The 117,470-nt window shown below is 38.4% G+C and overlaps 10 protein-coding genes and 1 long non-coding RNA gene across 12 annotated transcripts; 5 read left to right on the forward strand and 6 right to left on the reverse strand.

The window, feature by feature from the left end:
- Positions 1-19,293: 19,293 nt before the first annotated feature.
- Positions 19,294-23,608, reverse strand: LOC135587560 (uncharacterized). The gene is made up of 5 exons (XM_065079120.1): positions 23,188-23,608; positions 22,960-23,062; positions 22,478-22,551; positions 21,636-22,379; positions 19,294-19,570 (listed from the first exon to the last, which is right to left on the reverse strand). The coding sequence occupies exons 1-5, from the start codon at positions 23,542-23,544 to the stop codon at positions 19,451-19,453; spliced, it is 1,398 nt and encodes a 465-aa protein (XP_064935192.1). The 5' UTR covers positions 23,545-23,608; the 3' UTR covers positions 19,294-19,450.
- A 60-nt stretch (positions 23,609-23,668) lies between these two features.
- LOC135587561 (uncharacterized) lies at positions 23,669-24,239 on the forward strand. The gene is made up of 2 exons (XR_010475912.1): positions 23,669-24,097; positions 24,173-24,239. It is a non-coding gene; the product is annotated as an uncharacterized LOC135587561 (long non-coding RNA).
- An 11,138-nt stretch (positions 24,240-35,377) lies between these two features.
- LOC135587559 (pentatricopeptide repeat-containing protein At3g57430, chloroplastic-like) lies at positions 35,378-38,382 on the reverse strand. The gene has a single exon (XM_065079119.1). It carries the CDS (start codon positions 38,144-38,146, stop codon positions 35,546-35,548), a length of 2,601 nt encoding a protein of 866 aa, XP_064935191.1. The 5' UTR covers positions 38,147-38,382; the 3' UTR covers positions 35,378-35,545.
- Positions 38,383-38,641: 259 nt separating this feature from the next.
- On the reverse strand, positions 38,642-42,426 carry LOC103995003 (peptidyl-prolyl cis-trans isomerase Pin1-like). The gene is made up of 2 exons (XM_009415489.3): positions 42,145-42,426; positions 38,642-39,005 (listed from the first exon to the last, which is right to left on the reverse strand). The coding sequence occupies exons 1-2, from the start codon at positions 42,374-42,376 to the stop codon at positions 38,881-38,883; spliced, it is 357 nt and encodes a 118-aa protein (XP_009413764.1). The 5' UTR covers positions 42,377-42,426; the 3' UTR covers positions 38,642-38,880.
- Positions 42,427-43,917: 1,491 nt separating this feature from the next.
- LOC103995002 (calcium-dependent protein kinase 18) lies at positions 43,918-52,131 on the forward strand. Its single transcript, XM_009415487.3, has 12 exons — positions 43,918-44,433; positions 45,666-45,796; positions 47,514-47,555; positions 47,754-47,865; positions 48,004-48,082; positions 48,164-48,333; positions 48,748-48,874; positions 49,187-49,302; positions 49,407-49,514; positions 50,751-50,813; positions 51,280-51,453; positions 51,655-52,131. The coding sequence occupies exons 1-12, from the start codon at positions 44,116-44,118 to the stop codon at positions 51,802-51,804; spliced, it is 1,590 nt and encodes a 529-aa protein (XP_009413762.2). The 5' UTR covers positions 43,918-44,115; the 3' UTR covers positions 51,805-52,131.
- A 633-nt stretch (positions 52,132-52,764) lies between these two features.
- LOC135587562 (AP-2 complex subunit sigma) lies at positions 52,765-57,744 on the reverse strand. The gene is made up of 6 exons (XM_065079121.1): positions 57,608-57,744; positions 57,393-57,491; positions 57,251-57,301; positions 56,191-56,364; positions 53,650-53,709; positions 52,765-53,092 (listed from the first exon to the last, which is right to left on the reverse strand). The coding sequence occupies exons 1-6, from the start codon at positions 57,608-57,610 to the stop codon at positions 53,051-53,053; spliced, it is 429 nt and encodes a 142-aa protein (XP_064935193.1). The 5' UTR covers positions 57,611-57,744; the 3' UTR covers positions 52,765-53,050.
- A 5,242-nt stretch (positions 57,745-62,986) lies between these two features.
- LOC135587563 (protein CDI-like) lies at positions 62,987-64,232 on the forward strand. Its single transcript, XM_065079122.1, has one exon. The coding sequence runs from the start codon at positions 63,186-63,188 to the stop codon at positions 63,957-63,959; it is 774 nt and encodes a 257-aa protein (XP_064935194.1). The 5' UTR covers positions 62,987-63,185; the 3' UTR covers positions 63,960-64,232.
- Positions 64,233-65,602: 1,370 nt separating this feature from the next.
- LOC135589016 (WEB family protein At3g51220-like) lies at positions 65,603-66,835 on the forward strand. The gene is made up of 2 exons (XM_065081340.1): positions 65,603-65,888; positions 66,172-66,835. The coding sequence occupies exons 1-2, from the start codon at positions 65,745-65,747 to the stop codon at positions 66,700-66,702; spliced, it is 675 nt and encodes a 224-aa protein (XP_064937412.1). The 5' UTR covers positions 65,603-65,744; the 3' UTR covers positions 66,703-66,835.
- A 1,280-nt stretch (positions 66,836-68,115) lies between these two features.
- On the reverse strand, positions 68,116-70,299 carry LOC135587565 (uncharacterized). The gene is made up of 3 exons (XM_065079123.1): positions 69,477-70,299; positions 69,297-69,400; positions 68,116-68,909 (listed from the first exon to the last, which is right to left on the reverse strand). Exons 1-3 carry the CDS (start codon positions 70,010-70,012, stop codon positions 68,215-68,217), a joined length of 1,335 nt encoding a protein of 444 aa, XP_064935195.1. The 5' UTR covers positions 70,013-70,299; the 3' UTR covers positions 68,116-68,214.
- A 3,035-nt stretch (positions 70,300-73,334) lies between these two features.
- On the forward strand, positions 73,335-92,970 carry LOC135587566 (vacuolar protein-sorting-associated protein 33 homolog). Of its 2 annotated transcripts, XM_065079124.1 has the most exons (22): positions 73,336-73,510; positions 73,596-73,635; positions 73,719-73,799; positions 73,938-74,132; positions 76,139-76,249; positions 76,331-76,396; positions 77,826-77,933; positions 78,026-78,070; positions 78,443-78,499; positions 80,786-80,877; positions 83,920-83,971; positions 84,096-84,152; positions 86,325-86,387; positions 86,461-86,567; positions 86,854-86,976; positions 87,449-87,530; positions 87,706-87,776; positions 90,490-90,570; positions 91,380-91,437; positions 91,530-91,588; positions 92,299-92,392; positions 92,539-92,970. In XM_065079124.1, the coding sequence occupies exons 1-22, from the start codon at positions 73,458-73,460 to the stop codon at positions 92,626-92,628; spliced, it is 1,785 nt and encodes a 594-aa protein (XP_064935196.1). In that variant the 5' UTR covers positions 73,336-73,457; the 3' UTR covers positions 92,629-92,970. The 2 variants fall into 2 exon arrangements, with proteins under 2 accessions (XP_064935197.1, XP_064935196.1); XM_065079125.1 differs by lacking the exon at positions 92,539-92,970 and having other exon boundaries at positions 73,335-73,510; positions 92,281-92,380.
- Positions 92,971-96,074: 3,104 nt separating this feature from the next.
- On the reverse strand, positions 96,075-102,786 carry LOC103994995 (putative HVA22-like protein g). Its single transcript, XM_009415481.3, has 7 exons — positions 102,565-102,786; positions 102,174-102,251; positions 101,973-102,071; positions 101,806-101,862; positions 101,654-101,717; positions 101,358-101,576; positions 96,075-96,704 (listed from the first exon to the last, which is right to left on the reverse strand). The coding sequence occupies exons 2-7, from the start codon at positions 102,203-102,205 to the stop codon at positions 96,306-96,308; spliced, it is 870 nt and encodes a 289-aa protein (XP_009413756.2). The 5' UTR covers positions 102,206-102,251; positions 102,565-102,786; the 3' UTR covers positions 96,075-96,305.
- Positions 102,787-117,470: the final 14,684 nt, after the last annotated feature.

Raw genomic sequence — 117,470 nt, forward strand, 5'->3', positions numbered from 1 at the left:
CGTATATCACTTTATAACTATTGCATATATGTATATATATATATTGTGATGTCCTTGGATTTGTGCAATGAGAATCGGATCGTGATGAGATCATGATAATAAGATCGATTCACCTTTAAATACATATCCTAAATAATCTCTGTCATAGGTTACTCGAGAGGGACATCGTGATAACCGGACAGACTAGTGTGCTGTATACCCGTCCATATGATGGATGCAGCTGGTCTCATAGCTGTTCGTGTAGGGACACTAGGGATACAGTACAGGTGCTCATTGGAGAATGAGTTCACTAATTGATCTGCTTACGGAATGCTGGATGGTTGATGATGCCTTATTATCAGACAGCGATTCCGTAGTCCTAGTGGTGTATTTGGTCCTTAGACTTGAGACACCAAGGATGTCCTGTATGAGTGCTCCACTCTTTGATACTAGACTTATAGGTTTGGCTGTCCCAGATCTAGTACAGTTGATCATTGGGAGTGGTAGTCGACCTTACGAGGGCTATTGAGTGTCGATAGAGGATCATCCACTCTCGGCGTCATGAGAGGAATATCCCATTTGTTCTTGCTCAGACAAATCCCTAGCTAGGGTCATTCGGGTTGAGAGAGAAAGAGTTCTCCGGGAGAATCCGATTAGAGTGAGACTCGAGTATAAATCGTATAGGTCTGACAGCACCATGCTCGATATACGGTGTCTGGGATATTAGAGGGATGAGGGACTATAGGTACACGATAACTGAGGATAGACAGGTCCAATGGATTGGATTCCCCTGTATCGTCTGGGGACTACGGCGTAGTGGCCTAGTACGTCTGTAGTTGATGAGTCAAGTGAATTATTACAAAGATAATAATTCACTGAGTTAGAAGGAGTTCTAACAGGTATGATTCACGGCCAGCTCGATATTGGGCCTAGAGGGTCACACACATATGGTAGGCATTGCGATGAGTGGAGGTTCGGATATGAGATATCCGACGGAGCCCTTGTCTTATTGGATACAGATCCAATACCCACTAAGGGAGGACCCATTAGGGTTTGATAGGGGGCCTCTATAAATAGGAGGGATTCAGAGCCTCATAGGCTAGAGCCTTTGCTTGCCTTTCCTATTCTCCTCTCCCTCTCCACCTCAGAGCAGGCCTGGAATTTCGAGGAGCGTCGTCGCAATCCTACTGTGTGGATCACCGCTAGAGAGGAGGATGCTTGACCTCCTTCACCCTCTCCTAAGGATCTGTAAGGAAACAGGGATATACGATCTCCCTAGGTAACTTAATCTATTCTATACGCAATTTTAAGTTTCGCGGATTTTGCGTACCAATCTTCGCACGACGACGAACATCTCTTTGGGAATCGGGGATTTTGTTTTCTTGTTCTTCCGCTGCGTATATGATGTCGCCCCCAAGATTTACTAACACATACTGTGTTGATCACCGTTAGAGAGGAGGGCGCTTGACCTCCTTCACCCTCTCCTAGAGATCTGAAATGACACAGGGATGATCTCCCTAGGTAACACAATCTTTACTATACACAGTTTTTTATTTCGTGAATTTTACGCATCAATCTTCGCACGACGATGAACATCTCTTTGGGAATAGAGGATTTTATTTTCTATTCTTCCGCTACGCATGTGATGTCGCCCCCAAAGATTTCCTAACACAAGATATCATCTCTTGCTCCTAGCTTGTGATTGTAGACATATCTGCAAAAAAGAGGGTTTTCTTTTAAGTACCCATTTAATCTTAAGTCCCTCATAAAAAGATCTATCTATCATCGAGTGATTTATAGTTCCTTTGAGAACCCAAACTAATTTGTGTACACTATACCTTTTAAATAGACATTTGTAGGTAAAATAATCATATTTTTCACAAAGATTATATTTTTCTCTAGGTGAGACATGTAATGTAGGTCTTTTAACGAAGATGGTTGGCTTTTGTTGAGTGTTACTCACAAGCCAATTTCTTTCTTTCTATGAACATGATCCTTATTAACAAGGATTATGTTTAGAGATTTACTACATATTTTAAAATTTTCTAATATTTCTTATAGTAAGACCCAATATTTCAAATTTTTCTAAGGCATCTTTTTTATTTAAAACAAAATATTTACAATCGAAAACTTTAAAATATAAAATATTGGGTCTTTTGTTGTTCCACAATTTATAGGGAGTTTTAGAAAGTAATGGTCTTACAAGAACCCTATTCATGACATAGCATATCATGTTAATGGCTTCGACCCAAAAATACTTGGGTAGGCTATGCTCATTAATCATGGTTCTTGTCATTTCTTGTAAACTCCTATTTTTTCTCTCAACAACTCCATTTTGTTAAGGGTTTCTTGGAGTAGAGAAGTTATGGTTATACTCATTTGAATCACAAAAGTTTTTAAAATCATAATTTTGAAATTCACCACCATGATCACTTCGAATAGAGATAATCATAAAACCCTTTTCATTTTGAACTAATTTTAAAAAATATTAAAAAATATTTAAAGCAATCACTTTTATATGCCATGAAGTATGTCCAAGTGTATCTACTATAATCATTAATAATTACAAAGGCATATTTACTATCTCCTAGGCTTGTTGTGTCAATTGGTCCAAATAAATTTATATTGATCAATTGTAGTGGTCTAGAGGTGTTGATTTGATTCTTTGATTTAAAATTACTTTTTATTTATTTTTCTAATTAACATGCATCACAAACTTTGTCTTTGACAAACTTGATGCTAGACATTCCTCTTAGAAGATTTCTAGTTAAAATTTGAAAGATTAGTTTCATGTTAGCATGACCTAATCTCCTATACCAAAGCCATACATCATTGTCAAAAGCTTAAAAATACGTTTCATCGTAAAAATCATCAATATCAATAGTATACACATTATTATTTTCTATGACAATTATAGATTTATTTTTGTCTAGTATTTCAATGATACAAGCATTAGATTCAAATTTGATAATATATTTTTTATCACACAATTTACTAATGCTTAATAGATTATGTTTTAAACTATCTACTAATAACACATCTTCAATTAAAATGTTTGATTTGTTATATATATTTCCTTTGCTAATAATTTTTCCTTTGTTGTTGTCTCCGAAGGTGACAAATCTTTCGTCTTGGCTAGTGAGCTTAGAGAAATGTGTTGAATATCCGGTCATATGCCTTGAGCATCCACTATCAAGGTACTATCTCTTATTCCTAGGTTGTGATTATAGACATATCTACAAGAAAGGGGGTATTCTTTTAGGTACTCATTTAACCTTTGATCCCTCATAAATAGATCTATCTATTATTCAGTGATTTATGGTTCCTTTGCGAACCCAAACTAATTTGTGTGGATTATACCTTTTAAATGCACATTTGTATTTGTAGGTAAAATGATCATATTTTTCATAAAAAATATATGTTTCTCTAGGTGAGACATGTAATATAGGTCCTTTAACGAAGATTATTGGCTTTTATTGAGTGTTACTCACAAAGCCAATTCCTTCCTTTCTATGAACATGACCCTTATTGATAAAAATCATGTTTAAAGATTTATTACCTATTTTAATTTTTTTTTATATTTCTTATAGTAAGATATTTTATTTTCTAAGTGAATTTATATCATCACACTTAATGTAAGAAGCTAACATACTATCAACATGCTTATTTTTTAACTTATCAAATTCACTAACAAGAGAAGCATACTCCTTTTTAAATAACTTATATTTTTTACCAACTAGCTTACATTCATCATATAGATCATTGAAAGCGATAAGCAAATCATCATAAGCTAAATGAGATTCGATTGAGTCACTTACCTCGTCATTGAGAACCATTAGAGTGGAGTTAGCAACTTCTTCTTTGTTGGTTAGCTCATCGTCTTCATATTCACTCGAATCATCCTAAGTTACTTTGAGCACCTTCTTTTTCTTTGGTAGCTTCTTCTTCATTTTGGGACATTCATTTTTTATGTGCCCCGACTTCTTACTATACATGTCATCATATGCTATACACATCATTTCAAATGTCATCAAGGACCCGATATGTTCTTCAAGCCGAAAATTATTAAGATATTTTTCTTCTTATATTATCGTTACTTTAGGATCCCAACTTTTTGAAAGAAATATTAATATCTTGTTAACAAGTTCAAAATTAGAAATACTTTTATCGAGTGCTTTTAGACCATTGATGATATCCGTAAAATGGGTGTACATGTCTCCAATAGTCTTGCCTAGTTTCATACGAAACAACACATAGCTATAAACCAAAATATTAATTTTTGACTCTTTAACGCTACTTGTGTCTTCGTGTGTGACTACAAGTGTGTGCCAAATCTCATGTGCAGTTTCACATATTGAAACATGATTAAATTCGTTCTTACCAAGAGCACAAAATAAAGCATTTATCACTTTAGCATTCAAAGAGAGTATTTTTTTCTAAATCATTTCATTCGTTCATTGGTTTGGAAGACTTTTCAAAGTCACTTTCAACAATGTTTCATAAATCAAAATATATAGAAAGTAAGAAGATTTTTATTCTAGTTTTTCAATATATGTAGTCTGTCCCATTGAACATATATGGACGAGTGATAGAAAGACTATCTTAATTGCTAGCAAAAGCCATCTCTATTGGATTTTAAACCAAATAAAGAATAATCTTACCCTGATACCAACTGTTAGGATCAAATTGGCACTGGGAGGGAGTTAGTGCTATCGATAAAAACAACATTAATTCAAAGATTCATTCGTTAAATCTTGTATTCGAAAAAGCGTTTAAACTTGAAAATATTTGTAAGTGATTGAGGGCAATGAGCAAGTAATTCAGTGAGTGATGAGAATGAAAAGCATGAAATAAATGACACAGAAAGAAAGCATACCAGATTTATAGTGGTTCGGTCGTCGTGACTTACATCCACTTTCGATTCCTTCTCCGTTGAGGCTATCGACGTCCACTAACGGTCTTCCTTCAATATGCGACGACCAACCACCCTCTTACAACTCTTTCTTCTTTTTATAGGTTAGGAGATAACTTCTTACAAGCCTTACACCTCTCTTGAATGATCACAAAACTAGAAAAGGGAGGAGGAGGACACTTAGCAATTTTACAACCCAAAATCTCAAGAATTATGTTCACACTTTCGTTGTTATTTCATACAGAAAAGAGTGGGGTATTTATAGGCCCCAATGACTTCAAAAATGAAGTAAAAAAAGTGTCTCATCCCATGTTACTGAGGTACTAATGGTACCACCGCCTGCATATCAACATTAGGCGGTACGATCGCTTGACAAAGCCTTGGAGACTAGGCTCTAGTGGTACCACCGCCTGATAGGGCGATACCACCGCTTGACAACATTAACTACCGATGGTACCATCGCTTAGACCACCTAGGAGGTTGAGCCTCAAGCAGTACCACCACCCAATTTAGGTGGTGCCACCACTTGACGTGGCGCAAAGTGATTGAATGAGCCATCCAACCTATTGAATCTCGGATTTTCATGATGAAATCAATTGATGAGTTTGTGATCTAATCTATATTTTAAGTAATGCAAGACTAGGTTCGATCAAGGAAAGGCAAATTGATTAAAGCAGGAAGAATCAGACGTTGGGTCGGAGTGAACATGCTAGAAGATTGGATGTCGGGCCGGAGGATCGATCGACGTGTCGGCAGAAGGCTTCGTGCTATGAATTCAAGCATCAAGCCAAAGGATCGAACATTACACCAAGGAGATCGGAAGTTATGAGAGTCAACATACCAATTGGGCAATACGCCGAAGGAGAGGACGATGCGTCCAAGGATCGGACGAAAAGCTAGATGAACCAATGACATGCCGGACAAAGGATTCATGCTTTGTAATCATTTGTCTAAGATCGAAGTAGTTTAGGGGCTAATTGAGGTAAATTTTGGTGTAATAATGCTAACTCAATTAGAGACTAATTGGGTCTTAATTAGGATCGATTTAGGCTCATTGGAAGGCCCATTTAGTGACCCAAAAAATGGGTAAGTGGTGGAATCGCCTGTGAGTTGAAAAACTAAAAAAACTCGGTCTCCAAGGTTGTCAAGCAGTGGTACCATCCAGTAACAATCTGTCAGGTGGTGGTATCGCCTAGTGTCAGGCTGTAGGTAGTGGTACCGCCTAGTGCATGCGGTGGTACCGCCTGTACTTGGAAGATCCGAAAAGTTAAATTTTTGGCTCCATATTTAAAACCATTTGGGGCCTATAAATACTCCACTTGGGCAGTAAGAAAGGAGCAAGAATTCTTGAGGAAAAAATTGAGTAAACTCTGCCAAAACTTTGAGTTCCCTCCTCCCAGTGCTTAGAGTTAGCCCTAAGGGAGGTGTGTGAGGGACTACTTATAAAAGAGTGACATGTAAATGTTGTTAGGATCGGAGCGGCACTAAGAGGGGGGGTGAATTAGTGCAGTGGATTAAAACTCGTAAGTTTAAAATCGATTTCGTAAATGTGTAGAGATTTTGATTCAATGAAGGATGACTTAGCTAAAATAGCTCGAGTAAAGGAAGTCAAGAGTAGGGAGAAGAAAACCAAACAGTTTGCTGTTAAGAAGATAAGTGGTTCAGAAAATTAAACACTCACACATTTAAGGAACACCACAATGTAAAGTGGTTCGGTCAAATGACCTACATCCACTTGCAAAGTCTTCTTCGATAAGACTCCCAACTTCCACTAGCAAATCACTTTGAAGGAGAAGGAACAAATACCCATCTTACAACCGTTTTACAAGTGGTTCACACTATTATAGATTTTTCAAAGAGAAAGAGGGAGGTGAACACTTAAGCTATTGAAAACAAGACTTTACTAAAGCTTTTTCTCAATTTCTAACTTCTCAAAAAGGTGTGTTCTCTGCTGAGAATTGAGGGGTATTTATAGGCCCCAAGAGGATTCAAATTTGGGCTCCAAATTTGAATTGCTTTTGGGTTTCCCGGTGCTTGCGGTGCCACTGCCTATCAATGTATGACACTGACAGTGTATTGGTGGTGCCACCGTTGGACCTCTCAGGTTCTGGGCGGTGCTACCGTCGGACCTCTCGAGTTCTGGGCGGTGCCACCGCCTGGACTGTTCCAACTTACTGGTTGGGCTCCAAACTTGGTCCAAACTAGTCCAAACTCGGGCCCAATTGGCCCCTAACTGGGTTATAGGATTAACCCTTAATTCTAACCTAAATTATATGCAAACTATGAAATTAAGACATAACCCTAAGCAATTTTTTAACCGGCAACTTTGAGTTTCCTTCCGGCGAGCTTTCCGGTAAACTTTCGGCGGACTTCCGATACACCCTCGGATTTCTTCCGGCGGACTCCCAACAGGCTCCCGGTCTTATGGCGAGTTCAACAAGTCTTTGGCAAGTATCCAAATCTTCTCGGTGATCTCCATGAACCTCCAATAATCTTTCCGGCGGACTTCCGAAAACTTTGGCAAGTCCCCGATTCTTTCTCGGTTGGTTCCGGTAGCACTTCCGACGATTCTTCGGACTTTCAGTGGACTCTCGAACACCCATCGAACTTGACTCCAGTAAACTTGCTTTATGTCTTCAAGCTATCGTAGTTAATCCTGCACATGTAAAACACACTTCGATCTAGACAATTAATCCTAAGCATCTAATCAAGTTGTCCGGCATATCATTGGTCCCTCGATGCTTCGTCCGATTCTTCGGCGCATCATCATTTCTTGTGGCCTATTGCCCAATCGGCCAGTTGACTTTGTGACTCTGATATCCTTGGCACAATCTTCACTCTTCTTGGCTCGATGCCCGAATCCACGGCTCGAAGCCTTCTGTCGATACGTCAACCGATCCATCGGCTCGACGTCCAATCTTCTGACATATTCCTCTGGCCCAACATGATTTTCCTACTTTAATTGTCTCACCTTGATTGAAGCATCCTGCACTACTCAAAATGCATATTAAAACATAAATACATATTGATTGGTTTCATCATCAAAATATGAGATTCAACAATCTTCCCCTTTTTGATGATGACAACCAATCGACGAGGGAGTTAACCTTAACTCCCAGAGTTTAAACAAACTCTCACTCTCAATATACCATATTGATAGAAACTCTTGGATTCAAAAATCCAAGTAACATGTCATGATAAAATCATGACATATAATCAACATACTTCTCCCCCTTTGTTATCAACAAAAAGGAGAAGTACCACAATCAAGTGTTTGTGATATACAAGTTCAACTCATTGCATGAAAAATATAATATCCATTTTTATCATTATGTAAGTTTGTTATCATCATAGATATGCATGGTAGTATGATAGCAAGTTTACAATGTATAAGCTAGCAAAAATTTTTCAACATTTTAAGACACGCAAGCTAGCAATTTTGAGATGTTCAAGAAAGCAACTCTTGCTTCTTGAAATATAAGTTTTGCTAGATGTGCAAGTTAACTTTTTGCTTTTTGAGATAGGCAAGATAGCACTCCTTGGTGATATTCAAGATAGCAATATCTTCTCTTTTGATAAGTATAATTTTTATTTTTTTCTTGAATTGTGCGAGCTAGCAAATTTGCTTTCTAATATGTTTTGCTCCCCCTTTGTCATTATCAAAAAGAAGAGAAGACCCTTTACATTAATTTCTAAATTATGACAAAGGTAAATAGCATAAATAAAAATTCAAGTCTTGAATGTCAAAATAATTATTTTATCATGAATATTTCATCATTGCATGCATCATTATCATACGTTAAAGTATTACATACATAATACCAAATCATCATATATATTTTCAAAACATATAGACTCATCATTATATGTATGATTCTAAATCATCATTCATATTATTTCAATCATTGTTTCAATCATCACTATAACTCATCATGCACAAAATATAAAATCATTTAACATAATACAAACATTTATTTTCAAAATATTTATCACTATTTTCATGTATGATAATAAAGTATTCATGATACCGAACATTAAATCAATATTTTTAAGTATTTATCACTTCATGATTATTGGTACCAAACATTTATCATTTAAAGCATTCATGATACACATCATATGCAATACATCACATACATCATCCCAATAAAAAGCATATGCATCATTCCAAATCATAAATATTTCAAATCATTATGGTATTACTCTGTCAAATTGCATCCTATCATGCATGATCATAACTTTTCATTTGTATGCATCAAAATAATATCAAGAGTATTTCATGCATAATTTTATATCACCACATAAGAAATATCAAGAAGAAAATAATTGGGTGATGGAGATAAACATTTAATGAATACAATGAATTACATAAAAATCATATAATGAAAGATTAGAACATGTGAATACCAAAAGGCATGATTTCTTTTTAAAAAACCTACTCATAAATAATCAAAAGAAAATCTTAGGAGATTGATTAATGAAAAATATTGATTCATAATAAATCTTAATTTGTAAATATCTTGATTTTGGATAAAACTCATTCAAATTCAAATCATCCAAATCATCAAAATCTCAACATTTCTTTCAAGAGATTCAAAATAGCATAAAAAGTTTTATTGGTCTCTTAGGTAGAAATCAATAAGATAGAGAAAAAAAAATTTCAATAAAAAATTCTTTCCTCCTTTTGTTTCAACTTATTGATTGATTCCATACATGCATGTCCTTTTCTTTCAAATCCATGCATCATCGTTTAAAACGGAAAGATAAAAAATCATCAAGATAAAAAAAAAATACAACACATAATTAAAAAAAAATATTTCAACTCATTACTTCAAGTCAAATATGATTTCATTTAATCAAAATCGAATAACTTCAAGACCAATAAATCATCATGTATAATAATCATATGATACAAACTTTTCAAAATATTTATCATGATAAGGCATATAAGCCAAAAAAATTATTAAACATAAAGCATATTCATCTATGATAGTTTTATTGGGCATAAGACATTTTCAAACAAAATCATTTTGTTATTTATTATAGTCATGCATTTTTCTTTTTAGGTGAATCTATCTAGTTTGCGTACAAAAGTCATGCATCATTTTTAAAAGCAACTTTCATCACGGTAAAAATCAATAATCCATAAATCGTAAAAGATCATCATGGAAATCATCAAAATCAATAAACTATAAATTACCCAAAACTCATCATCATCATGCATAGTTTCAAAAAATAAATTTATTAGCATGATATCATATTTCATAAGGCATTTTTAAACAAAATCATTTTGTTTATCATAAACATACAATTTTCATGATTATTTTCAAAATTACTAGAATGATAAGCATGATTCCTAATTTTTTATTTTTATTATTAAATTATTAAACATGTAATTTTCAAGAAAATTAATCCTAAACTAAATTAAAAATAACTCATGAAAAGTATTATGTAATTTTGAAATAAATTAAGGGCATTTTTATTACTTTATCATCGAAAGCCGTTAAGGTGTAGTTTGTCATCTCACCTTTGTTGATTTTCTCCTCGTCTTCGGAGGAGCTCGATTCTTCCCAATTTGTTTTCTCCTCTTTTTGTTCTTTAATTTTTGTTTCATTAACTTTTTAAATTTCTTTGTAAGTTCAAGTTCACCATCACTTGAGCTTATGCTCAAGTGGTCTTCATGTGTTCTATGCCCCAAATCCTTCTTGTTCTTTGGAAGGTGGTTCTCAAGCTCTTCATGAGCATGGCACGTCATTTCATAGGTCATTAGAGACCCAATAAATTCTTCGAGAGGAAATATTTTAAGGTCCTTGGCCTCTTGAATGGTCATAACTTTTGGATCCCAACTCTTTGGAAGGGATTTTAAAATTTTAGTTACTAGTTCAAAGTTAGAAAAACCTTTACTAAGAGCTTTGAGTCCATTGATGACATCATGAAACGGGTATATATGTCTCCAATGGACTCACTTGGTTTCATTCGGAAAAGTTCATAAGAATGGACAAGAATGTTAATTTTGGACTCTTTCACTTGGCTAGTGGCTTCATGAGTGACATCAAGAGTTCTCCCAATATAAAAAACTGAATCACAAATCGAAACGTGATTAAATTCATTTTTGTCAAGTGTATAAAACAAGGCATTCATAGCCTTTGCATTTAAAGCAAAAACCTTCTTCTCTGATTCATCCCATTCGCTCATCGGAAGAGAAGATTTTTGAAATCCATTTTCGACAATATTCCAAAGCTTAAAATCCATGGAAATAAGGAAGATCCTCATATGAGTCTTTCAATATGTGTAATCCGACCCATTAAACATAGACAGACGTGTAATTGAGTGACCCTCTTGCATGCCAGAGTAAGCCATCTCTCTTGGGTATTAAACCAAATATGAGAGTGAGCCTTGCTCTAATACCAATTGTTAGGACCGGAGCGGCACTAAGAGGGGAGGAGGGTGAATTAGTGCAGCGGATTAAAACTCGTAAGTTTGAAATCGATTTCGTAAATGTGTAGAGATTTCGATTCGATGAAGGATGACTTAGCTAAAATAGCTCGAGTAAAGGAAGTCAAGAGTAGGGAGAAGAAAACTGAACAGTTTGCTGCTAAGAAGATAAGTGGTTCAGAAAATTAAATACTCACACATTCAAGGAACACCATAATGTAAAGTGGTTCGGTCAAATGACTTACATCCACTTGCAAAGCCTTCTTCGATGAGGCTCCCAACTTCCACTAGCAAATCACTTTGAAGGGGAAGGACCAAATACTCCTCTTACAACCTTTTTACAAGTGGTTCACACTCGTACATATTTTTCAAAGAGAAAGAGGGAGGTGAACACTTAAGCTCTTGAAAACAAGACTTTGCTAAAGCTTTTTCTCAATTTCTAACTTCTCAAAAAGGTGTGTTCTCTGTTGAGAATTGAGGGGTTTTTATAAGCCTCAAGAGGATTCAAATTTGGGCTCCAAATTTGAATTGCTTTTGGGTTTCTCGGTGTTGGCGATGCCACCGCTTGTCAGTGTCTGACACTGATAGTGTACTGACGGTGCCACCGCTGGACCTCCCGGGTTCTGGGCGGTGTCACTGCCTAGTCCAGCGGTGCCACCACTTAGATTGTTCCAGCTTACTGGTTGGGCTCCAAACTTGGCCCAAACCAGTCCAAACTCGGGCCTAATTAGCCCTTAACTGGGTTATATGATTAACCCTTAATACTAACCCAAATTATATGCAAATTATGAAATTAAGACATAGCCCTAAACAATTTTTTAACCAGCAACTTCGAGTTTCCTTCCGGTGAGCTTTCCGGCGAATTTCCGATACACCCTCGGATTTCTTCCGATGGACTCCTAGAATGCTCCCGGTCTTATGGCAAGTTCAACGAGTCTTTGGCAAGTATCTGAATCTTTTTGTTGATCTTCACGAACCTCCGACGATCTTTTCGGTGGACTTCCGGAAACTTCGGCAAGTCCCCGATTCTTTCTCGGTTGGTTCTGGTAGCACTTCCGACGATTCTTCGAACTTTCGGCGGACTCTCGAACACCTATCGAACATGACTCCGGTAAACTTGCTTTATGTCTTTAAGCTATCGTAGTTAATCCTATATATGTAAAACATACTTCGATCTAGACAATTAATCCTAAGCATCTAATCAAGTTATTCGGCATGTCATTGGTCCCTCGATGCTTCGTCCGATTCTTCAGCGCATCGTCCTCTCTTATGGCTTATTGCCCAATCAGCCAGTTGACTCCACAACTCCGATATCCTTGGCACAATCTCTGCTCTTCTTGGCCCAATGCCCAAATCCACGGCCTGAAACCTTCTGTCGATACGTCGACCGATCCACCGGCCCGACATCCAATCTTCTGACATGTTCCTCCGGCCCAACATGATTTTTCTGCTTTAATTATCTCACCTTGATCGAAGCATCCTGCGTTACTCAAAACGTAGATTAAAATATAAACACATATTGATTGGTTTCATCATCAAAATCTGAGATTCAACAAATGTTATCTCCTAAACCTGTGAAAAGGAGAAAGTGTTGTAAGAGGGTAGTTGGTCTTCGTCTATTGAAGGAAGACCGATAGTGGATGCCAATGGTCTCAACGGAGGAGGAATCGGGAGTGGATGTAGGTCACGATGACCGAACCATTATAAATCTAGTGTACTCTTTTCCTTTATTATTTACTTTTATTGCTTACTTAGCTACTTACTTCACTTTACATTTACTCTAAGTCAAGCTTAAATATTTTCCGATATGAGATTTATCAAAACGATTTTTCTACATTGAACGAGTTTTCAAATCGACATAATTTTTATGTAAGCACTAATTCACCCCCCCTCTTAGTGTCGTATTGATCCTAAAAGTTGATATCAGAGCTACGTTTTTCTTATTTGGTTTAACACACAAAAGAAATAGTTTTTATCGGATTTCAAGAGGGTCTTTCTATCATTCGTCCTCCTATGTTCAATGGGACGGACTATACTTATTGGAAAACTCATATGAGAGTTTTCTTGCTTTCTTTGAACTTTGATTTATGGAATATTATTGAATGTGGTTTTGAAAAGTCTTCTAATCCAATGAACGAATGGAATGATTTGGAGAAAAAAACTTTTTCTTTGAATGCTAAAGCGATGAACGCTTTGTTTTATGCTCTAGATGAAAATAAATTTAATCGAATTTCTATTTACGAAATTACGCATGATATTTGGCATATTTTTGAAATCACACATGAAGGCACTAGTAGAGTTAGAGATTCTAAGATAAATCTTTTGATGCATGATTTTAAGTTGTTTTATATGAAACAAAGTAAGACCATTGGAGACATGTACACCTGGTTTACAAATGTCGTCAATGGTCTAAAAGCACTTGGTAAAAGTTTTTCTAATTTTGAACTTGTTAACAAGATATTAAGATTCCTTCTAAAGAGTTGGGATCCTAAAGTAACTATAATTCAAAAAACTAAGGACTTGGACAACTTTTCGCTCGAAGAACTTATCGGGTCTTTGATGACCTATGAAATGGCATGTAATGCACATGAAGAACTTGAGAACAACCTTCCAAAGAACATGAAGGATTTGATACTTTAAACAATAGAATACTACTTGAGTGATAACTCAAGTGATGATGATGATGACTTTGAACTCCTAACAAAAAAATTTAAAAAGTTCATAAAACAAGAATCAAAGAATAAAAATGAACTTGAAAAGAATACAATGGACCGAGGCACTTCAAAAACGAATGTCCATAAATAAATAAAAAAAGCTACAAAAGAAAAAAAAAGTATTCAAGGCGGCATAGGACAAAACGAGTGCATCCGAAGACGAGGTTGCGAGCCATGCTTTGATGGCTTTTGATAACGAGGTAAGTGACTCAACTAAAACTCCTTATTTTAAAATCACTTGATGCATTTAATGAGTTATTTTTAAATTAGTTTAGAAAAATTATGTATAAATTATTAAAAAAATGATCATAAAAATTACATGTTTTATGATAAAGGAACAAAATATTAGATTTAAATCTAATGCTTGTACACATAATAAAATTAATTTTATGTATGTTTTAATAAGCAATAATGTGTATCTTTATGATTTCTATATTGCTTTTCGATTAAAAATGATGATACATGGCCTTTGTATGAAAGACTAGAGCATGTAATCAATCACAAAATTTGGAACCGAAAGAACTTGAGTTATTTTTAATCTTATAGGAATCTATCTACATTGCTTTGATTGAATTTTTCGAAAAATGATTTTGATGATGACTTCGGATTTCCTTTCGTATGATTCGCTTTAATAATGAGATTATATATCCAATCAAATCATTTATCAATATTTACGACTTGAGATATATTTTATATGAAACATTTTTCTTGATTCTCGTATGATTCACTATTTTAAGAAAATATTCAACCAAATGAATAATGATTATTCTTTTGATTACAACTTGAAAGTTTTCTATAAATCAAGATTTTTCCTTTCACTAAAGAAGAGACTTGTCTAAACAAATTTTGATTCTTTCACTTAATACTTATGAATTGAAATTTATGTTATATGAATCAAGATTTTTCATTAATTGTTCTCCTACTATTCTTCTTGGTATTTACCAAGGAAAAAATTATCCAAATAAACCAATGATATATCTCTAGACTTTTTAATGTTTATGACTCAAATTTTATTATGTACAATTCTCATGTATTTATGATTTGTATATCTCATGATATGATTGAATCATTGATGTAAAAAGAGATAAACGGTACTATTGTATTCTTCCCTTCTATTTTGACAATAACAAAGGGGGAGAAAATCTTGCTAATTGTAAATAAAGCAAAAATTACTAACTTGCGCAAAACAAAGAAAAGCAAAAGTTGCAAGCTTGTACATAAAGAGAAGCAAAAAGTTGCTATCTCAAGAGAAGCAAAAATTTTGCTTAACTTGACATTCTCAAAAACTTGCTAGCCTTCATACTTCAAAGAGAAGTAACACTTGCCTGTTAGCTTGCATGTTCTAAAATGATGTAAAATTTGCTAGCTTGCATGACGTAAAACTTGTTAGAATTGCTAGCTTGTAATATTAGGAGAAGCAAAAGTGCTATCTTGCCTATCTCAAGAAGCAAATAATTGCATATTCTAAAGTGATGAAAAACTGGGTAAATTTTCTAGCATGCATATCACAAAAACTTGCAAGATGCACTTATCCTTTTTGTTGATGACAAAGGGGGAGAAGATATGATGATGATTTGGAATCATGCATGTAATGATGATTTTGAAAATATACATTATGATTTGAAATGATATATGCAATACTCATTATTTTAATATGCATGCAATGATGTGATTAATTAGCTATTTCAATATTCATGATGCATGTAATGATTAAATAGTCATGATTTTCTAAATTCAAAATTTCTATCAATATGACATATTGATAGGGGAAGTTTAGTTTAAACTCCGTCATGAATTGGTTCTCATCATAAAAAATGGGGAGTTTGTTGAATCTCAAATTTTGATGATGAAATCAATTGATGAGTTTATAATCTAATTTGTGTTTTGAGTGACTCAGGACTAGCTTCGATCAAGGAAAGATAAATTTATTAAAGTAGGAGGAATTAGACGTTGAGCTGGAGTGAACATGTTAGAAAATTGGACGTCGGGCCGGAGGATTGGTCGACGTGTCAGCAGAAAGCTTCATGCCATTAATTCGAGCATCGGGCCGAAGGATCATACATTGCACCAAGGAGATCGAAAGTTACGGGAGTCAACATGTCAATTGGGCAATACGTCGAAGGATCGGACGAAGCGCCGGATAAACCAATGACATGTCAAATAAAGGATTCATGCTTTGTAATCATTTATTTATGATCGAAGTAGTTTATGAGGTTAATTGAGTTAGCTTTCGGTGTAATTATGCTAACTCAATTTGCAGCCAATTGCGCTATAATTAAGACTGATTTGGGCTCATTGGTAGGCCCATTTAGTGACCAAAAAGTTGGGTCAATTGGTGGCACCTCTAGAACAAGTGGTGGAACTGCTTGTGAGTTGGAAAACTCAAAATACCTAATCTCCAAGGCTTTCAAGCAGTGGTACCACCCAGTAACAATGTGTTAGGCGATGGTACCGCCTAGTGTCAGGCTGCACTTGGGGTACCGACCACCGCTTGCACCCAGAAGACCCGAAAATTTAATTTTTTGGCTCCATTTTTGAAACAATTTAGGGCCTATAAATATCCCACTTGGGCATTAAGAAAGGAGCAAAAATTCTTGAGGAAAAAACTGAGTAAATTCTACAAAAACTTTGAGTTCCCTCCTCCAATGCTTAAAGTTAGTCCTAAGGGAGGTGTGTGAGAGACTACTTGTAAAAGAGTGACATGTAAATGTTATCTCCTAAACATGTGAAAAGGAAAAAGTGTTATAAGAGGGTAATTGGTCTTCTCCCATTGAAGGAAGATCGATAGTGGATGTCGGTGACCTCAACGGAGGAGGAATTGAGAGTGGATGTAGGTCACGATGATCGAACCACTATAAATCTGGTGTGCTCTTTTTCTTTGCTGCTTACTTTTATTGCTTACTTAGCTACTTACTTCACTTTACATTTACTCTAAGTCAAGCTTAAACACTTTCCAATACGGGCTTTATGAAAATAGTTTTTCTATATTGAACAAGTTTTCAAATCGACGTAATATTTACGTAAGCACTAATTCACCCCCTCCCCCCCCCCCCCTCTTAGTGTCGTATTGATCCAAACACAACTAGCTCAATTTAGCACTATTAAAGGTCCAATTGGCCTCTAATTGAGTTAGTAGGATTTCTCCCAAAACTAACTCAAATTAAAGTCCTAAATATGATAATTAAGACTAAAATAATTATGATACAAGTAATCTAAGTTATTCGGCATATCAATCGTTCAACCGAACTCTCGCCGGTGAACTTCCGGCAAACTCCTGATGATCTTCCGACGAGCTTTCAGTGAACTTTTGGCGAGCTTTCACTACATCATCCAATCCTTCGGTGTATCTCCCGATTCATCCGGATTAACTTCGGCCAACTTCAATTCTTCTTTAATCGTTTTGCTTTTCTCACAATTGTAGTTAGTCTTGCATCACTTCTCTCAACACATGAATTATATTATTAATTCACCAATTGATTTCATCATCAAAATCCGAGATTCAATAGTAAATAGGGCATTTGATATAAAGCTCGTATATGTTTGTATCTTTTGATTTTGTTCATACTTTGCACATCATATAGAAGGTTTACAGTAGGTTTAATAGCTTCATTTTAATTGATTTTTGTGATTGTTTCAGACTTATAAAAGCAAGTTACGTGCGGTCATCACATAGAGGCAAAATTGCTCAGAAATAAACTATCAAAACAACCATTTTGAGGTTTTCTAGCTTCACAAAGTGGTGCGAAGTGTCAACCAACACAATAGTCAGGAGCTACCTGAATAGCACATGGCTGGATAAACTTTTGGGTAGTGTCTAAGGCTAGTTCATTGTCTTGTTTCGTAACAGTATGATGTGGATACTTATGGTCATGATGGACCACCTTAGATCTTTTGTCGCGTGACCGTTCAGAACTTGTAAAGTCTATATTTATAGTTTACAGTGTTTATCAAGTATTTACTGAAATGATTGCTTGTGGATCTAGAATTAAAACGTTTTCTCTAATCCGTCTTCTCTTTTATATGTTCTTAAGAGACCATAAAGATTTCGAGGAGATTAACCTTTTTTGGATGAACATGCAATGGTGTTGTATGACTTAGACAAAATCGACTAAGTCCATAATAAATTGGAATTACCTAATCATTTCAAATCCTTTTAGACAAAAACTCATAGAAGAGAAAAGGGGTATCAATCGAGGTGTAAGAAGGATATGGATTGCGTGCAATCCTCAAGTGGTGGCAAGGATGTTTAAATTGAATCGAAAAACAAAACCCAAATCAAACTTGAACTAAACTAATTTGATCTAAACCGATTCATAAATAATTCTACTTTGAATACTATAAATGATTTTAGTTTGAAAGTTCTATTAATCAGTAGGTCGAATCAATTTTAATTTAGAAATATTAATTCAACCCACAGGTTTAGAAATCCTAAAATCTCTTGTTAAACTCTTTCTTCTCATTCCACCTTGCTCTCTGGTATAAATTTTATTTTATTTATTATTTTTTCGTTAACATTCTTTTTATTGATTTGCATAAATTTCTTTATTCATTTGTATGTATCATCAAGAAATAAAAAAAAAGATGACACATCAATGACATGTTCTGTCGTCAATTCTCAATGCTACCCCTGTCAGCAGCGTGTCCCTGTATAACATTACTGCAGCAGAACAAATTTCTTGAAAGATTAATGAAGTAAAATTCCTCAATTTCCTATAGACAAAAAAGAATGGAGATTAACTTCCACAGTTCTACTATATAACTTGATCATCACAAGAACAGTGACCAGCAGTAAGACAAGGTCACAAATGCCAACGCAGTAATATCATGCAAAGCTGACCTAATCTAGACTCAAATTCTTGTTCCAAGTTGATGGGAAGGCCTCCAGTGCCACTTTATGAAATGTCAATTACATTTCATAATTATGATAAGACCACATTTTCTACATCTAAAGGTCAAAACATAATTAATTATTCAAAAACCCATTAATCATATAACACCAAACCTGCTGATATGTATGAACAAACCTTTATTAAGCTGAAGTCATCAGAAAGCAACATATCTCCTACATTAGAATTGATACTAGCTCTGATGGTCAAAATGAACTTGGCAATTACTATGCCTCACTGGTTTAATCTAATCAGCCAATGTTTTAACTTGTGTTTACTATTACATGCCCGACAGAATTTGTAAAAACCCTCTTTAACTTGTTTGGCAACCATTTTTGCTTGTAGCAGCCCGTTGATGCTAAAGTAATTACGGAAATGTTTCAAACAATTAGACATTGTTTTACAAAAAGGACAGAAGGAACTGTATATTTAAATACTAAAACAAACATGACACTTGGATATAAAGTTAACTTGCCACAATACAAATAAACTTACAAGAAATTTACATAACTAGAATTGTCAACTTATGAGATTCTAGGAGATGTGCTCTTCAGTTTTGGAACCTTGAAACTGGAAGAAAACAGTCTTGGGCTTCCTGCTGACATACTCTTTTTCCATTTCTCTCTGGAACACCTTTGAAGCCGCTGATGATAATTAAGATATCGTCGGGTTAGACAATTAGATGAGAGCATAATGCATCCAAAGATAAAGCAATTTATTGAAAGAAATTAAATCATGAAGGTTTAAAAAAAAAATTGAACTGCATGCAAGAAAAATATGACTGGAACCAATACAGAGTGTCGTACTAAAGAGAGGAATATGTGGTTAGATAAGAATACTTGCGACTTAATTTACATTATGAACCTTTTGTTAGCTGAATGCTTACACAGAAAGAAAAATATAAATGGTAAATATAGGTTCTCTCTAAGACATAACAGTGGAATGAAATGAACATGAATTAGCACATGAACCCAGTAATAATGATTGAAAGGCAATTTTAGGAAAAGCTGTAGTTTCAACAAGTAGGAAAAGCTGAATACTGCTACACAGACAATAGCATCAAAACAAGTACAACCCAAATAGCATCAGACTAGTGGGCGCTTCTATAGTTTTAACATGTAGGAAGAGCTGAATACTGCTACACAGACAATAAATAGTTTAATAGCACAACAGAACAAAAAGATCTCTATTCTTGGTTCGGAGCTCTCCCAAACAAACTCGACATAATTCTAGGCACTCTAACATGAAAATGGTCCATCCAACAAAACCATACTTCAGTTTGATACTCTTAACAGAGTTATCGTAGTAAGACTTGAGGACTTCAAGCTAGATGGAGGCCACTAATAAGAGCCCAAATAGCTTCAGACTAGTGGTCACTTCTAAAGTCTGAACATGTATAAAACTGAATGTTTTGAGATCTGAACATGCACACTAAATAGTTTTATAATATGACAGAACAAAAAGATCTCTATTATTAGTTTTGAGATCTCCCAGACAAACTTCACATAGTTCTAGGCACTCAAACAAGAAAATGATACATCTAACAAAATCGTACTTCAGTTTGAACAGAGTATGTAAGACTTGAAGACTGTAAGCTAGGTGGAGGCCACTAATATATGCAAACAGAATAGGAAGCAAAATTCTCATTTTGAAGAAAGACAGAATGGCTTAAGATGCAAAGCACTGCATGGAATTTCCAACTCACAGGTGCACCATCTGGTTAGCCATTAATGATAGTACTGTAAAGGAACATTGGCAGTTAATATGGCATCATGTCCACTTTAAATTCTTCCCAGTATCACCTAGTGCCTTTACCAGATCCAAAGTATCATGACACTGATAAGACGAAGTACCAGCCAGACATGGTATCACTTTTTTGGCCATCTAGTGCACCGTAAGAAGATTAATACTTGACCATTCATCAATCAAAGTGTTCCTTTCTTAGAAGGTGACAAAAATCCCAAGTGTTGAACCTTCAACAGTCCACAAAAACCCAACACCTTTCATCAAGTGATTTGTTTTCTCTATCAATGAACTTGTAGCCAAAAATTGATTGTAATAAAAAATGGTAAAGCCTATACAAACTCAAAATTAACAATTATCATGTCTTATAAACAGTGAATATTAACAACCAATGATTGCCAGATATTTTAATCAAAGTTCAGAACATTTACAAACTAGCTATTCATTATTCAAACTGGTCTTTGTCAACTTTGTCATGACTTATGAAGTTTGAGAAAAAAAATTTCAAAGAAAAGAAAAAGAAAAAGGTTCATCAAACTCTAGCAGTTGAAAAGACTAGTATGTTGATTTTACACCAGAGGCTAATGCAATGAGTAGCACCAAGATAGAGTGAAAGTGATGAAATGCCGAGATGAAGCATTAGGAACAAGTCACCTACAAAGGCATATGAAATTATAGGCAGAATTTATTAACTAAGAATGCTACACCTATATATTTAGTACCAATCAAGCAATTCCGTATTATACAATTGGAATTTGGAAGTAGATATCTTAGTTCCTAGAGGAATAAAAAACCATGTAAAGAAGATGACCTGCAAATTACGACATTACAGAACAAAGTTACAAAAACAGCATATATAGACATACATAAGAAAAAAGATGAGATAACAATGAACTAATGACATGAAAATACAAACATGGAAGATACTACAATCTTGAAATAACTAAGACTTTTCAATAAACTCACTTTAGTGGAGATGGAGGCATGTGATCCAGGAGAGGCTTCGTAAGCACTTCGCTGTTTTTTCATTTTGTTAACTTCTGAACATAGTGAGCTGCTTTTCCCTGAACCCCTTTTTGATCGAGTCCCTTGTGGTGTAGTTACAGCAGCTCTTGGTTTCCTTTGTGAACCCTTCTCTATGAAAAATCTGGACGTCCTGTTACAGTACCCAGTGACATTCTGCTCAACCATAGCTAGATTACTTTTTAAAGCTTCAATTGTCTCATCCTTCTCCTTGATCAATAACTGCAAATTTTCCACAATAAGATGGAGCTTCTCTTTTCCATTACTAGCTTTTTCTGCTTCATCGGTGTACCTTCTCAAAGCCAACTCAAGCCTTGTCCGTTCAGCTTCCAATCTGGTGATAATTTCACCTTTTTCAATGATGGATGACTGCAAATTTTCCAGGTTGGAGTGGAGCTTCTGCATGTCCTCAGCAGCTTTCGTAATTTCTATTTGCTTGGTCTTGAGGAGAACGATGTAGTCACTCTCCATTTTATTCAACTGGTTCCATACAAAATTCTTTTCTGCTAACAGGGCAGAGATCTCAGCCTCCTTTTTCAAGCTAAGATTTTTGTAAGAGTGCTTCAGCTTCCGAATCTCTCCTTCTAAGTCAACTGCAGAGTTCTTCTGCCCCTCAGAATTTTCTGCTGACTTCGAATATCCAGCACCGCTCTTTACTCCACCAGCTTCACGATTTTTCAGTTTTTCCTATAAATAGGTCCATGGGTTGTTACGACAAAGGACCATCCTAAACGAGGCGAAGATGATTTTATATAACATACATGAAGAGAGGAAACAGGGAGCACCTTGAGCTCTGCAATTTCTGCAATTAAAGCCTCCACATAAGCATGAAAGTCCTCCAAATCATTCTCAGCTTGATCTGTTATATGGATCATGCGATATATCAGAATTTACCACTATACAAAAGTTTTCATAATTTTTCTTCATTATGGCACACTTCAAGAAACACACTTCAATGAAATTTATGGTACACTTCAAGAAACCAGAGAGTTAGTGTTTTTCTTCATTACTTTTCCCTCTTTCAAACAAAAATTAAGCCATCGAATGATCTATCCACAAAGAAACATAATGGCATCGTCATCATTAGGGAGTTCACACTCGGCACCGACAACCGAAAGTAGCCAACAGAAGTTCACCACGATTAAAAAGACACAAGGTGAACCAAGCCAAGAACCCAAATGAGGGAGGCAGGAAAAATTTCCGGAAGAAGTAAATCCGATAAATCAATTTATGAGCAATAAAGATTTCCGGAAGAAGGAAATCTGACCAAACTGCTTCTTGTAGCGCAGAGCCTCTCTCTGCTTCATCCCGAGCATCAGATCGAGCTTCGTCGCCTGCACTCTCCGGCCCTTCTTTTCCTCCTCCTTCATCTACCCATCAAAGAAGGAAAATAAGCCAACTTCAAAGAAACCCTAAAAGGATTTTCAAACACCGTCCAAGAAGACAAGGAGGTGGCTCGCCAGATTCCAAGATTAGGAAACGGAATCCGCCGTACCTGGGAGATATGGGCTTCAAGAAATCCCGCTTTGGACGCCCACCGATCGTGCTGGATTTGGATGTACCGCTCGAGGAACTTGCGATCGTTGGCGAGGGTTTCAATCTGAGACTGCTGCGTCCGCACCATCTCCACTAGAGCTCCAAAGATTCGCTGCCATTGGCGTCGATCAGAACCAGGCGACGACGAGTTCTTCAGGTCGCCCATCGATTCGCAGAGCAAACACAGATTTTGAATTGAGAGAGAGAGAGAGAGAGAGATGACCGTTGCCCTTTCTTTACGAGGCGAGCCGACCACCAAGGACCGTTGTAAAAGATAACGAGATAGCGGACCGTTACAGTCGCTTTTCATGTACATATATCAAGCGTTATAATGGATTCATTGACCGAATCCCTATTACAACAATATATTTAATGATAGTTCCGTTATAAAAGCCATTGAAATAAACGATATGTTATGATCGAATTCTTCACATGCCTCACTTTAATTATTACTTAATGAAATCTATAGAGCGGAAGAAATGAGATAATTAGTATTAAGACCTAAGAAAATTTCATTATAAAGATCTAAATCCTTCTAATTAACCAAGGATTTCTAAAAGACAAGGTCAAAAATGTCCTCACAAATAATTCGAAGAACAGGGGTAAATATGTAACTTCAGGTATGGAGTAGACGAATGGTGTCGCGACTTTTAATGCAAGAAGCGCAACAGAACATGGTCTGGTTGAGCCACAACAGAAAAAGAACCGCCTCGCACCGAGCGAGCTATTCATTTAGGGCTTTCGGCCGATCTCGATCTCTTCCTCTCCCTCAGTCTCCCTCTTTGGCACCCCGGCTCTCTCTGCCGTGTCTCTCTGAGGTCGTTATGGCGATTCCAGGCCCTTACTCCGGCGTCAGCACCCTCGCCTTCGTACGTCCTCCCTTCTCTCTCTATATCTATCGATGGATTTTCGATTCCTCTTATCGCTTGTTCGGATTTTGATAGGTGGCTCGCGCCTCGGCTTTTACCTTCGGGACTGTCTACGGAAGCATCAAGCTTTCCTATCTCCGGGTATTTGTATTATAGTTCTCTCTCTTTCTTCCGATATTTGCCCCTTTTGGTTGTGCATTTATCTCTCATTTCCATGCGCTGTTGTCGTGACTACATCTGGTGCTGATCATTGATTGTTTGTGGTATCAGATCCTTACGCTTCCTTGGGTTATGTTGTTTTATCCGGCCGATCCGCTTTTCTGCATTTGCACACTGTTGTTACGGTAAGTAACTTTTTTAGCCGTGGCCTCGGGGCCAACGCGGCTTGGTTCTGGGGTCCGGATGTCGGGGATCTCGGGCGCAGCTCCTCGGGGTCTCCCGGCGGCCTAGCACCGTGGTTTGGGTCGGTGGCTCGAGTCGGGAGGTCGGGTCGGCGGTTCGGGTCGGGAGACAGTTCCGCCGCAGCTTCAGGAAGAGGCAACATCGTCTCGCACCTGCACATAGGTCGGGCCGGGAGCTCGGCCCGACCCCTCCGACGATCAAATTAGAGAAATATGTGGAGGGATTGTGGATGAGGCAGAAGAAGAGCTTCTGAGTGTTTTGTGTCTGAGTGAGTTCCCCCCCTTTGCTTAGGACTCAGGGGTATTTATAGAGGAGGTTTGATATCGGCGTCTGACATTGCCACTGGGGCTGCGTGGGAGGCCGAGCTGCTGCAGGGTATGGCAAGCCTCGGGCAGTGTGTCGCTCAGGGGGATGCTGTCATGGCATGTCACATCGCCATTTTTGCCCCTATCATATGCCCCCCCCCCGAAAGGAGCTATGCGTCGGTTTTTGCATGCAGGGAGTCCGATGCATGGCTTCTTACTTCAAGTAGGCTGTTCATGCGGATCCGAGGGGCATGATGCAAACGAGCCAGTCACGCGAACGCGTCTCGAGCAGCACGAGGCCGAGGTGCGCAACTTAGTCAAGAAGCCGAGCAGAGTTGGACTCGGGGGCAATGTAGCCGATGTGGGCCGAGGAGCACAGTGCAGGCGAGGTGACCGCGCAAGTGTGGTTTTGGGAGTCGTAGAGCCGAGGGCCGAGGAGCACAATGCAGGCAGGGTGACCGCGCAGGTGTGTCCTGGATGGCGTAGAGCCGAAGAACCGAGGAGCACGACGCAGGCGAGCTTGCTGCGCAGGCGTGTCCCGGGGGGCGTAAAGCCGAAGAGCCGAGGAGCACGACGCAGGCGGGCTGGCCGCGCAGGCGTGTCCCGGGTGGCGTAAAGCTGAGGGCCGAGGAGCACAACGTAGGCGGGGTGACCGCGCAGGTATGGCCTCGGGATGGCGTAGAGCCGAGGGGCCGAGGAGCACGACGCAGGCGGGCTGACCGCGCAGGCATGACCTGGGTGGCGTAAAGTCGAAGAGCCGAGGAGCACGACGCAGGCGGGCTGGCCGCGCAGGCGTGTCCCGGGTGGCGTAAAACTGAGGGCCGAGGAGCACAACGTAGGCGGGGTGACCGCGCAGGTGTGATCTCGGGAGGCACAAAGCTGAGAGCCGAGGAGCACAACTCAGGCGGGGTGACCGCGCAGGTGTGTCTCGGGAGGCGTAAAGCTGAGAGCCGAGGAGCACAACGCAGGCGGGGTGACCGCGCAGGTGTGTCTCGGGAGGCGCGTAGCCGAGGACCCCGTTTTTTGAATTTGGTGGCGGCGTGGGTTGGAAAGTTACCGTATTTAATTTTACGCTCCAAAAAGGGGGGGGCTAGAACTGTGCTAGGCCGCCGCCGAATCGTCGACCCGAACTGTCTTCCTGAAGCTGCGGCGGAACTGTCTCCCGACCCGAACCGCCGACCCGACCTCCCGACCCGAGCCACCGACCCGAACCACGGTGCTAGGCCGCCGGGAGACCCCGAGGAGCTGCGCCCGAGATCCCCGACATCCGGACCCCAGAACCAAGCCGCGTCGGCCCCGATGCCACGGCTAAAAAAGTTACTTACCGTAATAGATTGGCGCTAGAAGGAGGGCCCCGTCCAAATGTCAGGCGATCAGCAAATCCACCTCGGCGGATCCCCGAATGCTGAGCCTCCCGCCTTAGGGGAGCATCTCCCGCGCAACGAAACCCGCGACGAGCGCCCCGCAGCAGTATCGGAACGCTACTGGCAACTGTTCAATGATCCAGGCTTGTCGCCCCCCGGCGAGGCGCCCACCGACCCATCGCAAGTATCACCCGAGACCTTTCATGACCTCGCCCACCAAGTCCAAGCTTTGACGAGCGTGGTACGGACCTTCGTCTCCCAGCGAGCCCCGCCGCCTGCGACGCGACCTTCGCAGCAACAAGAGACCCCTACCCAAACCCACGTACCGCTCCCAGAGCTTCCGGGCTCACCCCGAAACCCCGCAACTCGGCCCGGGAGCCGGGAGGCAGAAGACACGGCTAGTCGTCCCGAGCCCGAGGCCCCAACCGCCGACTCGACAAATGCCCTGCGGGCTCAGTTACGCCTCGTCAGTCAAAGGCTCGACGAGGTACAACAAGAAGTTCGTAAGTCGAAGGAAGAATCCGGGGCGGATGGGCACCAAGGGTCTCCGTTCACTCCCGAGATACAAGATCAGGTGATCCCGTCACACTTCCGCCTCCCCGCCCTGGACGCGTATGACGGTGCCACCGACCCGGCGGACCACGTGGCCGCCTTCCGCGCCCAGATGGCGTTGTTCGGGACTTCTGACGCCCTGATGTGCAGGGTGTTCCCCACAACCTTGCGGGGGTCAGCCCGCATGTGGTATAGTGGCCTGAAGCCAGGGACCGTCGCCTCCTTCGACCAGCTCGCCAAAGATTTCGAGCTTAACTTCCTGGCGTACGCCCGACCAAAGCCGTCCATGGTGTTGCTCTTGGGGCTCAACCAAAAGGAGGATGAACCCCTCTCCCATTTTGTAAACCGGTTTACGTCGCAAATCCGCGGATTATCGGATGCTCACCCCTCTCTCTTGATGCAGACATTCATTACTGGCCTACGGCCTACCAGATTCTTCTGGTCACTCGTGGAGCGGCCCCCCGCCGCGGTCCCCGAGATGCTCCAGCGTGCCGGCCAGTTTATAGCCGCGGAGGCCTGGATGGCGGGAAAGCGGGAGGAACACAAAAAGGCCAAGTCAGAACCACCCCGACAGCAACCACCCGCCGCCTCCCGACGAAAGTTGGACAGACCTGACCCAAGGCCTCCTCTCCCCGCCTTGAATTCTTCCCGGACTGAAATATTTTTGCACGAGAAGGGAAAAGGGCTGCTCAAGGACCCTCACCCGATGAGAAACCCGCGAGAGCTCGCTGACCGTTCAAAGTATTGCCGATTCCATCGACAACACGGGCACGACACTGAACAGTGCTACGAGTTGAAGAAACAAATCGAGGAGCTCATCCTCAGAGGTCATCTCGGCTAGTACCTCCGGCCGAATAAAGAGCAGTCACCTCGCCCAGAAGGCCCCGTCGAGCGACACATTGATGTGATAGCCGGGGGTCCCGCATCAGGAGGGAGTTCCATATCGGGCAGGAAGGCGTATGCCCGGGCCGCCCCCGCCGAAGACTCGGGACACGAGCCCGAGCCCGAGATTACTTTCCCCACCGGAGCCACCGAGCGGCCCGACCACGACGACGCCTTGGTGATATCAGCCAGGGTAGCCAACGCACAAATGAAGAGGATCATGGTCGACACGGGGAGCTCGGCTGACATACTCTACTTCGGTGCCTTCCAGAAGCTGGGCTTGGCCAGGGAAAATTTAAGCCCGATGTGCTCGACGCTCACCGGTTTCACGGGAGATTCGGTGTCACCCCTGGGGGCTATCACCTTGCCCTTGACCCTGGGGACCCCGCTAAGGTCAAAAACGGTGATGACCACTTTCCTGGTAGTCGACCTTCCCACAGCCTACAATGCCATACTGGGTCGGCCGACCCTCAATAAGGTCAGAGCCGTCGTCTCGACCTACTACCAGACCATCAAGTTCCCAACCAGTACTGGCGTCGGGGAAGTCGCGGGAAGCCCCCGAGAGTCCAGACGATGCTACCTCACCTCCGTTACGTTGGGCAAAAGACGCGGAGCCGAGGCGTCCCTGGAAGACCCGCGGGAAACGAAAAAGTTGGCTCCTCATCCCGAGCCGAGGGGATCCACGGTGCATGTTCCCTTGCGGGAAGCTCGGCCAAACCAGACGGTCAAGATCGGATCCGAGCTACCCGAGCGGGAACGGGAGCAGCTCGTCGGCCTCCTACGAAAAAATGCCGACGTCTTCGCCTGGTCCCCATTAGACATGACGGGTGTCGACCCGGGGGTCGCGGAACATCATCTCAACATCCCGCCTGACGCTCGACCAGTAAAACAGAAGCCCCGACGCCAGGCCCCAGACCGACAACGCGCCATACGAGAGGAGGTGGACCGGCTCTTGGCCGCAGGCTTCATAGAAGAAGCCAAATATCCTCGATGGTTGTCCAATGTAGTCCTCGTGAAAAAACACAATAGAAGCTGGAGGATGTGCGTTGACTACACCAGTCTCAACAATGCATGCCCTAAAGACTGCTACCCCCTCCCAAAGATCGACCAGCTGGTCGACGCGACGGCCGGCCACGCGCGACTCTCTTTTATGGACGCCTACTCGGGGTACAACCAGATCAGGATGGCGCCCGGAGACAGAGAGCACACGGCCTTCCTCACCGATCGAGGGGTATATTTCTACAAAGTCATGCCGTTCGGGCTAAAGAATGCGGGAGCCACATACCAGAGACGGTGAACAAGATGTTCGCCCACCAGATCGGGAGGAACATGGAGGTCTACGTGGACGACATGATTGTGAAAAGCCGAGAGGCCGGGATGCATCTAGCCGACCTGGCCGAGGCCTTCGCCACACTGCGCAAGTTCGGCATGCGGCTCAACCCCGCAAAGTGCGCCTTCGGCGTCACCTCCGGGAAGTTCCTTGGGTTCATTATACACCAGAGAGGAATCGACGCCGACTCGGAAAAGGCTCAGGCAATAATCAATATGCAGTCCCCCCGGACGGTTAAAGACTTGCAGCGGCTTAACGGCAGACTGGTCGCTCTGTCTCGCTTCCTCGCCCGGTCAGGCGACCGCTGCCTCCCATTCTTCAAGGCGCTCAAAAACCCGAAGAACTTTCAGTGGACATCAGAATGCGAGGAGGCCCTCAAAGAGATGAAGCAGCACCTGGCCGGCCTCCCTCGGCTCGCCTCCATCTCCCCCGGCGAGAAGCTGGGCCTCTACTTGGCGGCCTCCCCGCATACAGTCAGCTCCGTCCTGGTCAAGGAAAGCTCCGGCCAGTAGCTCCCGATCTGCTATGTCAGCCACGTCCTGAGTGGACCTGAGGAGCGTTACCCACCGATAGAAAAACTCGCGCTTGCCCTAGTGCTCTCCGCTCGGAAGTTGTGCCCCTACTTCCAGGCGCACCCGGTGGAAGTCATCACCGACCAACCTCTCCGGCAGGTCTTGACCAAATTTGATGTTGCAGGACGGCTCCTCAAATGGGCGGTGGAGCTCGGCGAACACGACATAAGATACCTGCCCAGGACTGCCATCAAGGCCCAGGCAGTGGCCGACTTCATTGCGGAGCTGACTCAAGTGGGGGGTGTGAATCTCGAGCAGTCTCCCGAAGCTTGGACCCTACACGTCGACGGCTCGGCCAACCCGAAGGGCGCCGGCGCGGGGCTGGTTCTCCTCGCCCCCGACAAACGCTCGTTCGAACGCTCCTTCCGTTTCGGGTTTAAAGCCACCAACAATGAGGCAGAGTACGAGGCGCTCTTGGCGGGACTGAGGTTGGCCCTCGAGATGCAGGCGGCCGCGAAACACGTCCACACCGACTCGCAACTGGTAGCCGAGCAGCTCAACGGTGGATACGAAGCTAGGGACGCAACCATGGCGAAATACCTAACCCGGGTAAGGGACCTAGCCGCCAAGTTCCATTACTTTACGCTGTCTAATGTTCCGAGGGAGGAAAACGAGCGAGCCGACGTGCTGGCCAAGATGGCGTCGAGACCAACCCCTGAAGCAGGAACGGAGGTCGAGGAGCTCCCTGCCCGCGCCATCGAAATAGCGACTACGGCCCCGCGCAGCACGCCGATCACCTGGGTGCAAGAGCTACTGCGCTTCAAACGGGATGGAACCCTTCCCCCCGACGAAGGCGCGGCTCGGCGCCTGCGTCGCACGCACGCGTGGTACGCTGAGGAGAGTGGCCGCCTTTATAAACGGTCCTTTGCCTACCCCCTCCTGCGATGCCTGGAGCCTGATGAAGCCCGAACGGTCCTCGCCGAAACCCACGAGGGGGTCTGCGGCGGGCACATTGGCGGGCGAACCTTGGCACACAAAATACTCCGCCAAGGCTACTACTGGCCGACCATGTGCCGAGACGCGAAAGCCTACGTACAACGGTGCAGCTCATGCCAGCAACACGCCCGCGCGCCCCTACGACCCACAGTCCCGCTTAGCCACATCGACTGCGCGTGGCCGTTCGCGCAGTGGGGGCTGGACCTTCTCGGACCCTTCCCGCTGGCTTCTGGACAGCGGAAGTATATAATTGTAGCAGTAGACTACTTCACAAAGTGGGTCGAGGCCGAGCCGCTGGCAACGATCACGGAACGCCAAATGGAGAAGTTCGTGTGGAAGAACCTGGTAACTCGATTCGGGTTGCCCAAGGCCATTATCACCGACAACGAACCTCAATTCGCCGGCAGAGGGTTCTAAGAATTCTGCGCCGGACATGGTATTCAACTGAGGTTCAGTTCGGTGGCCCACCCTCAGATAAACGGGCTGGCGGAGGTGACCAACCGGTCCATTTTAGACGGCCTCAAGAGAAGAGTGTCAGCAGCCCGATCGGCCTGGACGGACGAGCTCCCCAGTGTGCTGTGGTCGCTACGCACCACTCCCAAGACCGCGACCGGAGAATCCCCATACAGCTTGACGTTCGGGACCGAAGCTGTCCTGCCGCCCGAGGTAGCGGTCTCCACCCTTCGGACGAGTAGCTACGATGAGGAAGCCTTGAACGAAGGGCTGCGCGCCAGCCTCGATTTGCTCGAGGAGCGACGCGCCGACGCGCACTTAAAAGCCCTCTCTCACCAGAGAGCCGTCGCTAGGGTCTACAACAAGAAAGTACGACCTCGACCAATAAAGTTAGGCGATTTGGTCCTCCGAAAGGCCGAAGTCAGCGACCCATCCCGAACTAGGGGGAAGCTAGCCCCCAAATGGGAAGGACCTTATCGGGTCGTCGAGGTAACCCGACCAGGTACTTATCGACTCGCATCGATGAACGATTCTCCTTTGCCAAGAACCTGGAACGTCGGAAACCTCAAAAAGTTTTTCGTCTGAAACAAGCCCTTTTTCGAAGAAGGACCCCCTCCCGAAGGAAGAAGCTCTCGCCTAGGAAAAGAAGAGAGGGGACAACAAAGTTGAAAGTTCCTTCCTTTTATCAAAAATGGCAAAGCGAAATACAGGACCCGACTCAGACTGACAAAATACAGGACCCCTTTCTTCATTACAAGGACTCCTCCAGACGGTCATCGAAGGGGACCTCCTCGGGCATATCCACCCCTTGGTCCTCGGGGTGGGGAGTGAAAGGGTTCTCCTCCACCTCGAGACCAGGGTGGCAAGCGTGGAAACGGGACGTGGCGATTCGGTACCCATACTCGAAGGACACCCGCCCTGTCCGAGTCAACCCGAGCTCGAACCCCTTCGACCTCTTGTACGCCTCGAGGAGCTCCTTGTCCTTTACAGGACGAAGTCGGGCCTCCTCCGCCAGCGCTTCCGAGGCCGTCGTGGCCTCAGCCTTCGCCTCCTCCAGCTTTTTGCTGAGGGCGCTCGCCTCCGCCTTCACCAGACGGAGCTCGGTCCGCTCCACCCTTATTGTTTTCTGGAGCCCCTCGTTCGCCTTCTTGGAGGCCTCGAGCTCCGACCGGAGGCGCACCGCCTCCGCTTCCAATTCGGCCGCCCGCTGCTCAGCTGCCGCCACAGCCTCCGGACCAGACCCAGCTCGAACCTCCTCGATCTGGCGGAGGAGCTCGGCATTGCGGCTGGCGAGGCCCCCGACGACCCGGCCGGCGTCGCGCACCCTGTCCATTAGGGCCGTCGCATAATGGAGGCCCTGCACGAGGAATATCAGGTCAAGAAGGTCGGCGTTGGACGGACAAACCCAAAGACAGGAACATACGTACCCAGGTCAATGACTGAGCAGACTTGTGGAGCAGCGCATCCGAAGGGAGGGTGTACACGTCCCGAGCTATGTCGGGATGGAGCGCGCCTCGGAGGAACGCTGCGGAGAGATCCCCTCCGGCCCATACCCTATCTCCTCGGGTCAGGCCTTCCCAACGCGCCACCAGGGGCTCGCTGGACTCAGCGAGCGGGATCTCGCTCGCCAGCTGCGTCAGGAACGGCCCCCCATCTCCGGCTGGGAGACGGCATAGGTCGCGCACAGAGACGGGGCGCGGGCCCTTCCCAGCTGTCCGTCGGCTAGGACCGACCCCGCCGCGACGACGGCCCGCCGCGAGACCCCTCAACGGGGTTGTCTTCGCCCTCTTCGAAGGACGCTCAGCCTCAACTTCCAACGGAGCCTCCTCCGTGCCGGGCTCCGGGTCGGCCGGCAGAACTGGGGGAGAGGGCTCCGGGTCGGCCGGCGGAGCAGGAGCAGGGGCAGGGGGTGTCGGCGCCGGAACATCCAAAAACGAACGGAGATTCACCATCTCTGCAAGGAACGAAATGGGTCAGTGTCAGAAGTCAGCTACGCAAAACCCAGACCAGATGTCGTTGAAACGTACCCAGAGGCATCGGGCTAAGGCCCGCCTCAACCAGCCACTGTTCGGTCATGGTCCGGATGGCCTGCGACCTAGGGAGGATCTCTCTGAGCCTCCCCAGCGCTCGGCGCTCTGCGCCACCCAGACAGGGGGTGGTGTTATCGATCGTCCTCGCGGACCATCGAACCCCGAAGCCCCAATCCTGTGCACGGCTAATATAGAAGAACCTCCCCTTCCACCCCTTGTTACTGGAAGGGGCCCCTCCGACGCGAAAACCCGATCGGGCCGATAAGAAGTAGCCACCCGAACCCTTGCAAAGACGATAACAAGAGAGAAAGAGGTCGAGGGAAGGGGTGACGTCGGCATAGTGACATTCCCCCAGGAATGCCACCAAGTAACGCCAGGAATTTGGTGCCACTTGAGACGGGGAAATCCGCCATAGGGACAGGCAAGAGACGATGAGGGGATGGAGAGGGAAGCGCAGACCCGCCTCCAGGGCATCAAGGGACAGGGCGAAGCCCTTCGGGACCGGATCATACGCCCGCTGCCCCGGCTCGGGAGCACTGAGGATGTGATCCTCCGGGATACTGTAGCGCCCCCGGAGCTCCTCCAGCAAAGGCCCGCCCACAACGGAGTCCAGGTCATGTGGCCACATCAAAGCCTCGAGGGCTCGTGCCGCTTCCTCGTCCGAAGATTCGACGGGAGACGAAGGGGGGTTCCCCTCCTCAGCCCCGAGGACAGGGGAAGAAGATGAAGGGGAAGAGGGAAAAAAAGGGAGGAAAAAGGATCTCTCTAGAAACTCCTCTCCGTGATCACTGACTAGACCGTCGGAGGGGTCGGGCCGAGCTACCGACCCGACCTGTGTGCAGGTGCTCGTCCGCGACTGGACGCAATCATCGCCGCGGAACTTTCCAAGTCAGACCCCTAGCCTCAGCAACCACCGGGACCAAAGGGGCACCACGTCTGATCCCCGTCATCCGGAGCCCCGAACCAGCCGCGTCGACCCCGAGGTCACGGCTAAAAAAGTTACTTACCGTAACAACTGTCATCTCCGATTCTTCTTCTCTCTCGATTTAGGGTCCAGGATGGGTTTTTCATGGGCGGTGCTGATTTAGCTTGAATCTAGAAATTATAATCGATGATGTCTTTCGTAAAGACCTGATGCAAATATCGGATGACAATGATCTTCGACTTCCATGTTCATCTACATGTCATTTGTCATAGTGCAAATTCTGACGGTTGAAGTATCAAAAGTTGTTTGTGCCATTGCTTTGTTAATTGATGACCTGCTGATTCTTAAACCATGATATATATTTTTTCATTTACACGCACTTGGAGTATCCAATCAGGTTTAGGGTTTAAGATTAAACTTGTAATGGATTAGCATGGCTGGTTGAGTGCTACAGAGGAATCGCGAACTCTGCTTATTTGTAATAGTAAATCATTGAATTGTGATAGATTCTGTTTATATCTTCCATTCTTTGAATTTTCTTCTCTATATCTCCCTTTCAATTGTTTCTTGTGTCTTGTCTGGTTTGATGCCTGATGAGCAAACTTATATGGAGCACTTTACCCTGATTAATTGTGCTTGTTGTGTAACATCTGTGGTTGACTAGCCTACCTAGGCCTATCTACATGTCCATTGCATATGGCTCATGTCTCTGTGTCAGAAGTGATTTGAGCAAGTGATGATATCCTCAAGCTCTATTTAGGGGAATGTGGGTAACTGGGAAAAGATGGCATTTAAAGTGTGCAACAGTGTCTTCTTTATTTTTCTTTGTTTGATCAGGAAGGATCATGAAAATGTCCATTTTCCTGAAATTAATCCTTGGTAGTAATGAATGAACGATGTGTTGCTAATTATCAACAATGACATCAACAGCATTTGGGTGCAGCTCTATGCATCCATCCTGAGCTCTTCACAGTACTAAAATCACAAGCATTCAAATATGATTTTATTGTTTTAGTAGAGTCTGACTAGTTTTTCCTCTTATCTCCTTTCGCATCACTAATACTAATCGAGTCACCTCATCTAACCAAAACATCCATAGCTCTATTTAAACATTGTCCATCCCATTGTATGTGCTGATCATGATCATGATAAATGTTTTTGATCTTTTCCTTTTTGTTTATCACGATGAAGACAAGCTAATGCCGGTTGTTCTTTTGTGCTCAAGATGCATAGCTAACATTGTTTTCTACTTCTCTGTAGGCTAAAGCAAAGTCTAAAAAGAAGGCTGATGCTAAAGGTCACCACTGAGGAGAAGAATGTGGCCTGCTGTGATTGCTTTGATGAGTGTCCTTGGATCCTAGCTGTCATAAACGTCTTGTTAGCACATCCCTGCTCTGCGTTCTGGTTTGTGTTTTTCTTTTTTTGTGCTGAGACCATGCCGGACCAGCAATTGGATTATCTTTGACAAATTTTGTTTGTAATAATCGACCTCTAGTTGTGACAGGTCAAACTAGATTTCCCTCTAAAAATGAGCAGATTGTAATCTGTATCCATCGCAGGCTGGTATCATACTTAAGTTTCAATAATACATGCTATTTACCTGTCTTCGATGGGAGAAGATGCTTGCTATAAGTTACAGATCACCACCTCCTGATGTTTTAGAAAAGTTTGCAGCATTCTCCTTGCAGCAACAAATGCTACCAATAATCTCCACAAGAACACGATCCATCTCTAAAATGATGAAACCTCCTCATGTCCCTAAGAATGATCTGCCTGCCAACCAATCTTGCAATGAACTTGGTCGCCTCATGGCAGTCGTTGCACACTCGGAGGTTCTTGGCGACTCTGATGGTCGAGCCGGGGGGAGTGTTCAGTATGCCAAATGCTATGGCCAGCTTCTCGCTGTGCCCACGCAGAAGCACCTCCTTCTCCTTTTCCTCGACGTCATGGAGCACACAGGACGTATCAGGAACGTAGCCCTCCTTCTTCATCCTAGTCCATAAAGTTTCGAGGAACGAGTGGATCTGCGTGCTTTGTGGATGCGCCGAATCCCCGACCGTGAAGCGGTGGACGTCGTCTCCCACCTCTATCCAGCTGCAACCTGGCTCTTTCCGAACGCCCATCGACTTCATGTTCTTCCGGACCTCCATCGACCTGCCCCATTGTCCGGACGCAGCATATATGTTGGAGAGGAGCACGTAGTGGCTTGACTCATCAGGCTCCAGCTCAAAAAGATGTTTGGCCGCGATTTCTCCGAGTTGGGTGTGCCTGTGAATTCGACAAGCACCTAATAGGCTGCTCCACGCCGCTGCCTTGTCCGACGCTGCGTCCATGGTGGTGATGAGATGGTATGCTTCGTCCAGTTTCCCAGCTCGACCGAGCAGGTCCACAACGCAAGCGTAATGGTCTGCGTCTGGCTCGACTCCGCAGTCCTCCTTCATCCCGTGGAACAGCTCCATGCCTCGACTCACCATCCCTGAGTGGCTACACGCTGCCAGAGCTGCGATGAATGTAACCCCAGTCGGCTTCACTTCGCCTTTAGCTAACATTAGCTCGAAAAGCTCCATTGCCTCCTCGCCCTGCCCATGCATCCCGTACGCCATGATCAGCACATTCCAGGTGACCACGTTGCGTTTCGGCATTCTGTCGAACACCGCTCTTGCCACGCCTAAGCAACCACATTTCGCGTACAGGTCCACCAATGCGCTCCCCACCGCGACATCTGAATCCAGTGCGTGCCGAATGGCGTAGCCGTGGATCTCCTTCCCCTTTCCAAGTGCGGCGAGAGACCCGCAAGCAGGAAGAACAGTCATGAGAGTGATATTATTTGGTTTGACGACTTCGACTGCAGTCGAATCCCCATTTCTCTGCATCTCATTGACCAGATTGAATGCTTCAGAATAACACCCGCAAACAATGTAGCCGGAGATCATGGTGTTCCAAGAGACCACATCTCTGTCCTCCATTCCAGCAAAGATCTTACAAGAGATGTCGATCTCCCCCACCCTCGAGTACATATCCATCAGCGCATTCTGCACAAATTTATCCCCTTCCATCCCCCTCTTCAATACGTAGCCGTGCATATCTTCTTTCCTGCGGAAAGCTTCAGAACGTACGCAAGCAGGAAGGACGCTTGCCATCGTGGTCTCGTTCGGACTTAACCCTGCGACCACCTCCATCTCGATGAAGAGATTCAACGAATCATCGTCCAGCCCATTCTGCGCATAGCCAGAAATCATGGCGTTCCAAAGTCCAAGCCTTCGCTCAGAGATTCTGTCAAAAACCGCACGGCCCTTCTCCACCAGGCCGAGGTTACAGTACAGGTCGACCAAAGCACTGGCCACGAACGTGTTCATGAACAGGTCAGCATTCCTAAAGGCATATGCATGGATCTCCCTGCCAGCGTCTAACAAGTCCATGTGCGAGCAAGCGGGCAGAACGCTCGATAATGTGACACCATCGGGCTTAATTCCGGCGACAACCATTTGGTACAGCACAGAAATCGCCGCTGAGAACCGATCATTCTGCGTGAGAGCGCTAATCATGGTATTCCAAGTGACTATGTCGCGATCCTGGAACCGCTCGAACAGGGCAACTGAGTCATCCACCGCTCCCAGCTTCGCGTACATCGCTACCAGCGCATTGAAGGCGAATCTCTTTTCGTTGCAATAGGACCCGTTGCGCAACTCGTACCCGTGAAGTTCCTTCCCGAGCCTTATCCCGTCGGCCCGGTCGAGATTGGAGCAGGCGAGGGCGACGCTGACAAGGGTGAACGAGCTTGGCGGTACGGATTGCTCCTGCATGGACCGGAAGGATCCAAGCGCGAGCTCCCACAGCTCGAACATGCAAAGTGCAGCGATCATGGAGTTCCACGATACCTGGTCTCGGTCGGGGATTCCATCGAACACCTGGAGGGCGCTGCGGAGGTCACCGCACCGGGCGTACATGGTGACGAGGGTATTGGCGACGGTAACGGGGGAGGAGTGGTAGCCGTGCTTGATGACGGCTGCATGAAGCTGGCAGCCGGCGGCGGGGTCAGGAACGCCGGCGGCAGCCTTTAGGGCGGCGGGGAAGGCGAAGTGGTCAGGGGGGACGCCGGCGGAGGTCATGTCGACGTAGGTGGCGAGGGTGGCGCGGAAGCAGCCGGCGCGGGCGTGGGAGCGGAGAGTATCGACCCATGATGGGGCGGACAGAGGAGGAGGCTGTACTGGGGAGGTGGAGTTTGGGCTTGGGGGAGGGAGGGCGGGAAGGATAAGAGGGGAGGTGAGAGGGGTGGGAAATACCATAGACGAGGCCATGGTGTTGTTGCCGGATTAAAAAACGGAAGAACTAGAGCTTTCTAGTCTCCTCCGGAAGAGGTTGGTTGTAAGCGCTTTGGGACCGGCTCACAAAGTTCGTTTGGGTTTGTGGTACTCCAAATAGCAATTCTGGCTCGAAAGTTTGTAGTGATCCTGTCACATGGCTACACCTAATCAAGACAACAATGGGTCGAGAAACATATCACACACGAAGCGAGGCCGCATACACGGTCGACGAGCCAAGGGATCATAACCTAATCTTCAAAGAAGATATTTTGGTATTTGAGAATGCTCCTCACCATCATGAATCGATGCGCTCCGTTGTCCACAATCCATGCACACAAACGACAGTAGTACATGAAAACCAATCTAACATCGAGTTTTATCTCAAGCCATCTCTAACGTCAAAGTTTATGTCAACAACTAGCTTCCGATTTCACGCGCCACAAATTTCACATACAAACCAACCATAAACCACGCTTAGCAACAACCAAGTATCCAATCCAAAATATCATTAAGTACTCCAGTAATGATCCAAAGGAGAACACTCAGTCACATACTCTTATGGAAAGAGTTTAGGGCCAAAAGATTTGTAATGATGTTATAGCCCTATTATCACAAGCATAGAAAGCAAAGGTATCAGTGCGACTTATTATAGATGTCATTTATAATGTGGGTGTTTATGATGAGGAATCGGATCTGAAGTCATGGATACCTTTTCTTTAATCTGGCAATTAACCAGTTCTTAGAATGATATGGACACCACTGTCGGTGTCCACGACGTCACTAAGTTCGCCCACTTTGAGTGCATAGGTAGCTTCTTCAAAGGGCTTCTGCATCTGTCCACGCCCGAAACGACCTGCAACATTTTGAAAATACATTGAACAATAAACGAGGTCAATACAGGCAAAACCATTCATAGGGTGTCAAAAGGATGAGATGAGCAAATCATCTATTTTTCCAGCCAACACCATTCATGCGGATACTGCAAGCAAGAACGGTCGGATCCTAGAATCCTAACAAGACAAATTGAAAACTAATTTTCCAGCTCAATTTGATTAGACTGATCAAAGCAGCATAGTACAAAATCATTATATTTAAGTAGCACTGCACCAAAATTTCAATTTGTTTCGATTGCATAGAATAATGATGTGGTGTTCAATACACAGAAGGAAAAGTAGCATAATGCTATAAGAGATGTGTTTCTTAATGTCTTTTTGTATTTCAGCAAGCAAAAGCCACATTCTGCTAAGGTGCACATTGTGAAAATCTTAGCAGCCATCGATGAACAAGAGTAAATGCTGGACCTTTGATCCAAGGTACTATGGGTTTTCAAAACATAAAGTAAAAAAGTTGTGGAGTGCATTACAGGAATTATGTATAGAACCTTACCCTCGCACATGACAGAACAGACAATACAACACCTAGGTTACAATAAAGAAATCCGATGGTTGAATCTCAGGTTATGGATATACGGTAAATACCTTGTGGTTATCATCCAAACATTGTCGTAGGGCCAGAATACTGGACTTTATTGTGGTTGCTAAAAACGTATTACCTGTTGTCAAAGTTCTTGTTGAATACTAGCAAGCCTTTTTTTTAGAATAATATTTATGGAGCTGTTATAGTATGCCAACTATATTCTATGAAAACTAAGCCTTTCACCTGAAATAAGTGCCAAGAATATTAACTACCCAACCAAATTATCGAATTCATTCTCTCATTACTTTTGTCTCCTAAATTAGAAATAGAGCTTTAGAATTGATCCATTTTTGACAACACACATCCACCTAATCATGAAAAATATAATCATCAGCTTCGTAAGTGCTCGGTACAACTACACGCCCGTTGCGTCTCACTTCAACTTGATCCAAATTGAGGCTAACTACTGAAAGATTTCTCAAATAATTTCTTACTGCTTCCAGCAGCATTATTTCAACTCATTATCTATCATTTCTTTGGCAAAAAAAGGATTTGCTGGCGGAAGAATAAGCAAAAGTATCATGGTATGGTCAAGAAAACAAAAACTAGATCAAGACGGAAAACAATTAATACACAGTATATTTTCTGGTAATTTACTAAAATCATATTCAAACAGTCAGCTTAAAAAAAGTCGATGAACCTATACCCATTTAAAGCCATAAAACTTTGTGATTGTTTCACCTAACCAGAACATTCAACTGCAGCAAAAGCTTGAGGCCTTTAGACTTATTTTTGAAAGCAACTGCATATGTTTTTCATGTATAGAAGCTAATTTATCATGTAGAAACTGTCACATCTATTATCTAATGTCGTTCTATTAGCAATTACCTACCCAGGAATCACTGAAAAAAGGTGGCCTTCTTAATTTTTGCGAACTCACAGAGCAGTGTTAAGGTAGGGTCGCATCACATACCAAATGCCCATATTAGTTTCACCAAAAATCTCATGAAAAGCTTCTACTTCCTCAAGTATCATCACACCAAAGACGATCATGTTATTAGCATAAAACTCTTGCAATAGCAGCACCTCCAACAATTTGCCCACTCTAAGAGCAAAACCCCCAACACAATCATCAAAGTAAACTGAACAAATATTTCACATCACTGAACTTTAAATGTAGAATATCAACGATGGTTATAAAGTAATTCTACATCTAATCATTCCTAGTAGCATTATGTTGCCGATTTTATCCACACCAAGAAAATCCATATTTATCTTCTTTTCCATATATAGGTAAAAATTGTAGCATCAGATATTTGGTTAAGACTTCTCCTCCCACCACCCTCTCTTCCCCACCCAACCACCCCCCCCACCGCCACAAAAAGCCTCTTTCCTCCCTCATGGCTACAGTAGGAACCAGTTGCTGCCAAGTGCCAACACTTCCCCTTTTGACCTCTATTCGATGATCTACAATATAGATTTTCATATCCCTCACTTCTTAATTTTACCTCATGTAATGCACGTTGGCCCCAGTGTTATGATAATTAGGAAGTGTTATGATAATTAGGAATTTACTTGTTTAGACGCCAAGCGTAAGCATCAAATTGATATTAGAAGGCAACCCAGTCCAAGAAGGTCTCACTGATAAAGTCTGGGGAGGGTTCATGTACATCAAACTAATAGTGAAACTGATACTAGAAGGCAACCCAGTCCAAGAGACTCTCACTGATACAGTCTGGTGAAGGTTCATGTACATCAAACTAATACTATAACCACACTAATGTATGGCATCAAGCTAAACTCAATTATGATCATTCGATGAACCAAATGATCAAGAAAAATCTAAAAACAGACATGTGCATTAGTGGAGAAGCATCATTACAGGTTGTCGCTATAGTAAGTTATATTATAGCTTTTGATCACCAATTTAGACAAAGAAACAAATTACCACATCTTTCTTCCATCTCCATGATTTCATATCTAATAAAAACCTTATGCCGCTTCTAGTACTTGACCAGGGGAAATAGTAAAATTATATCCAAGTTCGCCCGAGTTCAGTTATCAAATTCAATGATGAAAATGCACTCTCAATGGTACTACAATAGATTACCAGGCTACGATAGTAGTCTCCTTGGTCTTTCAGTCCATCTCCAATCATCAAACGACTATTTTCAGTGTCATCCACTGTATAAACTGACTTAAAGACTCTACCCTACATCCATCAATGCTTTAAATTGATTAAAGGTTCTACCCTAGACGCATCAAATTCCAGATATCCATGACACCGAACCTGATTAGGGACTTCCGTTTTTACAAGCACTCAAGGAGCACAAATCGGATATCTCCTCATAATCATCATCAAAGCTAACCTCCATAGGCCAAAAGAAAGATCAAAGAAACCCACACTGCAGAGAGATCTAGATTGGAGCGAAATAACGAAAAGAAATTATCGATCGATGTATCGAAACGAACCTGTCATGATCGCCACAGAAACAGGAGCGATCTAGGTCGATCGACGCGGAACAAACCAAAAAGAAAGGGAGAAAATAAGAATCAAGGCGAGAAACCGAACATACCGAGATCACCGCCGCGCTTGGCGGAGCTGCAGTCGGAGTAGCGTGCGGCGACGTCCTGGAATCGGGCCTTGCCGGAGACGATGTCCTCGCGGAGGGTGAGGAGCTGGCCGACGGCGGCGTCGCGGGTGGTGGCGGAGATGACGCGGCCGTCCGGATCCTTCCACGAGGCCTTGCGCCGCGAACCCTCATGCTTGATCAGTATGTGCGACGCTCTCACCTGCTCCGCGGCCATCTCTCGCTTTCGCTCCTCTTCTTTTTCCTTCTTTCCTAGACCGAGAAGGTAAGAATAAAGGCCAAGAATAAAGGTTTTTTTATATTAATTTTCAGAAAGAAAAAAATAAGAAGGGATTATTTCTTTGAAAAAAAATCTCTTTTTACTTTTTAAAATAAAATATGTCTCCTATTTATATTTTTTTCTTAAATAGTATTTCTTATTTTTCTTAATCCATTGTCATTGACTTCTCATCACTATCGGTCGTCTCTATCGCCTTCGCCCTATTGTTTATCTTTCACTATCATTCATAATATTATTTCTTTCCTTTTTTCTCTCTCTCTCTTTCATTTTATTTTCTCATTTGTTAAATATTAATAAATCATTTTTTGACGATAGACTTATAAGACAGAACGAAGAGAAGGAAAAAATGATGATAACACATCAAAGAGTAATGATAGAGACAATGAGTAGAGTAGACAAGCAAAGCCCAATATTTAAGGGATCATAAAAAAGATAATATTTTTATAAAAAAAAATATTTTTCGATGAAATAGCCCAAAAAATTCTTCTTTTGATATTTATTTTAATAGACCACCACAATATCCCAATCATTCCGCTACAATCTCTTGTATAAATCTAAGACAATTAATTTTTTATATTTATATTCTTTGTGAAATTTATCTTAATACATAATTATTTTTATTATATTCGACATTACTTAACTTTCTTCACTGCATAGCTATATAGTATTTCCATCACCAATGAATAATTTCATAACTATGTTACAATTACTTAACTTTTTTCATTTCAGTTCTGTTAGAGTTAGGCGTCGGAAAGTGTTACCGTTGACTTCTTTTTGAGTTTCTGTTGGACACGTCGATTGATTTTTTTTTTGCCAGTAATATATTATTGATATTAACAATAAAAATTTTAAAAAAATGAATATATTATTGTTAATTTTATTTTTAAAAATAATATATTTTATTTTTAAAATAAAAAAATTTAAAAAATATAATTTTATCAAACAACACTTAGCAAATATTTCACTAAACACATTAATAACTACAGCTAACCGTAATTAATTATTTATGAAATGCTGACCAATAAAGTAAGGTAGGACAGGTGGGTTCGATGTGACCATATATCTCCTCGAGATTACCGAGTATTGCATACTGGTCCAGCTCATGATACAAGGAAACACGTTTTTTTTTGTCGTATGACTTCCACGTCTATCTACTGTTATTATTATTATTTCTGTGCTCTTTTAAGTTCTAATATTCTTGGATGAGACTAAGACGTGGCGATCACGCCACGAGCCATCGGTAACATTATGAAGTGCGTGGCAGACATAACCATAGTCTTTCTCTTTGTCGCTTTCAGCTTTTCTTCTCCACTTCCACATGGGAATGCCAATAGGATCCACACCTAACCTTATACAATTCATATGATTTGTTCTTTCACTTATAAATATTTATATTTGATTTATTAAAAGAGAGAAAAAAATATTACAACATATTCTTTATGTTCTATTTAGTTTTCTCATATGTACAACAAGATAACTAAAAGGGAACGACGCTCTCTCTCTCTCTCTCTTTCCAGAGACCATTTCCTTCTTTTCCTCACCCTTAAGCCCTTTCCCCCGATCGATTTTTCTCGAGACCATCAGCAATTGGATTATAATTGATTTTATGGTTATTTCTGCAACCCTAAGATAATTGGGAGGTCAAAGAGGAGTAGGAGGAGGTGGAAGGGGAGGAGATGGGCGCCTGCATCTCCAGCGCCGACCCCAAAAGCGACACCGCCGCCGCTGCCTCCACGGAGGAGCAGCAGGGCCGGCCGGAAGCGAACAGGGGGCAGCAGCAGCAGCAGAGGGTCCGCGACGGCGGGAAGGAGAAGGCGGCGGCCGGCGGGTTGGTGCCGTGCGGGAGAAGGACGAACTTTGGTTACGACAGGGATTTCGCGAGTAAGTACACGATCGGGAAGCTTCTTGGACATGGGCAGTTCGGGTACACCTTCGTGGCGACCGATAAGGCTCATGGGGATCGCGTGGCGGTGAAGCGGATCGACAAGAATAAGGTATGTAGAATTTTGTTTTGGAGAAGACGAGACGAGAAACTTGACTTGCTTGATTGCTAGGTGTTTTATGCAATGTTCCATTCGTTGGATGTTTCGATGGATAGGCGTGATCTATATGACAGCTGATTCTAGGATTTTTAGTGAACACCTCCTATACAGATTTTCATCTTTTGTGCTCTTATTGCTTTAGAAAATGTTGGTGATGATAAATAAATATTAGAGTGATATAAACTTACGGTAAAATAGCCCAAGAGTTAAGCCTGTTTCTTTTTATCTATCTTGTTTTTTCTACCATTTGTGAACTTAATGGAACCTTCTGTATCATATCCTTAAATCATCCTGGCTTTGGATCCACATTAATGATTGAGGTCAAAGTTCTTAAGACATGTCTGGATTCTTTTAGTCGGTGGTCCAGATGATCAGTTGTTCAGGATTCTTTCCTGTATCGGTGCATTTACTTCTCTGTAGTATCCTTGGAAGAAAATGGAGCTCAAAGTGTGAAATGATCAGAGCGAGAATGAGTACCGTGTTACTCATTTATGAACTAAATTGTTCCACTATGGTTTTTATTACAGCTGTCGTAGGAATTGTGATGATGAAATGCTAAAGTTTCTATGCTGCAAAGCCAAATGGATGTGATAGCCTTCCTCTTCTAAAATTAAAAAAACAAGTAAATGCAAGAAATGGATATAATATGCACGTTAAACTTCAACTTTTCTCTGATAAGCCTGTACAGTAGATTAATCTTTTGACAGACTTACAGGTATTTATTGAAGGTGGCCCTGACACACCTAGGTGCACCGTGCTAGCTCACAACCAGCATGGGCAAAGATTTAGTATTCCATGCTTGTGCTGGTCAGCTCCATCGCAGTGTGCAGAATGTCACATGTAGTGTCTGGTGGTACCACTATTCAATATTTGCAAATTAAAAGGAAAAGGTGTAACATGATTATGTTATGCTATTTGACTTGAAAATATGAACAGATGTGTGTTCTTACTTTAACTAGCTGAACAGGGGAAAAACTATGTATGTGCTACAGTGTGATAGAAGCTCATGCCTGCACTTATATTAAGTACACAGGCCTTAGATGTGAGATTTTAGTGCTTGGTAGTTATGCAATTGTTTACTGCAAACTTTCTGATAAAGAGTACTCAATAGTCAATATGATAAAATAAATAAATAAAAATATTATGCTTAGTAATTGACATCAGACATCTAAATTTCTTGGCAGATGATCCTTCCCATTGCTGTGGAGGATGTTAAGCGCGAAGTAATGATACTGAAAGCCCTAAAAGGACATGAAAATGTTGTCCATTTCTACAATGCCTATGAAGATGATTCGTTTGTATATATAGCCATGGAGTAAGTTGTTTTGTTGTATTATGAATTATCTTTCGACCTAAGTTACATTTAGAAACCATCCATACGTCTATCCCATTGCTTTTTTGATCTTTAGAGAATGAGTTACTTTGCACTTTATGACAAACGTAACCATACACGAGGCTGCCACGTCTATTTCATCAGGATATTCTCATTCTTGCTCGTCTTAGACTAGTAATAAACAGGCTGTGTTCTCTTTTTTGTAAAGCTGGTCCAGAAAATTTTGATATATTCTTTGAATATATGTTCTTTTTTGGTTATTCACTACTAAAGTTTTCCTACTGAAATTCATATTTTACTAATATAGTGTACATACAATACTTTTAAATCTTTTATTTCGACATGAATCTCTAAAAGGATGGTTATATTTGTAAACTTGCATGAAGATTTAAAAGTGCTTAATTTTCTCTTTCTTAAAAAGTATGTAATGCAAAGTAATGCTTAACCATGTTGCTGAATGTAGAGACAAGTGATTCTTTAGCTATAATAAATATATGTAGTGGATTAATGGATTATATATACAATATTATTATGCTGGTAATCTGAACATCTAACTCCTTACCTTTTCATTTCATCTTGCATCCTTGATTATCATCTGTTAATCTTCAGTTATTTTGTTGCATAGAAGAGTTGTCCAATTTATTATAAAGTACACTAGAATGTATGTTCGGATTACCATTTCACTCCATGTATCCTTATACTTGTAAAACTGAGTCATATAAAAGACATAAAGGGCCTTGATGGTAAAAATAGATGAGAAGCAGCATAATTTTTATGTTGTTGAATATGGAGAAAAGTGAATTTCATACTCGATGAGCATACATAAAATCAATTAATATGTTATTCCAGACATGAACATCAAATGAGATAGTCTAGGAAGCATGTGAGCAAGATAAAATTTTCTGAAATCAGATGTGAACAAAGTAATTTCTGCTCTATCATGTTGCTGACTGTCGAGAACAGTGATATATTCATAGACGGCATATTATATTGAACTAGTATTTGTACATAGGGCAACAAAGATCATTTTCTGGCGTGATGTATGATGATATATTCAAGATGGTATTGGGCGATAAATGGTTGTAATTGCATTTCTCTGATGAGTCAAGTTACCAAACTTGGGAGAGGCAAGTTCAGTAGTAGATAATTGTATCTGTTAATAACTTAGTACGCACATATAGATTACAGAATTATTAAATTCATTGAAGTTTTCCACTGATGTTGTAAAACTTGATATACCTAGATGTCATTGAAAGATAATTGGGCATGAGCAAGCATGTTTGCTAAGTCATAGATGTTAAAATTTTCTAGTTTTGAATAAGCCTTGCGACATTATACTTGATAACACTGGATACTGATAGTAGTTTTTTGTGGCTTGGATGTAGTGGAGGTTTTTGTGGCACTAGCATGATGAGATTCTCTGTTTTTAATTTTCGGTTGTAGATCTAAATGCTAACAAAGAGAATTGTTGGATTATTTTGGACTTCCTCAACCGCTAGGATTTCTTGTTTTCTTTAAATTTTTGGAATTGAGATCATGACGAATTTTGATATTTGCTTTTATTTTTATATGATTAGATGATGTGAGGCTTATGAACTTCTAGGCATTTGGTACTTGCTAAATATGTTTGCTTTTTTAATCTTTTCTCTATTTTATGCAATGAGTTCATGATAACTTTTGTATGTATTTTCTTTATTAGATTATGTGAAGGTGGTGAACTGCTTGATCGGATATTGGCCAAGTAAGACCTATAAGCATTTTATCTGTTCATGTTATAGAAATTTTTCTTGAAGTTCAAATAGGTATCTTGTATCCTCATGAGAATTTAGAATATGATTCTTTGTTGATGTTCTTTCCAGTTGGATCTAGTAGCTTTCTGTCTTCAAGATTGTCATTTAAAGTTTTAAACCAAGCATATGTGGGGAAATTTTCTTTACAGAAAAAACAGCCGTTATACTGAGAAAGATGCTGCAGTAGTAGTACGACAGATGCTTAAAGTTGCAGCTGAGTGTCATCTACATGGTCTGGTTCACCGAGACATGAAGCCAGAGGTAAAATTCAAATATTTGTGGTTGTATTGCTATCCAAATTTGTAAACGTCTGAAGTTTGTTTTTCCATGCAGTCGTTATAAAATCATAGGCATTCATATGTTTACAGAACTTCCTTTCTTTTATTTAAATAATTGCAGAACTTCCTATTCAAATCTACAAAAGAGGACTCACCTCTGAAGGCAACAGATTTTGGCCTATCAGACTTTATAAGGCCAGGTGTACCTAAGGTGTTGCTTATTCATGCAAATCTTGAGTGTGATAAGATTAACTAGCTCTAACTGACGTTGTCACTTGCAGGAAAGAAATTTCAAGATATTGTTGGCAGTGCATATTATGTTGCTCCGGAGGTACTAAAACGGACGTCTGGGCCTGAGTCAGATGTTTGGAGCATAGGCGTTATAACCTACATTTTGCTTTGTGGAAAGCGTCCCTTTTGGAATAGAACTGAAAATGGAATATTCAAGGAGGTTGTTTACTTTGTGGTTTTGTGATCTTTCCTGTGATAAAAGTCATATTTTGTTAGATTTTTGGTTAACAATTGGCTTTTCTCAATGAAATGAAAGTAAAAAGGTCATCGTTCCTATTTCTTAGTCTTTCTTGCTGATCTTCTGTTCACTGCCTTGTTTCTTGATGTGCCTTTTTATGTCCTGATCTTCTATATGGAGCTCGGTTCCAGTGATGGGTCTGTTAAAACTGTGATGATGATATACCAGTTTTCCATATAAAATTATTGCTTATAAAACCAATTTAAAATACTCCTGTTGTTTTTGTAGAGATAATTGATATTTGATAAACCTGGTGTAAGTATTATTATTATTATTTTACTGTTTTTATATCAATTCACAAGCAGCAATATCATGGTATGTGATGCTGGTCTACAGGTGTTAAAAACTGAGCCAGATTTTCAACGAAAGCCATGGCCAAGCATAAGCAACAGTGCCAAAGATTTTGTTAAGAAGTTATTGGTAAAGGATCCACGTGTAAGACTAACTGCTGCTCAGGCTTTGTGTAAGTATCAAGTTTGGCCATCTTGAATGTGTGCCCAAGGTCATTTGATTATAGATTGTGGTAGCATATGACAAGATGATCTTTTGTTGTTTTATTTTCATTTACTATATTATCAGTTAATGGATAAGAAATTATCTCAATAGTGGAAAAGATCCTTGTAGCCAAACCAAATAGTTGGTACATTACTGCTTGGTATTGTGTTGTTATCAATAAGAAATTAGTTTTGCTTTTAAAATCACATTTTCTTTCTACTTTCCATTCTGCTAACTTGTTGAATTCCTTCTGATAAAGGATCCTTTTTTTCTCTCTCAGCACATTCATGGGTAAGAGAAGGAGGTGATGCATTGGAAATCCCTTTGGATATTTCTGTGTTATCTAACATGCGCCAGTTTGTAAAATATAGTCGGTTTAAGCAATTTGCGCTCAGGGTAAACAAATTTGACGTTCTATAGGAAATATGTTGAATAACATATCCTTCTCATACATTGTAAATGGCTCGTTAGGAATCTAAACTATGCCATTGCATTTACAGGCATTAGCAACGACCCTCAATGAGGAGGAATTAGCTGATCTCAAAGACCAGTTTGATGCAATTGATGTTGATAAAAGTGGTGCAATCAGTCTTGAAGAAATGAGACATGTGTGTTTGTCTTGACACTCAGTTTTAAATATCTTCAGTTTATATATATTATTGTGCAAATATGGTTGCTTTCTTCCAAGAAATTTCACCTTTGAGCAGCTTTTGTTATGAAATGTTTTTCATCGATGTTGTTCTAGTTATCAGTTTTACACTTCTTTAGGCAGTGGTACAAGAAGCGTCTTTGAATTTTCTTTTTTCATCTCATAGAATTCACAACTGAAAATGCTTATGTTGACAACACACCTCTGGACAGCATTTTATTTTTAAAATGAAGTCAGTCTTATGTAGAACAAAATGACCATCCATTCAGGTTTAGTGCAAATAATATGATGTTTGGACCGTGTTCCACCATTGGTCTAGAAATGGATGGTTTGTTCATCTAACTCATCTTGCAGTTTCTGGTAGCATAAAGAACTAATATTCTTTAAGTTTGGCCTGAATGTTCTGTTTAGTTTCTCAGGCACCCATTTCAACTCTGTCGTGAGCCTTCCATACAGGTGAACTGACCAATTTTTTTATATAAGTTGGGTAACTTTGCAGTATTTTTTTTTTTTCTCGTCTTTTCCCTCTTGGATGCTTTTAACTTGCCACTTGATCCTTAGAGTGGTTCAACCTACTTGGATTCCTGCATTTTTAAAAAGGTGATCTAAACCAAAAAATACATGCAGGTTGGTCAGTCATGCAGTCCGGATAGTTTGCCCTAGAGGACATTGAACTTCATATTTGAATTGTATATCAAACCCAAGGTTTTATGTACTGATCCAATATTGATCTGTTACTGGTTTCAATGAGTTGTCGAACTCGATATATCGGGTGGTACACCAACCTGTATTGCCTGATATCACCAAAAGATAACCAAAAAAGAGAGAAAAGACATATTGAACTATATGGTCTGTCACTGGTTCTGTCGTGTAGGTATTGAGCTATAGGTTGGTAAAAAGCCTATCAGTACATATTAGTCCTGTCGGTATTGATCTATAGGCTGGTAAAAAGCCTATCGGTACATATTAGTCCTATAGGTATACAAAACCATGCTGCAGTTTTTGACATATTGTGGGTCTGCATTTTTGTTTATTGTGTTTATAACAGTTGTAGGCTTTATAACAGTTGCAATATAAATATCGGCAACAATTATTCTACATAAAATTATTATTCAGGCTTTGTTATGAATATGCCATAAGTAATGTTATAATTTTTTCAGTTAGAACAATGATTCACAATGATCATCACTTGCAGGCGCTTGCTAAAGATCTTCCTTGGAAATCGAAGGAGTCTCATGTTTTGGAGATTCTCCAAGCGGTAGGTTACAATCTTTATGAACTTTTTTCTTGCTTTTTTTTCTTCTTGGTAAAACATTTTCCCATTTTTGTATGCATTATCCAGTACTAAACATTTCTTTTGCTAATCGAATTGAGTGATGGCTTGGAACTGTTGGTGGCAGTAATTTTGCACTTCCTTTTAAGATCAGGCCTTTTTCCTGTGACAATCAAAAGATGAGACTTTGAGGGTATTCAAAATAAGCTAAAGGTTTCTTGCCATTTTAGCTTGTCAATTACATAGAAAGTTAGTCTTAGGGTCATTCTTCTGCACTCTAAATCGGAAAGAACCTAGTATCATTCAGGAATTGATCTTTTGCACGCATTCTTGATAGAATCCTATTGGTTACTTTGTAGGCTTGCGTTTTAGTTGTTTACATATATCAGGATACCTACAACTTTTTCTTCAGAGTTGAAGTTCTAAAACCAGTACTTTTCTTCTGGAGCAGATGGACAGCAATACAGATGGCCTTATCGACTTTGAAGAATTTGTAGCTGCTGCTTTGCATATGCATCAGTTGGTGGAGCTCGACTCTGAAAAGTGGCGGTCGCTTTCACAAGCTGCTTTTGATAAGTTTGATGTGGACAGAGATGGATATATCACACCTGAGGAACTTCGAATGGTACAATTTCTTTGGAACATTTTCTGATTCTGAATGCATGCTTTATTTGTTTCAGAAACAAACTATAACCTGTTTTGTTTGCACAATAACATTGACATTCTTAGATTATATTATCCTTGAGTGATCTTGACCTCTCGCTGCAGCGTGCAAATAGATGGTTAAGAATTTGAGCCTAATAGATAGTTACTTCAATATTTGCAGCACACGGGTTTGAAGGGCTCCATTGATCCACTACTAGAGGAGGTTGACATCGACAAGGATGGGAAAATCAGCCTGGATGAATTCCGCAGACTCCTAAAAACCGCAAGCATGGGATCTCGCAATGTGCCAAATCGATCTACTGGTCACTGATCCTCGGAAGTTGTAGCTCATAGAGAATGGAGAAGGTTGAAGAAATCTTGAGTTCGATGTTTACAAGTGCTTTTGTGACATGTTTGGTGCACTTTCTTTAGTATGCATCATGTTTTAGTATGTAAGGATTAGAAAAGCTTACCATTCTGAAGAGAGCATGTTAAGTCAAGGTTGTTAACCATACTTTTCTCTCTGTAACTCGGACGTCGTTGGCATGGTGGTGGGCTCACTTTTTTATGTTTTTTTGGAATGTGACCATATATGTGAGACGATGTCTCATTATGTGACATATTAAATGCAAATTTGTATAAATACTTTCTTTTGTAAGACTATGTGTTTTATTTTTGTCCAATCATAATTTCATCCTTGTGACAAGTGTCACGACTCGGAACTGATTGATTAACTAGTTTATTAATTTTATTCCATCCATGGATAATTTTTTTTACTAAAATGTTTTCATCGATTTTGATACCAAATATTATGATTCAAATGTAATGAGCTAATTAGTATATGAATTTTATTTCATTGAATGGTCTTAAACCCTCTTATCATAGCCAAATACTAAATACTAAATCAATTCGATTTTGATATCAAATATCACGATCCAAACTTAGATGGATTATAACTAACCTATCAATCTTGTTTAACCTAAGTCATTAATCAAAATAATTAGATTGAAATTGATAATAATCTATTCATTATAATAATATAATCTTAGTCTTATCTATTTTTGATTGAAAACTAATCGAGGTGCTATACCACTACTCTATCTCTAAAATTTTCAAATCCAAAATAACTATTAGTCAAAATCATTATTATTTTGAGTCAAAAAATAATTCTACATTTAATGGTTCGCTAATCGACCTTCCTCGTCTGGCTGTGAGATGATTACACGGGTCAGTTAACGATAGAACATATAATAATAAGTCAACAAGTTGCAAAAGAAACGACGCATCAGCATTTGGAGCAACATTTTGACTGATAAAATACAAATGGGTTCAAGAGGCACACTTAAAACATTTGACACTAATCAATCCAAAGGGGCAACAACTACAGTACTTGCTGCATGGGCATATCATAGTCCACCGTACGAAGGGACTATTATTCTCCAATAATAGGTGACGATAAACAGGCATGTAGTATCTTATAGCACAAACTAGCAAAAAAATTACTGTCCTCTGGCATGAACTAATTAATGAAGGTACAAAACCGAAGCTTTGGGGCCCCGATTTCACGAACCAAATTCTTATTCTTGCTTTTCCAACTCTCCCATTCTCTCAATAATTGCCTGCAAGGTGGACAAGAAGATGCAAATTTAGTTGGATGATTGGGTGTATCAGGCGCAACTGCCCGGCCAGATGCCTACCAACACTTCATCCTCGAGAATAAACGATAAATGCTCAAAGAAATTTTACAATACAAGCAAGTGAATATATACAGCAATAAACTTTAGAAAATTTAAGCTTCAGTGTTTGCCTTTAATCAACAAGGCAGGCACAAAAAAAGAAGGATTTCCATGATAGATGTGTTGAAGAACGAACAAGATAATGAAATCCAACACAAGAAGATTAGTAATATGACAAAGATATAAGAACAGGTACTTGTCTACTAGTTTATACATGATTAGTTCATGGATAAATACAATCCTAGCAATAAAATAGATCCAGCATTAGATTTTTACATGAATTTCATATTAATTTTGGAAGTGCTTGCTTTTTCTTACCCCCTCCCAGAACGAACAGAAATAGCAGTGCATTAAAATCACATTTGTAAAGAACAAGCAAGGCAATTAACACATGGCAATACGAAAAAGAATGAATAATAATCTAACAGATGAAGACTCACCCTCTTGCTCGTCTCTTGAATCTCCCCAGCCAGAATAAACTCATCCAATATGAGATATACCTGGAAATGTTGTATCTATACGTCAGATGATCCATGTCATAAGCTTAACGATGATGGATCTCTCACATACATAATTGCAACTGAAGTACTTCTGATTTCTCAAAGTCATGCTTAACTAGTAGCAAATATTATGTGAAATTTCCTATGTAGCACAATAAATTCTCTCAAATGCAGTTATTATTAAACTGTGGAACTGGAACAGCCGAAGCACAATTCAAAATGCATCCATATGAACAATTTACTACTTTTTGGTTAGTTTGTCTATTTCCAGCTTACTTCTTGATATTACAGTTTCATTTGTTCAAAGCATATGGACTGATATAATGCTAAATAATTGAAAATGTTTCTTTTCCGAAATGAGACTATATAGAGGATTAGGCCTTCCATATTAATATGGATCCCTCTACCAAACTCAGAAACATGATCCATGTTCCTGATTGCCCACATTACTTTTGAGTCTCATATCATTATCATATGCAATGCTGGAATTTAGAATCTGATCTCATAACAGTGAGAATTATGTAGAAATAAATATATTCAGCAAACCAGTCCATGTACCAGCTTGTTATAGACCTGTCTTTGGATATTCTCATACTTGGATCAGTAAAGGTTTGTCTGTACTGCCAGAAAAAAAATTGATTCTATTGACCAACCACTATTACTTTCCTCAAATCTTTTTTAACAAATTCAAGAAATAAATACCTAGTTTTCTTTCATGAATTTAAATATCATTATGGTACCAATACGACTGCAACCAGTGTACCATACTGGTTCAAATTAACTAATGCTAGGCATACCAACAGTATCAACAAATAATTAGGCTAAGTATTTTATGGAAAAAAAGGTACTTAATACTGTACTGTTCTGCTGGTCAGCTAGTACGTGAAATGAACAAGTACTTAAATTTATGGCTTCTTTGCCCAAAAAAGGTAGATATAATATCTTATTTGGAAAATTTTCAAAAAAATTGAAAATAATTCTATATTATACAGTAGAACTTAGCTTCAAAACTATCCATCCTTAAAAGTATACAAACTATGTCTTCATCTCATGTCAATTTGCTAGAAGAGTTTGGAATCTACTAGAGCTAAAGTTGGAGTTGAAATTTGATTTCTTTCAGGACTGGGACAAGTGAGGGTCAATCTCTTGGTACGGAGTGTGCTTGGGCACTTAGAGACATTATTGTTTACGGCCTATGGCTGATTTGGAATGCCTATAATGATCAGTGTTTTAAAGACTCTAGAACCAGCCCATTTGTTATTATGGCAAAGATTTATTGCATGGTGATGAATCATAAACTTTTGACTGAACCTGAAGGGGATTACACACTAGAATATGTCATGTTCTAGTGCACTGGAAAAAAGATGTAATTGGTGGTTTTTATGCAGATTCATAACAGGGTGGCGTTGGCTTCATTTTCAGATCAGGAGAGGGTACTTGTGTAATCGCAATATGCAAATACATTGACAAAGGAAGCAGGGGATATCATGAAGAAGTTACGGTACTCGAAGGACTTATCCTTGCAAAAGGAGAAGGCATCAAAATGCTTTTAGTAGAGGTGGATGATATGGCTCTAGCTACAGCATTGAACAAAGAAAAAGAACCTCCAAGACGTATTCTAAACTGTGTTATATCTATTTGGAACATAATGTCATGTTTTGAGGACTGCAGCATTTCTCATGTTTTTAGGGAAGCAAACAAGTGTCTCATTAGTTGGCTTCCCATGCAAAACCTTTTTGGTACATCTCAACTATGGTGGCAAGTTATGCCGGCTGAGTTGAGGAGAATTTTGTGCTCTGATGACCAGATCAATTCTAGTGTTTGCATTTTGAGGATAATATAAAGTTTATTTTCACAGAAAAAAATTATACAAACCAGAACCCTTGAAGTCTAAAGGATCTTTTATCACAGATATCATGAATTATGATGACGATTATAACACTCAATTCTTAGCACTCAACATCACAAACATCTATTGTCATTTTAAATTGACGATTTATCATATTAAAGTTCACATGAGTTAAGGAGCTCAAGATATTATATTCCCTTTCTTCTCACCTTAAAATTTATGCATCAAAAACTTGATTAATTTATACCAAGGAGCACATGACTGATCCTGATTAGATTATAAACCTCGATGAATTCCCACTCTCCCACCAAAAATTTCATACCTAACTGTTTAGAGCTAGAAGGAAATGAAAAGCTTTGTGCATTCATCAAACAGAATATAGCTCTGTGAATAAAAACAAAATCATGCAACCAGGTACTGACACCACATTGTAACTTTGTAAGCGTATTCAAGATACAATAATTTATATATAAACTTCAGTAGAAAAAAAGTCGGATGATGCATTCATCACAATGGAAGCAGTTACAGCCTGAAACTAAATAATGAGCAAAAGATATTGATTGCACCCAATGAACAGATCTGACAGTTTAGGACAGCAGTCAAGACTAGAAATTCTCATAGGGGGTCCTGACCTTATGGAAGTTGAATACCAAATCAAGCTCACAGACATTGCTGAAGAAATGATCAAGAATCTCCACAAATAAATGGATGCACTCCAAGTATGCTAACTCATTATCAGTGATATCAACACACATTGAAAAGAAGAGTCCTGCATATCTTCTGTAAATAACTTTGTGCGTGCGGAACTGCATGAAGAAATACGCTTGAATTCAGTAGTAATAGACTATTAGTATCAGACAAATACACAAAAGAAAATTTCTACAGTCTGAAGCACGAACACAAATCTGAATCTGTCTTATTCAGTAAATCTATTCGTCAACAGCAACAAATGAAAAAGGATAGTGATATCTTACTACTAACCTTAAAGAAGGTGAGAACATAATGAGACTTAAATAGAACAGAAACAGGTACATATTGCAGAAGTATATATAAGATAAATATATAGCAGAATAAAAACAAAGTAAGAAAATTGTCAAGATAGATGGATGTTTAACCAAAAGAGCAGCGCTAGACAAATATGACCTAGGAGTTTAAAAAGATGCGTCAATGAAGCTGAAACTACAATAAAAAAGGATGTAGAAGATCATGTAGCACTACAAAAAATGCTTGCAGTATCCCTATCAATATGCGTAAAATGTCAATACCCAATTGTCACAATAATGATTAAAAAAAAAAGACACTACAGAGATGCTTGTTGGCTACATTGTGAATGCTTTGGTTTCAGAGGATGGTCAAGATGGAAATTTCACAATTACTTCTATACATGGTATTCAACAGTCGTTATGATGGACAACTTAATACTTTGATATTTCGCAATGCACCAAATAAATATCAAGGTATATTGTACATAGATTAAAATATAATAAAAAAGCAACCATCGAAAGATCCAATATCCAGTTCACGAAGATCAAGTAATCAAGATGTTTTGAAAGTAAGTCAAACCTGCTCAGTCTGGTACGATCAAGATCCAATATCAAGGTGATCAGAAAATACGATGCCCACCAATAATCGACTTTTACCAATAACATCGAAAAATATGTAGCGGGTTTAATTAGAGGTTTGCTCGCTTACCTCGACAAAATTGGTGTATTTGGGATCCCTGTTGACTACCAGCCGATGAACCTACCGATCAACAAAAATGTTTAGTGTCCGCACAAAATAAAAATAAGAACGCATCAAGAAGACGAGGGAAGAGGGGCAAAACAACCCGGACCTCGTATTCGACCTTGTGCTTCTCAGATTCCTCGAGGGGGATGTAGTACTTGGCCAGCCGCGTCTTGCCCTGCCGGTTTTGGAGCAGTATGAACCGGATCTGGCCCCATTCGATTCGATACGGTCAGAAGAAAACGTTTCACAGAAATCCGAACACGAAGGCCAAGGAAGAAAGATTTGGGCACAGGAAAGAGAAGAGAGGAGGAGAAGGTCTACCATCTCGTCGTCGCCGGAGAGAGCGCAGGAGAGGAAAAGTTGATGCGTCTTTCTTCGCCTTGACCCGATGGTCGATTCTCGTTCGATCAGTTTCTAATTTGGTGACCGGTGCTCGTAACGGTAGTGTTCATCCATTATAACGGCCCACGTTACGCTTTTATATTTATATCATAATACATAAACAAATTTATAGGAGTAATTTTAATAATAATAATAATAATATTATTATTATTATTATTATTATTATTATTATTATACCAAAAGACATTCTAATATCATATTTGATTTAAAAATCTGTAAAATCATCTATAATAAAAAAAATCAATGGGATCCTTATTTATATCATATTTAACTCCTATATTAAAAAAATTAAGCTGAGTTTGATATACTTTATAATAATGTTATACTTATAAATGAATTCTATTACACACTATTACATAACCAAAATATATCAAATTCGACTTAAAAAATATAAAAAAAAAAATCATAGAGTTATCGTGTACATTATATTTGATATTTGTAACTATGTTGAAAGATTAAAGAGGGTTATTTAGACTTTATGATATTACACTCATAAATGGATTATCCCAATCAAAGTATTAATTCTACAATCAAGTACATCATATTTGTTAATTATGTTGAAAGATTAAGGTGAGTTATATAATGCTACACTTATAAATGGATTGCCATAACCTAAGTATTGATTTGTCAATCAAGTCTAATGTAATTAATTTACGAGTTTAATATCATGTGATAGAGGATAAAATTGATCTCTGCAAGAAGCAAAACGACTAACAACTCCACAGGTAGTCAACTCAACAAGCAAATGCATCAACTCAACAATCATAATATGGATCGAGTCGAGTATTCTCGACCTCGATATTTTATAGGATCTTTCTGTGACATTATCGAATTTAAAACCACTCTATCAACCACCTAAATCTTCATCGATCACCCATATTTCCATCAATAAAATCATTAACAATCACTCCTCAACATCTCAAGACAAATTGATATGCTTTCATCTCGAGTTCGAAGTCACTCTCCCAACATAATGTCAGACGATTGACTTCAAGGTTATCATTGTGAACTTTATCTAACTTATCTTCAACTTTCATTTCCAAAGAAAATTTTGATATAAATAATTATTATAATATTTTTATATTTTTGATGATATTAAGATGTTTTTATAATTTATTTTGGTACATTGTCATCTAATTCTATGCAATCGAGTGTAATGTAATTCACTTACGAGTGTCATAACATAGAGTTTGTTCAAATCACTTCAACTTTTATGATAAAAGAAAGATATGATTAAAATACTTATTTTATTAATTTTTCTTTTTAATAAAATTAAATCTAATTTGACATAAGATGAACTGACTTGGGAGTTTTTTTTTTCTTTTTTTATATATATTTGAATAAATTATGGAAGAAGGGATGGCTTCCGATAAAATCTAATTATGAGTTTTTTTAAATAAATATCTAATTTATTATCGTACCCTCGTTCGAATTATCACATTCAAGATATGTGACTCTATCTTAAATCAATAATATTAAATTTCATCAAAAATCTAATATAGGATCCAAATTAACATTAAGGACATTAGAAAATATTCAAACATCAATCAATCTATAAAACCTATAAAACTTATACAATTTATAATCATCCACAAGATCACTCAAACATTTATAAAAACCCAAGCCAACTTAACAAAAAAATTAATCATACTATTAAATCCATAAGCATAACAACTTATATAATTAAAACTTCAATAATTTATTATAAGTATATATTATTGTAAAACTAAACATAATATTTTAAAATTCTAAATGTGAGATGTCTTTTGAGGCTTTTACATGATACATCATTCAAAATTTATCGAGAATATTTCATTACATGTAAAATATACTTAAACAATAATAATATATCGACTAGTAAGATTTACCCAAAATTTTAGTAGCTTTCCATAACCTCAACTCAATTCCAATTTTTCAATGAGTGACAAGTTAATCTAAAAATTTTATATAGCAATGGAGTGAGCATATAAAACTTAATAAACGACTAACATATCCATCATAAAATAAGACAATTTTAAAACAAACTTGACATCAAAATATAATGCGGGATATGGTTATTTAGAGATATCTACTCATCCAAAGCAGAATTGTAATGTTATTTTATTCAAAATATATTTTATTTATAATAAGCGAGTAAAGAGTAATTGTAGCATATCAATGTCATAAGAAGTATTTCAAAGCATATCAATAGCATATGGAATATTTCAAAAGTATATCAATGGTATATAAAATATTTCAGAGGTATAAGAAGCATTTTGAAACATATCACTAGCCTATGAAATATTTCAGAGTATATCAAAAAAATAAATATGAAACAGAAGCTCAAATGTTATATTTGATATTGCATTCATTTTATTTTTTTCCAAAGTGTATATAGAAATAAATAATCAAAACTTTGGATATCATATTAAACACATAGAAGATAAAATTAGATCATAAACATAATCTCCTACGTTTGAGATCGTCATCCATCCATATTTTGATGAAAGAAAAGGGGGTCAACAAAGCCTCACGGGCTCTAAGCATAACACCCTTTACTATTTCTAGCAAAAATCCAAATAATTTAATGAAGGAAAAGGGGGCCAATAAAACCTCGCGGGCTCCAAGCATAACACCCTTTACCATTTCTAACAAATGTTCAAATAATTTTATAAACACCATAGTACAAAAATACATCATGAATAATAAAATTAGCATATATCAGAAGTATATGTGGGACGACAAAACGTATATACTTATATGAGTCAATACAATACAAACATAATCTTTCACATAATATATTTAAATATTAAAAAAAATTAAGAATAATAGTATACAAGAGTTCAAAACAATCACTTAAGGATCAATTAAAATAAAAAAATTAATTTGAAAGAGATGGAGCAAAAATAGAAAAAATTTGACAAAAGTCATATTTTGGTAGAATTTGAGAGGTACACTTCACAAATTTTTTACATAACCAATTATGCCCCAAATTACTTAAAATGATTGTATTTGAAAGATATATCAATCTACTTTCATGTAAATTAAGTTTTATATAAATTAAAGTTTTCAATAGAGAGTTATAAATAATTTAGTAATAAAAGATCATAAAACATCATCTCTATTCAATTAAAATAGATGTTTCAGTAGGTATTTGTGTTCTAAATATTTCAAATCAAGTATGTACAAAATATTTATGATTCTAGTTTTTAATAAATTATATATCATATAAATTAGAGTTTTCAACAGAGTATTACAAACAGTTTAGTTTCAAAAGGTCAAAAATTATGATCCATGTTTTGTAGAATCTATAGGATCAATTAAAATAGAAGTTTGGATTAATATTTGAACTCCAAATCTTTCAATCCAAGTATAAAAAGAAAGATCTATCTGTTTACTTTACTGAGATCTAAAACAATGCATAAAGGTTAAATATCTAAAAAATTTTATATTCATGATTTTGTGTCTAAACGAGAGAAATATCTGGTGCTAAGCCAAAATCTTTTAAATTATTTAAAATTAAAATAAAAACAGAAATTAAGATTATTGTAGGATGGGGTTAGAAACTTATTTTTAAAATTGAAAACTCTATGCCCCAAATTTTCTTCTCCTCTTCCTTCCCTTTTTTTTTTCACTTCTTCTTCCCAAATTGAAAACTAAGGTAGAGGTGGTAGAATTTATATTTTTTTATATATTTTATAGTTTAATCCTTGTATTATTCATATTTATAATTAGGTCTCATAAACAATTCAAAATAGATTCTTACATTATAAATAAGTCCCAATAAAAATTTAAAAATGAGAGATATTATATTTATAATGAAGATTAAAATGAAAATATTTTTTTCTTTTTTTTATAGCATGATCTATTTGTATCCATCCATATAAATCGGGTTTAGATGCTAGTAAATGAATTTAGGATGAGTTCAACTATAAAAATAAATATTGAACTCATATGCAAATAAACATGATGAAATTGGTAGGTAACATTTTCTTTATCATTGTTATTTCTGCTTTATTTTTTTTTTAAATGAATAAAAAAATAACTACTTAAATTGGATCTTTAAATTTAGATCTATTTGGAGGTGATTGTTAGGAAAAAATACTGTTGATCGAGATTTGTATGTACAGGATTATTTAAATTATCTCTTAGATAAAAATATGTCACTTACATAAAAACTAAAATCGAGAGAGGTTTTCACCGATCCCTCTGATTCTAACCTGAGATAGTTAAGAGAGAAGTTCTTTCTTTAATTTTTTATCTTAAAAAACTTTTATATATAAAATAAAACTTATAATTCTTTGTTTAATAAATAACGAAAAAAAAATTAATGATTATGTTTCTCCTTATAAATGATAAGACAAGAAAAAATTCATAAATGATCATAAAATTTAAAGCTTGTCGTTGGACGATGATATGACAATTATATATATATTCGGATGATTATTTTTATTATTTTTAATTAAAATTCACAAGAGAGTCAATCAAAATAAATTAAGAATTTCTACATCGAAGAACTGAACTGACTCTTACCGATGATAGATTTTATTACTAAGGCAACAATTTATTGTGTGAGAAAATCAACTCGTTTCCTGACGAGCCAAATGAATGCACTTTGCCGCCGTGTTCATTGCTCGGCTGGCTATCCTCATCGTGCACGCCGCCGTCGAGTTCTTGCCGTTACCACCGGCGGCCTCTTGTTTCACATCACGGATTCCAATCGGTCACCACCACCGACCCACCTCCTAGGTTGCATGGCCGTCCTCCAACGAGCATTTCCCACGCGTCACCTCTACGAGGAGATGCCAGATCGTCTCTTTGGGGGGGGGGGGGATCGCCCGTCTCCATCCAGACAGGCTGCAGCTTTTCCAGCCGTGTGCGGCAAAGCATCAAACGTGGAGGGGACGGGGCCCGGCGCCTCAGGTTCGGGTCTCCCAAGGGCGAGCCGCACCGGATCGTCGGACTCACTCCACCGTAACAACCCCGTAGTGCGCGAGCCCGTGGTGGGGGGTCACCCGAAACCCCGCGAGATCCAGCTGCCCCGTTCAACGAGCGTTGAACCAAATCGGTGCCCTCTCCCATAACCACGGGCGCTACCTCGTCCGCTCCGTGCCGCTGTTACATCCATAGATTTAGTAGCGGCTTCCGATGCGATCGATCATTACTAGTAAAGGAAACAAAGTAAATATATGCATACGTATCGGTCACATTGTTGTCTGATGATAGAAAGGTAATGGAGTGACAAAGGTAGAATAATTTCGCATGTGGGGAGGGCTTATCCGCAAAAATTTTCGCTGTCAAACATTGGGGAAACGGTGGGCAGTCCGTCCCAGTCGCTGCCCGACTTCCTCTCCGCCCCTCTCCTCCTCTCTCCGGTCCTCCTATTTCAACTCCCTCAGCCCCACTCTCTCCTCCTCACACTCACACACACACACACCCAGATCTCATTCCTAACAACTCTCTCTCTCTCTCTCGCTTTCGCTCTCGCTCTCGCTCTCTACCTTCCCCTGTAGAAAGCATGGGTTCCGAGATCCGCGTGATCCCCGAGGAGAACTCCTTCCGGGTGTTCATCGGGTATGACCCTCGGGAGGACGAGGCCTACCAGGTGTGCCGCCGCTCCCTCCTCCGCCGCTCCACCGTCCCCGTTTCCGTCCACCCGATTCGCCAGTCCGATCTCCGCTCGGCCGGTCTCTACCGGCGCGAACGTGGCCCCACCGAGAGCACCGAGTTCTCCTTCACCCGCTTCCTCACCCCTTACCTCGCCGGTTACCGCGGCTGGGCCCTCTTCGTCGACTGCGATTTCCTCTTCCTTGCCGACCCAGCCGCCCTCTTCGCCCTCCGCGACGACCGCTTCGCCGTCATGTGCGTCCACCATGACTACGCGCCCACCGAGACCACCAAGATGGACGGCGCCATCCAGACCGTCTACCCCCGCAAGAACTGGTCCTCCCTCGTCCTCTACAACTGCGCCCACCCCAAGAACGTCGCCGCCCTGACCCCCGACGCCGTCAGCACCCAGTCCGGCGCCTTCCTCCACCGCTTTGCGTGGCTCGACGACGCCGACATCGGCGAGATCTCCTTCGTCTGGAACTTCCTCGTCGGGCACAACCGGGTCGATCCCGCCGATCCCGACCGCACCGCCCCCAAGGCCATCCACTACACCACCGGAGGGCCCTGGTTCGAGCGCTACAAGGACTGCGAGTTCGCCGACCTCTGGATCAAAGAGTTGGAGGAATTGAACGCCGAGAAGAAGAATGAGAAGGCGGCAATCCCCAATGCTGCATCTACTTAGGTAGTAGTATCTATGAGGATCTATATATCTACTAATAATCTCGTTGTTCCCATTTGTCCTTTTTTATATTTTAACAGCAACTTTACTAGTAATTGCTCCGTCGCAGCTTATCTTTTGGGCTACGCGGATGGGCAATAATGATAGTAGTTCATGTCGCTGTTTTTAGGCATTATTCCGACTATTATTATGTGTTGATGCAGTCAGCATCTATAAAATGTTTTGTTTGTATGATAATTCTCTTATAATTAAAAGCGTATTTCTTCTTTCTCTTGATGTTTCTATGAGTACGTTTAAAGTGAGATGCATTATGTTTCTAACAATAATGGGCATTGCTTACCTGCTTTTGGTGATCTTCTCACGTAGAATTCAGATGAATTTATGCGAAATCCTTTCCTCTCTCTTGGAGAATTTGCAATGGAGAATTCAGCAAGATGCAAGTAATACGCCTGAGATTTCCAGGCTTTGTTTAGATAGTCACCCCCCCCTACCAAAAAGAAAATGCCATAACAGAGTTGGCTAAACCTAAATTTCATCTGCTGCTCAAGAAAGCTAGTCCAAGAATGTGTGTTCTGTCATACTGATAGTAAGCTTTCCTTCCACTTCACCTCAAATAAATCTGACAAATCTCAGCCTATGATGCATTTTTAGTAAGACAAACAGACAACAATCAAATACCACATTATTTATTCACCTCAAAAAAGCTGCAATATTCCATGGATATATCGAATGATGAATGACAAATCTCAACTTCAAGCTTATGTATGGCTTGTATCTATAAACCTGCCATTACTTGTGACTCATAATGGTCTGTGGCAAATGCAGTCAGGTGGTGGTGTTATCTGTTTGTAGTCAGGGAACTTATTGCACAATAGTTGTTGTGTGTGTGGAAGAGTACTATGTAGTGTTTTTAGATGTTTCAAGTGAGTTATCAGTTACTTTTTCATCAATCTAATTTTTGTTTGATGAGTGTCGATCAACTCGAACAATCGTATGTGCATTTAGTTTGTTGTAGAAATTGGAGTGGTCAATCCTTTTGAAGCTATCATTCTCGGAGAAAAGTTTGTTCATTGAGATGGAAAACCTGTTCTACTTATTTGTTTGTCTCTTCACCAGTGAATAGCTGCTGCTGTTGATTTCCTTGTGTTCCTCTCGATACCTATACCTTGCAAGATACAATCACTGCATGAGCACCATACGATCAATCATCATGTTTCCATTGATTTTGTTGCTGCAAACAGTTGGAATTTGTTTATATATATATATATATATATATATATATATATATATATATATATATATATATATATATATATATATATATATATATATATATATATATATATATATATATATATATATATATATATATATTCCACGTGATTAGTGGTTTCTTAGATTAGTCGAAAGTATTCATAATGTTCCCATCGGATTTGCCCGCTCCATTGGGTGACGCATCTCTTTCTGTCCCCACCGTTCCACGTGACACGGCTCATCTCAGCCCTCCGTTCGGCATCAGAGGGTCTTCTCAGTCGGTGTGTAGAATAACAAGTGAAGTGGACGCGAAGTAACCGAGCACACAATATCATTTCGTCATCGACTTAAGCAAATCCACCTCCCTGGCCTCCTCTACGTTCCTTCTCTAACAACTTCCACTTCTCTCTACCCCTGCAACCTCCTCCGTTCCTTGAGCTACCCGCTTATACAGCATGTCGACTACCTTTGTGCCTTTAAAGCTATTGGCATAAGCTCACGCTGCCATTGTAGCAGCGGGTTTGAGCCCAAAGCATGGGGAGCAGAGAAGAAGATGGTGTTATTGTGGGGAGAGTCGAGATCGATACCAGTGCGCCGTTTCGGTCCGTGAAGGAGGCTGTCATGCTCTTCGGAGAAAGGATGTTAGCCGGCGAGGTCTACGCAAGCCGGCTTGACGAGGTCTCCTCTGCCTCCTCTCTCTCTCTCTCTCTCTCTCTCTCTCTCTCTCTCTCTATGTTTCTTATTTGAACATATTAATCCAACTGCGGACACTGAAACTTCAATGGCAACAATCTATAGCTGAAATTAAGGAATTAATTTCTACAAATGAATTTTGGATGCTTGTAAACCTCTTTATATGACTCAGTAAGAAAAGATTTGAATCTCTTAATTATATAGAATATAGCAGAGATGATCGAATAGCTTCAGCATGACAAAATCAATTTCTTTTCTTTGTGGGTAGATTCGTGCTCCAGCAAACAGTAATGAGATCGAACGCTCACGCATGGGATCCATAGTTGCTGAGTTAGAAGAGACGAGACAGAATTTGGAGAAGGCCAACGAGGAAAGGCAGGAGATGCTAAATCGCCTCTCCTCCCTCGGGGAAGAGCTCGAGAAGACGAAGATGGAGATCAAACGGCTGAAAGCCGGGGAGAGCGAGAAGAGGGTTAGAGATATAGAGATCGAGGACGTTAAGTTCGTCGAAAACGCAGGCGAAGTCGAGGTGGCGGCATCGCTACTCGGCAACCATCATCAGGTGGTGGAGTTACAGAAGAAACGGTACGTCACATTTGCGGATCCTCCTTCCCTGGCTCCAGTGCTGGTGAATGCAGAGGAGCAGATGCTGGAAAGGCAAGTTTCGGTGGACAAGGAAAGCACCCCTGTGACGAAGAAGACGACGAAAAAGAAGCCATTGCTGCCTTTGATTGCAGCACTTTTCGCAAAGAAGAAGGATCATCAAGATGGTGCGGTCCGAAGAGGTCGTGGATTGTAAGACTCGTTGAAATAACAAGAGAACGCATTCTCTTCATGAGCACGCAATGGTTCGTTCGATCATCGTGAAAGATACACGTTTCCAGTGTTTAATATCGGGCCATCATGCACATCGTAGAGAACTGGTGCAGCAATGTAATACTATGAATTATCACTTTCCTATTTTCTTTGTTTATGCTCGTGACTATGAAGTATTCGAACCAGAAATCACCGTCATTTCATCGAACACTTACAGTCGGCCCATAACAAAGCAATACGCCGGCCCATCATGTGGTTTAAGGTCATGACCGAAGCCGCACTCACTTGACTCAAGACTATAACCTACTCATGATGAAAGCAACTTAGCCAATCATTCGATGTCAATAACCCTTTACGGTCATTACAACATATAAGAACCATTGCTGAATTGTAACAAAGTCAAGGTACTCATGGAGGTGCACTCAGAAGACCAATTCATGTATGTCAAGGCTTGCAGGCAGCACATTCTGCACGTCACACGGGGCCCAGTGAGTCCAATCTCTAGCCAACATAATCTACCGAGCAGGCTGCCCTCTGCCAAGTCTTCATGCACATGCTGACCGAGTCCATGCAACATATGAAGTTGTATTCACTTGGTCATCATGTCGGCCAAATCATCTGCAGTAGGAATTCTTCTACCAGAATTAATGATCAATGTTTGGAATCTACTGCTTAAATGACTTAAGTGGTATACAAGCAGACTGTTGCAGCATGTAGCTGCAGAGTTATATATGTATACATGCCACCAACTATGATGCCCGGCAATATGAATCCTGCAGCTGGCACTGAAACCAATGTCTCACCTCCTTTTCAGTGGTCGCAAATCCCAGTGGACTTTTGGTGAGTGTGACTTAGTGAGTGGAAGAAGAACCTTCACATGAACCCACGATTTCTGCAGCATCGAAGTCTTTGGCATGTGGATGGAGTGGTACGATCCTCTTCATCTCTTGCTATTAAATTAGCCTTCAGCAATCAGTGAAGGGAGAGGGAGGGTTGAGTTGAGTTGAGCTCATCGTGGTCAACCAACTCATCTTCAAGCTATTATTCCTTGCCTTGAAGACAATTTGGATCACGTGCCCTGCAGTTATTAGGTTATGCATCCGGAAAACGGGGATCGGGGGACATGAGGAGGTGGATACGAGATTAGATCCATGCAAGTTTAGCTACCGAAGCATGTAGAGGACTTGCATGCTTCGATACTGATGCTGTTGGGCCATCATCATCTTCCAAACTTGTATCAAGGAAAAGGATGTGCAGACTACGTAACAGTGGGGAAGATTAGGCGAGCAGTACTTGTGTTCTTACGAAGGATCCTTCCGAGATCATTCGTGCAATTTTCCTCCATAATCTCAATCGTTGATATGTTGTGGACGAAGAACAAGTGTTAAAACTAATCTGATAAAGTCAGGTGAACAACTGAGATTAAAAGAGAACTAGAGGTCATCCAAATAAAAGTCCAAATACATATGAGATTACTAAATCTTCGATAGATCGCTCAGCTGAGGGCTCGATAGATGACGACGAAGCAGGGCAGGATGGCCCTCGGATTGGCCACGAGCAGCTCCTCTAGGTTCCCGTACGACTCTCCGCCGTCCCCAACCGCCACCGAGTCGTACGCGTCCGCAGCCACCGGATCGTCGGCCGGCAGCCGGACACGTCCCGCGATGACCCGACACACCAGCATCGCCCGTTGTTCTCCGCCGCTGTCCTCCACGGAGGCCGCCGGGCAACGGTCGTGCGCGAGACTGCTGCTGGCTGTCGTGCGTACGCCGTGCGCGCGCGCGAAGCCGTGGCGGATTATGGTGCAGACGCCGCAGGCAGCGGCTCCGCCGGGCGAGGAGGAGGCGGAGCTGGAGGTGGAGCTGCAGTTGGAGCAGAGCGAGGTGGAGCCGCGGGCGCCGAGAGAGCAGGAGAGGGAGGCGCAGTGGAAGCGGAGAAGCTCGTTTCCGTCTGCGGCGCAGCGGGAGGGATGGTGGTGGCGGTCGCCGCCGGCGGTGGAGGAAAGATGCGGGAGGGCGCGGGATTTGACGGCGGCGCGGTAGTCCTCGAAGCGGGCAACCGTGCGGGGGGCGTTGTGGACCTTGAGGATGCGCTCGATTTGGCAGATCGGACGGTCCTTGTTTTGCCAGCTGGACTTGAAGATTATCTCCACAATGTTGCGTCCCGAATCCTCCGGCTCCAACTCCGACACTGTATCGCACGTTATGGTGAGATAAAGACGCAGTTTGATGTACGTCTTTAGCATCCAACAACATTTAAAGAATCAATCAAATTAATCTTCGAACAATTTGATGAGCATAATTAATCAAATTGCTTCTTATTTCTCGTCCTATTTGTTTTAAGAGGCCTGTGTCTTTTGTCTACCCGTACATCACCAACATTACTACTACTCCTGCAATGGATGCACCAACCGACAGCTCTATTTACTCCACTCTCTCTCTCTCTCTCTCTCTCTCTCTCTCTCGACTCTCCCCTTTCAAATGAATCTGTTCTTTGAACCTTTATAGCAAGTCGCTCCTAGTTTATTCGATGAACCAAAAATAGTCCGAGTTGATCGAGCAGAATAAACTGTTGTACCTGCATGGCGTAGAACTCGATGTAATTCCAGGCTATCTGGCTTCGTGAACACCTCCCCGCACTCGGAACAAGCACACAGTGTTGTTCTTGGCCTCGGATACCTCCTTCGATCGTCTCGTCAGAAATAAGAGTCAGTAACTGATAACGAGTAATTATAGAGGTAGACGCACCATGATTCACCTTGAAGAAGGTTCGATGGAGACTGCACGGCATTCGTAGCACCCTGACAGCTTCGGCAGCTGCATTCCGCCCCTGGAGTAGCCGCCACAACCTACGGATGACACCGGCGGGTGGTGGCGCGCTGACCGGGCCGCCTGAGCGAGCGGCGGGGTCTCATGCTGGGCGACGGAGACGGAGCCGGCGCTGGAGGAAAGGTCGGTGTCGGGGCGGTGGACCACCCTCGTGTTGCCGTGCAAGACGTCGCGCAGCGCGCAGATGGACGACCCGCAGGCGGCGCGGCCGAGCCTCGCCGCGGTAGACGACGGGTCGTGGACTTGCGACGCTGCGGTGCTCCGGCAGCTCAGCAGGCTCTTGAACTGCTCCCATGAGGACGATGACGATGAGGAGGGGGACGGTGGAGCCAGCGTCCTGGTAGAGCCAGGTGGAGACGGCTTCTTCTTCCTCTTCCTTCTCTTTCTCTCACGTCGGTCGTCGGTGTGGTGATGTTGGTGGTGGCTGGTTGGCGTGGCAGCCTGAACGAAGGAGGTGAGAGCCATCAGCACTGGAGCAGCGAGGAGGCGGTGTACGAGGACCGAAGGCCTCCCTCCTCTCCACCATTAACCTTCTTCCCCTCCTCTCTCTCTCTCTCTCTCTCTCTCTCTCTGTCTCTCTCCCCCCGCTGTGTCCTCTCCGTCTCTCTTAATAACTACTCTATTTCTAATTTGCCTCTCTTCGGCTCCTACCCCTCCCTCGATCCTTGTGCCTGGTATTAAGAAGAGGGATGAAAGAGCGAGGAGTGAGGTGGAGGTGCTGATCTGGTCTTGGTTTCTTCGTTGGGTAACCTGCACCACCTAAAGGGCTGGCATTGACCATTAAATAGGTGCTGGGTGGACACATTGATGATAGATGAGTGATGGGCGATTGACTCGGACAGCGAGAAATCCGTGCTCGGAGAGTAAAGACTCCTGCAGACGGTAAAACCGGAGGTAATGAGCTGCACGGTGTTGCATGTAAAATATTATGTTTGGAGGTGATATCGAAGCATGGCATTGGCAACACAGCCTCGCAAGTGGCACCTTAGTTTTTGTTCTACCATCTACGAAGTTCGATGAGGTCATATATGCAACGCATCCATAAATCTGTTCTGCAAAGAGACGAGGAAATTATCCCCTCCTTTGTTGAATCCGCTAACGTGGATCGAATCCAAAACGTCGACATCCTCATCAAGAGTTGAAATGTTATTACGTAGCGATTAAATATTTGGATCGATTAAATAGCGATTAAAAATAATTTTATTTTCACGAGAATATTAAGATTTAAGATGGCCTTCCAATCCCCCCTCCCTTCTTTAAGCAATTGTAAGCACTTATGAATGTGGCAAGTCCAATTGGATGAAGACTCGAAACCCAAACATCATCACTGGACTCGGTGGAGAGATAAATATCTTTAATTTTTTTATGACAAGAGTAGAGTGAGAAATTCTATTAATGGAGGAAGAGTTTCGAGTACCATCATAAATAAGATCAAAAAAAAAAAACCTCTACATTTGAATAAAGAAACATTAGAACATTCTATTCTATTCCAACCAATTTCCTTAGCTCATTATTAGTATTAAAGATAGTGTCACATAATACATTGAACGGTGAGGAATATCGTACTCGATAATTAAAATTTTGTACCATAATACAAAAGAGTTGTTATAAATAAAAATAATTTATTTAGAGTCGATCATGCATTTAAAAAAGAAATATCATAAATACCAAGGCCCTTTAAATATTGGAGAGATGTGATTTTGTTTCGACTAAGGAGTTTGAGATTTCTAGATGTAGGGGTTTCAAAAAAATAAAAATTATATCCTGTAGATAAAATCATAGATACTGACTTATATGTAGCAGAGTCCCCAAGAGAAAGCTTTACTAATTTTGAAGATTCTATAGGAATAGTATTGATCTAGATATATTTTATAAAAGAATATAATCAAGATGATCCGTTTTGGGTGATAATCGCAGTGGACTATCTTATAATGGATCATTTGGTCGATCAATCATTAGTGCGATCCGTAGATCGATGAGAAATTGTTATGAGAGATTATTTTATCTTTTCATGTAAATTTTAAAAACTAATTTTAAAGATAAAAGATACCCAATAGAGTTATAAGTTTTTGGTTTTCATACTAAATGACCTTTATCACAAGATAACTATATGATTGCTTTGACTTGCGACCATCTGAAACTTCTTTTCAGAGAGGATATAACGAAGCCTTTATCCATTTAGACCATCAGTCATATAGTTCAATTCCTTTTTGTCACAATGATTCTTTAAGCAGAAAAGAAAAAGTGCAAGGAGCCAAAGGAGTCATCGTGTACAGAAGAAGAACAAGTTGGAAGAGCAGCGACTGCCATGATGGTTACATCCATTTGTCCAAGAAACTCGACGTCAAGATGATTTCCAGAGACCACTTGACTCACGGCTCCAAAGCATTAAACTTCTTTACACCCTGTGCAAGATAAAACCATGACACACGATTCCTCCATTCTCCAAGTCTGTCATTTGGATGAGCCCATACCACGCAGGGCAAAAAGGAAAACGAAGGTGCAGCTGACAGTGCTGTCCTTAACTTTTTTTTGACTTGCTCACGTCCCAAGTTGTAAAGCTGTCTAGCTTTTCCCACATGGAAGAGTGGGGTATAGATTCGAATGGGGAGGATGACTTGCAGCAGTATGAGCTCCGCAATTAATACTCTGCTGGCAGGCTCTTTATTGACTTATCCTACTTTAGGTTCAGACGGGATTCATTTCTTACACAGTCAACACCAAGGAATCCCACTATTGCCTAATCGATACATCTCATATTTCGATCAGTGTCATAGCATATTGGATACAATTTGATATAACTTAAGAAACATACATTGAATTGCCTTGTAGACGTTACAAAGGTGCATTATGCAAGTCTATGCGTGGCCCCGTAGCACAAAAGATGAGAGGGCCTCGATGCCATGTTAGAATCCATGATTGAACATGTGATGTGCTTGCCACCACTCCCATCTCCCGAGGATAATTAATTACAAACACACACGAATATAAATATTTACTAAGATCATGCAACATATCCGGGACATGATAATGGATGCAATCCCACGTATATGATTATGTAAAAATAAAAAAAGCTATTTATTGTGAATGATGTGATCATATCCACATCATTAGGGTTACAATAATATATCATTAATATCTCGATCAATCAACTTAGTTTTGACTCGTGTGTATAGGTATGTCTAGAATGTGATTAAGATAAAAATACAAAGCTTTCGCTATGTCATCTACATGAAGATCAAGGTTAAAATAATTTTTTTAATTCTATCTTTTTAACATCTAAATTAGCAACCCGAGGAGGATGAGTATGATAAAAAAATAATCTTCTTGATAATTATATTAAGAGTAAGTTTTTATACATAATCATAAAAGGATTGAATATTTGAAAGACAATCCTTAATCGTTTCTAACAATCTATCCTTATCTTTTATCCACACGAGTGTTTGCTTTGGATCCATGTCTATATAGTTAAATCAGCTAGGGATAATTTTTATCTCCTTATTTTTTCTTAGGCATCGTATGCAAATGATGATTGATCAATCGATATCTTCCCTATGATCATGAGACTCATTGGATCGTCGTCAAAATCTCTTAGTTTGATTTGGTGCAAGACACTTCTACCAATGTCATGTATTTGAGAACAGAAATCGAAACACTAGCATCAAACTAAGCCGAGCCGGACCGGGTCGATAGGGACCGGAATGGGCCGGGTGAGGCCTAGTCTCGAACCTGTTGATGGAAGTCGAGCAGGAGTTGGGACTCGTTTAAATCCCTGGCCCGATCGTTTTCCGTCCATTTCTAGCGACGGCCCCTAACTGACCGACCGGTGGGAAAGGTACGACGGCAACGATAGCGGAGAAGAAGGTTCTCCGCCACGATTCAGGAAGCCCGGCGAGATCGACCTCGCTTCATGGCGCAGATCCCCAATCTCGACAACGCCCCTGTCAATCTTGCTTCCCTCAGGCATCAGCCTCGTTGATTCATCATCGAACTCCTCGGTTTTCCGTTCGTGTGTCTTGCTAATTGATATTCCTGATGTTTGTACCAGGGAGCAATCGCAGAAGGATCTTCTCAACATTCTCAAGAATGTGCGATCCTCGAACCCAGCCGGCCCGATTTCGAGTTCTTGTTTCCTTTCCTCTTCTTGACGATTAGGTTTCTTTCTCTGTAGATTCGAGGGAAGAAATGTCTCGTCATCGATCCGAAGATTGGTGGATCACTTTCGCTTTTGATCCAGACGTCGCTTCTCAGGGTAAGCGGTTTCTTGATTCTTGGTGTCTTTTGATTCTTGGTAGTCTGTTTCACTGCGCCTCCGTTTTCCTTTTCTTCTTTAGTACTTCTTCTTTATGATCTCGCGTGCTATATGATGAGGGTTACGGTGATGCATCAGGAAAATGATGCTGAATTGCGACATCTCTCTGCAGAGCCTGTTCAAACCGAATGCTCCAAGATTCTGTATCTTGTGCGACCGCAGATCAATTTAATGAAGTTTATCTCATCCAACATTCAGTACGATCTTTCCAAAGGAGTCCAGAGGGAATATTTTGTTTATTTTGTTCCACGTCGGACAGTTGTCTGTGAGAAGGTGAAAAATTATAGATAATTGATTTCTGACACATTGGGCTTCTTATATTCATAGATATTTGTCCGAACACATAGTTGTAGTTCTATTGATGCACATATTCTTTTATTTTATTATTATTATCATTATTATTCTTATAATATACAGTAATTACACCAAAGATCATGTTCATATATACATATCTGTTGAAGCATGGATGGGTTAAAGGAGAAATTCTGATGCTTGTTTCCAAGTAAAGCTGATATGGGAGTTCATAAAATTTCTCAGGATCGTTACTGAACTTTGGCAATTGAGTTATCATCATTGTTGTAAACCTAAAGACAGCTGTTATTTTCTTCTTTCTTTTTTTTTTGTCATGCTCAAATCGCTACCAAGTTTACTTGTACATGTCTTGTCATTTTACTTGTTGATTATATCAACAACTTTTAACTTTTTTTCTACTGCCATACTTACACCGAAGAAATAACTGGCTTGTTTGAAGCAATCATCTTTCTTGTTGTGTTTTTACAACTTTTAGCATCTCTTCCTCAAACCATTGCCTTCCTAATTTTCTTTCCATTGCTGCATCTTGTTAAGGGTCTAGTTGTTACCATGATAGTGAAATTTCTAAATTCGATACCCAAGCCTTTTGATGTTATAGATTACACAAAACTGGTTTATGCAGTATTTCAAAACCTCTGCTTTCGAGGCTTTTTTGCCTTTTTCTAGAGGTATCTGCTACTGTGGCTGCCAAAATCTTTATCTATTGAATACACACATCATTACTTTTATGCTTCTTTATTATATGGGGAGTATGTTTTTGTTAATATCAATTTTCTTATTGGATATTAATTGGCTTTTACAGCTTCAATTTGATTAATCGAAGCGCTACAGTCCTCAAGAAAATAATTGCTTCTTGAATATTCTGTACTTTATTTGGAAAATAAATTGTTTAATATTATTTTTGTTCGACGTAACTTTAACTTTTAAGCAAATTGTCACAAATTCAGTATACTGGTACTGCCCGATTAGTCCTATTTCGGAAATGGGCAAGTCTAATATTGACTTATAAAGGTCTGATGAGTGTACTATTGCCAACTTCAGCTTAAGTTTTTTGACCAATTGTTTAGGTTAAACGAAGCTGATGGATAAATTAGCCTATCAGGCTCGGGTCATGACATTTGATATCAGAGCCGTCCTAGTATTTGATCTTGGTGAGGAGGCTCGAGTAAGAAAGGGTTACCCATGGATGGGGTTAGAGGACTCTTCATGGTGTGGAGTCATCATTGGGCTATGCCTTACATGTACCATATTAGAATTTGATTTGGGCTCTTCTAGGCCTTAACGAGGGTGTCAAGTCCTTGAGTGGGGACGATTGTAACACCATGCCAACTTTGATTGGTATACTATTGTTAACTTCAGCTTAAGTATTTTGACCAGTGGTTTAGGTCAAACGAAGTTGATGGGTCAGTTAGCCCACCAGACTCTGGTCGTGATAGGTACTGGGGTCCAACATATGGAAGCCGATATCAAACCACTTATTTGAAACCTTTGTGCCATCCTAATGCATTGAGTAAAGTCAATCATTGTTTAAGGCAATTCATTGTTTATTGGTAGCCAATTGCCAAGTGTATGTTAATGAACAATAACAAAATTTTTTTGGAGCTTGGCTTTCTTATGAATCCAATTCCAATTGAAGACCAGAAGTTACTAGATTCTTATTATTATTTTTCTGTGTCATCGTCATCTTCTGTTAAATTTATTAAAGAATTTTGTTTGTTGCCAATTTTTGTCCTCTCATATCTCCTTTAACCGGATTTATGTCTCTTTATGAAGAAAATTTCATTCCGACCTTTTTCATTTTTCATCTCCATTTTGGTTATTCTTACTTTCCAGCATTGCTTTTTTGGAATGAAATTGCATTTAAAATTGCAATTTCTAATTATTTGAAAATTTTGATAGTCTATCTGTAAAAGTTTGTTAATTGAGAAATTGTAATTGCTTAAAAATATTGATATATGCTCTTGCAGATCTTTGAAGAGGAAAAGGTTCATCATATATTGACTATTGGAGAATACCCTTTTTACTTGTTGCCATTGGATGAGGATGTTCTATCTTTTGAACTTGATCTTGCATACAAGGTATACAAGATAAGTATACTTGATATGTTCCATCATTTTAGGTCCCAAAACACTTTTCACGTTTTGTTGTGGATATTGTAGGAGTGCTATGTTGATGGCGACACAAGTTCGGTTTGGCATATTGCAAAAGCTATTCATAAGCTGGAGGTATGTTGTTGCCGTACACTAAAAATATGTATGGATGCTTTTGCCGTCTACCGTATGTGTTACTTATTGAATGTAGTCTGCTTTACTTTTGTTCTAGCTTCTTAGAAATTTATGTTCATATTATTGGGTTTGTTCAGATCTATTTCCTTTGCCACATGTCTTGAACAGTTGGTGAGGAAAAATGATATGCTTCCTTTATTTTTTTTTTAAAATGTCCAAAATTATCTTCTGGCTTTGATATTCAAATTAGCTGAAGTTAGCTGCATAGATCCTTTTATCATTCGGTTCTGAGAACTTTTTGAGAGCTACATACATCTTTTATTATTTGTCAATCCATCATATTCTTGTTACTTGCATAAGACAGAATGCAGGAATAACATTCCTTTTCTAGAATGTACCAGGTATTCCAACCATGGTTCTAACTTCTAGGTCTCTGATATTGGATGTGACTGGTCTCTGGTTAAAGTTAAACCATTATGGATCCAGTTCGTATGGGTGTACCAACATGGTATGCTGGTACATGCTGAAGTACCAAGAGAGTGGAGAAGGATGGGGAAAAGAAGACGAGGGGAAGTACTGACGACAATGGAAGACAGGTGGGCTGTCTGCACTGGCGAGCGATGGTGTGCCCCACACCCCTTAGGCTCAGGGGAAGGGGGCGTGAGATATATATATATATATATATATATATATATATATATATATATATATATATATATATATATATATATATATATATATATATATATATATATATATATATATATATATATATATATATATATATATATATATAGTTTCTTTCATTCTGGGAACACTGTTAGCTCTCAGGTCACCATGGGTACTTGTGAACTTCTTAAGACTTCTTCCCTTCTTCTCATTGCATAATTCATAGTGTGGATAAAAGATCTGGTAATATCTTATGGTGGTATTCATTTGACTTCAATGCAAGTGCTGCAAAATGAGTTTCACTAGACACCTTAGAAGACATACTAGAATTATGGATTCTTAATCCTTTACACATTACTTTGAAAGAACATCCTTTTTCTCTGTATGATTATGGTTCATATTAGTTTATCTTCCTTTTCTGTCATATTTTATTGTCAGAAACTCTTTTCTAATGTAGTGGAAAAGGATACTATCAAACTTCTGATTTTTTTCATCGCTTTTAGTAACTACCAATTATGTTGTTGCTAGTATAGTTTTAGATTTTCTCTAGTCACACATTAAGGAAATCACTGCTATGCCAGCACTAGCTGTTGACTTCCTGAATATGACAGTTCTTTGATCATTTGAGGAAAAGAACTCTCTCCATTGTTGTGCATCGTACTCTTATTTTTCTTGAAACATGTTTGCATCAGTATTGTCATTTTAATTTGCTTTAGTTGCATCTTGCCTAATTTTATCAAGTCTTGCAATTACATTTCAGTTTTCCTTTGGGATAGTACCAAATGTGAGGGCTAAAGGGAGGGCAGCAACAAAGGTTGCTGACATTTTAAATAGCTTGCAAGTGGAAGAGCCTGTTAACGCAGCTGATGTAATTATATATCATGTGTCCAGTGTCTTTTGCCAAAATTATCTTTCCAATGTGTTATAATTGATGGCAATAATTTTATTATGGTTCTTCAGATGGGAATTCCTGAGATAAACACACTTATTTTGCTGGATCGTGAGGTACTTTTCTTTCACAATTTGGATTACTGATTTGTCTACAACACTATGTTGATGATTGAAAAGTGTTCACTAATTTGTTTGATAGGCCAAAATTATCTTTCCGTGTTGCTTTTTTCTTTTTTAATTTATAGTCCAACAGCCTTTGCTAACTCTGCCTTATGTAATCTGCTACCCTTGAGGATTTCTTTAATCTTGTTATACAGTCATGTTTGTCAGTCTTCTGTTTTTGAGATTTCTTTCCAAGTTACTGTTCAAAACTAAAATTTTCTGTGCAGTTACTACAGTATGTATTGCTTTCTCTAAGTTTTTGTAAGGCTTGATGATTTCTTTAGAAATCTCTGTATAGTTTTTCTGATTTCATGTGTACTGCAGGTTGATATGGTGACACCTATGTGCTTTCAGCTTACATATGAAGGACTGCTAGATGAGGTCAGTCTAAGAAGATTTGGAACTCCACTGAGCTGGAGATACAAATCAACAACTCTATTGGTCTAATTATTATTTTGTTGTTAATATATCTGCAGATGCCTTTGGACAACAGTAAAACCATATATAAATAAAAATATTCTCAGAACAATATTCTTTTGGTTCTAAATGACTTTGTATTCATGGAGTACTTCTATTAGTATATGAAATAGAAAAATGGGAAGAATGGAAATCAAGGTATTTTTATTTAGTGGCATGCAGCATGCTGGTATGGCATGTGCTGACCCCATTTTGGCATAGGCTTTATGCATGATGCTAGACCATAGCATGTTTACATTCTCTTGACATGTCATAGTATTTTGCCTCGTCCTAATTATTGATGTTGTTGTCTAGTTTCAAAATCTTGGTAGAATCAAACCATGTACATTAATGCCTCTTATTGTATTTTGGGGCAATCCATGAAAGAATTTGTCCAGGAACATTGTTTGACACATTTTCGGCATGATGAATGAATATCTTTCTTTCCAATTTCTTCAATGGCTAAAAATAGATATGATGCAACTAGAGCTGCAATTTTTTATCTTCACATGCTTCACATCTTTGTAGTTTAATTCTTCTTATTTTTTGATATATACACCTATATGAAATATTTATGATACCAAAATTTCAGCTCAGGGCCTAATTTGTCACACGATGTATACATTCATACTGTCATACATACATACATACATATATACATATAAAGATGTATATGTATATATACATACATACATATATATATATATATATATATATATATATAGATGTATATATATATATAGATGTATATATATATATATAGATGATATATATGCACATATATATGCACATATATATGCACATATATATGTACATATATATGTACATATATATATGTGTGTGTACACATATCCATATACACATGTACATATACATACACATATCCATATACACACACATATATATGTATGTATATACATATATATGCACATATATATTTATATACATATATGTGTATATGTACATATATACATATACGCATATACACATACATATATATAGATATATATGTGTGTGTATATATATATATATGTGTGTATATATGTATATATGTATATATATATAAATATATATGTATACATATATATATATATATACATATATTTATATATATGTATACATATATTTATACATATATATATGTGTGTGTGTATATATATATATATTATATATATATATATATATATGTATACATATATATGATGTATACATATTTATATATGTATACATATATATATATATAATATATATATATATATACACACACATATATATATGTATACATATATATGTATACATATATATATATATATATATGTATACATATATATGTATACATATATATATATATATATATATATGTATACATATATATATATATATACATATATATATATATATACATATATATATATATGTATACATATATATATATGATGTATGTATGTACATGTATATATATATATATATGTATACATATATATAATGTATACACACACACACATATACACACACACATAGTAATTGTGTCTCTAGTAAGTGGAAAATCTATATCTCAGTTAACTTTTTGGGTCAATTGTAACTAGACCAGTAAAACTCATATCTCAAGTTCAATTACTTTCACAGTAGTGTGAATTTAATCCTACCCACCATCATCTTTGTATGCACAGAAAATGTTCCTCTTCATGTGTACACTGATCTTCATGAATATTTTTATTTGTACTTGTACATGGTGAAAAAATTGTCACAACTTAGTCCGATGGGATAATTGAGCCACTAACTCTGCTATTAACTTTGTTGGGGCTGGACAACTAGTTCAAAATGCATAAAGTCTGGAATAGTAGCAGTACACCATTAAATCAGATTTAATAAGTCAATTTAAGAGCTTACTCACTTTTGATATGGGCTAAACTGCAGTATTACAGGTATTACAAAAATAGCTCAATGGTGGTTAGGATCATGCCACCTACATGGATGATGATGTATACATTATAGTTTTGCTGGTTTTATGAGTTATACGTAAATTTCTATTACAAAGTATAATTGTTTGACTCATTTTTGTTTAAATAATGATTACTTCCATCGATCTTCATTTTCTAGGATATTATGTGATCAGACATTCTCTATTAATTTCACTGCATAATTTAACTTTTGTGCATCCAACATTACCTAGTACTAACTTTATTTTATGGAAATTTTACTAACATGCAGATCTTGCAAATTAATAATGGGTCTGTGGAGGTTGATGGTACTGTAATGGGCCAACAAGATGGAAAGAAGATTAAGGTTCCCCTGAACTCGAGGTACTTCATTATTAATATTTTGATTGTGTCAGGATTTCTATGAAGTCAATTTCATGGATATTATGGTTAGAAAATGTAAACAGATGGAAAAAAAATTAAAAGTGCACATTAGACCAATTCCTATTCCTCTATTATGAAGTATAGCGGGTTGTTTGGCATGAAATTTACTTGAGGCAAAGATAGTTTAAGCCTGTCAACTTATTTCATTACAACAACAACAATAAGCTAATATCACAACTATTTGGAGTCAACTACATAGATTTTTTGCTGTCATTTAGTTTTTTAGAAAGTTCATTGGGATCATGAAATAGGGAGTACAAAAGGAGGGAGAGAAAGAGAATCTAGAACAAAGGCCTCCCAAACATCTCATAAGAGAAAAGTTCTCTATGCAAAAATCTCCAAATAACAACATAGATATAAACTAGGCACCTGAATATTAGAAGCCTTTAGGAGCACACAACGGTTATCAAAATTCTATTTTTTTCCCTTGCTAGGGGTTAATTCTCCACCATAAGGCATCTGATAGAATTGCAAATCACTTGTCACATAAGCAAACACTTATTCCTTGCTGTCCAAATCTTTAAACAATTGAAGATAAAGAGACAATCCCATTAATAACTCTATCTACTCTTAACCCTGTGATTCTCTAGGTCTTCAGGATGTGGTTAATTTTAGTATATCTCAAACTTAGGATGCATTTGGAAGTATATTTGTATTTTTAATGTGCATTTGGAGAAAGAGATATGAGTGAATGTACAATTGTGGAATGCTTTTAGTGCTTAATAAACAATAGATGAAAATTACATTTTAAATATGCATTGATGTAAGTATTATTTGGTAAAATTATATTTCAAAAGTCCATTGAGTATCATATGACAAATATTTTAATATTTATTCAAAAAAATATTTTTTATTTAAATTAATAAGTAAATAAATAAAAAAATAAATGAATGTATGTAATCTTGCAAAAAGATTTTGTATGGCCCAAATATATAATAAATAAAAAATATAATCATATAATTGAATGTAGAATAACATTTGAAAATAAATAAATAAAATTTGAACTTATAGAAAACATATGTCATGTTGGTTTCTCACTAAATCATGTTCGCAATCTTGTGATTTTAGATAATATCATAGAGTAGTTTGAAAAATTAAAAATTTACATTAGCATCCCGCAAATGCTGAAATGCTAATGCTACCATGGTGCAACATCAACGTTTTAACATCTGCAATGCAATGTCAAAGTCAAATATGATTTGAAAAAAAAAATACCAAACATCAATTCACATTTGAACTGTGCATTGGACCCTCAATGCACATTTCAAATGTGCTTCCAAGTGCATTTTTAGTCTCCCATTGTATCCTATACTTGACTACATAAGGGCAAATGAGAAGGACATAACTAGCAGATACGTTCTAGTCAATGATTTAAAAAGCTCTAGGCGCCAAGGTCCCAAAATGCCTGAGCGAAACGAGGTACTCTGAAATATTAAAATATAAAAATTATATAATATAATTAAAAATATAATTATTTAAATAAAAAATATAATATTAAATAAAAAATATACTGTTAACAATATATTACTTAAGTTAGAGGGGGAGAAAAAATATTCTCTGAAATATTCAAATATAAAAAATTAATAATATATTTAAAAATATAATTATTTAAATTAAAATATGATATTAAATTTAAAATATACTGTTAACAGTATATTACTTAAAGTTAGAGGGGGGAGAAAAAATATTAATAGTAACAGAGGGAGATAGCAGCAGCAACGGATGATTAGTTTAAGATAGTTGCAGTAGCGCTGCGAACGATAATAACGGCAGTGGTGGAAGCTGTGGACAGCAGCAGCGACAACGAGGGAAGCTGTGTACAGTAGCAGTGACAATGACGAAAGCTGCGAACAATAGCAACGACAACGGCGGAAGCTGCTGATAGTAGTGGCGGCAGCGACAGAAGCTTCAGAGGCGTCCGTCGGTGGTGGAGGAGCCTACGGTCCTCTCCCTCGATAGTGGAAGGAAGCTACGAGGGCTGTTGGACTTGTCCGTCGACAATAGAGGAAGGTTCGATCTGCTGTGTTTGCGTTTAAGGCAGCTGCAGAAAGCGTCGGCGGCAAAGGCAGAAGTAGCACTAGGGTTCCTTGGGGTCATGCGTGCATGAAGCATGGCTTTTGAGGTAAGAAACTATGAACCGAACTAGCCTAAAACTGGTTCGGTTCGCCTAATTGAATCGGGCACTTGCCCAAAGCGCTGAGCGCTTGCATTTGGGTGAGCTCCCAAGTGGCACCTCATTGAAGCGCGTTGCCTGGTGCACACACGAGGTGCTCGAGCCTCACCTCGCCTCGCTCGAGCGCTTAGGCGAGCGCCTATTTAAATCACTGATCCTAGCAATTGTAATAGTTGTAAGAAGCATTTTCTCTCCATTGATTCCTTAAAAATGATATGTGTTGAATGAATTTTGTCTATCCTTAAGTGCCAACCACAAAAACTTCCCCTACCAAAGGCTGGGCATTTCCAAAGAACTTATCAAATAGAGAGGAGACACCTTTAAACTTGAGAAAATTATGAAAAAATTCTTCAAGTATCATTAAGAATTAACATAAAACTTTCCCTGCTTTCTTTTACATGCATTTCTTGTGCATAGAACTTGTTTTCATACATTTTCAAGTTGAATTCTTCTATATTTTACTTCACAAGAGAATATTGTTGAATCAGATCCGATGTGATTCAGTTGAATTCTGTGCCAAATGGTTGGCACAAATCTTTGTTTGCTACCATGAGAAGTGCTTGGTAATTCTAGTTTAACATTTTTGTACAATTTTGTAGTTTAACATATGCATATGGACGTTTAGATACTGCCATTCTCTTGTTACCCTAATTGAAGTAAAACTAGGTTTTAGTAACCTAAGTTTGCTTATCTGACTTTACTTTGAACCAACTGGATACAGAGATGAACCAGTGCAAGAGGTTTACATATTGTAATGGTACCCAGAATAGCTCTGCATTTACATTTTCTTTATGTTTCTTTTGTTTCAGTGACAAGTTGTACAAGGAAATCCGGGATATGAACTATGAAGTTGTGGTTCAGGTTGTTCAGTTTCATTCATTGTTATTCTCCATTTTCAATATTCAATCTGCTAGTAAACTTATATCATCAAATATGGACTATTTGTTGTTTTTCCAATGTTACTGATTTGGACTAATAATTGCAGGTTCTGCGCCAAAAGGCAACTTCAATCCAACAAGACTATGCAGAAGTAAAATCTACTGTAAGGACTATAACAGAACTCTATGCTTCTATTGATTTCCACTGGGGAAGTAGTTTCTGTTATTATTTGATGTTGATGTTAAAACAGAGCAGCCTAGTGTATCTCACCACTTCAACGTCTCATTATAATTTCATATTGTTTATGTCTATTTGCAGATTTGTGCAATTAAGTATTTATTGTTGTTAATTTTTGAATTGAGTATTCATTAAGAAAGTAAACTGACGTTATATGTTGTAGTTCCTTGTTTCTGTTGGGCTGTTCCTTAAGCACTCCTTAAAAACGTATGATTGAATGTTTTAAAAGAAGTCAAAACATATGCATTAACTTAACATTCTTTAAAAAATTATCCGCTAGATATGGCTAAATAGGCACCAACTTTTGTTGAGAGTTCTCAGTAATAATCTTGGTAGCCATGTTGCATTATTAATGCTTTTGCTTACTGTCATCCCAGCAAATTATTTCAATTGTTAATTTCTTTTTCTTGTAAAATCTCTGTTATCATCCATATTTTTTATAGTTTCATCTCATATTAATGAGTAAATATCTTTAAATATCATGAGAAAATTCAATTCATCAAGGGGGAAAAAAAAGTGATCCATATAAATTAAAGAATGAAAATATGATAGTTAGACAAAGGTTGCCCTCATTGTATGCTAGGTTAAATCTTTGATATTTATTTCAAAGGTAACCCACAGCTAGATTAATGTTTCATTGTTTGAGATATTTATTTCATTTGCCATTCTACCTTCACAGTATTTAATCTTTGTCCTTTTCTTCTTGTGATTGTCTCCAACTCTTTTGCCATCTTTCGTTTTATTGATCATCTTCACAACAGCCATGGTTGTTGTAATTGGGTTTACATTTTGATGTTGTTCTAACTTACAGTAATAGAACAACAACAAAGCCGTAAATCCCAACTATTCGGGGTTGGCTATATGAATCTTTTGCCACCATTGGAATGTGTAAAATGTCATATGTTTAGTTAAGTTCCTGGTACTTAAATATTTATTTATAGTTTATATTAAGGTATTTTTAGGTTATTCTCTACCTCTCCTCATACCACTAGCATTAATTATTTCACCTGTTCTGACTACCACGTCCGGAGGTCTCCTAGGCATATGTCCATACCATCTTAAATGATTCTCTCATCATATCCTTTATCGAAGCGATTCTTGATTGTTCACAAATAAAAATATTTCTTTTCTTATCTTTCCTGGTAACTCTACACAACCATCTCAATATTCTTATCTTGGCAACATAAACATAATCAGTATTGTCAAGTAACTTACAGTAATAGAAGGGAAAAAAGGATTAAGAGGAAAGAAATGGAAAAAAAATGTTTTTTGTAGTTGTAAAACAGTTTAGTTGCAACGTAATTATTATTGCCTTTCGTGGCTTGTATAAGACTTGGATTTTTGTAATGTCTTTTTTTGTGGTTGATAGATCCATATACATGTGTTTTTCATGCCTTTTTCATTGAGTCTTAGCATGATATGACCATACTGCTTATTTTTCTGGACATTGGACTTACTAGTTTCATACCCACAGTATTATGCTCTTTTTTAATTTTCTTTAGAATATTAAGCATCTTCAGATTTCACGAGCTGACTTGGAACTTGTTCCTCTTTTTCTTGATACCATATAAATTATTGTGCTTTTGCTTTGTCTTTTCCATATATACCTTCATGGTTGTTTGCCCTGCTTGAGCTGATTCTGTGGTAAGTCATGGAAAAGAGATGGTGTATAGGCAATTATTTCAGTTTCTTTTAAACATGGGTTCTGATTCACACTCCAACTGTGTTACAACACTGAATAAACTAATGGGAATGACAGAAGCCCACTAAACAATCAGAGATCCCTGTACATGTGAAGTTTCTATTATTAAATTCTTCTGATGTTGTGTGAGTTACACTCTATTCAAATTTCACATGTATATGTTTTTTCTACTGATGTTTTACCCTATCTTTTGGCCTGCTAATGGATCCAGAGTTAGTTAGCAGTAGATTAATTTTTTAAATTTTCCTTCTTGCTTTTCAGTGCATAACTTCTTATCTTGTTGTCATGCTGTTGAGTTTGACATATAGATGTAGCAGTATTAAGCTCCATGTGATTTGAATGAACATTATTTCTGTATTATGTTACTTATTTTATGGTTGCTTGTGTATATAACAGTCTCAATCTGTATCTAAGCTGAGGGATTTTGCTAAAAAGTTGTATTCAGTACCAGAAATAGCTGTAAGTTCCATTGTCTTTTCTCTTTCCTCTAATTCAAACTTCTACATGAACTTACAGCTGATTTTTTCTCCAGAGGCATGTAAATCTCGCCCATCATTTGCAATCTTTTACTTGCAAACCATCATTCCATGCTCGACTAGACATAGAACAAACAATTCTTGAGCTTCAGAATTTTGAAGCGTAAGCTAATTCATCTAACTTCTCTTTTTCAGTTTTTATCTGTTCTAATATTTTAGTGGATAGAGGCAGCTGGTGACTTTTTCTTAGAGAAAAAACTTCTGTAGTCTCTGTTCTATGAGTAGGAATTGCTATGTTGGTACTCATTTTTTAGTCCCTTTATAACTCAAGATGCTTCATGTTCATGAAACTGAGTTCCTAGAATTAATAAAAAGCAAAAAGTTGATCTTTTTCTTAATATTAATTTCTTTTATATTGTTTAATCTTAGCTAGTGTATCCAAATGACAGATGTTTTGAGTACATTGAGGAGATGATCCACAAACAGGAACCACTTGTCAATGTGCTACGGTTGCTGGTGTTATTTTCCATTACTAACTCTGGTCTTCCTAAAAAGAACTTTGATTATTTGAGGTAATACTTCATCATTAACATATCAGTTTATTTTTATTTTTTGGATGATACTATTATAGTTTTACATTTTTTGGCATTTAAGAAAATATTGAGTTTCTTCCAAGTAAGCATGGCTGATATGTTCAGCAATTGAAGCCTTTGGGCATTCACTGCTCATTATCATTGTTGTTTTATAAAGTACAATGCATAGTTTTGTTAAGTCTCTTGAACTATTTATGATGCTATATTGTCCTCAATGTTCAAACATGTGATTGTCTTGCCAATGTTTAGTGTCATTAGTGCGATGATGTCATTAGTGGCACACTTTTTGCTTATTGTGCAACTGTCTATTTATAAAGAATTATATTACTGTTCAATATTTGACATTTGTGGTGGAGACCATATTAGATTCATTTTTCTTTGTCATAATCATTATTTAGTTACTGTGACATTCTGATATTCAATAATAAGATGTCTCTGTTTTCTCAATTAGGAGAGAGATACTCCATAGCTATGGATTTGAGCATATGCCCACATTGTATAATCTGGAAAAGGCAGGCCTCTTTAAGAAACAGGTAGGTACCATAAAATTAGAATTTGAGGTATTTTGTTATGTTTGATCTATTCATTATGCCTCTATTATTTGTTATATGGACAGTCTCTCTCTCTTTTTAGTTTTTATCACGTTTTCTTTTCTTTTGGGTTAGTTTTCTCCATTATTTTCTCATATGCATTTGACCTGCTGTGTAGGAATCTAAAAGCAACTGGCTTACTATTGCTCGAGCTTTGCAACTTATTGTTGAGGACACTGAAACGGCCAAGTATATCTATGTATTCACAATTGTTTTCATATTGTTGGTGATTATTATATATTGACTAAACTCGTTTATCTTATGCTTTTTAATCATGCTGTTTCTTGTCCGATTGACTATACTTTTGGCATGTGCCTCTCATATTTTCTACCTCTTATATGACTTTTTATAATTGAGTTCTGATCTCGAATGCAACATTGCTACCTGATTTAAAAGGGATGATAGTAGGTGTTATTTAATACTTTCAAACTAAATATAATTAATCTTGCATGTGGCACCAAGGATTGTCAGTTACACTGATGTAGCAATTCCTCGGAACAGTATCTTTATTTTGTTAATTGATCCTGTACTCATCAAATTGTCATTGTTTCTTCTATACATTATTTTGTTATCTTCTAAAGATTAATTGGTCGATAACAGACTAAATCTAGAACCATTATACCATTATTTTCCGTGATTACCATCTGTTGATCTGTATTGGACATTAAATTCAGCATTAATCTTTTTTATATAGTATATAGTCTATTAGGGAAAGAAGTATCCCTGTGTGAATATCTTTAAAAATTAAAATACCTACATTTTACTGTTGTTGCTCTAAGCTTCCTTTTGCTTGCAACTATTAATGTCTGCTCTGTCCATGTGCCGTAACAGTTTATCAATTGTCATTCATGAATTTTGCTATTAGAAGCACCAGTTATTATGGTATATTATGGTATTGCATATCTACTTGTTTGTGCTGGAAAATACAAAGCTCTAGTGACAATTTTAGGAGATTTGCTCTATCAATGTTATATCCATTTTCAAACTGCACAAAATTCAGATGTAATACTAACATATATTTGGATGCAGTAGAAAGATTTATGAGATGCAATGTCCTTACAAATAATAAAAGCTCTCTAATTGTTCACACAAAATTAATTCAGTTAGTAATCATTAACAAGTTTTTTTTAGAAAAGAAAAAAATGTCATTATTGTGTTGTTTGGTACATAAGTAGTAAACAAAAAATTGAAGTTTGCATCGCAAAATCTAGGGGAGCAATGAGTTCTAGCTATGTTGGCAAGCTTATGAGAAATGGAATTGGTTGTTTTGTATGCCCCAAGGAGAAGGTTCCTTTTGGGAACCAAATAGTTGAGGCGTGATTGGGTGTGTAAATATCTGCACAAACAAGGGCTTGGACTTTACACCGGATGGTGCTAGGAGAAGTCAAAATTAACGAAATAGAGCGTCATTTCTGTTCTTTCAAAGCAGCCAAAGGGAAGTCAAAATTAACGAAAGTAAAGTAGAAGAGGATTTGTTGAGATTGGTTCCTTCATACAACCAATACTGTTGGGCCATTCATTAAGGTGCTGAAAATGTAATCCCAAAGCATATTGTGCGAGGTTCCAATATTCAATAGCAAAGTAACAGAAAAAAATGTGGGAAGTAGAGTCAGGACCAATGTGGCAAATTGGGCACAGAGATGGGTAACAGTGTATGATATTAGATAGATAGAGTGAGGTAGGTAGTCTGTTCCATAGGAGTTTCCAAAGGAAACACTTATTTCTAGGAAAAACATTGACACTCCAAATCACCTTCCAGCCATGCCATTCTCTACCTGGGTCTCTATGTCCTTGATTTAGAAAGTGTATAAACTATTGGATGTTGCTAACCCGGAAGGGTGAGGCGTCCATACCCAAGTGTCATCACAGGACTGCATGGTGATATGGATAGAGGATAAGAGGTTTACAAGTTCATTAAAGAAAAGGGAAGTAAGAGTATCAAGTTTCCAAGCATGATTAAGGTCAAATACAAGGGTGAAGTTAGAAGTTAAACTCATATTTATGAAGGTGGGCCAACGATTAAGTGTCATCACAGGACTGCATGGTGATATGGATAGAGGATAAGAGGTTTACAAGTTCAGTACAGAAAAGGGAAGTAAGAGTATCAAGTTTCCAAGCATGATTAAGGTTAAATACAAGGGTGAAGCTAGAAGTTAAACTCATATTTATGAAGGTGGGCTATCATATTATTTGGAAGCCAAGAATTGGCTAAGGAGTGTAAGGGAATAGAGTTGATGACAGAATCAATGAGAATGACCTTGCCTGCTTGAGAGATTGTATTTTTGTGCCATCTGTCAATTCTGGTAAGAATTTTATCTATAAGTTTGTTCTTAATGGTTTTTGGGAGGTGGGTGTGAGTGACAAAACAAGTTACTTAAGCACAATCTGTTACTTTTGTCTTTGTAAGTTGTCACCAAATTAGAATATAGTAATTCAGAGTTTTCTAAACATGTTTGGAATTCCATTTGCTCTATTATTTGTGTTACCTTGGATGTATTGGGACACAAGAATTCTAGAACAGAACAAATGTTTTTATTCTCCATTGATGAAACCAATGGTGTCAATGGATAGTTAATTATCATGTGCTGCTGAGAGAATTATTTTTCTCATCTTATTTTACACTGCCGAGAGAATTATCCGTAGACAAGTCTCATTGTATAGATGCTTAAAGCAAACTTTAGTCGATTGTGTCCTTGGATGTAGTAAACTCAATCCAGAAACTTCTCATACAGAATAAATTGTTGATGTTCCTATATGTTATGCTCTTTCAGGTTTTTCTGCACACTATCATGTTAAATCAGTATTGTATTGCACACAGCTTTTAGTACTTGACTTTTTATTCTTTCCAGTAAATGTTAACCATTTGTATCTGAGTGTTTTAGCATCCCTGACTGCATTTCAGCCCCAATGATATCTCGTACATATTTTCTGGATATGCACCTCTTAGCATTCGGCTCATACAACATGCGATTCGATCTGGATGGTAGGTTTTTTTTTCTCAACCATGTTTATTTCCAGTTTAATTTAGTGGATATCAGTACTACAAATTTCTTATTTGTCCTGCTTTTTGGTATCTTTGCTTTTCTGTTGAGCTGTTGAAGGATCTATTGTTTTACTTCCCTACAATGTTTTCAAAGACCAAAAAAGACTTGGCTAGAGAAGGAAAAAAGGACATGATGATTTCATGTTTTTTGTAGGATGGGCCCTTTATAGAGTGAAATATCAAGGATCAATATAGTCATTCCATATGGTTGAACCTAACTCACTAGTAGGTTAACCAGTTCTATCCTAGCCAACCCTGTCTAGTTCGTGAATTTTTGTGAATTGACTTGCCTACACAAGAGGGGCTTCAAAAGGCTATTTACCAGCATGTGGGAGCCAATATTTTCCACTAAATATAACTAGATGATGAACACTCTTGAATTTTCCACTAAATATATTGAGCTGGAAAGCAGAGTGGTGCTTCATAGAGTTGTTAAGTGCCTTCAGCAAAGATGGAAAATATGACCATGGTTTTAAATATGGAATTTCTGGTACATGCCAACTAGTATTTAGTCTTCTAACCAAGTACCTATATTGGAACATATGACTTGATACTAATACATAAGTAATTTTTTATTTTTTATTCAATGATACTGACACCATACCTGTCTGGATAATGGACCTATGTATAAAACCTTAGAGTAGTAGATAAATATTCTTTTTAATTGTGCTTATTACATACATGAAAATGGTCCAAAGTTTGTACTTTGTCATACATAGACCTTTTCTTATAACCAAGTTGTCAAGCAGGCGCTCTATTGAAGAAATAATGAAGCTGTTACCAGGACCTCATGTGGATCTAAAGAGGGTATGTTTGCAAATTTCCTATTTGGCTTAGATTGTAGATAAATTTTATATTTGCAATTGTGAAAATCTTGCTTTTATTTGTTTGTGTATTAGGGTGCTTCCAGTTACAGTTCATTAGACGCAAATCCCATTTTCCAATCTAATCTTGACAGGTACTTCGAAACTTTTTGCAAGCATTTTAAAGTTGGTTTAGAACTTGTGTAACTCTTTACACTTCACTCTTCTCTCCTGTAAGCTCGTTAAGTATATTATTTTGACTATTTTGAGCTTGCTTAATTGTTAAAAAATTGTAGATTTTATTAGTTACTATTATATTGTTAAACTATATATTGTTATAAAAGTGTACTAAGCAAAATTGGCTCTACTTTATTTTGACTAGGGATGGTCACTACGATATGGTCCAATATCCATTGATATGTGTACTATGATGTGTACGATATGGTCCAATATCCATAGATCAAAGCAGTCCAATTCATTTTTCATTATTTTGTCAATTGATATAGGCAGTTTGAGTTGGTATACCATTCAGTAGATGACCAAAATCAGTGATCATGGGCTAACTGAGGCTAATTATGAGGCTGTAGGAATTAAGAAACTTGAAATGTAATTCCTGTTTGATCATCTTACCATTCTCAGAGTGAATGGGTAAAATTAAAAGAAGTGGAAGCAAATGACAAAATGGAAAAATTACCTGTTTGATAAATTTATATATGAATAAAGAAAGGAAATTTGACATAGAATTTCCTTTATCGTGGTAACTTAATCTGAATTGCTTGCATCTTCCTGATTGTGTACAACCTTTTTGCCGACAAAAAGAGGATGTTTGCCTACAATGAAATGTTAGAATATAAACTGTTACCAGGGTTGCTGACGGACGCCGGTCCTTAGCTTTGGTGATCTTCATTGGAGGAGTAACTTATGCGGAAATTGCTGCTCTTCGTTTTCTTAGTTCACAGGTATACTGCTGCACCTTTACCCCCCCTTCTCTTCTCTCTAAACTTGGTCAAAATAAAAATAGCTTGCCTGTTGGATTTGCTTCAAGTATGCCTTCCGAATTTGTTGCAATAGAAATTCTTAAGCCATCCTCCCATGCCATTTGCAGGAAGGAATGGGATATGACTTCATTGTTGGGACTACAAAAATGGTAAATGGGACCACAATGCTTGAAACTCTTATGATGAACAACGTTTAAGGGGGAAAACCACCTTGATGTGTTTGACTGAGCCATTAGTGTCCTAATGTTTCATTCAGAAAGACCAGCATATGGCTTCATATGCTGCTGGGCACTTTTTGACTGGACCGGCTGGAGTGAGCCTGTTTCCCTCGAAAGGACCTTTGATTATCTGAAAGTGGTTTTGATTGTAGAAACTTTAACATTGTACAAAGAAAGGTGATTTGTTGTTAGTATTCAGGTTTCAAGAACCGAAAAACAAATTGATTGCACAATCACATGTAATATTTTATTGTAACTATTTGAACAATTGGATATAAACAGTGTTGAGAACGTGTTTTTGCATCAGCAGGTCATCTTTGATTTACTGTTTGTTCCTTGTGATTAATATTTGGGCAATATAACTGCCCACATAGTGTGTCACAAATAATGCAATGTTATACAACATTGAACTATGCAACCAAGTGAGGAGGAGGTCATATGATATAAGAAAACAACCGCAATTATGTTCTACAAAAGACTGCATAACTGAAGAATTCCAAGACACACATTGTAGATGAATTCAGTTTGGAATCAGAATAACAAAATCAAGATATTCCAATAGAAAACTAAATAAACTAAAACACCCTTCAAGTAGAAACTAATTAAGAACGCGTTCTAAACAGGGTAGATCATTTGAAAATTTGATCCTGAAACAAAGCGGAACAAAAGACAACACATGAACGGTGACCATTTCTACCAGCTGGAAAATAGATGACTAGCCAAAAAAACAACAGGTTCTCCATTTTGATCATTTCTACAAGCAACATGATGAACCATAGAGAGTAAAAATATCCCCTTGAGAAAAAAGATAGCAGTGGAGACTGGAGACTATGCAAGAGAACTACCAAGAATAGAACCAATCTAGCATACGTTATGCACTGTAATTTTGTAACAGAAAAGAATGTCTTATTTTTTGAAAAAGTTACATCTGATATACAAGTATGCCTTACATCAATAATGATGACTGTAATAAACAAAAATAACTTAAGACATGAAACAATCACAATTACCTACAATGTTAACTATAAACACTAAATTTATACCTTCATTCATTTATCGACATGCAAAAAGTTTAAACAACAAGCCAAAATCTGGACTCCATATTCTAATAATAACAAAATTAATGTCACAACTATTTGGGGTCAGCAAAATCTGGATTCCAGACTACTTAGTTGATCCTGCAAAAGCAAGGAACTAATCGTTTTAAGAAAATATTCACCTTGCTAGAAGGTCTATATTGCGACCAACCAACAGAACCTTTTGCAAACAGACACCATCATTCCATTTGGAATAATGCGAAATCAGACAATTACGAGGGGGGGACAGATACAAAACATTAAACAGAAAACTCCAATGGAGCAAAGAAGAGATGAATGCATCGATAAATTAGCTAAAGGAGTGTTTGATCAAACGGAACAAACAACAAGAGCTAGATACTGCTAAAATGAGAGAACCAAAATAAACATGAGAAGCGAGTCATCTTTCAAGAAAATACAGGCATAAAATGAAACCTTAAAACCTCTAAGACATCCTGATAAAGGTAAGCAAGAAACAAAGCAAATAAAATTTATAAACTTCCCATGCACCTGCAAGAACAACTTCTTTGGTGATACAGTATCATCTCTACAAATACAATTTGCTAGAGTACATGACACAAAGATGTTGATACATACAACATCAAAAGAAAAGAAAAGATGTGCTTATCATAATCAAGCAACTGATGATATAAGATATCGATGCCTAACCGAGCTACCCTTTCATCATCCTTTTACGATCGGAAGACAAAGCATCTAGAGAGGAGAGAAGATTTAGGGTCTGGATCATACACACATCACGAATCTGAAGCCGATCCGAGAACCCCGACGAGGCACATGCTCGGGTCCGTCGTTGATCTTCGTCCATGATCGTCTCACAGATCAGAATCAAGAAAGATAAAACACACGAAAGGGTTTCGAATCAGAAAAGAAGAATCACCGGCATTGGGGAGGAGGTAGTAACCCTGCGCTCTCCCTGAGCTCTGCCTCAAAGAAGGGGGGAAGAACCGACACAACCGCCTTCCTCGCAGATATTTATAGGGAAAGGAAGCGCGCCCGATTTGGGTCGGGCGAGAAATCCCCCGATCCGACCCGTCGGCTTACGAACTCGTCTTATTTATTCAACCCATGTGGATGTAGTTGAAATTTCGAATAAAATAAGAACTCTATAGGGTGGGTCCCGCAAGCATGCTTGCGTCTCCGGCCTGCTCGTAAACAGCAACGGATTCTAAACCCATGGTTTGATTATCCCGCTTTACCCCATCTAATTAACGGCCGTGATGCATTGGCCTCATACGCACCACGGCAGTTTACCGGATTGATCTCGAGAGAGAGGGAAACCGAACCATTCTGAACAGTGAAAGCGTAAAACAACATTACAGAGAAAAGAACGAGAGAGGAGAAACAACAAGACAACTCAAATTCACGGCTACGGGAAGAACCATCCAACGGAATAAACCATTTCGAGGGCAAGGACGATCGGATTCACCTTCCGTTCAGCATCAAGACGAGAGCATGCGCCTCTGTCTTGCTCAAATCCAGACAAGAAGGAAAGAGGGTTAAGGTCATTCAGACGCGTCAACAGTCTCGAATTCAACATAGTCTCCATGAGCACGGACGATCGATCCAAGAATCATACACACGATCGAGACTTTGCGATTCGCCGACTCACAGATCCAAGAACACCGGGGCAGATGATCGAGTCCTGCAGAACCTTCAACAAGATACATTAGATCAAATCAAGAAAGACAAAGGGAAAGCGATACGAGGTAGAGGACATCCAGAGCAGGGGAAAGACTATGCTTCGAACTGATGATGAGCAAGAAATAAAGACCACCTCCGTCGCGGATGTGTCTATATATATATATACACGTGGAAGACGCACCCCGACCATGGACGACTTTGGATCGGGCAAGAAATCCCTCGACCCGGTCCAGTTCAATTCATCCGACCCGTCAGCTAATAAAAATAATTTTAGTGATTTAATTAATGTGGTATGCCATTAAAATGTCTACCAGGTGGGTCCCACGCTCACGGACCAATGAAACGTGTAAAGGGGAGCACGTCTTACTATCATTCCTGCAATTGCCAAACGGTGTTGTATGTTCATCAGGTTTCTTAGATAAATTTTTAGCCAACTTCAATTATTTGGGGAAATGTGGACAGTGGATGATTCTTCAAGGATTTTAGCAGCAGTAATTTATGTGGATTTTATCCTTTTATTGTTTGTAGACTCCCATACAACAGTAGACTTCATAAATACATAGTTAAAAACGATAAGAGGGAGCTAACGAAAACCTGTTATCATTCCAACCCCCAGATAATTCTGAATTCGATTCACGGAAATCTCGTTCTTGCATGCGCTGTTGCCACCATTCACGGAATCACGAGTCACTTTCAACTTCAGAGACAATCTATTATGACTACTTTGCATGATCGAAATGCCACAACGCATTGTTTATGGCCAAAAAAACAAAGAAAACAAAATCAAAGAAACACAATCTACTTGTCTACCAACTTCGGTCTCAAGATGCTTCCAAGTTATTTACAGGAACCGCGATAGTGTCTGGAAATGGTCTCACAAATTAATTCCCAATATGGATCAGAAATCAAGCGATACTTTTAGCGGGCCGATGGACCAGCGGTAGCAGCTCGCTTTCTAAGTCTGGCACGCGTCACACGGATGGCTTCTTCGATGGGTTTCTCTTGAACGGGAGGATTAGCATCTTCCTGTGGGTTTTCTTTGTCCGTGGTATTGGCCACACCAGCCTGCAGTGCTTCCTTGTCACCAGCTGTTGGTTGAAGGGTAGTGGTTTCGGTATTGGGTTGACTGGGAAGACCTGACGAAGATGGGAGCTGGGTAGCAACAGCATCGGCCGGAGTAACACCTGCCTTCAAGGGTTCCTGAGGCTGGCTCTTGGTAGGGCTGGAAGGTATACTTTTGGCCTGCTTAAGTTGCTCCGTGGGCTCCCTTGCAGCTGTTGTTGATGATGTTCTACGGATCGGTTGTTGTGGTTGTCGCTGTTATCCACCATTGTTTACATCAGTATAAACAAAAGCATCATGTTGCTAAAAGAGAGAGGGACCTTCAATTATAAACGATACAACTCATGTCAGGAACGATACATCTTACTTATATGCTTAAGGTGTCATAATAAGCAATCAAATTTCCAAGTCATTAAATGTTGGTCTAGACAAAGTACCCCTCCTCATATAGAATTGCACTTCCATCATACATTTAATACATGTTTTTAAGGCTGTTATATGACACACATTCTTTTCTTTTCTAGACAATTCCTTTTGTTAGCATAATATTATATGTATTAATCTATTAATCTTAATGATGTATTGAGCATGAAAATTTGAAATTCTTTATGGCTTAATAACCATGGTTATCTTCTTTCCTTGTGAAACTCGCTCCAGCTTTCAATTCCCTCTTAGATCTCTCTTATACCCTTAGATCTTCAATTGTTATTTGGAACCTTATAGCACATTAAGATTATTCCAATAGTGAAGACCCACAGCATCAGATTTGTACTCCTAGCAAGTACTAGGCTGCATTCTGCTATCTGATGGTGATCAAATAAATAACTTAAACTGTAGAGAGATCTGTCAGAGAGAAACCTGACACCTAACGGTTTCAAGGATGCCTATGGATTTTTACATATCCAAACATGTAAATATTCAAAAGTACTAACAAAGTCTATGACATTATTACTAACCTTTTACCAAATAAAATCAAACATATCATGACCCAAAAGGATAAATTTTAGACATGATTCATGGAGCAGCAGCACCTTTCCAATTATGTCAACCATAATAAATGTGGTGACACCTATGCATGTATACTACCTAGCGACCTAGGATCAGTCCATCTAGAGTACAAGTACGAGAAGAAAATGAAAATATCGCAGAGAAAAAAAAAGACATGATAAAGAGAAGACACCACAAAAAAAAATCCGAGGTGAACAAATTGGAAAACAAAGAAAAGAAAAAAAGACTAGCCTGTTTGCACATGGATGAAGAACATCACAGCAGAGAGGAATAACAGATAAAAGGGGGAAGATCATCAATCACAAATATCTTTGTCAAAATGAGGACAAACAACCGGAAATGAGTAAGGAAAAATTTAGCCTTTGTATAGTAATGTAGATATAGTGTACATACGAATATATCTAAGTTAACTTGTATACGAATATATCTAAGTTAACTTGTATATATATATATATGTGTGTGTGTGTGTGTGTGCGCGCGCCTAAACAACTGCAAAAAGATGCCTTTCTTTAGGCAGGAAGACCCAACTTAGTTTTCACTCTGAACTCTTTATTAGACCTTTGCTAATCTTGCATATAGCAGAGACCAGAAAATCATAATACGGCCCTAAAACTCTTAAGGCAAGTGTATGTTGAATGATATGGCATTATTTGCATGAACTTATACACTGAAACTTTTTTGTTGACCATTTTGCTATGCCTTGGTTCTTTTACTCCTACGAAAATATTGAACAGTAGGGGTGTGTTCAGGAATCATCAGCTGTATCAAGTATCAACTTTAGCCAACTTGTGGAATGCGTAACAAAGCTGAAAAAATGGAACTCTAGTAACTTGGTTCAGGGTCAATACAGAGACCTGGTTGAGAATATTGAATATTATGAGGTAGTTCCCACACAAAAGCACTGCCTTGGGTTAACATGTGGCTCCTCTGGAAAGAGTTCTTTTTTTTTGTTTCTTTGGTGCGGCAATGAGGAATATGTTTCTTTGGGGACTCTGTAGTATTATTGACTTTGCTTGATCTTGCCATTTTTATTTCTTATTTCCATTACTTTCTATTTGTTTGTTTGGATCTCTTTCTTGTATTTCTTTCTTTACCACAATTTTCCCTTTTTATCAATAGATTAATGGAATACTTACCCGATTCAAGCCTTTTAAAAAAAATAGCAGTGGAATTTATGACCTAAACGGCCAAACCATTAGGTTAATCCATCCCAACCCAATTAAAATGGTCCATTGGTTCGACAAATAAAATTAGGGCCAGTCATATGTTTCCTTGATGGTGTGGTCCAACCCCACCCATTTAAGATGGCCTATTGGTTTCACCAAAAAAAAAAAAAAGTGTCACTCATGTTTACTAGATAGTGTGGTCCGACCCCACCCCACCTCATGCAGACCAGACTCTTTTGCTAATAAATTATTTAAAAAGCTGCATTGAAACATCAAGCTGACCAGTTTCAATGTGTCCTGACTCGACCTACTACTTATGTGTCGACTTTGGATCAAAATATTTTGACCATTTGGATGTAAGGCATGAGTCACTGTGGGTAATTAGTTGACATTACCCATCAACCTGATCTGACCCAACCCATTCATAGGCTCATCAAAGATCATTCTTTTCAGATCCACTCATTCTTGTATTTGTCTATCACTTCTAAGTCCCCAGGCTCTCCGAGCCCTGGAGAACATACTCAAACCTCATCAGTACACTAATTCTGAATCTGTTGTGCTCAATCCTCCGTCATGAATACTTAATAGATACACAGCTGATAACTATTTCTTTTACGTAAGGCATTCTCAATACCCAAACTATTGCTAGGAATGAAATTCTACATCACATGTCATATTTAAATCGTTATAATTCATTTTATGGAACCCTCAATTCGTTTTCTTGGACTATGATAACACATTGCTATATTACATTAATGAGCTAGGCCTAGAATAACAAGGACATAATTGAAAAATTCAAAACACAACCAAACATAAAAAACACAATAATCTTCAATGACTTTCCACAATAACAAATGACATTTTGCAAAATTTTAGTTTAAAATTAGAAGGTTTTCAGAGCATATTCAATAATTTATTATCATCAGGCAGGCTTAGGGAAGAAGGAACCCTTGTTATTTACTGTTGATCATTTATGTAACAATGAACCAACTGTCAAAAATAACCTGACTTTAAAAGAGTGAAAAAACAATGACTAGCTATGCTAATAGGGATCAAGATTTATCTCAGAGGCATAATAGACCATAAGTTAGCAATATAACCCGAAAGATATATGAAAAACTTATATTCAACCTTGTTATCTTGATTCGATTTGCAGGCTTGGTAACTACATACAGCAATGGAGAAACATTGATTTGAGTGACGACTTGTGGAATTAGCGATTCAGACTTTGGTGCCACCAAACAAGAAGACTATTTACATAGATAGACATCATAGGAAATACACAATAAATCGAGAAACAATCAACTAAGAAGGATGCAAAAGATAAAGAAGAATTACAAGGAAAAAAATTTAACCAAAAATATCTCAGCAAGGGCTCAGATTCAAATTTATAACCAAAGCTCTCTCTTATTTTATGTTCCTGCTCAATAAATTATTATATTAATAGAGAACCAACATTTTTTATGGGCTTCGTTTCCATTACTAACAAAACCTTCCAATAACAGTAAAATGTTCACCCATGTATACATCTCAATCATTCAAAACTTTCTTACAGTTGACTTATAAGTCTCACAACTCACCTATATTTTAACCAACAATGCGACTCGACCCTCTAAAATTGAGTTGTCTCAACCTGTATTAATTCAAGATCTAATTTGAATGTACCTTGTCTTTGTGTCACAAGTGCTCTTCCATCACATCTATCTAATTGAGGAATATCGACAAACAAATGTAAACAGTACCTGAGTCAGGTGCAGTCTAAGCTTAAATGGGTTAATGTATACGAATAACGTTTGCCCACTAAACTAAAGAATACCTTATATGACATGTTGAAGGATTAAAGACTTCTCACATCTCAAAAGGCGTCCAATATACTGCAGCATCTTAAATCGGGCATTAAGCATGTAGAAAGAGAACCAACCCTTTGTTTCCAAAATGCATTTAGAGATTAAGAGCCAGCACAAAGCAAGAAGCTTACAATGAATTCTGTAGTTGCTCTCACAGAGGGCTGGCTGGTGGGATAGTAAAACAGAAAAGGACTCTAACAAGTCTACAGTACTCATGTTAAATGAACTAGTTTAAAATTAACTTTATTGTTAATAAACAGAACAATATCAAAACAATACTCTGCAATTTAATGCTTAGACTGACTCATTTAACCCACATAGATCAAATATAGAGAATCTAACAGATATTTACAAGTAGATGCAAGAACCGGCCAGCAGAATGTCCTAAAATTTGCTTAGCTAGACCAAGTGACATACTCCAAGGAAGATATGGTCATCACCAAAATTTACCACAAACACAATTATTTATCTAAGGCAAACATTGATTTCACCGACCAAGTTGGCTTCAATGGAATTCGCCTAAATATTTTACTAGTAGTTTACCACCCAAACATAGAACAACACTTTATGTTTTTGTTTAGCCAAATAGGTCAACAGAAGCACACCTCATGCAGCCTCAATTATCCATCTGAAAGCCACAGGAAGAGAATATAACATTATGCTTTGTGTTAATAGTTTGCCACGAACAATATGTCACGATAGACTGTAGAATGATTTGCAGCAACTACTTTATTTGGTTACCATAGAGAATAATAGGCAACAAATATAAACAAGTCCTAGAGAAGCTACTGAAAAGCTATCTCTAGAACGATATCCATACGAGCCAAGATTATAAAATAGGAAAAATCAGTGGAATAAAAAATAATTTATAGCCCGAAGAATAAAACCTGAACAGGACGAGTTCTTGATGATTGTGAGTGTGATTGCGAAGCAACATACTGCAGGATTTCAAAAATCCTCGTCTGACCATAGCTTGCAACTTTCTGGAAGTAGAGGACCATGATATCCCCAGCCCTTGTTCTCAGCTCAAGCAAGTTGCGATCTATTTCATTTTCATGCTTTGCCACATACGGGCGGAAGAAGGTTTCATAAACATAAGTTGTTCCCTGCCCACAGATGCATATACTCCTTAACCAATTGTTCACTGGATAACACACAATGAAACAATCACTGGGGTTTATACCTTTGTTTTGGGATACCAGAGATACACAAAGAATGCCAATTTCGCTTCGCTGTACATTGGTATCCTTCAATTTAAAGAGATAAGATTCAGCATGTCAAATGTTTGGCAAAGCCTCAAAAGAAGACACATCAAACCAATTCAAGCTACCATACCATGAAATGAAATTGTCGCCCACTCTCTCAAAGACAGTCAAGGCAGCAACTAAAATCCTACAAACAGATCACCCCCCCCAAAAAAACAAACTTTTAGCTTGAAAACCGACAGAAGGATGAGATAGAGGAATGCAGGTTCGTTCGGCTGACAAGAGATAAGAACAAACCAGTACTGACACCAGAACAGAAGCTGATCGATGTCGGGCTTGTTTAACTCCACCGTCTTGAAGCATTCATATGCTGGATAAGCATATCCAAGAATCAACCTGTCACACGAGAACCAGTCGCAATCTGATTTATCCTTGCCCCTCGCATTACGTTGTTCAAGAAAGGGAGCAATTAAGGGTTACGAAGACCTAATTACTTACGCAAGGCTTCTCGTGATAAAACTCCCGATCATTTTGAGCCGGCAGCAAGTACGAAGATGCGGTCACTCCCTCAGCCCACTTGAGCAAACCCCAGCGCAAAAGAGAAGAAAAATTATCGAGGAAGAAAACATCTCAGACAATGCGCAGATGATACCGAATATTTCCAAGATCAAACAGAAAGATCAGGGCTTAACACATCGAGATAAGGATAAATAGGGTTTCAAAGAAAAAGATCCATGATGATCAAAAATCCAAAATGCAGGAGGAAAAAAAGAAAGAGAAAAAGGAAAAGACAAGAACGCGAAGAAAAAAGAAAAAGCAAATCCAAGAAGAAAGGAATCGTGACCGAATGATGACGATCGAGAACGGGAAAAGAAAAAGGCAAAGATACCTTCGCGAGATCGCGAGATCAACAGAACCGAGAGCCTCAAATTCCTCCAAACGATGTGGAAGAATCGAATCGGCGAGATGGATGAGAGCGAGCCAGAGAGGGTGTGGGGGGGTTGTGCAGCAGTAGCCCAGCCACTACCGCTTCGTGTCCCCCACCTCGTGATTATTTAGCTCGTCCTCTTCTCCCTTTCCGGCGCTGCAGTCATTTCTCACCGAGGCTTTCGAGATTTAACGGATGGGGGGGGTGGGGGTTGATATCGGATAATGCATATCGCGACAAAACCATAATTTAATCCGAATCCGAATCCGATCTTCCGGACGTGAATCGTAAAGCACGATCCCGATAAGCTACAGCTTCGTTTTCGAATCCTAAGATCCGGTTATGGAAGTCGAACCATGATGGATCCGAGCATGTAATTAGTTGTTTATACGTTGAATCCTGGCAATACCTCCGATTAACTAAGAAGAAATAATGATGAGATGGTTTGTGTAGATTCATAGGTTTGCTTAAGATGAACAAAATAACTTTTTTTGAACCATAATGTTTCTAGAAATTATAATATTTTTCGATATAATTTATAATAATTATATTAAATAAAAAAATAATTATCCGAACTGAAAGTTGATTTGAAACCAACCAACCGAGATCCCTTGTTCGCATTTGTCTCACGTTGATCTCAATCGATGTTGTACTTGTTCGACTCCAGAGATATCGAATCTTACAAAGTTACTTGAAAACTATTTTCGACGATGACAGTTCATTGTTTAAGTTAGTTTTGGAATCAAAATTCTGTAAGTATAAAATCTGTAATATATTATATTAAACGTGAAAATAATCTTTTATGTTAGGATTGAAATCAAATATAACTAGATCTAGTTTTACCATGATACGTATCTTTTGATGTAAGATAGTTACGAATTTACAAGAGAACTAGATCCTTCTCCTCTCTTCCTATCTTTTCATAGGAGAGACTATAATCTCTCAATTAGAGAGTTCATCTTATCAAGGTTATTTCCTATGGATACTTTAAGTGAACTTCTTTTGTATTGGCTTGTCATCATAATCCAATTAGTTATATTATATATATCTTATCCAATTATAAAGGCTACAAAATCAAACATTCTCCCACTTGATCATTAATTGATGAGATAAAAAAAATATTCAAAATCAAAATAAATAAAATAAAATTTATTTAAAAATAATTTTACCTAATTGGATTCCAAATAATTTTGAAAAATATTTTATACATAGTCATAATTTTAAAACAAGTCAATAAGTCCAATAAACATAATAATACTATATTAAGTTCAACTATGAATGCGAGTCATAGCGGTTGTATATCATCAATGTCATACTCTTTTCTATATACCACAACATTGTTAGTCTATCCTAATATAGTTCATAATGATCCCTATAATTTATCTTGTCAAGACAATCTCATTATTACATTCAACTATAATATGTATAAATATAAATATAAACTGGATAGTAGAAACAAATAACTTTAATTAAGCAAGAAAAATATCAATAATAGCATCCACCTAAATATGCATCACCATATCTTTTATGACTTGCTCATAAGCCTCATTCTTTAAATATTTTACATTGTAAATCTTTTATCAATGGATTAGCAATCATCATATTAGTGTTCAGGTTCTCAATTGACACTTGTTGTTTCTGGACTCTTTCTCTAACCACCAAGTACTTTGTCTCGATGTGCTTGAAACCACTAGAGTATTTGCTATTCTTAGAGAAGAAAACTACTGCGGTGTTATTGTAAAATATCTTCAGTGGCCTAACAATTGAGTCAACCACGCCAAGTCCTGAGATGAAATTTCGTAGTCATAAAATTTGATTTGTGACCTCAAAGCATGCAATAAATTTAGCTTCCATTGTTGATGATGTAATATATGATTGCTTTATACTTTTCTAAGAAATTGCCCCACTAGCTAACATGAATATAAATTCTGAAGTGGACTTTCTATTGTTGAGGCAATTTGCAAAATCAACATCTGAATATCATGTCACTTCAAGCTAATCTAAACTCCTGTATGTGAGTATATAATTTTTCGTCCCCTATAGAAATCTCATTACTTTCTTTATAGCTTTTCAATGTTCCATTCCTAGGTTGCTTTGGTATCTTACCAACATTACAATTGCAAAACTTATATCTGGTCTTGTACATGTTTGAGCATATAATAGACTTCCAACTGCACACCCATAAGGAATATTCTTTATTTGATTCTTTTTTAAATCATTTTTTGAGTACTCATTTTGATTGAAATTTTCACCTCTAGTAATAGGTATATCATTAGCTGAGCAAAGCTGCATATTAAATCTCTCCAAGATACGATTAATATATCATTTTTGAGATAATCCTAATAATCCTTGAGATCTATCCCTGAATATCTCAATACTAATAACATAGGTTGCTTCATTCATATCAACCATCTTAAAGTTCTTGTTGAGAAATATCTTGGTTTCGTGCAATAAACCAATATTACGACTAGCAAGTAAAATATTATCCACATATAAGACTAATATAATAAACTTGTTCCCACTTACCTTCAGATATATGCACTGATCAATAGTATTTTTCTTAAATATGAAATAAGTAATTATATTATGAAACTTTATATACTATTGTCTAGATGCTTGTTTAAGATTATAAATCGATTTATTAAGTTTACAAGCCCAACTTTCTTTTTCCTTTTTTATGAATCCTTCAAGTTATTTCATATAGATTTTCTTATCAAGATCTTCATTTACAAATGTTGTTTCAATATCCATCTGATGTAACTCAAGATTATAATGAGTTACTAATGCTATAACGATTCTCAACGAGTCCTTTCTATAAATTGGAGAAAAAAATCTCATTATAGTCGATGCATTCTTTTTGAGAAAAAACTTTGGCCACAAGTCTAGCTTTATATCGCTCGATATTGCCTATTGAGTCACGTTTTGTCTTAAAGACCTATTTATAACAAACTCTTTTATAATTATTGGGTAATTCAACGAGTTCCCAAACACCATTCTGGACCATTGATTTTAACTCTTCTTTCATTTCATCATACCATTTTTCAGAATCGTTACTTTCTATAGTTTGTAAAAACGATAAGGGGTCTCTTTTTATTCCTATATCATAATCTGATTCTTATAGATATACCACATAATCATCAGAAATGACATATTTTCTTTTCCTTTGATCTTCTCAAAACTGCCAATTGTGATTATTCTACAAGATCATCAATTGTGACATCAATATCATGTGAGAGTTTTTCGATATTATTTTGTTGTTCACCCTCATCAATGCTCTCATTAATTTGAGGAACAATAATCTTTTGAATAAGAGATGATACGGGAGAATTAACTTAATCTCCTCAATATCAAAATTGATCATTCAAGATTTTTCACTCCCACTGAATTCGCTATTTTCTAGGAATTTTACATTACCATATTCTACTATCCTTGTACTATGAGTAGGGCAATAAAATATATATTTCTTGGATTTTTTTGGATAACTAATAAAATATCCAAAAATGGATCTTGGATCCAATTTTTTTTTATGTGGATTGAATATTTTTATCTCTATAGGATACCCCTAAATATACAAATATCTCAAACTAGGCTTTCTACCAATCTACAACTTAAATGGGATTGGTGTAACTGACTTACTAGGAACCCTGTTCAAGATGTATATAGTTATCCTAAGAGCTTCACCCCACATCGACTCAAGTACAGAGGAATAACTCATCATTCTCCTAACCATATCCATAAGAGTATAATATCGTCTTTCAGCAATATCGTTCTGCTGTGGCACACCTGGTAATGCATATTGAGCACAAATACCCCGTTGTTCTAAGAATCTAGCAAAAGAACCAATATTTTGATCAGATCCATCATATCTGTCATAAAATTCACCACCCATATCAGATTTGATAATTTTATCTTTTCTATCTAATTGTCTCTCGACCTCATTTATTTACACTTCAAGAGTATCAACAACTTGAGACTTTTCATGTATTATATAAATATAACCATATTTGGACAGGTCATATATAAATGTGATGAAATATTTTTATCCACTAAAATAAGAAATATGGAGTGGTCCATAGATATCAGTATGAATAATCTCACGGAGTTCTTTACTTCTTATGACATTTTTTTTTATATGCTTAGTTTACTTTCCCTTAATGCAATCTATACAAACATCAAAATAAGTGAAGTATAAATGTTCCAAAATATTATTCTTCACTAATCTTTTAATTTTTTGTTTTGAGATATGCCTCAATCGTCTATGCCATAATATAGAAAATCTTTCATTATTAAAATTATGTTTCAATCTAACACTTGATTGTAGGGTCAATAATATCTTTATAAACTCAAGATCCAAATTAATTATGTACAAATCATCACACATAATTCCAGAACCAACTTTTATTGAATCATAAAATACACTGAGTTTACCATTACCAAAAGAAAGATAATATCCTAACTCATCAATTTTAGACAAAGAAACTAAATATCTAGAAATAGTAGGAACATAACATGTGTCAACAAGATCCATTAGATGACTTGTCTCTAAGTGTGGACAATAAGTTTCCACTAATATTACTTTCGCTTTAAGATAATTTCCCATAATGATGAATCTATCATGTTCTTTTGGTTTCCGGATTGAAAGAAATCTCTGCATATTATTGGTAACATGAGTTGAAGCACCATAATCAATCCCCTAAGTATTAGAAGGAACTTTTGTAATATTTAATTCTAAACATACAAAAGTCGAGTTAATACCTTTCTTTTCGAACCAAGTCATGCGTTTAATGTTAGGATCCGAGCGGCACTAAGAGAGGGGGGGGGGGGGGTGAATTAGTGCAGCGAATTAAAACGTCGGTTTCGACAAATCTTTCGTACGATAAAAATCGAACTCGAAAGTGCTTAACTTGAAAGCGTATTCGCAAAGTTGTGCAGCAAAGGTAATGAGGAAATAAGGCAAGTAAGAAGGTTTGCAGTAATGTAAATAGCAGTAATGAAATGCAAACCAGAGATTACGTCGATTTTAAAGTGGTTCGGTCAAATGACCTATATCCACTTGCGAGGCCCCTCTTCGATGAGGCTCCCACCTTCCACTAGCAAATCTCTTGAAGGGGAAGGGTAAATATCCCTCTTACAACTTTTTACAAGCGGTTCACTCTCTTACAGATTTTCAGCAAGAAAGAAGGAGGTGAACACTAGCAAATTGAAAACAAGACTAGCTAAGACTTTTCTAAGACCTTTCTCTGAATCAATTGCTTCTCAAAAAAGTTGTAATCTCAGCTGAGATTTGAGGGGTATTTATAGGCCTCAAGAGGATTCAAATTTGGGCTCCAAAATTTGAATTCTCTTTGGTTCCCAATGCTGGCGGTGCCACCGCCTGTCAGTGTTTGACACTGACAGTGGACTGGCGGTGCCACCGCCCAGCCAAGCCGTGCCACCGCCCAGGTCTCGGGTGCTGGGCGATGCCACCGCCTGGCTTTTCGGTTCATTGGTTGGGCTTTAAATTTAGCCTAAACCAAATCTAATTTTAGGCCTAGTTGGCCCCTAACCAGGATATAGGATTATCTCTTAATCCTAATCCTAATTACAAGTGAACTACATAACTAAAAACATCCTAAGCAAGTTTTCAACCGCGAACGTCGAGTCTTGTTCCGGCGAGCTTTCCGACAAACTTCTTCCGATGGACTCCCAGCAAGCTCCCGATCTTGTGATGACTTTAACGAGTAGCCGAGCCTTCTCGGTGATCTCCGTGAACCTCCGACGATCTCTTCGGTGAACTTTCAAAAATTCCGACAGGTTCCCGATTTCTTCTCGGTTGGTTCCAGCAGCATCTCCGACGATTCTTCAGACTCTTAAACGTCCATCGAACTTGACTCCGGTATTCTTACTTTATGTTTTCTGGTTATCGTAGTTAATCTTGCACACTTAACTCAATAATATGGATTAGATCAATTAACCCATCAATTGATTTTATCATCAAAATTCGAGATTCAACATTTAATACGGTCATTCTTTACATGTTCTTTTTTGCTATAAAAGAAGCACTTTACTATAAAATCTTTCTTTTCATTAGTCTGTTTAACATTTTCAGACCCGATAAATTTCTTTGATAGATGATGCTTAAATTTTCTTTTCTTATTACCAGCTCCTTGAGTAGCAGTCATGACATTATATGGGCTTTCCTACTTTAATCTCAATTTTTTATGAACACATACTAGTTAACTCATTCAAATCCCACTTATCCTTATTTTTATTATAGTGAATCTTGAATATGCCAAACTAAGAAGGAAGGGAATTAAGAATGAACTGCATGAGGAATGACTCATCAACATTCATATATAATGCTTCAAGTTTTGCAGCTTTGTCAACTATATTGAGGATGTGATCCTGAATTCTTCGAATGCCATCATACTGAGTCATAGTCAGTTCTTTCATTAATGTACCAGTCAATGACTTATCTATTAGGAACGAGTTGGCACTAAGAGGGGTGAATTAGTGTAGTGGATAAAAATATCAGTTTTGTAAAATCTTTATTCATCAAAAATCGATCTAAAAAAGTGTTTAACTTTAAAATGTTTGTGAGCAAATAAAGTAAGTAAATCAGTTTGCAATATGAGAATTAAAAGCAAAACAAAGATTCAAACCAATTTATAGTGGTTCGATTGTCATGACATACATCCACTCCACCGTTTCCTCTTTCGTCAAGGCCATTGACATCCATTAATAATCTTCTTTCAATGGGTCAAGATCAACTACCATTTTATACCTCTCTTCTCATTTTCACAGGTTTAGGAGTCAACCTTTACAAGCACACACTCCTCCCTAAACAGAATTCTAAACTTAGAATTAGAGGAGGGGATTTCTCAAGTGATTACTACAGCGTTTTCTCACTTTTAAACACTTTGTGCTTGTGTATGTTAACCAGGGATGAGAGGGATATTTATAGGTCTCAAGTTGATTCAAACTTGGTGCCTAAAAATGTCTCATCCTGGGTTTCTAGAGTACGGGCGGTACCACCGCCTACATTGGGCGATACCACCACATGACAGTCTCTCGGAGATTGTGTCTGGGCAGTACCACCGCCTGACACTAACACTGGGCGGTACCATTGCTTGACACTATTTTGGAGACTATGCCACGATAGCGCTACTTGTTGGGTTATTGTTTGGGCCTTTCACTTGGCCCAACACAGTCCATACATGGACTCAACTGACCTCTAATTGGGTTGGCCTAATTTCAATCCTAATTATGTACTAACTATGAAATTTAAGATATTTATTAAGCTAAACAATTTTGTAAGTCTAGGTTTCTTCTGACGAGCTTCTAGCGATCTTCCGATGAACTTTCGACGATCTCTCGGCAATGTTCCAACGGACTCCCGGTAAGCTCTTGGACTTCACGACGATCTTCTTGGCGAGTTCCGACGAGCTTCTTTGGCAAGCTCCTAGACTTCTCGGTCAATTTTGATTGAACTTCCGACGAACGTCCGAACTTCCGATGAACTCTTGAACTCCTAACGAAATCGTGTCCTTGACTTCAAGACTTCATTTTACTTTATGCCTTGCTATCATAGTTAATCCTGCACAGTTAAAACCTACTTCGATATAGATAATTATTACTAAGCTAATCAAATATTGTCCAGCATATCATTGGTTCATCGACGCTTCGTCTGATTCTTTGGCGCATCATCCTCTCTTGCGGTCTATTGCCCAATCGGTCAGTTGACCTCCGCAACTCTGATTTCCTTGACACAATATCCACTCTTCTTGGCCTAATGCTCGAACTCATGACCCGAAGCCTTCTGTCGATATGTCGACCGATCCTTCAGTTCGACATCCAATCTTCTAACATATTTTTCTTCAACCTAATATGATTCTTCCTGCTTTAATTATCTCTCTCTGATCGAAGCATCCTGCGTCACTCAAACCGCAGATCAAATCATAAACACTATCAATTGGTTTCATCATCAAAATCCGAGATTCAATAATCTCCCCTTTTTTTATGATGACAACCAATTGATAACGGAGTTAACTTTTAACTTCCCCTATCAATATGTCATATTGATAGAACTATTGGATTCAAAAATCTAAGTAACATGTCATGATAAAATCATGTATAACATCATACTTATCCCTCTTTGTCATCAACAAAAAAAAGTTCAACTATCAAGTGTTTAGACATACAAGTTCAAATCATTACATAATCTCTTGTTTTATCATCATGCAAGTTTTATAACATACAACTAGCAAATTTGTTCATCATCTTACAACATGCATAATCACCAAATCATCAATAATTTTGAAGATGTGCAAGATTGTAAATTTTGCAAGTTTGCATTTTTGCTTCTTAAGATATGCAAGATAGCACTTCTTGGTGATGTTTAAGATAGCAAGTTCTACATCATGCAAGCTAGTAAATTTTACACATGAAAGTTGGCAAGGTTTTGTGTCTTTTGAGATGAGCAAGTTTTTTGCTTCTCTTTATTATTTTGCAAACTAGCAACTTTTCTCTCCCTTTGTCATTGTCAAAAAGAAGGAAAAAATATAATTTTATAATTTTTTTTCTTTTACATTAATTTCTAAATCATAACAAAGATAAAGTATCATTCTTAATTACTATATGGTATCATTTCAGAAAATGATAATTGTTGACTTTCACATCATAAAAAATCATAGTATTACATGCATCATTCCGAATTAAAAATATTTCAAATCATGATGATATCAAAATGTCAAATTATATTATATCTTACCATGCAAGATTATAACTTCTCATTTGTATGTATCAACATAATATCATGAGTATTACATGATTTTATATCATCACAATAAGGATAACAAGAAAAATTTGGTGATGAGATATACAAATCATGATGACAAATTATGAATATCAAGAGACATATTATGATTCTTTTTGGATAACTCAAATAGTGAAAAGAAAGAATCATAGTAGATAATTTTGATTTATAAAAAGAATTTTTAAGTTATAATTCCGAGAAATCAAGAGAAACCATGATTCATTTTAATAAATCTCCTCTTAAATAAATAACGAAAAAAATTCTTAAGAGATCATGATATAGATAAAATTCATTTAATCTTGTAGGAGAACAAGATCTAAATTCAAGCATATAAAATCTCTCAATTCATTATAAATCATAAAAATTATAATTTCGAAAAATCATGATTCATTTAGATAGTATATAGCAAAAAGAAACATCGAGGATAAGTCTCATTTTTTGGTGAATAGCAAAACGAAACAAGGAGAAAATAATCTTAATTCATAGAAAGATTTCAAGTATCAAATATCGAGAAATCAAGATCATGAATTGAATTATTTTCCTCTTTAATAAATGGCAAAGAGAAACATAAGAGATCAAATAAGATATCTTGATTCATAAAAGATTTCATGTTATAAATCTCAAAGAATCAAGATAAAGCTCATTCAAATTCAAATCGTCAAATTATCAAAAAAAATTTCAATAAATTCAAAAAGAAACATAGATAGATTCATTAATCTCTCTTTTTTGAAAAAATTTGATAAAGTTGAAAAAAAAAATTTAAGGTGAAAGCTTTCCTCTTTTTAGTTATTTCAATTCATGTGATTTATTTCATATAAGCAAGTCTTTTTCATTTATGCCAAATAAAAATATGCATCAATGTTTAAAACCAAAAATTAAATTTCATCATTATGTCCAAAAATATAACACATTAAACATATGGCTTCTTTAAACAAGAGATTTGATTTATCATTTTAAGTCCAATGATAATACATTTTCCTTTTTATGTGTTTCATTTTATGTGATTGATGTCATATAAATATGCTCAAGTTTTTGATATAAAAACCATCCATCTTGTTCAAAACCGAAAAAATAACTTTAATTATGACAAAGATCAATAAGCCATGAAGCACAAAAATTATATATAATTTTAAAATATAAAATCATTAAACATGATTTTAAATTGTCATTATGCATCATTAAATCATTCATTAATCATAAAATATTTTTAAATAAAATTGAAAAGCAATAGAGAAATCATTAAGATACACATTAATGATTCTTAAAAACATACATAGGATTTATCTTAAGCATTCGATTTAAGTCTAATATTTTGTTCCTTTATCATAAAGCATGTAATTTTCATGATCATTTTCAAAATTACTAGAAGAATAAGCATGATTCCTAAATTTGTTATTTTTATTATACAATTTTCAAAAAAAAATTTATATATAATTTTTCTAAACTAATTTAAGAATAACTCATGAAATGCATCATGTAACTTCAAAATAAAGCAAAGGGGTTTTGGTTACCTCATCGTCGAAAATCGTTAAAACGTAGTTTACCACATCACCTTCATCGGTTTGCTCCTCGTCATCGGATGAGCTCGATTTATCCCAAAGTGCTTCCCTCTTCTTGCGTTCATAGAAAGTAGTTGCGTTCGTTTTAAGTTTATTTTTGTTCTTTAATTCTTGTTTCATGAAATTTTTAAATTTCATAGTGAGGAGTTCAAGTTCATCATCATTTGAGCTTTTGCTCGAGTGGTCTTCAATTGTTCTAAATGTCAAATTCTTCCTATTCTTTGGAATGTTGTTCTCAAGTTTATCATGTCCAACATGTGCCATAAAGCTCATTTCATAGGTCATTAAAGACCTAATAAGTTCTTCGAGTGAAAAATTATTCAAGTCCTTTGATTCTTATATTGTCGTTATTTTCGAATCCTAATTTTTAGAAAGTGATCGTAAAACTTTATTAATAAGTTCAAAATTCGAAAAACATTTGCCAAATGCTTTTAAACCATTGACGACATCCGTAAAATGGGTGTACATATCAACAATGGTTTGGCTCAGCTTCATTCGAAATAGTTCAAAATCATGCATTAAAAGATTGACTTTAGACTCTTTAATTCTATTCGTGCTTTCGTGTGTGATTTTAAGAGTATGCCAAATATCAAAAGTCGTTTCGCAAGTATAAATCCGATTGAATTCATTTTTGTCTAAGGCGCAAAATAAGACATTCATAGCCATTGTATTTAAAGAGAAAGTCTTCTTCTCCAATTCATTCCAATCGTTCATTGGAAGAGAAGACTTTTGAAAACCAAATTCGACTGTATTCTATAAATCAGGATTTAACGAAAGCAAGAAAACTCTCATTCGAGTTTTCCAATATGTGTAATCCGTCCCATTAAAAATGGGAGGACGAATGAGAGAGTTACCCTCTTGAAAGTCGAAAAGAGTCATTTCTATTTGGGTGTTAAACCAAATAAGAAAAACGTGGCTTTGATACCAACTGTTAGGAATGAGTCAGCACTGGGGGGGAGGGGGTGAATTAGTGCAGCGGATAAAAATATCGATTTTGTAAAATCTTCATCCATCGAAAACCAATCTTAGAAAGTGTTTAACTTTAAAACATTTATAAGAATGTAATGAGCAAATAAAGTAAGTAAATCAGTTTACAATATGAGAATTAAAAGCAGAACAAAGATACAAACCGATTTATAGTGGTTCGGTCATCGTGACCTATATCCACTCCACCGATTCCTCTTTATGTCAAGGCCACTAGCATCCACTAACGATCTTCTTTCAATGGACGAAGATCAACTATCCTTTTACACCCCTCTTCTCCTTTTCACAGGTTTAGGAGTCAACCTTTACAAGCACACACTCCTCCCTAAATATAATTCTAAACTTAGAACTAGAGGAGGGGATTTCTCAAGTGATTACTACAGCGTTTTCTCACTTTTAAACACTCTGTGCTTATATATATTAACCAAGGATGAGAGGGGTATTTATAGGCCTCAAGTTGATTTAAACTTGGAGTCTAAAAATGTCTCATCCCGGGTTTCCGAGGTACGGGCGGTACCACCGCCTGCAGCCTGACACTGGGCGGTACCACCGCCCAGACTGGCGGTACCATCGCCTGGCATAGTCTCGGAGACTATGCCACGACGGTGCTACTACTTGTTGGGTCACTATTTGAACCTTTCACTTGGTCCAACACAGTCCATACATGGGCCCAACTGGCCCTAATTGGGTTGGCCTAATTCCAATCTCAATTATGTGCTAACTACGAAATTTAATACATTTACTAAGCTAAACAAGTCCGTAAGTCTAGGTTTTTTCCGGCGAGCTTCCAGCAAACTTCTGATGATCTCTTGGCAATGTTCCAGTAAACTCCCGATAATCTCCCGGACTTCACGACGATCTTCTTGGCGAGTTCCGATGAGCTTCTTTGGCAAGCTCCTAGACTTCTCGGTCAATTCCAACAGAACTTCCAACGAACATCCGAACTTCCGACGAACTCTCGAACTCCCAACGAAATCACACCCTTGACTCCAAGACTTCATTTTGCTTTATGCCTTGGTATCGTAGTTAATCCTGCACAGTTAAAACCTACTTTGATCTAGACAATTATTACTATGCTAATCAAATGTTGTCCGGCATGTCATTGGTTCATCGACGCTTCATCTGATTCCTTGGCGCATCGTCCTCTCTTGCAGCCTATTGCCCAATCGGCCAGTTGACCTCCACAACTCCGATTTCCTTGGCGTAATATCCGCTCTTCTTAGCTCGATGCCCGAACTAATGGCCCGAAGCCTTTTGTTGATACGTCGACCGATCCTTCGGCTCGACGTTCAATCTTCTGATATATTTTTCTTCGGCCCAACATGATTATTCCTGCTTTAATTGTCTCTCCCTGATCAAAGCATCCTGGGTCACTCAAAATGCAGATCAAATTATAAACACTATCAATTGGTTTCACCATCAAAATCTGAGATTCAATATTATCAGCAGATTTAAATCTATCTTCAAAAACCTTAATATTTTTATGTGCTAGTTGCAATTGGTAATGAAGTCTTTATGTTATTTACCATCGTTATTCTTATGAACATTAAACTAAACCTATCAAATCTTTCCTAAGCTTTCATTTCATTAACTTGTTCTACAGGACTTTCATTAGTCAAGTCTATAGGCTTTTTAACAAGCAATGCTAAATCAAGATCTAATATACCTAGTATAAATTGTACATGCTATAACCATTCTGAATAATTTGATCCAAAGAGTACGGGGACACTAGAAGCATAAGAATGTATGGACGGAAGTATCACTATAAAAATATAAAATAACATAAATGCTTTGAGTTTTTAAAAAAAATTGATGAACTATTGATATCATCTATATTACAACTTTGGGTGAAATATTGACATATCTAATGTTCACTCAAGATCATCTATGGAAGACTAATACCATCCATGTGGAATAGTATTATTACCTTTGGGTATACAACCCTAAATTGTAAGGATATCTAAAACAATATCATCTTACCCCATCACATAATTATTTGAAGTAGATTCACCTTTGAGATTATCTAAATCTCATAATTATGTGTGTCATTATGAATATTATTTTCTTAATGTTATTTAGGACTAATTTCTTAATATTATTTTATAAGTTATTTGTCTAGGTCATTTTGATGGCTACAAGACCAATATAATAATATAAAATATAATTTAAAATCTCAGGTCACTTTGGCAACTACAAGTTAGATAAAACTTAAGGAGATGAGTTACAAATAATATTCAGTAAATTTCTTCAATTTAATTTATGTTAAGCAGTTCAATAATATAATAATAACCATAATAATTATTGAACATTAATAAAAAAAAACTCATATCATAATCATGATAATATATAAATTATCTCTTCATGTGAAAGATACATATTATTTCATAATTTCAAATATATACATGTGATTAACCAAATGAATATCCAAGAATAATAATTGGATTTTCTTTACCACATGTAAAAATATAATCAATAATTTATATGAAAAAATATAAAAGTGAACCATAATTTATATTTTTTATTAAAATTAAATCGAATCAAATAATCAAAATATAATCATGATTAAATTCAATCATAATTATAATAAATTATATTTATCAATTTTATAATTGAGAATATAAATTAGAATTGTTAATTTCATAAGGGTAAAACTATAAATATTTGACAGGATATAAACTAGCATTATGAGATTTGTAAAGGGTAGAATTATAATTTGGCAAAGCCCTAGCCTCGAGGGCAAAATCATAAATATGCCAACTGTTGTGCTGTCGTCGCCTACGCGCGGCCGCCACCACCGCGGGGCTGTCTCTACCCGTGCGTGGCCGCTGCAGCGGTTCCTGCCCGCGTGCGGCGCTACCGTTGCCACCGTGGAGCTGCCTTTGCCTGCGCGCAGCCACTGAGGCGATTCCTACTCGCGGTGGCCTTCGCCTGGGCGCGGCTGCCCACGCGTGTGGCTGTCGTCGCCTGCGCACAGTTGGGCGCGGCTGCTGCCAACGCACGACCATCACCTAGGTGCGACTGCCCGTGCGTGTGGCTGTTGCCTACGCGACTATTGCCAGTGCACGACTTGCATGGGTGATGTGATGCCCGTGTACGTGTGTTGCCTGCTGCGCTGTGACACGCACGTTGCCCAGTGTAGCCTCTATCACCAGTAGATTCGCTAGTTGTACATAGCAAGGTCGACGGCAATCATTACTGCTTAACGATCATTGGAGAATAGGGATCATTCATGCATCATAAATAAAAATAATATATCTAATATATTTGATCTCAAGAACCTACTTTGATACCAATTATAAACATAAAATCTGTAATATGCTATATTAAATGTGAAAAATAATCTTTTATGCTAGGATTGAAATCAAGTATAATTATATATAATTTTATGATGTGTACCTTTTGATATCATCTGAAAAAAAGATATTTGTTTTGATGTGCAAGGGCACCATCTTTAGATCCAAGATCACTATGAATATGCAAAAGAACTAAATCATTCTCCTCTCTTCGTATCTTTTCATGGGACCACTTAG

Source organism: Musa acuminata, chromosome BXJ1-8 (assembly GCF_036884655.1).
Source record: "Musa acuminata AAA Group cultivar baxijiao chromosome BXJ1-8, Cavendish_Baxijiao_AAA, whole genome shotgun sequence".
Lineage (NCBI taxonomy): Eukaryota > Viridiplantae > Streptophyta > Magnoliopsida > Zingiberales > Musaceae > Musa > Musa acuminata.

Bases quoted from the DNA above. Each gene is read 5' to 3' on its own strand.
- LOC135587560 (XM_065079120.1), bottom strand. From the start codon at position 23,544: ATGTACATGAAAAGCGACTGTAACGGTCCGCTATCTCGTTATCTTTTA. The intron at 23,063-23,187 runs GTACGGCGGATT...TTTGATGGGTAG, and splicing joins TTGAAGCCCATATCTCCCAG to ATGAAGGAGGAGGAAAAGAA. The intron at 22,552-22,959 runs GTCAGATTTCCT...TCCATATAACAG, and splicing joins GCGCTACAAGAAGCAGTTTG to ATCAAGCTGAGAATGATTTG.
- LOC135587559 (XM_065079119.1), bottom strand. From the start codon at position 38,146: ATGGCCTCGTCTATGGTATTTCCCACCCCTCTCACCTCCCCTCTTATC.
- LOC103995003 (XM_009415489.3), bottom strand. From the start codon at position 42,376: ATGGCCGCGGAGCAGGTGAGAGCGTCGCACATACTGATCAAGCATGAG. The intron at 39,006-42,144 runs GTATGTTCGGTT...AAAATGTTGCAG, and splicing joins CAAGCGCGGCGGTGATCTCG to GTCGTTTCGGGCGTGGACAG.
- LOC103995002 (XM_009415487.3), top strand. From the start codon at position 44,116: ATGGGCGCCTGCATCTCCAGCGCCGACCCCAAAAGCGACACCGCCGCC. The intron at 44,434-45,665 runs GTATGTAGAATT...ATTTCTTGGCAG, and splicing joins AGCGGATCGACAAGAATAAG to ATGATCCTTCCCATTGCTGT. The intron at 50,814-51,279 runs GTAGGTTACAAT...CTTCTGGAGCAG, and splicing joins TTTTGGAGATTCTCCAAGCG to ATGGACAGCAATACAGATGG.
- LOC135587562 (XM_065079121.1), bottom strand. The intron at 56,365-57,250 runs GTAAGCGAGCAA...TTCTTCATGCAG, and splicing joins AATACACCAATTTTGTCGAG to TTCCGCACGCACAAAGTTAT. The intron at 53,710-56,190 runs GTCAGGACCCCC...CAACATTTCCAG, and splicing joins TGGTATTCAACTTCCATAAG to GTATATCTCATATTGGATGA.
- LOC135587563 (XM_065079122.1), top strand. From the start codon at position 63,186: ATGGGTTCCGAGATCCGCGTGATCCCCGAGGAGAACTCCTTCCGGGTG.
- LOC135589016 (XM_065081340.1), top strand. From the start codon at position 65,745: ATGGGGAGCAGAGAAGAAGATGGTGTTATTGTGGGGAGAGTCGAGATC. The intron at 65,889-66,171 runs GTCTCCTCTGCC...CTTTGTGGGTAG, and splicing joins ACGCAAGCCGGCTTGACGAG to ATTCGTGCTCCAGCAAACAG.
- LOC135587565 (XM_065079123.1), bottom strand. From the start codon at position 70,012: ATGGCTCTCACCTCCTTCGTTCAGGCTGCCACGCCAACCAGCCACCAC. The intron at 69,401-69,476 runs GTGAATCATGGT...AGACGATCGAAG, and splicing joins TCCATCGAACCTTCTTCAAG to GAGGTATCCGAGGCCAAGAA. The intron at 68,910-69,296 runs GTACAACAGTTT...CGTGCGATACAG, and splicing joins TCGAGTTCTACGCCATGCAG to TGTCGGAGTTGGAGCCGGAG.
- LOC135587566 (XM_065079124.1), top strand. From the start codon at position 73,458: ATGGCGCAGATCCCCAATCTCGACAACGCCCCTGTCAATCTTGCTTCC. The intron at 76,397-77,825 runs GTATGTTGTTGC...ATTACATTTCAG, and splicing joins AAGCTATTCATAAGCTGGAG to TTTTCCTTTGGGATAGTACC. The intron at 78,071-78,442 runs GTACTTTTCTTT...TGTGTACTGCAG, and splicing joins TTATTTTGCTGGATCGTGAG to GTTGATATGGTGACACCTAT.
- LOC103994995 (XM_009415481.3), bottom strand. From the start codon at position 102,205: ATGATCGGGAGTTTTATCACGAGAAGCCTTGC. The intron at 102,072-102,173 runs GTAAGTAATTAG...CTCGTGTGACAG, and splicing joins TTTATCACGAGAAGCCTTGC to GTTGATTCTTGGATATGCTT. The intron at 96,705-101,357 runs GTTTTATTCTTC...GGTGGATAACAG, and splicing joins CAAGAACTCGTCCTGTTCAG to CGACAACCACAACAACCGAT.